The following is a 144179-nucleotide window of genomic DNA, read 5'->3' on the forward strand; positions in this document are numbered from 1 at the left end:
TCGACTGCAATTTTGAACCAAATTTCAAAATTGAAATGAAGAATGAAATATCACGCTTATTAGCAAGATTGCCTTTAGCATAGAAATACTCAGTACTAAACTGTATTAATATGTTTATCAAGTATAAGTAAGTTAAATATCTTTACCAACCATGGGTAAATGAAACGTTTATAATTTCATATTTGCTAATCTTTTACGCAAACACAACGCTGACCGCATTACAACGAGAAAACTTCGCGATGGCTGTATACCAACATTCGAGGTCTTTCGCTATGTCAAAGAATACACTAAATAATTTGGGCCAAATCAAGTTTAAAATTTAATAACGAAGTACTCCACGCCACTAAAACTCTTTGCTGAAATAACGCGTATGTCGGAATTGTCAAAACAATTCTTTGGAAAAAATTACTTCAATTGAGGACAAATTTATTTTATTTGTTATGTAATGTCTAGTGTTTCTGAGAAATGAAAATCGTTTTGTATAGTTCAAAGTAATATCGTAATATTTACTTATTATTCATTAGGCCACTGTTGATGTCCACCTACACTATATATACGAGCTTGAGTTGAACAAAAAAAAACATTTCCATATATTACTGTTATTAATAATAAAACCACAGCCTGGAAGTCACTTACTTGAATTATTTATTATCAGTTGTATAGCTGGCGCTACCAAAGAGTCGTTAGAAAAGTTTTTTGATATTTACACAGAATATCATTTAAAGATAATAATTTTTCACATTGGATTTATCCTTACTGTGCCAAGACTACTATTAAACTATCTCAAAAATTAGAAGTATTTTTTCGGTTGACGCTCCGATTTCAGGGTTTCTACTTGCTCAATTATGAGATCTGTATATAACACTGTTGTAAGTACTGTATTTTGTAAATGTATAAGTATTTGTTATTGGAAACGTCACGAGGAAACGTACTACTGGTTCTGATTTATATTGTGTTCTCTCATTTATCTCAAGATAATAAATGTTTTTTTGTAATTAAATATTAAATTCTTGGCATCCCTTGATAATACTCTATTTCGACCGTTTTCCGTTTGGCAATTTGCATATGCGATTCTTTAATTGAGAGATATATGAAATAAGTTGTGCTTTGGATACGTATTTATCCAATACAGCCAAGAATTTGTGAGAGAAAATCTGGCAAATGGTGATGTTGGTTATTATACCAGTTGATTTCACATCACTTACAATTCAGAAACAATTTTGTGAAACATTCGTGAATCACGGGTTGCAATCAACTGCTTGACTATTCCAATAACGCTATCATCAAAAAGGTACACGCATTCTTCAATACGACATCAAACATATAGATTAATTTACATCAGATTGTTGAACACATGAACGGAGGAACGTCTTCGTAAATTGATAAATTAGAATTATATATATGTCAAATAAAAAGATTGTTTTGATGATGGCTGAAGGAACATACAACTTTTGCGAGTTTCTAAAATTAACAATGTTCTATGGACAAGCGTATTTTGCACAATTCACTTCATTCCAAGACAATGACTCAATTGATCAATTCTAAATGAAGATATCGGAATAAAATAATATTTTGATTAAGAGATCTCTCGCTTACGTGAGTATCAGTAATTCTGTTCATGAATCATCAGTATTCCACTTTAGTTTCGCAATTATGCAAACTAGTACTAAGCTTATTATTTTGCTCGTTATTGCTTTAATATGAGTTGTTATACACGAACAGATCCACAATTTTTGAACTTATTTTGTTTAGGTCTGCTGGGCATTGACTGATTGAACAAAGCATTCAAAATGACTTTGAATATACCTGTGAAAAGACCATGAAACAAGTCAAAATTTCAAAAATTCAGAATTTCTCGTTCACCTGGTATCGATGCATCCACTCTGTGTTATTTGTCTGCAAAGTTTTTTTTTATAAAGAAGAGTATTGTACGCGTTAATTATTTTGACAGCATACGCATATATAACAAAGATTAGAAAGAAAATTTACTTGAAAATTAAACACGAATTCAGGTTAACGTGTGCAAAGCTACTGACGTCTTGCACGAACCTAGGGGACGCACGAACGTTTGATAATAGTTGGGATAAAATCAGGGACAACAAACTCTGCATCGAGATATTATTATTGCCTGCAATTCGTCTCTGAGTGCCCAGATTGTTGTCATCGGTTCGTTGTTATTTTTAGACATTCTACTATTTTTTGTGATCGTGTATCTGTAGCCACGTAGACACCGTGCAAGGTACGATAGACAAACAAGAAATAAAACGAGCAAAACAACTCCCAATAAATTTAAACTACTAATTATCTTTTGTGATACAACATTTTAAAAGTGACTACATTTATTGCCAGACTATTGCTAGCAAAAACGAAACCATATGCTGCTTAAAATGCAATAGTCTAATGACTAATACCACTCATTTTGTGATTAATCTCAAGCTATGAAATCGAATCTGATAATTGGTTGCCTTTAATGTTTATTTGCACAGACACTGAACTTTATTCGAGTATTTTAAGATTCTCATGATATAGAAATTAAGTCCAGGACAGTGTTCTAAAGCGTAATACGATTTTGTGTTCTTGGCCTCAAGTGTGAATACATCCAAACTTAATTGTTAAGTATTCTGAACAGGAATCTTTCTGAAAATATATAAATATTTACAAGCAATCGAAGAAAATTGAAGTCACTCAATGTTTTTGTAATTTAGTATTTCACTCTCAATAAAAATTTGGATGCATTCCGAATTTGTTCCTGAAAAAGTGAGTGCGACACGACTCAAGGTTAAACATACGTGTTGCTTGGTAAAGAATACCAATTTAAATAGGCTTTTTGATTACTCATTCTCGACAAGCTCAGACTGAATTGATTCTCATCCGCCGTTCCATGAGTATTAATATCACGCATATCCGGAATCTTAAGTTCCATAACAACGAGGAAGTATGCAGTCATGTTGACAGCATGTTAGGATTTTCGAAGAATGAAAGAGATAGCAAAAAATAATTGAGAGTTTCTGTTTATTATGGTTTCATGTGACAGAAAGAACCAAAACAAAGATTAGAGACTTTTCATAAAGCGATATATTAAGTTAATTATAGAATTGAATCGCGTTCAAAATTGAATCGCTTAACAGTATTTTGAAGCAGATAAAAATGACAAGATGAAAAATATGTTGTTTCTGACACCTGTTATCGAAGCGCAATTCAGAATGATAAATGTGGGTTATAAGATGTATCGTTGTCAATTGTGAAATACTTTACTTCACGATTATTTCGAGATAAACATAATTTAATATACACTATTGGGCGCTTCAGAAGTATGTGTATATGTAGGTAACTAGTTTTGTTCGCCTATTTTTTACATCAAGTTGTGTAAAGAGACTGAAACCTATATGCAGGGCGATGGTCACTTGGCTAACACAGACAGTCCCGGACTCGTAATAGAACTAAAATTAGGAAAATTGGAATAAAATTATGGCTTATTCCTAACCTGGTACACATACTACGGAAGTACACAATATTGTTATGTCAACTGTAATCAATGCAATATTTTTATTTCATTGTAATATGATGTATTAGCCAGTACGTTTAAGAACAAATAGAAATCATAAAAAATAAGAAACATTTTACATAGTAACAGAATTGTTATTTCACTATTACAGTATATTTAAGAAAATTATAGTACTTTTTTGTAAAATATTTCAAATTAAAGCAATTTTCAAAAATGTCGATGAAACTACCTTAATTAGCTAGCGTGATTACTTTTTCACAAAATCGTTAGGTAAATTAGTTTATGATATAAAAATATTCCATTCATGTGCTAAATGCAGCCCAAATTAGTAGCATTTGAGTGGTCACCGCAGCGCCGCATAGAACCATTCACTTTAATTTCTGAGTGTGTTTTTATGACCTAGCTTTGGGAAAATATTATAGAAAAATGCTAGCGCGGCTCAAACCAGACGAAACTTGACTGAACCCACGTTTAACCATGTATTTGATTTGGCAATATTATTTCATTTTCCGTTGTTGATTTTAAACATAGTTATAGATAATTTATGGTCAGGAAGCATGTACGATCGTGTTATAAATATTTTTAGGTAAGTTCGAAGGACGTAAATGTTTGAACGATGAAATGGTTAGCATAGCAACACTGTGTGCTGAGAAAACAAACTTGCTAACAAGCTTGTAACAATATTCGTGTTTATTTGATAAATACATTAAAGCATTCATAGAAATAAAAAATATTAATTTGTCGATATCAAAAACAAAATAAATTCTGGTGAAATATTTTAAATATAAATTATTTACTCAATTAAAATATCACGTTACCAAAATTCAAATCATAAATGTTTTTATAATACTGTGTATATGCTCATCACTGATTTACAAATTAATTTACTAAAATTCGTTATATTTTCCAGCAAATATTATCTGATTTTATCAACCAGTTTTTACTGGTTCCGATTTTGAATATGCTTCTTAAAATTACATTGATATTTTCAGTCATCTACAATTCAAATTCCATCTCAGGTAAAAAAAAGTTTGTGAAACTTATATTGTCATCTGATGGTGCATTTACACGTAAAATACTTCATTCATACAAATTTATGGATGTTTATTATAAAAATTAGTGTAGCAATATGTCGTGAATAGCAATCTGATTGTCATAGTTATTGGACAAGAAATGCACCATGGATCGTTTGATAAAATGCTGTACTTTGACGTGTTCTTTGTGTTGTTGTTGACAAATCTTTTTCGTTATTAATCACTCAACTATTCGTCTCTTATTGATTGATAATAAAGATTTTTTGGGGTAATGTTTAACATCTTGAAGAAAGTTATTCCTTAACTCATTTGGCAAATTGCAGAGATTATTTTGACCAGCTTCTGCGACATCAAATAAAAAACTATGTTGACGGCAGCACTACTGCTTCCCTTTTTTGTAAAGTTTTCCTTTCGTCTATTATTCAGGAGAGCGTCAATTATATATTACAAAAATACTTCACATAAATTTTAAATATACATTTAAACAGGAAAGACTAAAAATGTCGGCAGATATACCTTGGAATTATTCGAATCCGAGGGTTCCTTCTCTTTTGCAAAGAGTGATTGCAAAAATAGAAATGCATGGCTCGTGGAAATCAAAAATGAAAATATCAATAACGCTGTAAGAGAATTAGCAGGGTGAGCTCGAGTTAAAATTCCAATTTTCTTAAATAAAACATGGTAAAATTTGTGCACGATTTTTCCATGATTTAGGAAGAACACTTTTCTTAATAAAAACAAAACTAATTCAATTTTTTGTCAATACTTTAATTTAGAATACCGTTTGTAAGAATTTCAGTGTTTATTTTGTAGAAACAATGAGTAAATACAAAATGTTTGCCTAACTGATATACACAAACAGTCAAAATAATTGTGAATTAACCGTATACACACAGTGTGTAAACATACCAAGTCTTACACTTTATGTTTATGATGTTAAACCACGTTGAATAAATTTATTCATGTAAAAGTGTATCATTGTGGAGTTTATGTGTAATAATTTATTCTGACGTCCTTCCTTGAAATATTTCTTTAAACAGTCAAGAAATAAACATATAAATAATTAAATAAACAACATATATATATAATATATAATAATATAAATTTCAGATATATATATACATGCAAGTTCAAAAATATAAAGTTTGAAGTTGCTTAAAGTTTGTTCTCATAAACTCTTCATTATTTAATTAGAATATATCTGAAATTTATCACTTACATTCTTTTTTTCATAGATCGTCTTCATGCTGGATTGGATTGTCATATGAGAATGGTCATTTAAAATGGAATGATGGAGAGCCTGTACAATATGAAATCTGGTTTGCATTTGTTCATATTAATATATACATTCATGTTCTTTTGTTATGGCTACGTGAAATTCAGGTCTCGTGATGCGTTTTTGTTTTATCGTTACTATATCCAGTACATCTTTTGATGAATTGCAGTTTTTAGTACGTCTCCAGTTGGACTGGAAGCCATTTTGGCCGTCTGTTAATTAATTAATGAAAGTAAAGTAAGCTTTTTTTTGTTTTAGGTCAAGTATTGAAGATCGTACAAGCCAATGTTTCTCTAGTCGAAATGCAAAATTGAGTGGATCATCTAGTTGTATAACAAAAAGAAAATACGTTTGTCAAAGCGGTAATTACTACAATTCCATTTAGAGAATAAATTTGTATTCAAATCATCTCTTTTTTCCAAATGTTTTTTCTACTCATTCTATTTAATTGAACAAGAGCAGGACAAAAAAAGCATTATGTTCGTGTCATATATAAATGGTACCCGGGAACAATTTTGTTGTTCCCTCACAATATATATAATAACCAGCACGTAGATTCAGTCTCTAATTTAAAACAAAGACGTTGCTTCAACATAAAACGATTACTATTTTATAGATTCTGTTTCAACCGTCCAATATAATTTTCATTACGAAGATAGCTCCAAGCGCACGTATGAAGAAGCAAAAATTGAATGCAAGAATTTGGATGCTACAGGGCACCTAGCCTATATAAAGACCGATGATATTGCAACGACGATTAGAAATAGTCTCGAGTATGATTTCAACATTCGAAACAATATTGTTTTATTTGTATAAAACTTAACTCCGAGCAGTGGCGATACAATGAAAAACAAAATTGGATTGCCACAGAAATCAACATTGTTACAAATTGAATAATAAATAGTATGTCAAGTTCTGACAACACAGTGGATTTATTATAAATACATATATATCAAGAAATAATCAATCCTCATTACTGGCCTATAAGTATAACAATATTTAAAAAAACTGCTCTGCAGTATAGTGCTAATTCCTGTCTTGACGATGCAAATTATTGTAGAGACTATTTGTAATAAAAACATATTCGAGAAAAAATCTATATATAAATTTTATCGCACATGATACCAACCATGCAACAATATTTTACTCAGAGGTTGGTCTTACCTGGAACTATGTGGCATTATATTCTACCACTCTACCATATCATATTCAAAATCATTATTAAAAACAAAATGTATCAATCATTTTTTGAATTGCTATATTTTGTTGTTGCTGCAGAAAATAATATCAAATTGATTTTGAATTTTTAATACTCATATATATTTAATAGATTTCTTAAAGACTATCACTTTTATTTATTATTTTTTTTTTCAAGCTTACTTCGAGTTCTAGGGATCCGATATTTCACACAACATTACTCTTTTATTTTGATTCACGAAAACACACATAATTTAGTCACTGTTGTTAACCGATCTTGTAAGCAAACAAACTTGGTACTTAGCTAAGCCCTTATCGATACAGATGTGATCTACATGTCGACATATTCAAGTATTTCTCTCTTTACTTATAAATGTAGTATTTACATATTTAAAATTCTCACTTACATAAGGTTGTTTATGATTTATAGAAGTAAAAGTGGACAATTCTTCGTCGGTGGAAGTGACCAAGAAAATGAAGGTGTTTGGAAATGGGATGATGGTACTGTCATAAAAGATAGGGGAAAAGGAAATTGGTCAGTTTTATCTTCACCCGTTCTAAACTGGCTTCCAGCCTATCCTAGACTATAGACTTATAGATGGTATAAAACATCTTAATATATTATTATATCAAATCTCTTCAAACGTAAATGATTTTATAATTAAATACGTGATTGGCCGTCATATTTTCATATTTCTTGTTTGGACATCAACTATTTGAAAACTCGCATACTACAAGTTTAAATGTACCGTTTAAAATATAAAGTTACAATGCAGAAAATACTGAATCTTGTTATATTTAAAACGCAGTAACAAATTTTTATCAAGTAAAAAATTATTTTGATAAAAATAAAATCAAATATGGCAAAACATGAACGCTTATCTCTCCTCTCAACCATAGTCTGTTTATATTTTATACAACTTTTTACCTAACTCCAGGAAGACACATTGGCAGCATTGGATAAGTAACGAACCAAATGGAAATAGAAGGGAAAATTGCGTTACTATAGATACTGCCGGAAATTGGATTGATGTTCCATGTGGAGATGACCATTACTACATTTGCCAAACAGGTAAATTGAATATTTCGGATTAAAAAAAGAAAACCTAAAACCTATTTTCATGCAAACTTTTCCAAACTCTTGCTCAACTCTTATAATATAATGAAAGCCTTAGTGATTTCAAATTTTATATTATGTAAATAAATATGATATTTATTAGATCAACGCCTCAAAATATTCATAATTAGAGTTTTGTATTCTAGCTTGTACAAGAAAACTGTCCAAGTTAACAAAAAAAGTCGAAATCAAGTACTTGAATGCTTAGGATCTTTGTCAGGTGCATGTTTGAACCACGCAATTCTAGAAGGATTTCGTTTGAAAGTTAATTTTTATCAACATCAGTTATTACGTAACAATTCGTGGCTAAGAAAATATTGACAGTAGATTATATGTCTACTGGATCTTTTATTTATCGACAGGAAAAAAGATTTGTAGATTTTGTTCGTCCGTATACGTTATTGTTGCTTGTATATAATATTGAGACATCAATATAAATTTTGGAACTTTAAGAGAACTGTTTTAGTTATCCATATAAATCAACTGTCACAAAGACCACTAAGTTATTCAAAATGAGTTATTTCTGTTTGTAGAAATAGTTGAATGCCCCAATGACAACAATTTCTGTTCTGATGGAGGGACATGCTCCGTCACAAACGCGGGTGTTGAATGCTTTTGCCCAGCCGGCAAAATTGGCAGAAGATGCGAAAATGGTAAGAATTTATCAAATAATTTAGGCTGGTGAAACTTCCCTCTATATATATATATATATATATATATATAGTTTATCCAATGACCAAACTTCAGTTAATGTTGAATTAAAATTTGAAACCTATTGTTGAACACATAATATAGCAATAGAGCTACATTTCATCGGTTTTCAAATAGTTTCGAAAAAAACTAATGGTAGATATTTACTTTCTAATTACATGACACAAAAACAATACATACCTTAAAAATGATAGAAAAATAAATTCGATGACACTGAAAAGATTTACCAAGCATGACAAGTTTTTTTTTTTTTTTTAGTTTGACGCGTTTCAATGAAGCCGATTTTTGTTATTAATAAGTCGGATATCAATGGTGAGCGCCACATCCATTGCAATGTATTCCTCCAATAATAAACAAATGTTATCCCTATTGTCTAGAATGAAATATTTTCTAAGTAATAATAAGATATTGCGATTATCCTTTTTTTAGATCTTTGTATACCGGACCCGTGCAAAGGGAATGGCATTTGTAATGATCAAACATCATTTCCCTTTTACGAATGTAACTGCTACCCTCCGTACGAAGGACAGTTCTGCCAAGGTAGTGTTCCATTTCTATAAATACATCTACAGAAGTATGAAAAAAAAAATTTCATAATTTTCTAATTTATTTGGCATATGATGTTTCTGGTTCAAAGCCGGATAATGGCCATTAGTCATAATCTTTGTTCTGATAATGTAATTTTTGTTTTAATGTATTTTTATTTAGTATTCATTTGATTTATGTTATTAAATATTGATTCCAATTTTGTTATTCTTCCTCCGGTTATGTTTAATTTTGCCCTAAATGAAGATAAAATACAATTTAATTTTAATTACTAACTTAATTAAGTTGGCCGATATCCTTTGTCAGGATTTTTAAATCTCGCCCATTTCCGTCTTATGTAGCCTACATAATTCTATCAGAATGGAGTCAATGACGTTGATTCTAGGCCAGTGAATCTCAATAAGAATGAACCAGCAGCTATATCTGTAGAAAAATCTCAAAGAATCCACAACCTTTACATGCATAAAATTTAAAATTGAATTGTCTAGCTTGCATGAGATAACGGTACTCCTGAAGTATCTGAACCAAGATGGCGGGCACCTGAACGTAGCATGTTTGTGTACCAGGTTAGAGTTATATTCACATACTACAGGAATACCGAGATAACAAATGAAACGCAAGCCCACAGATAACAAATCTTCTCATATGAGCATATAATCACCTTCAAATGTTACACAAGTTGAAACTCTGTTGAAGGTATTGTAGCCTTGTCCTTTCACTTGTGGCTGGGAAAAAATTGTGAACCATTGCTCTTTTAACTGATCTTTATAGCAGTCCATGCCTTAAACTTGTAGCAAATACCGGCTTGTTGTCTTACTGTTGTTGGCTAATTCTGTTGTCGTTGGCTGAACTGTTGTTGTATTTTCTGATGATAAGCTGTAATGATATATATTATATACATTTCCAAATACAAAGTAAACATTTCAAAGCAGGCTAATAGCCTGACAGAATCCAGGTAACACTTGACACGAGTCGCCGAGTCGTAGTAATTAGTCGTTTGTTAATGTTTTTTTACCGAATCAGTGGGCATTTTATAGAATTGTTTTGGTGTTCCGAGTGTATGGCGCTGTAATGCCATTGTAGCCTACAAGTTGTCTAAATGTTGTGTCATGGCTTATTTTTAACTCCAATTTTAATGTTCGTATTACATTAGAAACAATTTCAACAAATTGAAATACGTCCAATCGTTAAATAAAGACAGTTAATTTAACACAATATGCTATATCATGCCCTTACTGTTAGTGCGGAGCACTGGTCAAGCTTGTGCGTGCAATGAAAAAAGATACACAAATTGAAAAAAATTCATAAAAACATAATGAAGAGATGAAATTATGATTGAGGGACCGAATGTGTGTGTGTATGTTAAAGTTTATTAGGAAAGAAAAAGATTTGGCGTTGGATACTTTTAAATTTAGCTGGCAAATTACTAAAAATGCTTTGCTCCAAGCATCTAATGCACTTCATTTCACATAAAAATATACAGCTAACGTAAATTGTTGTCTATAATAGTAAAACATCATACTGTATCTTAGAGCGATAAAAATAAAATTGTGAATTCTACTAGCGTTTATTCAAATACATCCTAAAGCGCTTATTTGTAATACGATTTTTTCGAAATCATATTTTATAAAATGTTAACGTCAACGTGAAGTATATTCAACGAAAACGATTTCTAATATCTGTCAAGATCGAATACTTAGTATATTTGACTAAACCTGATTGGGTTTGGTACCAACTATAGAACGACGTTAATAATACAAAAATGAAAATATGGAATACCAGTGAATACGCCATTTTGTAAACAGAATTGGAAATAATAAAAAAAAAAAAAATAATATTCTGCGATAATCTCGCGAGTTCTTCTCTTGAGGTTCATTCGCGGGCGTTTATTTCTGAAGTTCTTTGCGTTTCATACTTTTCCGTTTATTTTTGTTGTCAAAACGTCTAACTATTTTTTTTTTTATTGGTATAAAACAGTCTATATAGTGTGAAAGTTCTACACATATTTTGCAAACTATTACAGTCTTTTTATTTCTCGTCGACGCATAGTCCTTGGTTTTTACTTTTTTTCGGTTCGTCATATGATTTGATTTAGATTGATATATCGAATTGTTGTTGCAGTCCGTCTGTCTGGTCACCAATGAAGCAAATGGCATCACATAAAAGTATATGTTGGTAATTGATAATAAACAATGTATCTATTGTTATATTCCATAACTACAATCGTACAAACAACAGTTTTCTCCCAGCCTTTAGGAATCATATTGTTCTATATTTTCGATATAATAATCTAGATAACCGATTGGAAATCATCCTACGATCTGTTTATTTAAATAGAATTGAAGTACAACACATTTGGAAATTGTCAATACCACATCAAAAAGAATCCTCCTATAAATTACCAAAATGCCAAAACCGCATGCAAGAATAACGGGGATGAACTAGCAATGATTAAAACGGATATTATTCACAACTGGTTGGAAAGTGAAGCAAAGAATATGTATACAAGCTCTGGATTCAGACAAGCACTATCGTTTTGGATTGGTGGCAATAAAGAGAGTGACTGGAAATGGTCTGACGGAACTCGTATACCATCGTCAGGCGAGACGGGCAGTCATTGGCAATTTGGAAGACCAGGCAAGGAATCTTGTTTGAAGATGTCTAAAGCTGATATTTCATCGTCATTTTATTGGGTGGATGAATCATGTACTAATGGAGCTGGATACATATGTGAAAGACAAGGTCAGTCAAAAATAATTTTTATCAAACTTAAATATGGTTATAGTGTATTTTATAATTGTTTCATGTTTTGACAAACAGTCTGCTTTAGTGGTATTTTAAAAACAATATCTTTTTGAGTTCGTATAGCCTAAGAAAACCATGCAAATGTTAAGCCATAAACTATAACTCAACCTTTCTAGAGGCTAAGTAATGGGCGCATATGACTTCCCGTTCCATGCATTTCCTTGTGACATGCCATGAGTAATTCTTTTGCGACTGCATTAGGTTTCGGTGTTTATTATTACATAAACTTAGATGTTATAACCCATGGCGAGTTTGAGATTTAAAACTGCTATACTTATCAACGTTTCGCTGTTGTAAAATACACATTCACGTTTTTAGTAAAATATCCATTTTGCCGTTCACTAACTGATCATTGACTTACTGTATCATTCACTAATCACCATTGACTGTACTATACAATGAAACCAAATGTAATGGAAGTTGAAAATTTTTTGTTATTACCACAACTTTCAGATATGTTGAAATCTAACTAGTTTTATAAAAAACAGCTCCAAAACTGTCAAATTGATCAATCAACAAAAACGGTGATACTCTTAGAATATTTGAATTTTAGCACAAACAGGTGTCTTTGTGGAAAGTGATTCGAACATTTTATAGATTTTTCAAATTACCAACCAATCACGTGTTTATATTTTTAGCTCCTGGCAAAGGTCAGCCATGTGATATTACCACTTGTGACAACCGAGGAACATGCAAAAATTTCGGTTGCCAAGCGCAATGTGTATGCATTCCTGGATTCGGCGGTGATAGGTGTGAAAAAGGTACACTGTATCGTCCAAGTATTACCTATGGCTTGTGTTAGAGCTTTGGTTGTTTTGTTGTTTGGCTCTTTTATATTTATTCTTAATTTCTCATAGCCGTGTTTTGTAAAACAATACGTTTTGCAATAATCAATGACAATAGAGCACTCTCAACTCTTCCAGCTTTCTGTGGATTCATTGCTTTTTAAAGATATATTTCTATGTGCTGTATTTTGTGTAACAGCCTTTATTGTACACAAACTACTTTCAATTCGGTATTAGTTCTTGAAAACAAGCTCTCCTTTTCAGATCTAATAAAAATCTTGGTCGACAAAAATAAACTGACATTGAATGAAGGAGAATCTGAGATCGTCACGCTTACAATAATATCCGAAATCAACGTTAAAATTGAGCTGTATAAAGATACAAAGTATATACGTCAAAAATTAAACGTAGGAAGATCATTTGAATTCAGTATAACTGGAGAAAGCGGCACAACAAAAGAAATTGTATATAGTTTTTTTGCTCGGCCTATGCAGGGAAAAACTTTCGATAGAAGTGTAACAGTAACTGTCGAAGTTATTTGTAAGTAATCAAATGTTATATTAAAGTGATATTCTTTGGAAAGTTCTTACTACCAGTATTTTAGATACACAAGCGCCTCTACTGAAACATTGTTGTCATACTCGATTACTATTATATATGGTGTAATATTCACCTAGTATAAATGCACATATACAATATTTGATTCAATATTCGTGCATTCTGCTATTGTCTGTAAAGGAATTTGAGTACTTTTGTATATTTGCTTCAGCTCCTGCACGCATTACCGAATTGAGTAGACAATCAATACTTGTTCCACAAAATGGTGATTGGTACATTCGTTGTGGAGCAACGGGAGTTCCGAAACCTACAATACTATGGTACAAAGATAATGTAGAAATAAGGAGAACTGGATACGAAGTGAGACAAGATGTAAGGACTTCTTATTCGGATCTGCAAGTCCGCACATATGCACGCGAGTCTCATGCAGGTAAAATTAAATTATTCGCTAGATGAAAGGTACCGATTTTGTCAGATAAACTTTTACAGCCATCAAGCAGATATTTCCATACTATTTATACCTATTTCACAATCATCCTATTTGTTTTATATAATCTAACATCCTATTTGAGTCTCATATATTGGGTCAATATTTGGAAATATTGATGATATACTATGGAGTTTTCTGCTTGAAAAGTTGTGATATCGTAAACAAAATTACATTAATGACACTAGAATTAATGTCATGATAAGTAATGAAAATAAAGCTTCAGAATATAAAAACTGACAAAGTGTTTTCACTTCAGGTATATACACATGTAGAGCTTCCAATAAACCACCAAATTCGAAAGAAGTTATTGTTGAGCGTTCTGCGTATTTGAGAGGTTCGTAAATTTAATTAAGCAGTGTTTACGCTAAATTTAAAGATAATAATATGGAAAAGTGAATTTTAAAATTTGGCCTAAAAATATATGTTGGATTATCTTTACAGCTAAACGTTTTCAGCAAATATATTCAATTTTTATTTTAACAAACGGATTGCATTCACAATAATTTCAGGTATAAACTACGCGAGATAAATATATGTAGTCTACCTGAAAATTTACTGATTCAGATAAATTTATGGTAATGATTTAAAATAAGATAGAAATGTGAAAAGTGAATATTGAATAAGAATGTTCTATTGTATTTAGTGAAAATTCATGAGTCAAACTCTTCTCCGACTGAAAAAGATGTGAGCTTCAGCGAAAAAATGGAATTCTCGTGCACTTTTGATGGATTCCCTTTGCCTGAAGTACGGTGGTCTTTTGTTCGTGGTAAATACGAAACAAATATTCAAGAAACGGAAGGATCAATATATCAAATTGCAAATAGTGTTGCAGGACTTGGGCCAGTAAAAACAGTTACAAGCAAATTGGTGGTGACTGCCGCTGGCTGCATGGGGCAGGTGGATGTTAAATGTTCCGCTAACAACAGTTTCGAGAACCCCACAGACAACGTTATATCATTTGCTGTTAATAAAAGTGAGTTTGTAAACCATAAACGATAGAATACATACAATCACATACTAATCATTAACAGTTTGTCTCTACTTTTGATACGTACGTGTGTCTATATTTCGAAACAAAGTCTTCGAGGAATTTCAAAGTTCATCCACTTTATATTCGCAGGAACAAAACTATGGAAAACAAGCGTCTTTATTTTTAACCAAACCGGCGGAATTTATCAAAAAGCTCAGTCCTACTGTAAAAGCATCAACGCAGAAATGCCTAAAATACAAGATTTTCCTACTCAGAACTTTCTTGCAAAATCTTCGGATGCATTATTGACCAATACAAATGGTAATTATAGTAAATTATTTCATAGACATTTAAATTGTGGATGATGTTTTATAATATTACAGTGACTAACATCTATGTTTAGCTTACATTGGATTGACCCGCAAGCAAGAACAAAGTTCTGTAATTTGGAGATGGGCAGACAACACTATAGGATATAATGAAACAAAGGATGAGAGGTATCTATTATATTTTTTGTTTACATTTTGCACTATTGGCTTATCAACAAGAAAACGATGCTTGAAAAAAATGGAGACGGAGGCCAAAATGATTTGTTTTTTACCAACAACCCGCCTAAAAATAAATAAATCTTTTTCTGAACAAGGCTGGAACCGTGAACCGTTATTTATCAGTACAGGTACCGTGACTTACTAGCACGGGTACACGGGTAACATTACCCGTACTGCCCTAGTTTCCCTAGACCCTGTGGCGAAGATGATTAATTCGTTCATTCACAAAGTGAAACGAATTATCAAATGATTCAAATCACAACTATAGCATAAAAATTCTCACAATACAGGCAGTCTACCGAAACTTATCAAAAATCTCACGACTCACTAGCACCAGATCGCTAATTTGTAATCGTGTAACTGCCACACAGTGCGCAATTTTTAATTTTGATGAAGTCATCAAACAAAACTTGACAGTGAAAGACGAATTTCATAGAGCCAAGAGAAGTTTTCAAATAAAGTAACAATCTTCTATCGACCGAAACAATCTTCGACTATTGAAAATTTTAAAGCAATTGGTTCCGTAGTCAAAGAGAAAATCAAGAAGAAGAATAGCAACGAGAATAACAACAAAATCGTGATAACAAAACGGTCCATAGGTCCATTTCGTATTCAAAAATATCAACAACAACTATTTAACAATATGATCTATAAGTCCACGTCGTGTCTAACAATAAAAATCCTTGCCAATACCTTTAAATCTTTACTTAATCGTATTTGATTACATTCAGATGGACTTTACGGCCGGGACGTACCGATGAAGGGTTGTTTGTTGGTTGGGATAATGGACAGCCCAATAACAACGATGAAAATAACTGCGTTGTAATTGCGTACAATCATCTTCGTAAATGGTACAATGTACCTTGCAGTTTTACCGCTGGATTTTTTTGTGAAAAAGAAGGTGAGCGCTCTGTGAAAAATGAAATCAATAACTTTCCACTAACCCATTCAATGTTACTGATGGAAAGATAGAAAAAAACTATTTTTAGTACAAAATTTTCGACTGATGCTTTCGAGGATTCCCACAGTTCCTATCTCGAAATAAAATTAGCGATCTCTCATAATTCATTTGACCAAAAAAATAAACAATATCGCACTGTATGTAAAACACTATTTTACAGTATTGCTGTTACCCGAAATTGAACTTGTTGAAATAGGAGAATGTTCAGCTGACATCAAAATAAAATGGAAAGCATCTTCCCAAGCCATTGGAATTAAACATAGGTATGAATGCTACTACATCATTCATGGTTATTGTAAGTTTCCACTTTGTTTATCAGTACAAATATATTTGATGACTGACCAAATATTAGCATTAGGACGTTCTCTACAAATAGGAAACCAAACATTAATTCTAGATTTATGCAGGTATAGTATACAAAGTGGGCCGATTTAAAGTTTTAGTACTGGTGACGAATTGTTTTAATATTCGCAGGACATTTAACAATTCTGTGAAATTTATTCAATCTAATCTTCTCTAATAGAGATTTTCTTTTTCAAATTCATCCAAGCATATTGCTAGATACAATAAAGTATACGGAGAACGTACACATTAATGCCATGTCAATATTTTGAGGGATATTAAATTGAGTAATATTTGAGTAGGTTATTAAAGTGTTAACATACTCATTTATTTTATTACAATTATTTATTATAAACACAGAATAGAATTCGTGGACAATAAAAATGGAAACGCAAAGAAGTACGACCCGATCGATATCATACCAAACAAAGAATCTCTAATAAATGAAATCACATTGTCCTTTGCTACAAATTATACTGTAAAGGTGAGATATTTCAATTTCAGATTATCTTTACTCTTTCCTTATATGAATTTACTTTACTGATATTTTGACGTTATTTGTCGGCTCGTCAGATAATAGAATACATTTAGATGATCTACTCCGTGTATCTTGAATTGATCATAATGTATTGCAGACGATGAAAAAAAATGTATGATTTCAAAAATATTGTTCTCTGCTCAATAACGTAGTCATGTTATGTTTTTACAATTATCTATTGCTAATAAAAAAAATTTTCGTGATGTAATTACTAAAGATAATTCCTTACCTAAACTTAATGAACTGCAGTTTCTGAATTATTTGAACATTTCAAAGTTTATAATTTGAATGCTTTGTAAATAAGTATGCATCGTCTTTTTTGCTTGAACAGCAAGTAAATTTTGTACTCAAATATTTTTTTAAAACCTAGACGGAATCATACTTGATCAAATTCATATTTTTATTCAAGATATATGTTTGTCCTGATGAGTGCGTTTCTTCATGTAACTCAGAAACCCAATTCGTTACTGATGGAGGGCTTCCGAACGCTGTGAGAGATTCAAAAGTTATGCAGTTAACATCTGAATCAATTTGTATTGTTTCGTGGAAAAAACCGAGACCTGAGATCGTGTTATTTCCTTATCAGGTAATTCAACTTGCTCGTAAAAGTATGATTCCTTGTGGTACAGTATTTGTTGTTTTATTGTAGATTGAGTTACCCTACTCTTTGAAATTTTTTTTTTTTTTATGTAATTGTGTATATATAATTAAATCTGTGTATTCTGTTATTCTTCAAGACAAAAAACAAAATATTTAAACACTGCTTTTAGATCAACATTACTTATGAATTGAATCACATATCTTCTCATAGTCCCATGATTCGTGAACTGAATAAAAACCAGCTAGTTTCGTCTAACAACGTCAGTTTCACTTTTGAACCATCCCCAAATCGAAAGTATACATTTTCAATTCGAGCCCAAACGTGCTCTGGCTTTGGCGAGTCTGCAAAAGCTGTGGGGAAATGTTCAACTGGAGTTGCAGGTGAAAACATTTTCATTTACGATAACAACCAACATAAACTTTATACAATCAAATTATCAATGCCCAATTATAGACACGAAAGTGGCACTTCGTTGCAGTTTCTAAATTGCCTCAGATCATTAAGTTATGCGGGCAGGTGTGATGAGGCGGTTAAATCAATAGTCTGTCACATAACAACTACCATTCATTGTTCTTGCAACCTATCTTTCGGTACCGCAAAGTGAAATCTACAATTGGTGAAGATTCGTATAATCAAAAAAATGGTACCTAATATTCAACGGAATTTTTAGCATGTGCTTTATTTACCAGCGCCCCCAAACATATCATCTCCAATATTACCTACATTTATAAATGAGGACGGAACAGCAAACTTTTCAATTTCAAGCATAAACGAAGAAAATGGACCGATAAGGTTGGAAACTATGACCATTCCTATTTTCTGCCAAAGCTTTTAATTTCTACAATATTTGCAACAATTTTAATAAATTGTATTAGATTATTGTAATATTTTTTGAATAATACAACGAATGAATCCTAATTTATTTAATATTTCATACTTATTTTCCTGACCCTATTGATTTGAGGTGGTTCAAGTCATAATCGATTGGGATTTACTAAAGCGTAATTCAACGCTATAATTTTTGTATTGCCAGTGCTTTCGGCACCTCAGTGGTTGCTAAAAACTTCACTCCTTTTTTTCTGAATGAGTGCACATGGCCTTGATTTTGAGCAAATTTTCTTATCAAAAATTTTACTAGAAGAACGTGACACTGTATCAATTTTAAAACCTGCCAATCTACATAAATAGTTTAAAGAGGATTGGTATAAATTATCGTACAACGATTTTGTCTTTTTTTCTCATTTCTTCCAAATTTGAGTTTAGTAGCATTACCTCAATAATCTTAAACATCAGGATGTGTGTCGTTTCAGAAAATACTTCGAACAATGTCGGAATTACCTAGTCATTTTGATTTTGTTTTCTTCTTTATTATTCTACGAAGCTGCATATTCATTATTGGAGTCGTTGAGCCGAAAGCAAGTCGTCCAATAGAGGAATCATACAACCAAGATCGGATTGAAAAAGCAAATACCAACTTGAATATGTCTTCCCCGGGTGAAAATGCCGAATACATTGCAATTGTTTTGTCAAGATCTTCAGTTATAAATTTGTGAGTTACTAGTTGATTCTTACAAAAATTTTCAAACGCGAATAAATATCATAATAATTACGTGGTATTTTTGTTGCGCGTGGGCGTGATATACATTACAAATTTGCTAGATACAAATTGTACACGTGAAATACTATATTTCAGGACTAACAACGACGGGTTCATAAGCTTATTGCTCGGAGACAATCAAACAACTTATTGTAACGTATTGGGTAAATCACAACATAGGCAAAAAAGAGCGATTCGTGAATTTTCTGGAAACAATCCTTCATTGGACAAAGAAACAAATTACGGGTATGGTATTAAATAATAGGTACATATAATTGTTTGCGTTTAATTAGCCCTATTTGGTGATCATGTCTTGATAAAATTGTCATATTTGGCGATCACGCCTTGAAAAAAAAAATTTGCGTTTCTGGTGCCAATGTGTTGTATACAAATTTTTATTCTTTGTAGGTTTTTTACTGTTACTTCCACGCCGAATGATAATGGCGATGTCATGTACAAAAGTAGCAAGATGTCCATGCTGCAGAATAGTAAACAAGAACCCCGTAATTCAGGTAAGGCGCATTTATCACGCACCGTATTGTAGAATTGGCAACTTTCATTTATAACAACAAAATACAGATTCTCCTACTTATATTTCGATTGTTTTCAATATGGAAACAACGGTAAAAGCAATATTTAATGGTGTTTTATCTGTGATACCTAAACTAATATTTCGCCTTTTTCAGAATTGACGTGGATTGTTGCAGTCGTAATCGGTGTAATAGTTTTTATATGTATATTACTTCTAGCTGTTTTACTCGTTCGAAGGTAAGTATGTTTCTAAATTTATCAAAATATATGAAGCAAAAAAAATTATACTATTTTAAGATTACTGCACCCCAATTCTTTATTTTAGGTTGACGCGCTTCCCAGTTTTGAGCATTTATTTTTTCTCCGTCTAGTAATAAGTACATGTTTGGATTTGTGCAATTTTAAGTTATGTACTTTGTTAATGCTTACACAACACTTAAAACCGCAGATATACTCAGGTGTTGCAATAACAAGACAAATTTGCAACGAAGTGTGAATAGATAGGTGAATTAAACAAGATGTGGAATCGTTAGAGTGCATCCATACCAACTATATCAACGATACTAATAAATGCCTAAACAATAAGGAGCGTTTACTTCTATTTTTAAATATGTTATTCACATAATATAATAAAAAAAATTTAAATATTATAAGGAAAGATATTTTTTGATGTCATCAGCAAAAATTTATAAAATTCTTACAAACATAGCATATATTTATGTTTTAATATAGAAGACAAGACAAGGCTCCACCGGAAACTGAATCAATGCCGATGGAAAGAGTTGTACAAAGTGCAGGTAATACAACTTACCATTCAATATAAGAGCGTTGTTATTACTTTGCTTTCTGGCATCTGGTTCTATTAGATGTATATATTTTAGGCATATTGTGTGCAACTTTTTTTTTACTTACGTAACTGATTACTATTTTAGATTAAGTTAGATTATATTGATCTACATAAAGATATATAAATTCTGGCCATATTCTGTTCAGAACCAACATACGCTAACTTGACGATGGAAAGTAAAGAATTAAGATCAGATACCGATATTCCGCTACAAAGACTAGAAATTGTGTACAATTCAATGAAGTTAAACAATAATGCCGAATTTGAAAAGGAATTTCAGGTGCGATTCTTTACATTGGGGTATTAGAATAATAAATTGGCAATAAGTCTGTCTTTAGTAATCATAATATGAATTGTTTTATTTTTGTAATTTTTCAATTTATTTGTATTTATATTATATTAATAATCATTAAAACTTATGTGGCAAATTGTGAAAGATATATGAAGTTGTCTGGTAAGGTTTTCCATCCATTTTTCCATTTGCAAAGAGTTCAAATTTTTATTTTGCATAAATGAAAATATGCATCTTAATTACATATTAATTTTTGGTGTTCGATTATGCTTTTGTCGGTGTATCTTCGCCTGAAGCAGTAATAAGTTATATCTGATGCATGTACATATGCAAATGTTTATATCTATTTATTTATTTTCAATTAATATTAATATTTAGAATCTCAAAACTGACGCCAAAGGAAGCGCACATTCTACAGATGTTGGTTCTGCTCCTTCGATAGCTGCAAAAAACAGATACAAAAACATTTTACCATGTAAGCATCGGTATATATTTAGAATGTTCAATACGAGAAAATAAAATAAACAAATTTATTTACTCAAATTTTATTTAGACGACAACACCCGAGTGAAACTGAGTGGCAATGGTGATGTCAGCTACATAAATGCGTGTTATATACAGGTTTGTTAAATTAGATATAACGACGGATTTCTTACAACTAGAACAGCCTTATTTCCCAGATTTGATCATAAAAATTTTGCTAGGGTTTCAATGAGCCCAGGAAATTTATTGCTACACAAGGACCGCTACCCAACACAGTTGATGATTTTTGGAGAATGATCGTAGAACAAAGATGCAATGTGATCGTTATGCTAACAAAATGTTTTGAAAAGGGAAAAGTAAGCATTATTCATAGTATCGTTGACAATTTTTGGGTATAATATGGAAAATTTATAAACTTACTTCCCTCAATTTAATTCTTCAACTGCATTCAATAAGTTAGATGACTGTTAACAATTTGTGAAGATATCTTATGACATGCATTCTTATCCTGTCTTGTTTTTCGCGCTATTCCTATTGTTTTAAATTTCAACCAGTTTATATCATTACACTGTTTATAAGGTTATTCTCATTCTTTGTAATTAATTTGAAAACATTTTTACTTTGAACAAGGTTTTGTAAAAATACTGGGCAAGATAAGGAGCTACAGTTCGAAATGACAGGAATTTTATCGGTCCGACATTTTCTACCCAATATATTGTCCGTTAGCGAAGTGTTAGATACGGGACTTTAACCCAAAATTTTTAGTTTGTAATACCAACATTGGTAACAAATACTTCGTATTAAACTTCCTAACAATCAAATACTATTTCATTTTCTTAATATATATTCTATTAAGAAAAAATGTGAGAAGTATTGGCCGGAACAAGGTGAAACGAGGCAATATGGTAAAGTAGTTGTTCACAACATTGCAGAAGCTGTTTTTGGAAGTTATATAAATAGAACATTGAGAGTGAAAAATGGTCAGAAGGTATCGTTAAATTTTTAAGAGTAAAACTATTGTAATTTAATACTTAATCATAATTATAATAAAACTCATTTATATTGATAGAAATAATCTGTGTTACATATTTAGGTGAAGTAAAATATTTTTTCACATAATCAACAACTATGTCATATAGTAACCATCGCCATCAATACGTGTGAATATTCAACCTCTACCTAATGATTACATTTTCTTCAAAGTTAAAAATATATTTTCGTGTAATCTCAATAATAAAGATCACAAAAAAAACACTCTTTTTACAATCAGAGTGAAGAAATTGTTCAGCATTACCAGTTACTAAAATGGCCAGATCACGGTGTTCCAATGACCACAAGCAGTTTTTTCAGAACATATAGCGCGGTGTCTGAATGTATGGGAAGAAGCTCTGGTCCAACAGTCGTGCATTGTAGGTAGGAGAGAAAAGACATTTTTACCTCTTATGAAATAGTCCATACTATGTTGTAGGGTACGTTGATGTTGTTTCTTATGACTCCGCGCGTGCTGAGACTTTGCTGCCTTCCAGCTGTCAGCTTCAAATTCTCTAAAAATAACGAGATTGCTTGATTGTTTATTATATTCTCTTATTACAAGTGGCAACGATAAAATAATATAAAATAGCGGTGAAACACTTAACTTCAAGTAATATTGAGGCAGGATATTGGTTTTTGCAGTTGAGTTGTTCGCTGTCCAAGAGTCTCAAAATTGAAAGCGCCAAAGCATAACGCAACCAAGGCCGACACGACCCAGACCTAGTTGTTTGAAATTTAATTTAACATTGTTTTAGTGCGGGTGCAGGAAGGACAGGAACATTCATCGCATATGACTATTTAACAGCAGAGAGAGAGAGATTAAACCGTGTTGATGTATACAATTGTGTAATTAACATGAGACAACAACGTGTTGACATGGTGCAAAATTGTGTAAGTCATCATTTATTGTTTACATCATTCGTTAACGTACGTGTTGTTTTATTTTTTTCTCCAGATTTTTTGTTTTATTTTAATCAAAATGCGAACACATTACCATTGCTTGCTCACCAATAATTTCACCAAACTCTGTAATCTCAGGTCTTACTGTACTGATACCGACGAGCGAACTCTGTGCCCATATACCTGAGTATTGTTCTATTATTTATTCATTTATATGATACTTTTTATTTAGGACCAATATATCTTCATACACAAGCTGATCTTAGAGTCGTATTTACTTGGAATCACCGATTCGGGACCGGATTCATTCCATGCAACAAGCGGGTAATATTTGTTATTAAATCAAGTCACAAACATTTTTGCATGAATGTTTCGATGGCCAATCCTTTAATATTTTATCATCGATTGTAATGTTTTAAATGCCAGTCATTGACAAAAAATATTAAATAAGCTACATACAGAAAGAGTAGACATATATACTGCAAGCAAACACGAACGAGTGCTCAGCTGAAAAATATGAGAAACAGACGGTCCTGTTACAATTTATTCATGTTAATATAAACACTTTAAATTTGTTTTGTTAGTTATCCTAAAGAAGAAAGAGATATCAACGATGAATTCAGAAGACTTTCAACAGTTGATCCCATGAAAAATAAAACTTATGGTTCCAGTTTCAAGAGTGGTAATAGAAATAAAAATATACTACCCTGTAAGTAAAATGTGGGCATTTGCATATTTTAGGAATTAATTTGTCATTTAAAACAGAGTAATGCTCAAATAGGTGGACGTGAAGGTCCAATGGTATTTTTAATGTACTGGCGCAATATACGTAGAAGTAGTTAAATTTCTGGGTTAAATTATGAGAATCATAGATTTCGAAGAAATTGTAAAATAAAATTAAAAAAAATTGAGACAAATTTGAAAGCGATTTATTCTCATCAACAAATGTCTTCCAAACAACAACAATTTAGTAAAATGAAACACGACACCGCATACGTGTTGTTAAAAACATTTATTTAGGGATTACGAGGCCAAATATTACATGATTGAAAAGAACCAAATCTATCCCGTTCTTCGACTAAATCCATTACATCTTGTGAGAATGCAAAATGCTTTTTTTTTTTAGTTTTTTAGCGTTTGTTTACGTTAAAACAAATTTATGAAAGGCTCGGGCACAACTCGAACGCATTACTTTAAATATGAACAAGAAAATATATTACTTAGATTTATCTTAAAAACTCAATAATCAATAAATCAATCAAATAGAGTCAATCAGTCTTGGTAGTATGACTGTTTGTTTTTCTCAAAATAATCATTCAAATTGTTAAACAGACTCGTTTGTTAAATTAAATTGAATCTGGAGGAAGTCGGAACGTTTTCAATTAGCAAATGTTTTCGTATGTTGCACAATAATATGTAGATTATAAATTTAGTTATTTGTAGTTGTTTCGTATACTAAAAATCGTTAAAGAAAGTTCAAATTTTAATAAAATTTAGTTGTACAGCTTACACAATGTATAACATGTTATAATTTTTCAATATTATCGATAATTCATACCTCTATAATCTCCTATATTAATATTGCTCATATTTATTAAATCCTTGTAATTCATCAAATATTTCAGATGAGCGTAACAGAGTCAAAATAAATCCACTGAATGATGAGATTGATGTTCCTTATCTAAATGCGTCTTATATTGAGGTAAGGTATCGATGGACTTGGGTTTTTTTATTTGAAAATTGGAATATTTTATGAACAATCTTCATGAATAATCAATTAAATGCGGAACTGTTAATGTTTTTTATTTTAATTTTGAAGAGTTATGATGATTCATATGCTATAATTGCTGCTCAAGGACCAGTTTCTGCTTCCGTTGAATACTTTTGGAGATCAGTTTTTGATAATGATGTCTCAATAATAATTATGTTAACAGATTGCAAAGAAAACAACAAAGTATGTCATATGGTTTTTTAAATATTTTAAATGATTATATTAAGATTTTAAATTTATCATCCAATATATATATATATATATATATATATATATATATGTATGTATGCATCATTGGCACAGGGTTGACGTATGGAACCTTTCGTGAATTTGTTTTTGTTGTTTTCGTTAGTATTCTTTTGTTATTGATTCCTCTTTCTCTTTATCTACTGAACAAATTTCTTTGAAGTTTTCAGTTGTTAAAGACTGTTGTTGTCGTAGAAGGATATTACATTTATTTATTTTAATAAAGTTATATCCATATATTTATTCAACTTTCAGTACTAATGAGTATAATTTTTTTTAGGTCATTTAGATTTGATAATATATTATATAAAATTCTGACATAACATTGGAGTGTACAAAATATCATCCAATCACGTGTCGTAACATTTTTAACCTATTTTTGTCTTTGCACACATTTGCAATTTATTTTTCAAAATCCATCATTGAACATATTCTTGCCGATCGCCACAAATTTTGTATTGTATTTTGGCAAACAAGTAATGTGTTTTTTTTTTTTTATTCCTTTTTGCAGGAACAATGTGTACAATACTGGCCAGATGGAGTTGAAAAAACGTTGCAGTTACAAAATGTTTCTGTAGTATTTGATGAAGAGCATATCAAAAATGGAATAACGTGTCGCGATCTTCGTGTTTCCTTGGAAGGAGAAATCAAGGTTGTTAGAATAAAGCAAAAAATAGAAAGCTAGTAATACAGGTGGAAAGCAGCCTTTATTGATTAACTAACATGAACTCTTTTTATAGTAAATGCCAGGTATCTAGAGTAATCTTAATTAATACAAATTATTTCGTTTTTCCATTACAATTATTTTATTTACAACTCTAATCATAATTTTTAGCAAGTGATGCAGTATCAATATAAAGGGTGGAGTGTAAGCAATTGCCCATCAGATCCGACGGGAGTTCTTGATTTGATTAATATTATGACTGACAGAGTTCGATCACTGAACAATGCAACAGTTATTGTTCATTGCAGGTACTTAGATGAAATCTACAATTCAAAGTTTATAAATTATTGTAGCATTTCAAACCAATAAAAAATATAATAAAATCTAAAAATATATATTTCTTATTATATGAAAACGAAATTGCAAACGTTGGTTAGCAACCATTGTACGACTGAAATTTATCAGAATTATAGTTAGCGGCAAAGTGACTCAAAAAGTGATAGAGAATTCACATTTAAAATCGTGTATTAACCCGAAAAAGCCGATAAATATTCGTTATTGTTTGATTATTCAACTTAATATTGTACAAAACATCACTGTTTATAATGAAACTTTCACTAAACAAACCATATTTGCATCCAATACTCATGCATATGTTTATAATAATGTGTGAAGATTAACACAATAGAAATATTTTTCATACAGTGACGGCGCAGGAAGAACTGGCACATTTTGCGCAATTGTTAATCTTATTGAAAGACTCAAATGCGAAAACAAAATTGATGTGTTCAGAGAAGCTAAAGATCTGCGAGACTCTAGAGCAGGGATGATACAGACTCTGGTCGGTTTTCATAGTATTTATCATTGCGCGATAATATTTTCATATTGAAGTGAATGTATATATAACACTTGCTAATGGTTTAGACAAAATCCTAATTTCTTGGCTTTGCAATTCATTTGATACTTCATGATATGCTCTTACTCATTCACATCCTTATTGTTAAATTATACATGCATAGAAATCTCTGTTCTATTAATGAGTTCGTCTAGCAGACTTTTTCAATTAAATCGTGTGTTTCAGGACCAGTACAAGTTCTGCTACCTTGCTGTATCAACGTATTTATCATCTTTCGATCTCTATTCAAATTTCGATGGAAAGGAAGAAGAAACAGTTTATGAGAATCTGTAACGAAAATTAGTTCCACATTTTTTTCTTCCTATTATCTCACTTTATAGGATATATTTTGATGCTAAACATTTAAGTGCCATAAGCCTACAATGGTTTAGATTTTGTTACCATGTTTCTGACATTTTGGCAGCTATTTTATACTACACGAGTAAAGGCTTTGATCGTGTTTACAATACCTATGCAATTCAGTACCATAAATGAAAATTGACTCCTGTCAACCTTATCCTGTATCGTTAATATTTTCGTGACCTTTCTCATATTTTGTTATTGTTAATATAATTATACAAGAGAGCAATGCTCAAATATATATATACACGGAAAACCAAAACGAAGTAGTACGTGTATGCAATCGTTAGCGGTAGACTATCGGTACCGCATTATTCACAACTTCGCCTGCTTACCAAAAAGCAACCAAAGCAAACGCGGAACCGTCACAAGGTGCACAATGTTTACTTTTAAAACGAATACCATAAAGACCATAGAAATTTATGAAGTGAATAAAAGCAATAATAGACTTCTAGCAACAAATGCAGTTTTTAGCCAGTGAAAATTTTGAAACGATTGGTGTTGTAATTGAATAGAAAAGCGAATTGTTCACAACAACATTAATAACAACAAGAAAAATAAATACCAACAACAACATATTATTATAACGATCCAAGGTTCACTTTGTGTGCAATAAAATAAATAAATTATAGTAGGCATATCGCAAATTGAATACACTGTTGTCATGTGAGTACTTTCAAGTGCTTCGATCGCAATTCAGGTGATTGTAGATCAACTCCAGCAACAATTGCATTCAGATATTTTACGGGTTGTCAAAAGATAAATTTAGAGTCACATTATTTATTTATTCCACTAAAAATTTCAGCTAATCAATTCATGAGTGTCTGAGTAATTTTGTATTTCAATGTGATTTAACATAAAGAAGGTAATGATATAAATGTAAATGATTTATTTACTTTGTTAGGTCAATGGGACGTTTATCCCACATGTATCAATATACTCATCATTTGTAAACTTTCACCATCCAGTATTTTTCTTTGCTTTTTTATTTGAATGAAACAATATTATCGCTGTGAATCAAGTTAAATAAGTATTGAAAACAAATCATTAAGCATTCTATGATATTCAAATATCTCTAAACAAACAAATTCCAATTATTAAAGTAATGAGTCTTAGTTATTTACAAAAACATAGTAAAATGAAATGAATTATGCAAGTAATCAAGCTCAGGATTTCTGAACTACTTTTACTGTTCCTTTATATTCTGTGCACAGATGATAAATATCAGAGCAAATCAATTTATAGATTTCCATCGCAGATGTCTGTGTTGATCACTAACTTTGAATTTTCATTCATTTTTAAAAGTGCTCAATTAATAAAACTACAGTATTAGATAATAAATGACATTAAATTACATAAGTTGATCAATAGATAATTACTTGATTATACGCACTTATATTTGAAATGACATTTAATTGTTTACAATACCTCGCAGAAGCCACTAGATATTATTCAATTCGAACATGGGAAACGATCTGTGAATGAATAACATGCCACCAAACAAACGTAATTTCAAACCAGATTATATGCAAATTGAAAACGTAAAATTTATTCGACGACTTTCAATGAATTATATTTTGCATTGTCACAATTTCACTGGCCCACTCCTTGACCATGAAGCACTGCATTCAACAGCTTGAGAGCTGTCTTTAGCCGCAATAAATCGGTAGAGCAAATATCCGCCGATGACGAGTGAAGTTATGGGAGAAATGTACATTGTCAATGTTGCATCTGTACTATAGAACCACTCAACACGACGGCGAAAGTTTGTTATCCAAAATACAGCCTTTTCTATCCGGAAAAATGATCTCTTTTGTTCTGGCTGCCTTGCAAACCAGTGCACCAGGTGAGTTCCAAAATCAATTTGAAGGGAAAAACGTTTTTCTTGAGCAGATAATCTCTCGACTTTGGCTAGAGATTTATTAAGCTGATTTGCAATCCCTGGATGCAAAGTATTGATTTTGATGATAAAATTCGCCGTTCGAGGACGAGAAAACAATCGTGAAGCTGTGACAGTAATTCTCATATATATTGGCTTTGACAGTAGTCTGCCCTTCAATTCTCGAAACTGATCAACATTTTTAACTTTCAAAACTCTTGATGTGTTTGCAAATAATTTTTGATTACTCGAAATAACATTAACTGTTTCAGGATCATGATGAACAAATCCATCACTACCCAATTTAAAGCAATCTGGCAGACAACGTATGAACTCGCTTTCTTCGGTAAACACAATGTGTGGTTCTTGTTCTTGTGTCTGCCAAGTCATGTTAACTTTTAAATAACAAGTCTCGAAGTGAAGGCAAAAGTAATTTCAGCAGTATTTGGATCCTTCGTATTCTATTTAAGCTTCCACAAATGCAAATAATTGAAATCAAAAGTTGTGTTATCTCATCGGTCCTTCTGGAGTAACTCATTTGCAATTATTCATGATTACTACGGAAGTGGGAAGTAAGAGCTTATACACTTATAAAAACCACTTGCGAAACCTTATTCATGCTTAGATGTCACTTCCATTTTATAAGGTATTAAAAATAACAATTATTATATTCCCGGTGCGTTGGTTTAAAGGTTTATATAAAATTCATAAAAAGAACAAGTCGCCATATCATTTAATTATTTAATGTATGTACTCTTTACCTAACCCAACGTTTTCTTATCAAGGGGGATCACTTTATATTCAGAGACAGTTTCACAAATATTGTTTAGTTACTTGAATAAAAACATTGAAGATCAATTTTGCAACACAATACATATATAAGTGCCCGAAAACTACAATCATAAGATGCCAATGCTCCGCGTACCCAGAAACAAAAGCCATGACTCTCATTTCAAATCTTAAAATGCATACCTTTAAAACAACGGCAATAATCTCAAGTATTAAACAAAAATGCTGTCGATGGTAGTCTATTATATCCTTGGAATTAACATATAATTTAAATAATTAATCAATAATTGGTAACTAACGTGAATTTATGGCAAAAATTCATAACGATTCAAGAAAAACCATTATTATACGTTATTTTTAAAAAAAATGTCTGTATAAAATAAACTAAATATATTAATACTTAAGCAGAATGCGTAACAATGAGAAGAAATTGATAAAAATAATGATAAAAAAATTCCATAAGACAATTTTTTAAAGGTCATGCATAATAGTTAACATATGAGCAGATAAAAGCGTACTAGCAAACAAACAAAGTTTTGTTTAAGCTGAAGACATCTACTTTATGCGGTTATAGGAAAATTATATTAAGAATTAAATAAAAAAAGTTTCCTTTTTATTGTTATTGCCACATTTTATACTCATAATTGGAGTAAAATAATATCCCGACTCAAACATCCAACCATATTTGTGTTACTAGAAATAGCAGACAAAATGTAGTAGAAGACACTTTTGATTTTTTATTAATTCTATATAGATGCACTGCCAGTGTATATACTTATTATTATGTGTTTCATGTGTACGAAAATAAATGACTCAAATTAGTACGGACGTCACTTCCGTATTCTGGAGAGTAGGTGAGTTGCTAGGTTACGTGCAAAAGAACACATTCCAAATTACTCAAGCAGTTTCTATATTGAAATTGAGAACGTGACTTTTGACGCAATCACATATCTACCTCACTTACATAACACTGCGCTGTAGTTAGGTACTTACTACGTCATTTAACATTGACCCAATTATGAGTAATGCGTTGAAACTAAATTAATTTTTCTTGCGTCACACGGTTGTAGAGTTTCAGAGTTTTGAATTGGAGCCAAAATAATCTAGGCAACACGAGGTTATTGCTTGATGTAGAGCCGTTGTCTTACCTTCTTCGATGGTGTGACTTTACCTGAGCAAAATAGATGCTGCTAGTCTTTACGCTGTGATAATTCCCATATACATTTACCGTAATTAATTTTAAGAAACCCTTCTATACTAAATATAATAAACAATAAAATTTACTATGAATCAAAATCAGTAACTTTTGGTTTTTTGTTGTTAAAAACATCGACCCCAGAATATTTTCAGGATAACCAGTTTGGGGTTGCGTTTGGGGTTGATAATACACATTATACAAATGCTTCAGCAATGTAAAAAATATGATATGACTACAATAACAACACCACTTTGAATAGGATTCTGCGTTCATGCTAGTGGAACCGATGCGTATACTGCAAGGATGCTGTAGCTGTAATAAACATGACAATCTTTTATTTAATTGGATATAATAACAACACCATTGCATTATTTCTTGTTAAACAAATATCTGCAAAATTTTGGAATCATTGATTATCTTTGAAAACCAATGCATAATCGGTAATGAAGCCCATTTAACAAGGCTTCATCATTTGGATAAATGTTGGTGCTCAATTTCAGCAGAAAACGATCACTAGACGCCCGGTGTTGTCTGCAAAGGAAAATTTTTGTAATAAAAATAAATACGTAACTGAATGTAGTAATGTGACGAAATGTAATGAACTATGCCACGAAATTCAGTTTCCCTAATATAATATATATCGTCACGCTAATAACCGAATTGCGTAAGTAATTTTTAGCAGTTTTGAGAAAAACGTAAAAAACTTCCTAATGATATTGTTATGCCATTGAGAGTCAATAATTTGCCATGGTTCAATTTTTTGATCGTAGCCGGATTTAAGTTAATTTGTATGACGCAGTTAAGTGACGTCATAATGGCGCACTGTGACTTACGCAGAAGTGTGTCTATGACTTGGGGACATACGCAATTTTGCAACTATACTATATGCACCAGTCCTGAAAACTAAACATTCCAAAAACGAATGTAATTCTTGGTATCTACAATGTCTAATCCCCAAAATAGCTAATCAATTTCAATTACATTATTTTTTATGTTTAAAAATATATATTTCTTCAATATAACACGTTCTGCACACCCACCGAAATAAGACTAATATTAAATATAAAGAATTAAACAGCAATGCACCCAATATAAAAGCCAACCAAGGTGAATTGAACTCGGACAGTGAATATCACAAGTGCACGTCTTCCTATACTGTAGTATAAATTCAAATTGATACGCGCTAAGCTAGAATCTGAGATGCAAAAACTCGAAAATCCTTAGCCGATGTTATTTTGCCTTTGTGACGTCACAATAGTCCTGCGGTACCAATGATAATTCATTATGACGAAACAATTGCACAAATGTGCATGTCATACTAAATCTCCATTTTTATGGGTTTCGAAATTCTTAAAATAAAATCTGAGTTAACAGACAGGTGCGCGGCATTACATAAAACCCCTTTTTGTTTTCAAAAAACTCAAAATCGCCAAAAATGACTTACGCAATTCGGTTATTAGCGTGACGATATGTAATGCATCAATTGAATGTATTTTTCTACTGACTTTATCCATTCTTGAGTTCATCAATATTATTCTATATTACCTTATTCTGTAGTTATTCTAAATTTCAGAAAAACTAACAATAATATGATGTTATATAAATAGAACCAGATTCGAAAATATTTAAATCGTAACATTCTGATTCGTAATTCAATTCCAAAATAGAATATTAAAAACTTACACCTCTACCGTTCATTAAGTAATATTAACGAAAATTTTTTTCAAAGTTCAAAGTTCAATTATTTTAGGTCGCCCTTATAAAGCTTACTCCATTACACAACTTGTTTGAATCAAACTCGAAGGGTCTTATTATTCTCATATAAGAATAAGTAATAATAAATATAAGTTCAATTCAAATTTATAAAAACGATTGAATGTTTACCATGGTCTTAGTATTCATATTATTAACACAAGAGAAAGTAAATAAATATTGCCAGGTGTGGTTTCTAAGAAGTATATTTGAAATTGTGAAGAAAAAATTGCCTTGCCCTTCGAATTATGGACCTTTTCCCGCATTCATTATGAAAACACAATGAGACATATAAAACATTGAATATTCCAGATTAATGATTATCGGTCTCTAACTTACGAAATGCTAACGTGAACGTGTTTTTCTTTTTCAAAATAACAATGATATCGATATATAAAAAAGCGGTATATGCAGGATTAGCGGTTAGTTTGTGTTTTTAAGACTTTATTTCCATTTTCATTCTGTTAATGTTGTCATCTCGTAAATACCCTGAGTAGTCAACCTCCACAATCCCTCTAACAATAGCAGCTGATAATAAAAATTGTCACATCTGAATAATGCAAAATTTCTTTTCATTTCTGATTGCCAATGACACTGTCAACTTTTTTGAAATCAGTTTAAAGTCGTTTTTCATTTTTTGTTTAGTTTTACAGGAATTTTACAACTTCAGTTTCAATGAAACATTAACAGTAATATCTTACATATCCCAGTATTGAATTTCGTCCAGTCCAGAATTCACAAAAATAGACATAGACTAAATAAATTACATTAACGTACATTACGTTTCAAAACTGCAACAAGATTTTGAATACGCCTGTTCGGTAATTAATTGTCAAAAATACACCCTATCTTTTTATCAACTATTATACTCGCTTATAAATATACATTCAAATTATTTTACTTTCTTCTGGGTCTGTTATGCGTCACACCCTGAGTGTATATTTACAATATAATCCATAAGAAGAAATAAATCACTTCATTCTTTTAAAAATGCATTTTATTTGTGTGTTTAGATGTATATATACAGCAATGAGTTTTCGAGAGTTTTGATACAGCCTATGTTCTATATTAATACATCATTTTGCGAGCACCCAATCACTGAACCACATGACTCAGAAACAGTTTACATTCCACAACTTTCTAATAGATCTGCTTTGCCAAAAAGAATCGTTCGTGGATGAGAAAAACTCCCTCAGAAAAATAAGAAAAAGCCCATTAAAAAAATATTTTTGATTTCATGTCAGATTACATAAATATTAATTACAATTGCCATCATTTTACTGAGTATTCATGATAATAGGAGTGATTAACAAGCAATCTATTAAAAACTTTTTGAGAATTACAATTCGATTTTATTACAAAATTGAATGAATAAATAAAAATAAATCACTAAAGATAGTTTTATAATATTTGCAAAGTCTGTGTAGTAGAGGTGGAATATGCGCATTTGCACGTAAGTTCAATTTGGGAGTCCGTTGCAGCAACAGCGCGATAAATCCAATACGGAATGGCGCAAAGAAGTGTAATAGGGAGCTGTGCAATGACTGCCAATCCTTGCACTGTGTAACAAGCTTCAACGCGTGGAGTGAAATTGGTAAAATAAATGGACATCTCGGTTTGTGTATAGCAATTGAGTCCTTTTTGTTCTGGTAGACTAGAAAACCAACTGATCAGTAACCCTAACAGTAATATCTTACATATCCCAGTATTGAATTTCGTTCAGTCCAGAATTCACAAAAATAGACATAGACTAAATAAATTACATTAACGTACATTACGTTTCAAAACTGCAACAAGATTTTGAATACGCCTGTTCGGTAATTAATTGTCAAAAATACACCCTATCTTTTTATCAACTATTATACTCGCTTATAAATATACATTCAAATTATTTTACTTTCTTCTGGGTCTGTTATGCGTCACACCCTGAGTGTATATTTACAATATAATCCATAAGAAGAAATAAATCACTTCATTCTTTTAAAAATGCATTTTATTTGTGTGTTTAGATGTATATATACAGCAATGAGTTTTCGAGAGTTTTGATACAGCCTATGTTCTATATTAATACAGCATTTTGCGAGCACCCAATCACTGAACCACATGACTCAGAAACAGTTTACATTCCACAACTTTCTAATAGATCTGCTTTGCCAAAAAGAATCGTTCGTGGATGAGAAAACTCCCTCAGAAAAATAAGAAAAAGCCCATTAAAAAAATATTTTTGATTTCATGTCAGATTACATAAATATTAATTACAATCGCCATCATTTTACTGAGTATTCATGATAATAGGAGTGATTAACAAGCAATCTATTAAAAACTTTTTGAGAATTACAATTCGATTTTATTACAAAATTGAATGAATAAATAGAAAATAAATCACTAAAGATAGTTTTATAATATTTGCAAAGTCTGTGTAGTAGAGGTGGAATATGCGCATTTGCACGTAAGTTCAATTTGGGAGTCCGTTGCAGCAACAGCGCGATAAATCCAATACGGAATGGCGCAAAGAAGTGTAATAGGGAGCTGTGCAATGACTGCCAATCCTTGCACTGTGTAACAAGCTTCAACGCGTGGAGTGAAATTGGTAAAATAAATGGACATCTCGGTTTGTGTATAGCAATTGAGTCCTTTTTGTTCTGGTAGACTAGAAAACCAACTGATCAGTGAATGCCCAAAATCGATTCTGATACAGAATCGTTTTTCTTCTTTGATGAATTTTTCGGCTTTTCCAAGAGTTTCCTGAAGTTGACTTGCAATGGAATGATGTCCAGTCTTCATTTCTACAATAAACCAATGCTCGTCAAATGGTATGCGATTGCAACACGAAAACTTCCCTGCGCCGATATGCAGTTTCATAAATATCGATTGGGTTTGCAATCTTTTCTTAAAACTTTCCAATTCGTCTAAGGTTTTAACTTTGATAACTTTTTCAGTGATTGGTGCTAGTTCTTCCAAATTCCCTAATACAGTTACGACTTCGGGATCGAAGGTAAAACCACCATCTTCATCTTTTGTGAAACCTTCGGGTGGATTATCTTTAAATTCTTTTTCATCTCTGAATATCACAGAAGCTTCTTCGTTCATATTTGTAAAAATTGATGCCATTATTTTTACTGCCCAAATGTGATGCTTAGTTATGGTATGTTGATTTTATCTAATGATAAGAAATGTAAATGAGTATTTTGACGTTAATTTAAATAACTTTAAATAATTAATCAATTTTCTTCTTTATGAATATAATGCGTGATACACATTACGGAAATGTTGAAAAAGAAAATCTAATTTTGTCACAAAAGTTCGAGTTTTATGTTTTCATTTCATCGAGTACGACTTTCTATATTATGACAAAATAAAATTAAAATGATATATTCCATTATCATTTATATCCAACGTGATATTAAATATAAAAATCTGCCTTCGTTATTTCGTATTATCTTTTTGTTTCACATTACAAGCAAGTGCTCAAAAATTCTGACTGAAAATTATAATATGCGATATATTTTAAATTTTAGTAACTGAAAAAATATCGAGCAATTAGCTACAAAGCTTATAAACAAAGGCAATTTCTAAATATTGCTAGGTCCCCAATCAGAAATAATTATACAAAACCTACTCAAATAATGACGATAGTAATTGTGACAGTCCTGCTTTTAATATTCAATTTAATATTCATTTTTTCTTACTTCATACAAACCGGCTATCAGAATTTTCGACGCATATATCCTTTAAAATAGTTTTTGGATCGCCCGATTGCTTATACCATAAACTTTTTTGTTCTGTCCAATTTTGAACAATTCTCCGGTTATAAAGAAAAGTGTCGATCAGGTTTAGTTTCTTGTTTGTTGCTCATTTGTTTGACTCATTGTCATAGATTCCGCTGGTAATTGTTTCAAAGATATGCTAATGAAAATGCGATCACGAAAATGCGATCAGGTTGGGGACTCCAAGTGTAGAGTGTTTGAACCCACTTGTAATATTGTCGTATTTTGGAAAAATCTGATGTTGTGTGAATAAAATTGTACTTTATTAGTAACATTTACACTCAAAAATATGATATACAGGGGATATTAAATCCATTTTATTGGGATTTAAAATGGGTCAATATTGATGATTTTTTACTCAATTAATTTTTTTTATTTACGCTTAGACGAAACTTTCGAGGTGAAACCAGTTTCTAAAACTGCTCAAGCGGGTATCTTCGAGTTTTCTATCCAATAAATATGAATGAACCGGACGTCACGTCACCACTGCTGAATATCCGCTGAGACATCACATTGCGACGCAAACAACTTTATCCAGGTGAATACATCGAAAGTGTGGCACTTCGCAGATTTTTCACATGTATGAAGTGCATTTATACAATACCGTATCAATTAATTAAATATTGTTTAGGATTCTACAAAGATATGACCTTAAAATTATACGCAAAGAGAGTATACTGCTGTTGACGGCATACATTTGCAAAACGGAATAACAACCAATAACATTTGCAAAAAAAGCATAAACATCAACTTATCATGTTACGAATTATGTAGGGTATGAAGAGTGGAATTTATTTAGGTGAAAATATCAGAGCTGAATAAATACTTAAAATATGAATATATTTCACCTGCAAAATCTGCGTAAGTATTGTACGCATTTAGTTTTTATAGAAACGATAAATCATTGTTCCTTAATTTGCTATCTTTAAACTCATGTGATAATTTAAACACTCAGATGCTAAAATAGCACATCTTACTGCAATAAAAAGAAGGTCTTTGTAAATATTCTGATAACGTAAACAAAATTATTATATTTTTACAAAAGCTTCTTGAACCATCGAAATTAATAAATACACAAATACACAATGGAAAAAATAAATATGTAAACATGCTTTAAACCGGGAATTTTTTGTCGGAACAAACGATGTAGGCTTTTTTTTTGCCTACATCGCGTGCTCTTCATTGTTTTCCCAAGCACAATTGCATGTAATTTCAATTTGAGAATCGGTAACAGCAGCGGCGCGATAGATATAATATAAAATACCGCAAAAATCAGGGAGATGGGAATTTGTACAATGAGCGCAATCATGTTCAAAGTATAAAGAATCGAGGTCTGAAGTTTGTCAAATAGAAACAATTGTCTGTATATAAAAAGCATATCATTCCTTTTTGCTCTGGAAGATCAGAAAACCATCTGATTAAAGACATTCCAAATTCAATCCTGACGCAGAAGCGTTTACCTTCTTTGATCAATTCCTCTGCATCGGAGAAACTTTGCTGAAGTTGACTAGCAATTAATGGATTCCCAGCTCTAATTTCAACGATAAACAATCGCTTTTCAATATGTCGACAGCAGCCAATTCTACCTGCGCTAATATGCATTCTTATGCAAATTGGTTTAAGTTGTAGTTTAGTCTTCAGAGATTCAATTTCGTTTAAAATTTTTACTTTAAATATTTTTGTGGGATTTAACGCTGGAATTGCAAAATTTTCGAAATCATTAACGTCATCTGGATAGAAGCGCAAGTTGCCATCTTCCTCTTTAATGAATCCTGTCGGACGATTCTGGTGAAATTCTTTTTCTTCTGAGAAAATCACAGAAGGTTCTGCTTATGTAATTTCCAAGTTATCATGATTAGTTCAATTCGACGTGTGTGAATTTTACTAATTTTTGTCAAAGTATGAAATTCTGTTAGTTTTTTTTTACAGGAATTTGTCAACAATATTTGTTATATAAGCAATGAATTGTATAGACAAGATAATTCTGAAATTTATTTAAAAAATTTTAAACGTTAAACTTGGTTGCAAATTCAGAAAACAAAACTTACAAGCAAAGATATGTTATTAAACCACTCGAACAATAATTTAAGGTTTTGACACCTTTTGACACCAATGAATGTCTGAAATTGCGAAACTATAGATACCGAGGCTCTTAGTCCGGTGGAAGCATCTCATAATCCGGCTCCAACTCTACAGTCCTAAAATATACAGTGATATGTATATTGATCAATCAATTGAACTTAAGAGCTGCAAATATTCTAATATAAAAGTAATGCCTATTAGTCTATTATTAAGAAGTTCTTGAATATATAACGAGACGCCGGTGTGGACTTCAAAAATTTATCTTGTAATTAACGTCCGTCTACGCTGATACTATGTCGTTGCAACTATTATGGATTTGGAGGTATGGGACAAATCTCCTGGGAATCATCGCAAAAGTGCAAGTCGCAGTTGCAAGAAAAACTCAAGACCGCGAGACTTGAAAAAAACATTTCACTAAATCTCAACCTTTGACCACTTTTAAAGCAACGGCAACTTTTGTCTAATGCAGGGGTTCTCAAACTTTTGGTGTTGCGGAGCCCTTGAAAGGTTGAATATTATTCGCGGAGCCCCAAAATAAATTTTAAAATTGTTACTTTCAGATTATTATTCCCGAGCAAGTTAAAAGTACTTTATTTATTCTAAATGCTGAATCTTTTCTTTTTTAACATTTTTGGAAGACTTAATTAAAAGGCCGTTAGTAACGTGCGCTATTTCATTTTGTTACAATCGCCGATTTTTTCCGTCAGCATGGCGTGTTTTAAACATCTTTACGCCGCTGTTTATTCTCCCTAAATCAAAAATTTCCCTCGGCATATACATGTATTGTTACACAATGACGACGTTAATTGCTTTTTCGTTCTCGTGGGGAATTATGAGTTCAATGTGAAAAACATGTTACCATATTATAGTCATCGGCGACGAAATGCTAAAAATAATAATCAATTAAAAGTAAATCCACAACTCAAATTTCTTGATTGAAAAGCGGCATTCTAAAATATTTAAACTGAAACTTAAAATGGAAGATCACACTTTGGTTTCAGCAGACTCACCTCAGATTGAAAACGCTTCTATAGACATTGTGAATCACAAAATTTGGTGTTATGTTAAGTTTTCATCGTAGTAGCAGCGAAATCGAAACACAGTCAATTGTGCGCGCGATTTACCTTTTTTTCATTCTGAAACTACCGACGCAGCCGCACGCAATCAATGGTGCGCGCGATCCGCGATGTACCTTTTTTCATTCTGAAACTACCGACGGAGCTGAATGCAATAAAATAATATTGTTACACAATGACGACGTTAATTGCTTTTTCGTTCTCGTGGGGAATTATGAGTTCAATGTGAAAAACATGTTACCATATTATAGTCATCGGCGACGAAATGCTAAAAATAATAATCAATTAAAAGTAAATCCACAACTCAAATTTCTTGATTGAAAAGCGGCATTCTAAAATATTTAAACTGAAACTTAAAATGGAAGATCACACTTTGGTTTCAGCAGACTCACCTCAGATTGAAAACGCTTCTATAGACATTGTAAATCACAAAATTTGGTGTTATGTTAAGTTTTCATCGTAGTAGCTGCGAAATCGAAACACAGTCAATTGTGCGCGCGATTTACCTTTTTTTTCATTCTGAAACTACCGACGCAGCCGCACGCAATCAATGGTGCGCGCGATCCGCGATGTACCTTTTTTCATTCTGAAACTACCGACGGAGCTGAATGCAATAAAATAATTTTCAATTGTTCGTATTTTCCCCAGACATTGTGACTTTTTAAACAGCGATATCTTGCTTAAAAATAATCTCAAGTGCGAAAGAACAAATCAAGTTTGACAAATACCAAGATCGCAAAAATACGACACCAATTTATTTATAGTTGGCAGTTTATCACATATTTTATGTTATTTTAGAATAGTATTCTTTCATTTTAGTAATCCTAATAGTAATCTCGAATCAAACGTGAGTAACGATGAGCACAACTACATTATACCGACGAGACACGTCAAATGCTCCATCGGTCTTGGATTGAATATTTTACGCAACAGAAATCTCGTTATCCGTTTTTTTAATCGCGAAAAATGTTGCACGGAAATTTCCGATTCCAATTTTGAACCACCTCCCTCTTAAGAATCCTGGCTGCGCTACTGCTCATAAATAATGTCATTTTTTAATTCCGGCCCTTTACCATATTTCGAGGCTATATTGTTGTCAGATGTTATCAAAGCTGTTATTGCTTCTTTGAACAGTTACAAAATTTTGAGTCAGTATTTTGAAGAGTAATCGAATAGCTCGCGGAGCCCCTGGGTTTCTCTCGCGGAGCCCTGGGGCTCCGTACGGAGCACTTTGAGAACCTATGGTCTAATAAGTTCTTCAGTCCTAATCAACATTGTCTCAAAGCATGTTATAAATATCAGAAACTAAACTAGTTGTATAAGGCTTAATCAGGAATGTAATGTAACACCTATAACATTCTCAGTAGTAAATAATTATCTGGTTCGTCGCAATTCGACATAACAACATATTATGCCACATGCAATGAGTTTTATTCTTTTGTGTTGGTTCTGATGATAGATGAGTTTGCTGCACCACTCAATATATAAAAACACTAACCCCAATGCCTACATTAAAAATAACGCATGATATTGTGCATCGTAGAAAATATTGCACTAAAGCAAACAAGGCGGTTATTTGAATAAATTGGAAAATATTTGAATTTAAAATATTCCACTTGGAAAAATAATTGCTTTGTGAACTTGGGAAGGTTTTTAAATACAATAGACTGCACGTCCATATTGAAGACGTAAAGTCAGCTTTGGAAGCCATTTGTAAAAAGTTATGACATTGTTTTTACTTACTGCTTAAATCTAATGCTTAGTTATATTATGCTGATTTAACTGATAATATTAAACATATACGAGTAGTTTAACTTCACTTTAATTAGCCATTTTTTCCTCTATAAATATAGGAATATAATTTGTGAAACACATTACAGATAAGATGAGAAAAAATTTTTTTTTCATCACAAATAGTAGGGTTTCATGTTTTCATTTCATCGAGTATTGCTTTCTATAAAATGACAAAATAAAATTGAAATAAAATGATTTAGACAATTATACTTTATATGCAATGTGATAACAAATACGAAAAACTGCCTGCGTTTGTTTGTATTATCCTTCTGTTTCACATTGCAAACAGGTTCTCCAGAACTCTGACTAAAAATTTGTAATCTGCGATATATTTTAAATTTTAGTAACTAAAAATGAGGAATTGCCTACAAACAAGAGCTGTCAAAATATGCAGCCAATTTGCGAATCTGGCTCTCACTCGGTGCCAGATGATAATCATCATGACAGTCCTTTTCCAATATTAAAGTCAAAAAAGTCACAATATCCACTCTCGTATATCAAGCCATGAATTGTCTGAATACTCTTGCTTACATACCAACCAGAAATCAGAATGTTGACGCATTTATTCTTTAAAAATGATGTTTGGATTGTCCGATTGCTTGTAGTATAGACTTCTTGGTTTGTTGCCCATTTGATTGACTCATTGTCAGAGATTCCGGTGATAATTGTTATAAAGATATGCTAAAGATGATGAGCACCAGGACAATGCAATGATGAGGGGAACCTAAATTATGAACTATTTGAACCCACTTGTAACAAACGCCGAGTCTTATTTTGAAAAAATACAAGGGTTTGCAAATGAAATTGTGCTTCGTTGGTAACTTGCACAATTGTGTCACCAATTTAAAAAAATATGATGTTTTAAAAGTATTTTAACCTCTTAATGAGATTTGAAAAAGGTCATTACATGATTTTATACACAACTATTTTATTATATTTACGTAAGCTAAGACAAAACTTGGACGATGAAACCAGTTTCTAAAATTACTCAAGCGAATATATTCGATTAAATCTCGAGTTTTCTAATAAACATCACTGCCACTGAGTATCCGTGGAGTCATCACATCGCAACCAACACAACTCTAGGTGAATACACCAAAAGTGTAGAACTTTGCAGATGTGTCAGATGCATTAAGTTGATTTGTAATTTTACTTTTTGTACGTCACTTTAACAATATAAACGTATATTGAATAAAAAAAGTTTTGGATTCGACATTAGATTTAACTTTAAATAAAAGGCAAAGAGTGCGCCCACTGCTGTTGCTGGCAAACATTTGCAAATCAGCTTATCCTGTTACAAAGTATATAGGCTGCGAGAAGTATAATTTAATTTTATCATTCAAATTAAATATAAATAAAACAAAATATGTCGAAATATCGACGTTGAATAAATACCTATAATACAAATAAATTCAACTTCAAAATCTGAGTAAGTATTGTATACGCATTTAGTTTTTATAGATATGATAAATCATTCCTCTACCTTAGCTAGCTTTAAACTAATGTAGTAATTTGACCATCCGGATGCTAAAATAGCACATCTCATTGCAATAAAAAAATTGTTTGTAAATATTCTGAAACAAACTGAAAACAAAATTGTTATATTTCACAAAACTTCTCAAACTATGAAAATAATAAATATGTACACAAGCAGAAATACATCGAAAATATTCACTATAAATTGAACTTGAGATCTATAAATAAAATTTTTTGTTTGAACTTGGATATTTCTTTGTTGGAACAAACCTCAAGGCTCTATCTTGCTTATATTGCGTGCGCTTCATTTCTTGCCCAAGCGTAATTGCACGTGAGTTCAATTTGAGAATCGGTAACAGCAACGGCGCGATAAATATAATAGGGTACAGCAAAGATCCAAGAGATGGGAATTTGTACAATGACCGCAATCATGTCCAGTGTATAAAGTCTTTCGTATCGAGGTCTAAAATTAGTCAAATAGAAATAAATGTCTGTATTCGAGAAGCACAGCATTCCTTTTTGCTCTGGAAGATCGGAAAACCATCTAATCAAAGACATGCCAAATTCAATCCTGATGCAAAAGCGTTTATCTTTTTTGATGCATTCCGCTGCATCGGAGAAACTTTGCTGAAGTTGACTAGCAATCGACGGATTCCCAGATCTAATTTCAACGATAAACGTGCGATGTTCAATATGTCGACAGCAGCCAATTCTACCTGCGCCAATATGCATTCTTTTGTAAATTGGTTTAAGTTGCAGTTTGGTCTTCAGAGATTCCAGTTCGTTTAAAGTTTTTACTTTGAATATTTTTGTGGGATTTGAAGCTGGAATTGCAAAATTCTCGAAAACATTAACGTCATCTGGATTGAAGCGCAAGTTGCCATCTCCCCCTTTAGTGAATCCTGCCGAAGGATTGTCGTGAAAATCTTTTTCTTCTCTGAAAATCACAGAAGGTTCTGATGAAGTCATTTCCAAGTTGATCATGGTTATTCAAGTTTATATTCAATTGGACGTGTGTGAATTTTACTAATGATTGTATTTGACATTTGAAAAATTTTGATTTCGAATACAGGGCAAATCAAATTTTAGACACAAAAACTTTTGAAGTTTATTCACAGGACTGTTCAAAACCCCTCGTAAAATGAACGCTTTTTGAGTTATTGCAAAAATGTTTTGACACTTTTTATTGCCGTTGAATGTCAGAAATTTCGAAACTATCAACCTCAAGGATCCAGAATTTATACTGAGTCTGCGACTCAGTGAAAGCATGTCATAACCCGGCTACGACTCTATAGCCCTGAAGTGTCATATATATTGATCAATGAATTAAACTCAAGTGCTTTAAAATTTCTGATAGAAGAAATACCGATTAGTCGATTCGAAGAGTTTTCGAATATAAAACAAGGCGGCAGTTTGTAATTTAAACATTTATCCTCTAACTAACTCCCGTCTCCGCTAAAAACATTGTCATTTCAACTAATGTGGGTTTGAAGGTATAGGACAAATCTCACGGGATTCATCTTAAAAGTGCAAGGCGCAGTTGAAAGGAAAATCCAAGCATGCGATTGCAGGAAACATTCCACAAACTCGCAACTTTTGAAGCAACAGCAGTTTTTGTCTAATGACTTAATCAATTCTACTTATATCTTTGTTTCATATCAATTTTATAAATATCAGAAGCTAATCCCGTCGTAAGGGCTCAAACAGGAATGCAAAGCAAAACTGATAGCCACATGCAATGCATTTATTTCTTTGCGTTGATCATGATGATTCATGAAGATAGATGCATCTGCCACACCGCTCAATAAATAAAAACAATTTTAGTTTAACCCTGATACCTACATTGCAAATACCGCATAATATTAAATATCCAACTAAGGTAAATATAATTGCCTTGTGTGTTTGAGAAAGTTTTTAATTGGAACAGATTCTTCTCTACCCGTCTATACTGAAGAAGTAAAGTCAGCACTAGAAGCCATAACATTCCTCACAAACATCCAATTTTGATTTTCAAAATAAAATGCATAACAATTCCATATTAGCTTTGTTTAAATAAATATAGCGCACTAAAACTATATTTTCAATTATTTCGATTTCTATGAAGGGGGTCTAGCGTAAATATTTGAAATACTAATGGCTTTAGAAGCAAGTAATAATGGATACTTGATTGTGTTCGTTATTTGTCCAACAAAAATATTTTAATTATCGTTGTATTTTTACAAAATTTGTCGAACTAAATAGTATTTTACAACACAAAATAGTTGTTCATTAACTTATAAATATGTCAATCTTTCACCTATAACGTTTTTACACTAAAACTGGTATTGATGACAAATTAATGTTATCTTTTTTCGGTGATACTTACATCAATATCAATATCTGGCGAAGCAATGTTAGAATGAGATAAATTAGTTTATAAATACGAAAGTATAGGGTTAATACTTATTATGATATGTTTCTAATTTTACGTATTAATAATTCACTCCACTGACTTTCATCCGTTATTAAATCAGATATTTCATTCGTGATTAATAAGTTGCGTTATTGGTATTGTTATTATTGTAATCGAAACACGCTATCCATCAAAACATTTTAAAAAACAAGTGAATCCATTGAGACAAACATGGAGATGAATGTTTCAGTAAACGTTAGTTGATGATGTGAGTAAGTATTATAATATTAATAAACAATATTAGTAATACTACAGTAAATACAACACAAAATTCTTCTCCAGAAACGACAAAATTCCTCCCCGGAAAAAAATAAATTTTCGTTCATTTATTTTAGTTTGTACAAGAATTGTATTTAACAAAGCATAGACTAAAATAGTCATTGAAAAATTATAAAAAAAAAAATGACTAACGTGACTGTAATATCTCAAATATAAATGTACAATTCTAAACTTTCAATGACATGTAAACTGAATAATGTTGAAGGTTAGTAAAATACTTTCACCATCTTCAAATGCCAACAAAGGAACCGAGATTCTGTGAATGAGCTACGATAAGTAGTTGTCCAAGCACATATGCAGTTAAGACAAAGTTGAAAATCTTCAGAAGCAATGTATCGATACAGCCAATATTCCAACTATGTTGATCGGCGCAATGAATATCGTTGTATAAATATTGTCAGTGTAGCAAGCTTAAATACGCGGTCTAAAGTTTGTCAACCAGAAGCTGCCTTTTGTCAAGAAGCAAAAACAGCCTTCTTGTCCCGGCTGATTCGCGTACCAATTTACGAGAGCAGACGCAAAGCCAATCTCGATTGAAAAGCGCTTTCTTCGTTGAATTAACTTTTCAGCTTTTGATAACGTTTCCTTTATTTGATCATACATGTCTGGATGTCCCAAGTTGATTTGAACAATGAAGCGGTTGTATCGTGCTCACTTGCAAAGTGCTCGTTTTGATCTAACTCGTATTCTCATATAGATCCGTTTACTACGCATTAGTCTTTCATGCGTTTGAACTCTTTCATACTTCCCACCCTCAGTATTATGGAAGACTTTGCAAATGTGTCTCCTGCTTTACACACAACTAGCGCATCGGCAGAATTATGCCTTAACTTTCCATCTATTTCTTTTGTAAATTCCTAAAAAACCCTTTTTCGTCTGTAAATTTGGTTACGAAGTATGTGGGCTGCGGAGAGTAGAATATATTTTTTTCGTTCAAATTGAAAATAAATAAAACACATTGTTTCGACATTGAATAACTACTTAAAAGACGACTAAATTCAATATTAATGTTTTGCCTCGCTATTTTTGAACTAATGTATTATTTTGAACACTCGAGTACAAAAATAGCACATTCCATTACAACATTAAAATTAAAATATTGTGTAAGTAATATTGCAAATATTTAGCTAACAAACGTAAAAAAATTTCCAAACTTCCAAAAATTTTCAAAGACATTAACGTCATCTGGATTGAAGGACAAGCTGCCATCTTCCCCTTTAGTGAATCCCAAAGGGGAAGATGGCAACTTCCTTCCTTCCTTCCTTCATGAAATTCTTTTTCTTCTCTGAAAATCACAGAAGGCTCCGATGACGTTATTTCCAAGTTAATCATGGTTATTCAAGTTTAATAGATGCCCATTTTTCCGTATGTGAGTTTTACTCATGTTGTAAAGGTATGAAATTCTGTTAGTTTTTTTGTCAACAATTTTGGGTATATAAGCAATGAATTGTATGTACAATAAATTTTATAAAATATTTTACAAATTTTAAACGTTGAACTCGGTTGCAAATTCAGAGAACAAAATTTACGAGCAAAGATATGTTATTAAACCACTCAAACACTAGTTTACCGTTTTGAACATTTCGACACCATTGAATGTCTGAAATTTCGAAACTATCGATCCTGGGGATCCAGAATTTATACCAAGGCTCCGACTCCCTGAAAGCATGTCCTAACCCGGCTCCGACTCTACAGTCCTACATTAAACAGTGACATAGATATATATTGATCAATGAATTGAACTCAAATGCTGCAAATATTTTAATATAAAAGGAATGCACATTAGTCGATTCGAAGAAGTTTTTATATATAAAACGAGGCGGCAGTGTGGAATTCAAATATTTATCCTGTATCTAACGTCCGTCTACGCCGATACTATGTCGTTTAAACTATTATGGATTTGGAGGTATGGCACAAATCTCCTCATCGCAAAAGTGCCAGTCGCAGTTGCAAGAAAAACTCAAGCCCGCTAGACTTAAAAAAAAACATTCCACTAGGTCTCAACCTTTGACCACTTTTAAGCAACAGCAATTTTTGTCTAATGAGTTCTTCAGTCCTAAATATACATATCAACATTGTCTCAAAGCATGTTATAAATATCAGAAACTAAACTAGTTGTATAAGGCTTAATCAGGAATGCAATGTAACACCCATAACATTCTCAGTATCAAATAATTATCTGGTTCGTCGCAATTCGACATAACAACATATTATGCCACATGCAATGAGTTTTATTCTTTTGTGTTGATCCTGATGATAGATGAGTTTGCTGCATCACTCAATATATAAAAACACTAACCCCAATGCCTACATCGAAAATAACGCATGATATTGTGCATCGTAGAAAATATTGCACTAAAGCAAACAAGGCGGTTAATTGAATAAATTGAAAAAACATTTGATTTTAAAATATTCCACTTAGAAAAATAATTGCTCTGTGAACTTGGGCAGGTTTTTAAATGCAATAGACTGCGCGTCAATATTGAAGATGTAAAGTCAGCTTTGGAAGCCATTTGTAAAAAGTGATGACATTGTTTTTACTTACTGTTTAAATCTAATGCTTAGTTATATTATGCTGATTCAACTGATAATAATAAACATATATACGAGTATTTTAACTTCACTTTAATTAGCCATTTTTTCCTCTATGAATATAGGAATATAAATTGTGTAACACATTACGGATAAGATGAGAAAAAAAATTAATTTTATCACAAATAGTAGAGTTTCATGTTTTCATTTCATCGAGTATTGCTTTCTATAAAATGACAAAATAAAATTGAAATAAAATGATTTAGACAAATATACTTTATATGCAACGTGATAACAAATACAAAATACTGCCTGCGTTTGTTTGTATTATCCTTCTGTTTTACATTGCAAACAGGTTCTCCAAAACTCTGACTAAAAATTTGTAATCTGCAATATATTTTAAATTTTAGTAACTAAAAATGAGGAATTGCCTACAAACAAGAGCTGTCAAAATATGCAGCCAATTTGCGAATCTGGCTCTCACTCGGTGCCAGATGATAATCATCGAGACAGTCCTTTTTCAATATTAAAGTCAAAAAGTCACAATATCTACTCTCGTAAATCAGGCCATGAATTGTCTGGCCACTCATGCTTAATACATACCAACCAGTAATCAGAATTTTGACGCATTTTTTCTTTAAAAATGGTTTTTGTATTATCCGATTGCTTGTAGCATAGACTTTTTAGTTCTGTCCTATCTTCAAAAACTTCCCAGGTTATAAAGAAAGGAGTCGATCTGGTTTAGTTTCCTGTTTGTTGCTCATTTGATTGACTCATTGTCAGAGATTCCGCTGATAATTGTTTTGAAGATATGCTAAAGATGATGCGCACCAGGACAATGCAATGATGGGGAATCTCAATTATAGACTATTTGAAACTACTTGTAACAAACCACGAGTCGTATTTTAAAAAAATCTGAGTTTGTGTATATGGAATTATGCTTCGTTGACTACATAGCCACTTGTGTCACCAATTTAAAAAATATGATATTTTAAATGTATTTTTTAGCCATTTATTGAGATTTGAAAAAAGTCAATACAACTATTTTTTTTTACGTAAGCTTAGACGAAACTTGCGTGGTGAAACCAGTTTCTAAAATAACTTAAGCAAATATCTTTGATGAAATTTCGAGGTTTCCTATCCAATAAATAAATATGAACCGGACGTCACCGTTACTGAGTATCCGTTGAGTCATGACATCGCGGCGAAAACAACTTTAGGTGAATTCACTAAAAGTGTAGCACTTTGCAGATGTCTCAGATGCATAAAGTGGATTTGTAATTTTACTTTTTGTACGTCACTCCAATACTATAAACGTATCATAGAATAAAATATTTTCTGGAGTCGACCTTATATTTAACCATAAAACGCCAAGGGTGCCTACTGCTGTTACTGGCAAACATTTGCAAATATATAAAACTGCATAAATATCAGATTATCCTTTTACGTATACCTTTGTTATCTCTGATTTGATCCCTCAGATACAAAATAGCACTTCTCATTGAAATAAAAAATATTGTTTGTAAATATTCAGCTTACTAACGTAATACAAACTTGTTATATTTGGAAATAATGGAAATAATAAATACACCAAATACACAATGGAAATAATAAATATGTACGCATGCAGAAAACATTGAAAATCTTACTAATAATTGAACTTGTGATCATTATAAAAATTATTTGGTTTGAACGGAGAGTTTTTTGTCGTCACAAAACTGAAGGCTTCAATCTTCCTTATATCGCGTTCGCTTCATTGTTTGCCCAAGCACAATTGCACATCAATTCAATTTGAGAATCAGTAGCAGCAACGGCGCGATAAATATAGTAGGGTACCGCAAAAATCAAAGCGATGGGAACTTGCGCAATTAGCGCGATCATATTCACTGTATAAAGTCTTTCGAATCGAGGTCTAAAATTAGTCAAATAGAAACAATTGTCTGTATTTGAAGAGCACATCATATCTTTTTGCTCTGGAAGATAAGCAAACCATCTGATTAAAGACATGCCATATTCAATCCTGATGCAAAATCGTTTACCTTCTTTAATTAATTCTTCTGCATCGGCGAAACTTTGCTGAAGTTGACTGGCAATCCATAGATTCCCAGCTCTAATTTCGACGATAAACGAGCGATGTTCTGTATCTTTGCAGCAGCCAAAGATACGTGTGGCAATATGCATTCTTACGTAAATTGGTTTAAGTTGCAGTTTTGTCTTCAGAGATACAAATTCGTTTAAATTTTTTACCTTGAATATTTTTGTGGAATTTGAAGTAGCAATTGCAAAATTTTCAAAGACATTAACGTCATCTGGATCGAAGCGCAAGTTGCCATCTTCCCCTTTAGTGAATCCTGCCGGAGGATTGTCGTGAAATTCTTTTTCTTCTCTGAAAATCACAGAAGGCTCTGATGATATCATTTCCAAGTTAATCATGGTTATTCAACTTTAATATTAGAGCTTCAGTTCGACGTATATGAATTTTACTAATGGTTGTAAAAATTTAAAGTTCTGTTAGTTTTTAGGATTTGTGAACAATTTTGGGAGTGAAAAATGAAAAGTATAGACAAGAAATTATAAAAAAAAAATATTTTACAAATTTCGAACGTTGAATGTTGTTTCAATTTTAAAGAACAAAAATTGCAAACAAAGATATGTTACTAAAGCGATGAACACTAATTCAATAAACGTTTTGTTGAAGTTTATTGCTATTAAATGTTCAGTAATTTACATCTGAGCAGTGAATTCGGGGGAAATTTAAAATCGATTCTGACTGCGACTTCGGGTAAAAATTTTGATTTTGAATCCAGATCCGAGTTTTAAAAAAATTAAAAATTAAACGTAAAAACTTTGGAGTTTTTTTTTTCCCAGGCCTTCCAAAACGCCTCGTAAACTGAACGATATTCAAGTTTTTAAAAAAACATTTTTTTAAAACCGTTTCTCGCCGCTAAATAGCTGAAATTTCAAACCAATCGACCCCCGGGGTTTCAGGCTTTATATCGAGGCTCCGAATCCATTGAAAGCATGTCATACCCTGATTATATGGCCTTGAAATATACATACGTATATATATATATATAATATATATGCATTGATCAATGAATTAAATGCGTGAAATGCCGCACATTTTGTGATAGAAGAAATACCGATTAGTCGATTTGAATAAGTGTTTTAATATATATAACAAGATGTCAGTTTTGAAATTAAACATTTATGCTGTAACTAACGCCCGTCACCGTTAAAATATTGTCGTTTCAAATATTACGGGTTTGAAGGTCTGGAGGTAATCTCACGGGAGTTATCCCAAAAATGCAAGTGGCAGTAGCAAGAAAAACGCAAGTCCGCGCGACAAAATTGCAGGAAACATCCCATTAACTCGCAACCTTGACTTCTCCAGTTCTAAAATATCAACATTGTTTCAAATTATTTTATAAATATCAGAATTTCAGACTGTTTGCAAAAGACTTAATTAAGAATGCAATGCAACACCGATAGCATTCCCAGTATCAAATAATTATCAGGTCCTCGCAATTCAAGATAACATCATATTATCCCACATGTAATGCATTTTATTCTCTTTGTTGCTCCTAATGACTCATGAATCTAGATGAGTTTGCTGCACCACCGAATAAATAAAAACACCGGTAGTTAACCCAATTCCCACATTAAAAACAACACATGATGTTGGTCATAGTGGCAAATACACTAAGGCAAATGAAGCGGTTGTTTGAATAAAGTGGGAAATATTTGAATATTAAATATCCAACTAAAAAAAATAATTGCTCTTTGTGTTTGCGAAGGTTTTCAAATGGAATAGATTCTTCTACGCTTCCGTACTGAATGAGTAGAGTCAGCAAAGGAATCTATAACACTCAACACACACGTCCTATTTTATTTTTCGAAATAAAATGCTTAACAATGAAAACAATTACATTCTAGCTATGTTTGAAATAATTTATGCTGTAGCGCATTAAAACTATAATTTTCAAATTTTTTTTTGTGTTTAGTATGCCTAAGTATTTGGGATAACTAATGGCATCCGAGGTAGATAATAATGAAATTTATTCGCATATATTCGTTATTTGTCTAGCAAATATATTTTTATACGTATCTTTATAAATTTGTCAAACTAAATAATATTTAGGACTCAAAATAGTTGTTCATACGAAAAAATTTGTCCCACTTTTGACCCATACTCACTATTCTTGCACTGAAACTGGCATCGATCATCAAATGTGATACTTACAATTGTATCAATATCTTGCAAAGTTAGGATGGTATAAAGGTAATATTAGTATATATAAATGTGAAGACATAGGGTTAATACCTATTGCGTTATGTTTCTAAGTATTTGCATTAATATTTACCTCCATTGCGTGTCTTCCGTTTTTAAATCAGATATGGCATTAGTGAATAATCAGTTGCGTTGTTGGTGCTGTTATTATTATAATCAAAATTCGCGATCTATCAAAACAGTTTGAAAAAGCAATTAAATCCATTGAGACAAACATGGAGATGAATTGATCAGTAAACGTTAGTTGATGATGTGAGTAAGTATTATAATATTAATAAACAATATTAGTAATACTACAGTAAATACAACACAAAATTCTTCTCCAGAAACGACAAAATTCCTCCCCGGGTAAAATAAATTTTCGTTCATTTATTTTAGTTTGTACAAGAATTGTATTTAACAAAGCATAGACTGAAATAGTCATTGAAAAATTATAAAAAAAAAATTCCTAACGTGACTGTAATATCTCAAATATAAATGTACAATTCTAAACTTTCAATGACATGTAAACTGAATAATGTTGAAGGTTAGTAAAATACTTTCACCATCTTCAAATGCCAACAAAGGAACCGAGATTCTGTAAATGAGCTACGATAACTAGTTGTCCAAGCACATATGGGCTATTCCAAGTGACACTACAGGAACAGGACAATTCCAGAAATTTTGCATGTTGTTAAATTCAATATATTTTCACATTTTCAGCTACATGTTTTGTTTCATTGTTCAATCAGTTGCTTTATTGAATATGTAAAAAATTGCACAAAAGTTACATCCAACCTTACTTAGTAGATAAAAAATTTTTAGTAAAATATAGCGTGACACTACAGGACGGCAAATCCACTATGCACTAACAGTACGTTGTGTTGTGCTGTAAATTTTTGCGATGGTACAGTAGGAGCCCATAATATTTTCTGGTGCAGTAGCAGAACTACACTGTTAAAAAAATTAGTAAATATACTAATTTTTCTAGTAAATTTTCACTAATTTTTCGAGTATTTTATTGAAATCACGTGACTTGCTTAGCTAAGCCAATCAGGGTGCTTGTTTGTTAATAGTTTACTAATGAATAGTAATTTCACTGATCAGTTAGTAATTAATATAACAGAAAAATAGTAAAAAGATTTGTATACTTGGAAAAAGTAGTAATTTCACTGATCAGTTAGTAATTAATATAACAGAAAAATAGTAAAAAGATTTGTATACTTGGAAAAAGTAAAAAAAATCTAAGTTCCTCTAATTTACGAGTAACTATTCTTTCCAATGAACGAATTTATCTACCTACGCATGCGATATAGTCACGAAGCAAATTTAAATACTTTAAAATTTCATCTAAATTTTGCTCTGGGTATCAAATTAATTTGAATTAATTTTATTCTAGAATTATTTTGGTTCATCACCCAAAAATTCTGATTGTTTTGCTATTGCATTAGACAAGATAAGATATTGTTTTATATCTTATTTTTCCGGAAGTAAGCGGACCTATTTGTCCAAATATTCATCCGCAAAAACTCCACGGGGCAGGTTGCGTGCGCAGCATTTTTGATTTCGAGTTTCCTTGTGCCGCGCATCTCGGCTGGGACGCTAAGCTGTTTGGGAGCTCAGCATCGGTTGCGTGCGTATGAAAACTGAATGCGGTACGCATGTTAAGTATGCAATAGCTTGAGTCTGAGTTTGATGATTGTGTTAGCAACGGTCTGTACGGTAGGTGCGGATTTACCACGGGTAGTGGTCTGATTATTGAGGTACCGGTACTGGTACTTTTTGCAGAGAACAAAGTTTCCTATATTTTGATCCTTCTCTTTACCGTCACAGGTCATTTGGTACCGGTAATGTGCCAATTATGACATCACTCAAATGTCACGTGCCTGTAGCCCGCGCTTTTTCTGGTTTAGGAATTAGGACTCGGTAAGCGAGGCTCTTTGTCGTTAGTGGATGTTTATTTTAGGCGGTTGGTTTTTGTAGATGTTTATTTTAGGCGGTTGGTTTTTGTAGCTTTTCATGCGTTAATTGAGCATGTTTGTGTTACAGTAGTAGACTTGTAGTTGGTAGACCAAAATATTCTTTAAATACCGTGTACATCAGCATCTAATGGTACCGTACCTGTATACAGCGACATGCTTACACACTGCGTTAGTTTCGCCGTGTTACCGGCACCAGTATCTATCGACGACCAAGAGTAAAAATCTGAATTGGCTATTTCAGTATTTGTTTCGGAATAGATGTAACTTACCGGTAGCCTATGGTGATGTGATACGTTCAAACGTTACAAGTCGGTGGCAACAATAGGTACGGTACCGGTAACAGACAGATGAATTCAATTATAGCTACAAAGTCTACAAGGCGGCCATCTTGGTCGGAACGTATTTGGCGCTTTACACTGTATTATATACATATCCTAATACTGTTAGGACATTTTATTTCTTCTTCTTTTATTTTATTTCTTCTGTGATTTCAATAAATGTTTTAGTTCTCGCTGGCACTGCTGAAGATTTTAGTAATGGCTAATATAAATTTGAATGAACTGTCTAAAATTGGTTTGAATAACCAAGCAATACAAGACCTGGATGTGAAATTAAGAGACCTTGGCGTCGAAGATTCTTCTGATCTCTTGCTTATTAAAGAGGAAGACCTCTATGGTGTGGTGTCTGTCATATTGGCCCGGAAAATTGTTGCATACTGGAAAGATAGTCTATGGCTGGATATTTCATCCGATGCAACTGAACTATTCAGCGATTCCTCTTCATCTTGCAATGCAGAAAACTTTGTGACATCTTGGAAAGACTTTCCCACTGACATAATTGAAATGTGCAAAAATGGCACAGTTGTTCCATCAGCCAGAAGAAGTGAGTTTGTTCGCATTCTTGTGGACTCTGTCCTGAAGTGGTCGGGCAGTTCCAAGCCGTCAAGGGCAGAATTGTCGACTATTGCTAAAAGGGTCATACGTAGATATCCAAAGTCTTTCCAAGATACAAGTGGACCTGAAGGTGAAGTCATTGGGTCTGGCTATTCCTACCTGACCCAACAAATGGTTTGGCGTATTGACAACTTGCGGAAGTCCACATCAAAGAAGAGAAGCCAACAGCCTAAGGTGGAAGAACAAGTAGATGTTGACAGATATGGCTGTGTGCTTTGGGGTCCTGAAACAGATAATGAAGGGGAACTTGAACAACTTAGAATGTGGCTCAAGCATGAGTACACATTATCAAAGTCTGATCAGGATTTGGGAAAAGTGGAAGAATATATGAAACAGACCTTCCCTCTTCAACGAAAGCATATAAATCAAAATCAAAGCATCAGTGGGATCAAGGAGTTATGGCCACACTTGTTCGATGGAATCTGTTTAATGCGCCATTATGAAACATTGGTTGGTAAAACAGAAGCTAAAAAGAATATTTTAAAAAAACTTGAAGACAATTCCATATGCATTTACAAGTAAGTTGCACAAATATCTGATACTTTGCAAGATAATTTTCATTCGAATGCTATGCCTTGCAGAGTTTTTGTTGAAAGCCTTCTTGTGCCCATTATTTATTGCTTCCTATAAGAGGTTATAACTTATCTGAGGTTAGGCTATACTTAAATATTCTGAAGTTCTTCTATTCTTTATTTTACTTCATAATCAAGTACCCTAGTTATTGTGCACCTGTTCTTGCAGGCTGGTACCACATGCGACATAGTGTGCTCTAGAGGTTGTCTGTTTCCATGTCTGTGTAATAATTGCTTGACAATAATTGCCCTTTCTTTTCCAAGCAGGCTGTAATTTAATGTTACTTTCATCTCTCTTCAGTCTTGCAATAGGAACAAATTATGTAACTAATCGCAAGGTCGATGAGCCAACCTCTATGAAATTACCAGTACTTAGTGTCATTCAATCAGAAAGTGGATCACTTACTCAGGCATTATTATTTAGGACATTGAAATGTTCAACCAATAAGAAAATTTCTGAATTTATAAGTTCTTCAAAATCGGAATCAAAGAATCTGAAAACTGAATTACCAAAATCGACTGGGGTGGTCACGTTGATCGCCTATTATTTCGGAGAGGACCTAAACCAAATATTTAAGTGTTTCCAGGTATGTTCTATGCTTTTTTTGAAAGTTTTCGCATCAAGAGTAATGTAACTTGTGCACAACACTGTTCGTATAAAGTTTTGTGAGCCGACTGCAAATTAATTGGAAACTAACTGCATGATAGTGGTTAACGGAATTTTTTTGCATATTTATTCACTACTTTGCCTATTTTCAGAAAGAAACCACTTTTCCCCAGATATTAGAAGATATTCCAAAATCTCCATTTATTGCTTGCATAGGAAAGTGTTAAGAGGTGAGCGATGTAATTGTGAATATCAGGAACAATTTCGAAATATGATATGATAGCTGTTTTCCTGTGATTAATTCTGCAACTTTTTCAAAGGCCATTTTGTGTCGCCATATACTTCTCAGTTGTGATTATTATAAAATGATATCACCAGCTTCTGTCATGCTACCTGCTTTAACTGTTGCGTCACAGTATGCATTGCTTGAAATATGAAATATAATATTTCTGAAAGAACGTAATGCTTATCATAAGCCTCATCAATATAATAAGTTCTCCCTTCGTTCTATCAGTGTTACGCTCGCTATCAACGGTGAGTGAAAATAAGTACAAATCCATGTCTGCTATATTAAATATATAGCCAAAGCCAATTTTGAGATGATCGTACTATTATACAATAAATAATTGTGTAATTGCATATTATAAAAAAATCACTAATCGTCCACCTCTAGTAAGTGTATTTGTTATTAGTTGGCTTTAGAAGTTGAGATAATAAGATTAATCAACCTGTCAAGTGACTTTCACTTTATTCATAAGCCTATAGATTCGAAGCTAAAGTTTACAATCTTGTGTTTCAGGTAACACGGTAGCGACTGCTGAGACTTTTTACGTCATCGCTGAACGAGAAGTGGTGTGTTCCTGTAGATCGTTTTTTGAAGCGGTGGCTTTTCAGTTTGCTTCGTTCTATGTTTTCAACATAGAATATCCAAAGAAGGCCTTGCTGACGTTTGATTTTATTCAGAGGTAAGAAAAAATGTGCTAGTCTACAGTGCTGATATAATTCTTGCTGTTGGCACAATGTACACGTTGTTGATGAATTACCTGTTACTTCTGTCATGTAGTGTTATTTGATGACATACAATACAAAAAATGGGTTGTGAAAATGAAATATGTGACTGGACTTGCACAAACTCGTGGTGTCCATACCCTGGGGACTGGGCCACGAGTAGGGCTGGGAATAATTTAATTAGTTAAACAGTTTTTAGGTGTTTAATAATAGTCATGATTTATTTTAACCATTCATCGGTACGGTACCGATTAATGGTTAAAATAAATCATGACTGACTGGCGGTACCACACATGTTTACATGTTTCCTCCTAATCTAATATGTTTTACATTCATATGTGAAAAATGAACTCACAACAATCCTATTTTAGTGAACTTCAATTTAAAACGATGTCACTGTGCTCTCCATTTTGTAGCAGGAAATTTTTGATATATTTGCAAAAAATCATTACTAATGACAGAAATTAATACAATATTTTTCAATTGCTGCATTTGCAATCGAATGTCAACGAGCGGATGAGCCTATTGCGATTTGCGACAACTGGGGGCTAGGAGGATCTGTAGCTTTCTGGTTTGGCAATTGCATTCCTGGCCCACTGACAGTTTTTTGTTTTTCCCTTGGCAAGGCACGATACATTATAAATACCTGACATTTTTACTATTTTTGTCCAGTGTTTGTGTTTTTACTATTTTGGTGGTGAGATAACAGGACGTTTTCCAAATTTCATATGTGAAACCTATTCGCCATTTAAGTTCTGCCTTTTTTCAGGTTCTTCGGTGACATAAACCCCAGCGGCACTAAGTCGAAAAAAAGTAAAGGCAAAGACGTTAATGCAAAAGTAATCGGCCTTGCAAGAAGAGTGAATCTATCACAGGCGTTATATGTGCCGTTGTTAGAAATTGATGTGTAAACTTTGGTGGTGTTACTGCTAGGGTTGCCACTTCCGGATACATTTTTTTTCGAATCGAATTTTTCCGAATCTGATTCCATTAAGCTTTTTTTTATTTTTTTTCATTGCATGCCTATTTTTGCTCAAAGTCACAAAAAAGCTCAAATCTAGAAGAGAAAACTTGAAAATGGAATATGCTAGATAGCAGGGATGACAAAGTTTTTTCAGTGAATAAGCCACACTTATTTCCACCAGGTTAAAAAATATGTGAGTTATCTGTGAGTCTTACAATACTGGGTTATTATTGTGTGTAGCTTTACACATACAATGTACTTGTATCAGTACTGAGGCAATTTGATGAAATTTCTTTCGAAACTGTTTTTTACAAGCCTTAAAGGCATTCAGTGTGTATTTATGCTAAAAATATTAATTGTAATAAAATGATTTTCGTTTCCAGAATCTCGTTTTTTTTATTTTAACTGTAATATTCTGTGTGTTTACTGTTGTGTCGTGCCAGTAGATCTTTGCTACTCTCGTAGTGGTTCGGTCATCGCGAGTGAGAAATTACCATCATGCTAGTATTGTATGGTACTACTGTCGGGTAAGGTAGCTGCCATCGAGATAGTAATTTTATTTACTATTTTAAGGTAAAAAATATTACTACTGGTGGGTAGGTTTACTGCCGTCAAAAAAGTAGTATTTTTTACAGTTTTATAGTAATTTTTGCTACCATCAATCTCTGTAAATTTACTGAAAATACTGTTCATAATACTACTGATAGGGCTCGTAATTTTTTTTACATGGGGCCAGTACTTTTGCTGCCATTTTTTTTTAGTAAATTTGGGAAAAATTTTTTAACAGTGTACCCCTCTATGTGTTGCTCAAGTTACTTAATGTAACACTGTAAATCCATGCCAATAATGTGCACATTGTATGTGACACTACAAGACGTGTCACTACAGGACATTTTTCCACTTCGGAATAGCGGCATCTATCATCTCTTAAAATTCTGTTAATAAATCGTTATATGGGTGAAGAAATGTTCTACAGCACTGCAAACATTCAAACTTTATTAACTTAAATCCAGTGCGTCAATTCCATATGAAATAACTGTACCGCACAATCAAACACTTTGTGTCAGGAATCATCACAAAATATGTCAATTATACCAAAATTTCTACATTTCAGGCCATTTTTTATAAACCATCAAAAACCTGGGTGAAATTTTAAATTGTTCGATGAAATGAATGCAGTCCAATAAAATTCCAATGTCTTTTGATATCAAAAATAAAAAAAAAATTACTTTCACTGCACTTTTTAAAAAATTGATGGAATTCAACTTTTGCTTGGAATGGCCCATATGCAGTTAAGACAAAGTTGAAAATCTTCAGAAGCAATGTATCGATACAGCCAATATTCCAACTATGTTGATCGGCGCAATGAATATCGTTGTATATTTATTGTCAGTGTAGCAAGCTTAAATACGAGGTCTAAAGTTTGTCAACCAGAAGCTGCCTTTTGTCAAGAAGCAAAAACAGCCTTCTTGTCCCGGCTGATTCGCGTACCAATTTACGAGAGCAGACGCAAAGCCAATCTCGATTGAAAAGCGCTTTCTTCGTTGAATTAACTTTTCAGCTTTTGATAACGTTTCCTTTATTTGATCATACATGTCCGGATGTCCCAAGTTGATTCGAACATTGAAGCGGTTGTATCGTGCTCACTTGCAAAGTGCTCGTTTTGATCTAACTCGTATTCTCATATAGATCCGTTTACTACGCACCCAGTCTTTCATGCGTTTGAACTCTTTCATACTTCCCACCCTCAGTAGTCTGGAAGACTTTGCAAATGTGTCTCCTGCTTTACACACAACTAGGGCATCGGCAGAATTATGCCTTAACTTTCCATCTATTTCTTTTGTAAATTCAGTTGGTGGATTCCTAAAAAACCCATTTTCGTCTGTAAATTTGGTTACGAAGTATGTGGCTGCGGAGAGTAAAATTTTATTTTTTCGTTCAAACTGAAAATAAATAAAACACATTGTTTCGACATTGAATAACTACTTAAAAGACGACTAAATTCAATATTAATGTTTTGCCTCGCTATTTTTGAACTAATGTATTATTTTGAACACTCGAGTACAAAAATAGCACATTCCATTACAACATTAAAATATTGTGTAAGAAATATTGCAAATATTTAGCTAACAAACGTACTATAAACTTGCTATATTTGTACAAAACTTTCTAACGCATGGAAATAATAAATACACCAAATACACTAAGAAAATCATAAATATGTAAACATGCAGTAATGAATTAAAAATATTTATCATTAATTGAACTTGTGATCATTACGAAAATCATTTGTTTTAAAGGGGAAGTATTTTGTCGAAACAAACCCGAAGGCTTTAATCTCGGTTATATTAGGCCGCGAGCCGAGGCACTGAAAAACGCCTAGAAAGTGAGTTTCGTAGCGCACATCAGGTAACTACCTGAAAATGATTTTAAAATGTTCCTTAAAAATTTAGTAACAAATATTGCCTTGTTCCCACTTCCAAAAGTTGCACGTTTTACGGAAAAGACGCTTTTACTACAAGAAATATGTGCTACGATCTGTCCTATATTCTCTACATTTTCGGCACTGAACAATGACTTCTGCATGACGTAACAATTGAATTAAACCAGCTGTTAGCGAGCGGATGAATATTAGTTATTTCTGCTCGACCTTGCGCTGAGTTGGGCAGGCTTTCCATAGCCCTGTTTAGTTATTATTAGTTAAGTTATGCTAAGACGTTGTTGAAAAATGTATAAGTAAATTATTAAACACTTGTAGATCCTTACCACGGATATGGGCCGTGAGACGAAACCATGAAAACGCCCAGAAAATGAGTTTCGTAGCGCACATCTGGTAACTAAATAAATTCTTCAGTTTTGTGTGAAAACGAACATAATGAACGCATTACAGCTTGTTCCACAATCCTGGTGCGAAATTGAATATAAGAGGTTCCCGGAAATTCAATAACCATAAGTTTACAACGCATACATAAGAACTATGCAATTCGAGAGCCCTACAGCACACTAACACAAATGTATTCCTGTAATGTTTTGCCTGACCAAAATCGGACTTCCTCAGTCAATCATAATTTATTAGGTAGATTACGAAAAATATGGCATACATGTAACCAACAACAAAAAATACTTTAATTGTGTGACAGGAGTCGGGAGTGACCTCGAAAGCAGCGACACCAACAACGCTGATTCACATTTGAGAATAAATTTTATGTAATAACCACAAGCAGTTTACAACAAGAACAGCATAAAAAGCTACATCCATTTTATAGAAGCTATCAAGTATCAAACGTATTTATTTTTAAGCAATGAAGTCACAAATTAACATCGTGAGCACGAAAACACAAATAAATCAGTTATTTCTCACTTAGAAATTTACCGCAAAAGTCAAGAAAATTAAATGAATGTACAATATGTACATAACATAGTGAACAGAAATATTACAATTTACAATTAATCTTTTTTTAGTTTATGTGGTTATGTATTTGAACAAAGGCAATAATATTTCTAGAAACAGGACTACGACACTAACAAATGTCCGAAAAAAAAAAAAATGTATGATACTTATTAAATCAACTGTAATATCTAATTCACTTTCTTCTGAATTGTTTTCGAAATCCACTATCTCAAAAATCGACTTTTCCTCTATAGGTGTACTGTGATTTCTGCAGTCAATACAAAAACAAAAATCTGTGCAATTTAAGTTGATTTTGGCACACTTTCATAAATTATTTTGACTATTTTTCTTTGCAGTTTGCCAACTCAAGAACTGATTTGAGGGCCACATGCTTCGTCAGTGAATCATTGTTGGGTGGAGAGTATAATCCTTATGTTTGACAGTGTTAAATAGACGTGCCTGGTATCATTTACATTCTTCATATCCTCTTCAAATTCCTCAGCTTTATTTATTAATACCTCGTTGACCTCAAAAGATCTTCATAGTCGAGGGAAAAAAATGAATTGAAAATCTCAATGAAGTCTCCAACATGAATTTGATGGGCAGTTCCAATTGCAGAAAAGTGCTAAAGTATTTCAATATGAATAGCCCATCTAAGCTGTTTGCAACTATTATGATTCTCATATACCTTTAAGCTTCAAGACTTCTTGTTTAATCCATTTTATAGCACTGATAGCAGCAGGGATCAGAGCCTGCGTTAGGTCGGATTGGTGGAACGTTTTTGCCGTTTTCTTTTGTAGTACAGTATCTAAAATAAGGAAGAAAATAATATTTGGAGCAGCATGATTTTAAAAATACCCCTAAATACTAACTAATACCTTGAATACATAATGCATTTTATCTGATGTACTAAATGAGCGTATATATGCTCATTGCATGTTCTACAGTCCAGCACTGTTTGCATACCATTACTAGACTATATCTACACTAAATTTTGATATATCACAGTCTGAAATGTCCTATGACAGTATGAGTATAGACTATAGACTATATTTTGAAACATCAACTATTTGTCTACAACTTCATTTCTCACCTCTCAATCATTTCCAATGCTACCTTTCTTTCCACTCCGGCATAACTTATCATTCAGTCATTGCTTCCCAGGTTCTTGTCGACTCTATGAATTTAGATTTAGACCAACCGACATTAGTAAAATTGATTAAATTCTTCGCTTTCACACAACCGTGCATTACAGAAACAGCCATTCATTTCTATTTCCAAATATGCTGTGGCCTATATAGTAGTATAAGTCTGCTGAATAGTCAAGAAGAGTCATTAAATTGATCATAAACATTTCATGCAAGCCAGAAATACCGGTATCGTTGTTTGTGACATATTATTCTAGGTCTAGCCTTCCTTGGAGTTACCGCACCGTACCTATTTAACAACGTCTTATGAGCTAGTGCTCAACTAAAATTGCTATTTATGGCAAGGATATACAATTGTTTAATATCTTACCTATACTTTTCAACACCTCCTTAGAATAACTGGACTAATATTACCGGTAACTGAAAAAAACTATGGAAAGGCTACTCAACGCAAAAGCGAGCAGTTGAGTACATCTGATATTCATCCGACCACTGGGGATCCACCTACAGCTGACTAACTTGACTGTTACGTCGTGCAGAAGTCTGCGTTCATTGGCCCATGATACCGGAAAAGCAGAGAAAATAGGACAGATGGTAACACATATTTATTGTAGTAAAAGCGTCTTTTCTGTAAAACGTGCAACTTTTGGAAGTGGGAACAAGGCAATATTCGTTACTAAATTTCTAAGGAACATTTTAAAATCATTTCCAGGTAGTTACCTGATGTGCGCTACGAAACTGAAAGATAAATTGCCTCGGCTCGCGGCCTATATCGCGTGCGCTTCATTGCTTGCCCAGACACAATTGCACATTATTTCAATTTGAAAATCAGTAGCAGCAACGGCGCGATAAATATAATAGGGTACCGCAAAAATCAAAGCGATGGGAACTTGCGCAATTAGCGCAATCATGTTCAATGTATAAAGTCTTTCGAATCGAGGTCTAAAATTTGTCAAATAGAAACAATTGTCTGTATTTGAAAAGCACATCATATCTTTTTGCTCAGGAAGACCAGAAAACCATCCGATTTAAGACATGCCAAATTCAATCCTGACGCAAAAGCGTTTACCTTCTTTGATGAATTCCTCTGCATCGGCAAAACTTTGCTGAAGTTGACTAGCAATTGACGGATTCCCAGCTCTAATTTCAACGATAAACGATCGATGTTCAATATGTTGACAGCAGCCAATTCTACCTGCCCCAATATGCATTCTTATGTAAATTTGTTTAAGTTGTAGTTTGGTCTTCAGAGATTCAAGTTCGTTTAAAGTTTTTACTTTAAATGTTTTAGTGGGATTCGAAGTAGCAATTGCAAAATTTTCAAAGACATTAACGTCATCTGGATTGAAGCGCAAGTTGCCATCTTCCCCTTTGGTGAATCCTGCCGGAGGATTATCGTGAAATTCTTTTTCTTCTCTGAAAATCACAGACGGCTCTGATGATATCATTTCCAAGTTAATCATGGCTATTCAACTTTAATATTAGAGGTTCAGTTCGACGTATATGAATTTCACTAATGGTTGTAAAAGTTAAAAGTTCTGTTAGTTTTAGGATTTGTGAACAATTCAAAGCAAAGTATAGACAAGAAATTATAAAAAATTTTTTTACAAATTTCAAACGTTGAATGTTGTTTCAATTTTAAATAACAAAAATTGCAAACAAAGATATGTTACTAAAGCGATGAACACTAGTTCAATAAACGTTTTGGTGAAGTTTATTGCTATTAAATTTTCAGTACTTTACATCAGAGCAGTGAATTCGGCGGAAATTTAAAATCGATTCTGACTGCGACTTCGGGTTGAAAAATTTTGATTTTGAATCCAGATCCGAGCTCTAAAAAAATTAAAATTTGAACGCAAAAACTAGTAGCTTTTTTTCCCAGGCCTTCCAAAACGCCTAATAAACTGAACGATATTCAAGTTTTTGAAAAAACATTTTTTTAAAATCGTTTCTCGCCGCTAAGTAGCTGAAATTTCAATACAATCGACCCCCGGGGGCTCCGAATCCATTGAAAGCATGTCATACCCCGATTATATGGCCTTGAAATATACATACGTATATATGTATTTCTATTTTATCGATTTGGTCGACAACACGGGTTTATTTTTGCTGTATTTGGGCGACGGGAATTTTGGGGCGACATAATGCTGTAGCCCAAATAGTTTGGGCTTTATTTTCTCCAAGAATCCCTCAAGATAAAGGTCTGAAACTTTTCGCCATTTTCAACATTGCCCTCAACCATCACCACATAATGTTGGATAAGAAATTCGAGCAAAAAAACTCTGTTTTTTGCCGACAGTTTCTAGGCATAGCTATAACCCGTGTTGCTAGTTTTGCTAAATTGTGGCTACAAAAATAAATCATGATTTTCTCTTTTCTTACCCGGTTATCTTTTGGCCAGAATTAGAGGATTAACAGAAAAAATTTTTCGCTATCGTATTGTATTCCAATAATTCACCGGAAACTTATCTGGAACTTGGTACACTGTTATGGTAAATTTCACCTTAATAAAATTGCAAACTTGCAGACGGGACTTATTACGTCATATATAGTCTGAGTCCGCTTTGTCAGATACGATGGAGGGTTGATTTTATCAATCAAATTAATAATGAATTCAGTTTGTAGAAAGAATCGTGCTCGCTTTACCGTGCATAACATAGGTTTTCCATTTGTATTGGAAAAGAGGTCGATGGTTTGGTTGTCAGAAATGGAACACATGTCGCTTTGTAGTACAAACGCTCTAAAATACGGTATACAAAGACATAGTTTTGGATATAACCTTGGGTAGTCCTACCATACGTCCCGGTTTTGCCGGGACAGTCCCGGTTTGAACGCCTTTCCCGGTGTCCCGTCCCGGTTAGCAAAATGTCCCGGAATTTTACTTTAGTGAAATTTTCAAAATTAACTCTAACCTGACGCAAAATTATGAAATAATTCCGTCCCAAAAGGCATAACTTTGCTTTAAGTCGAGTCTTATTTTAATATCTTATTTTTTTAGCTTATTAGGTTGAGTGAAATATCACACATAGCTTGAGAAATCTTTTAGTTAGGGAATAATGAGTGACGTTTATTGCGTCATTATTCTATTGACTTCAATGAAACTACAGCAACTGCTGCATTAGAACAAATGTCTGATTTGTGACTTAGTGTTGCTTAAATTTACGTGCATTTTCCTTAAATAAAGTAATAAAAAATTTTATTCAATCTAAGTAGAATACTTTATTATGCAATATTAAAGCTTATAAATATAAATATGGAATAAAAATTTGCCAAGATCAGGCCTTCGGCCTTTCGTCCAGTTATTCCATTCATAGTTTTGAGTTTGTCCCGGATTATGCCCAAGAAATTATGGTAAGTCTAACCTTGGGTATCTCACTACCTCACTATGGGAGCTTCAGGAATATAAGCAGCATTCGAGGCAGTACCTTCCGAGGCGGCATAACAGGTTTCGCATTAGCGATAGTTTCTTCGTAATAGTGAATTCAATATTCTGGGATAGTATATATGGGCACTGTTTTGAATAGCCAGCTGGTTGCGTTCCCTAAATTCTCATTGGCAGGTCGGTGGAAAATAACCGGATTTTATGACAATTACTTATATATAATAACTTTATCATGTTGCTCTGTTGTGCGAGATAATAAATATAGTGAGTAGCATAATAATAGTTTTATTTAAACAACTAGACAATATATATATATATATTCCTAGTTCCTTTATTTAGTCGACAACGCGGGGTTATTTTGCTGTATTTGGGCATCGAAAATATTTGTCAACATTTTTCTGTCGCCCAAATAGTTTGTGCTTTACTTTCTTTATGAATCCCTTCAGCAAAGAGTCCGGAATTCAACTTTACTCTCAACAATCTACGACGTAATGTTTGCTATGAAATTCGAGCAAAAAAGCTCAACTGGACAATACTGTATATATATATTTTTAGTTTCTTTATTTGGTCGGCAACGCGAAGTTATTTTGCTGTATTTGGGCGTTGAAAATATTTGGGCAACATTTTGCATTTTTCCCACATAGTTTTGTGTTTCACTTTCTTTATAAATCCTTTCAGCAAAGAGTACAAATTTCAACTTTATTCTCAACCATCTACCACATAATAATGTTTTATTTGATATTCGAGCAAAGAAGCCGAAAGTATTTAAGCCTAGGTATCTTTCCTGTAGTTGATTTTGCTACATTGTGGCGACAAATATACATCATTATAAAATTGTTAAAATAGACCACATAAATTCTATTTATCAATGTTTATAAATACGAGCGTATAAACATATTTATCGTAAAATTTCCCGATATAATACTAAATCTTCGAGGTTTGAGGCTTTAATTCCACGTTGCCCCGTCATAAGAAAAGCATGGGCCTTTCCCCAGTCATCGATTTCCTCGTTTACTTCGTGACATTGGCCAGAAGGCAAAATCCAAAAAGCGACGTAGACAACGTTTTTACATTTAAGGGAGAGGGATTATGGGGGCGCGCATTTTCAATACGTCGATAATATCTTTGTCGAACAATTTTGCAACCAACCACCGTGTTTTTGTCTGTTAGATTGCTACGATGCGGTGCTTTGTTTATATTATGACGAGTTTTGTTCGAAATAACCGTCTTCTTTAATTATGTTATCAAAAAGGCAATCAGAAGCCCAACTTTTCACGCATGGCTGCGTATGACTAGTCTCGACGCAGCAGAAACGATTTTTAAGGTCGTTCGGTCCCAAATACGTCTTCCTAGTGTCATGCTTTGGTGGTTTGTATGGCTGACGGACAACTCGACTACACGGACAACTCACCAGAGACAACTAGACTACCTAGAGGCCTGGTGAGTTGTCCGTCTTTTGGCATTTTCTATGGTGGTGTTTTAGGTCTATAGAAATGCGTTTTTGATATTTTTAGTGCCCAAATGTTGAGAAAAATAAATAAATATGCTCTAGAAGGCATTTTTATTTGTATAGGTGGCTTTTTTGATCATGTTGTATGAATACAAATACAGTCTATAGACGAAATTGGAGTAACGTTAGCGAAGTTCGACTGTTGACTTATAGGACTGTGTTCGTTCGATTTTTTGAACTTTATTGGTATTAAAAGTTTTGAATGAGCACCTTTAAATATATTAAAGCCTTTATACTTCACAGTAACACTTAAATATTTATGAATGTGAGCTCAGTAGTCTATGATTGCAGTAGTCTGAACTCGCCTACGGCAGTCGCCCGACAGGCCGTCAACTCACCAGTCGAGCAAACGCTCTGCGACGTGACGTCATCGATGCTCGAGGTGAAGACAACTCGACTACCGAGCAACGAGAGGCAGGCAACTCACCAGCCGAGCTCTGCGATATCGATGCTCGAGGAGAAGACCTTGCTTTGCAAAACGCAGACTCAAGAGTTGCATAGCATTTACTTAGTGCTGACTGATATTAGTTGTAAGCCAACTCACCACCTGAGTAGTCTACCAGCCGACGGCTAGGTTCCATCTGCTGGGATACAACAATCGGGTTGGAGTTATGATGGGTGTCATGGGCCTGGTAGCAGTCCGGGTACTTCCACTCAAACGTTACGTCCTGTTTTTTTAATAGGCTGTACTGTTCCCTTGTCATTGCCACATCTGAATTATTAAAACACTTGCGATGAAACCAATTTCGACAGACGTCACAGATGAGTCCCTCCTGCTTCATGGTAACGTTGTCGTCACATTTTTGGAGTAATCATCTTGAATTCTTGCGTAGTTTTTGTGGAGTTAATACACCGTTAGTCGTCCTCGTTTCAGTATAAAACTGTGATGAAAACGACCTCGGCTAATGAGTATTTACGTTTGTAGGGGGGCAGGCCGGCGATAATGAGGCTTTAAACTCGGCGATAACCGAGCAGTAATCTCGGCGCGCGGCTTCATTATCACCGATCTGGTACCATATCTAATCTCCGTTCATGGATATCACTTCACTCAGGCCATCATGAAGAATGTGCGTCACAATAATTTGGCTCGCCTATACGGGTGAGTGGTTAACCATATTTATATATGTCTTTGTACATCTTTCACTTCTTTTGTATTAACATGTTTTTGTTTTAGGGACGCTGGAACAAGAGACCTGATCAAGCATGCCATGGCGCTGTGCTATATACCAGCTATGTTTATTACGTCCAAATTGAAATCACTGAACGAAAAGATGCTAACTCAAGATCTTCGCCGAATATTTTCAAAACACATGGCTATACAACAGTGTCTGGACTCCCAATGATTGGTCAGTATTCGACGTAGAAATAAGAACCAACAATCATGTGGAAGGTTGGCATCGCCATTTTAACAGTATAACTCGGAAAAATATGCCTTTTTACAGTTTAATCTCAACAATGTACGAGGTAAGTATAGGGATAGAGGCGGACGTTGTGGGGCGTGTCAACGGCAGGTATGCGGAAGCCAACGAGAGGGTGCAACGTGTCTGGGAACAGAACAAGGAAAGAGAGTTATCTGTGGACTCTCTTCTTCGAAGGTGTTCAAGGATCTACGGGCCGCAGTATTGCAAAGAGTAAGTATGTAACGCAGCAAATTTCCCATAACGTTTAGTATTCAAATAAAATTCATTATTCGTAACGAAAAGGAAAACAAAACCTTCCATCCATTAAATTCCCCCATAACGTTTAGTATTCAAATATCATATTAAATTCATTAATCGTAACAAAAAGTAAACATCTTCTATCCATTCTTCGGCCCAGTTTCTTTGCCAGGCGCAGCGACAGTGCCTATCTGTTCCTGGTTTTCTTCTGCAAAAAGAAATTCCAACTCTATGACTGAAACCTTGCCGTGGTGAGTTGGCTTACAACTAATATCAGTCGGCACTAAGTAAATGCTATGCAACTCTTGAGTTAGCATCTCTTATTGGACACGTAGTGGACATAACGATCGTTTCAATATTATGTTGTTGTTGTTCTTGTTCTTGTTATCCTTGTTGTTGTTCTTGTTCTTTGACACGTTTTTAAAAAGTCGCTTTTCTCTTCGAATACTGGACCAATTGCTTTGAAATTTTCAGTGGTTGAAGATAAAATTTTTCTCCAGAAGGCTATTACTTTTTTTTCGCTATGACGTCATCAAAATTATTGCCATTGGGTGGCGCTACGTGTCCATATATTTGAGCATAGCTCTCTTGTTTTACAAAGCAAGGTCTTCTCCTCAAGCATCAATATCGCAGAGCGATTGCTCGACTGGTGAGTTGCCTGCCTCTCGTTGCTCGGTAGTCAAGTTGTCTTCACCTCGAGCATCGATGACGTCACGTCGCAGAGCGTTTGCTCGACTGGTGAGTTGTCGGGCGACTGCAGACTACTGCAACCATAGACTACTGGATAGGATAGGATAGTATTTACATATTTATCCCGGGGGAGAGGAAAGCCGATAAGACGGCTTATCCATATGGCGAACCACGGCCTCTCGTCCGGTTACCATTCCAAGTCGGGTATGGGATTAGATTTACTGTATTGTTTGTTTTCGGAAGCATGGACTTGGTGGTGGAGGAAGCCGTAACCGACCAGCGGTTACGTGAACCACCCAACGACGGCGAGGAGTCCAGCAATCCTCTCGCACATAACCATCCCTGCATGGGATTCGAACCTGCGAACCCACGCAGAGTAGTTAGAGGTGCGGTGGCGAGCGTATTCCTAACGCTTAGCCCGTTGAGCCACACCGCCGCGCCTGAGCTCACATTCATAAATATTTAAGTGTTACTGTGAAGTATAAAGGTTTTAATATATTTAAAGGTGCTCATTCAAAACATTTAATACCAATAAAGTTCAAAAAATTAAACGAACACAGTCCTATAAGTCAACAGTCAAACTTCGCTAACGTTACTCCAATTTCGTCTGTAGACTGTATTCATACAACATGATCAAAATAAGCCACTTATACAAATAAAAATGCTTTCTAGAGCATATTTATGTGTTTTTCTCAACACTTGAGCACTAAAAATATCAAAAACGCATTTCTATAGACCTAAAACACCACCGAAGAAAATGCCAAAAGACGAACAACTCACCAGGCCTCTAGGTAGTCGAGTTGTCTCTGGTGAGTTGTCCGTGTAGTCGAGTTGTCCGCCTCCCGTTTGTATAGCTAACCCCTGATCGTAGAAAGTTAATTTGATGTTTAGCGTGTAGAATGAATGCCAATGCACCTACGGTGAAAAAAATCAACGGATTTTATAGTGGTTTGAATGAAATCGTCCGCAGACTGGCTGTACCACCCTGGTACTGTGGTAAACTAACAGCTAGTTTGGGGCAACATTCAATTTACTTACCAGACTATATCCAGATATTTATGCAGTCAACATACATAGCGGTACCGGTACCGTAACACCGGTTGCATTATAAGCGTTAAACATATCTTGTTTTAGCAGAGGTTAGATTAAAGAATTTTGTCGAATTTATTTACAATCCATAATACTGTAATATTGCTGACTGTGGTAGCTATGTCACTATCGGTACCTGATGCCTGATGGGGTAAACTATAGAAATACTTTGAAATACGGAGCAACAGCAGTATTTAGAATTCCTGTGACAAATTCACTACCGGTACCGGTATTATATCTGTATATTGAACATTGATATAGCTACGGTACTGACATAGTACCGGTACCGTACTGTAGTAGCATCATTCATTACAGCATTAGTAGGTCTGTAGGTACGGTAGCCTATTGTTCTAAAACAATTACCAGTATCTTGTTTGAAATAGCACTATCCCTGTATCCCAACTGGCAGACTGGTCACATTCCATTACTGTGGACTGTGGTTGGCTATAATATAATTTCAGATCAACTCCAATGTCAGAATGTGGCGAAAAGATTAAAAGATGATAATTCTTACTACAGTACTATGCCACAGGTTGAATGTAATTGAAAGTGATAACGTATGTCTACTTAATTTTGCTCTCTTTCCACTGCCTGACTGTTTTATCACAATATCATTTATAGCTAAGTACCGGTACCGGTACCGGTAGCCTATTTCTTTTTTAGCGTGTTAATAAAATAATTCATATTGACTATATACAGATATATATAAATATAACTGTTCCATTGTGCTTCGCAATCTCCAGAGTAAGATCAGTACTAGTTTTATTTGTTTGTGTGGACATTTCCAACTATTACAGTATTGCCCGTGACAGAAAATGGATGACTCTCTACTTGAAGTTGAAGGTGGTTATAATTTTTATAACATAATATAGTGTTAATATTTCCACCATTCGAATACCAATATCGCTTTATATACATCAGCAGTGTCCAACCCACGGCTCTCGAACCAGTCTCGTGCGGCTCTTTTCGCCTTGGTTATTTTATGGAAAAAATAAGTTGCAAACTACGATTTTTGATTAAACACATTATGAGTCATTGTGCATTCTTTTTTAACGTTGAAGATACGCTTTCATCCACTTTACAATGCAATTGTTCTTTATTAGGTCACAATTAAATTCTTTGTTGTGAGACGCACTCTCGTAATCGTAGTTCTGCGAGAAATTTGTTTGCGTTTGGGTAAATTAGTTTATGTCGTCGACGACTCATTTAATTCTGAGACGGTTAGTTTAAAATTCCTTCTAGCCTCAGATGAGGCTGCAACCGAGTTGAAGATAATCTACATTTTGATGAGGAAGACCAACTGCAATGCGCTTTAAATTATGGGAAGAGGCCATTGAGTTAGTGAGAAGCATGCCCATGGAAAAATACGCCAATGTTAAACGAGCCGCACATATGGTATTGTCAATGTTTGGATCAACATACGTCTGCGAATCTGTGTTTTCTACCATAGAAGACGTGAAATCAAAGCATTAATTCGTTATGATGAAAACCCATGTAAAAGAACTGCTTCGATTGACTACAACGACATATCATAATTCCCACTAAGTAGCATGCATAAAAATAAATGGCTTTCAAATTTATGTCATAATCATGTTGGTTAGTGATATTTAATAAAATAAACCAGCATTGTCGCACAGCTGAATATAGGTATATCTGATGTTCATGTATGTTTCGGTTTATAATGCGGCTCTTCGCGTTATCAAAATACGAAAATGCGGCTCTTCGTTTCTCGCTGGTTGGCCACCCCTGATATACATCTTGAGTATAGTTATTGCAAAAGTGATTTAATTCGTTGAATTTGATATTTTTTTTTTAATTTGCAATACAAAAGTTGCTTAATAGTGTGATGAAATATAGCTGAAGCCAAACCTTCAATTATCAGTTTCATTTATAAATGTATAGAGAGAAGATAGGGAGTTAGTCTTGTGCAACCCCAACTCAAAAGTTTCATTCATCATTGCCAGCAAGAATGCGGCCAAAATTGTTTAACAAACTGATCCTGTTTATATCTATAATTGACTGAATCATACGGGTTAATTTTTATATTTCACTCTTCAGATAGTCAACAAGAAACTCCTGTTCGACATGCAGTTCAGATCAGACACTACTCACACGATACAGGTATGTATTTTATCAATCCTCAATAATTCATTCCTTTCTGGAATAAATTTAATTTTTGTTTCCATGTTAAGATTCAGAAACTGAAGTTGCTGTTATCAGTGACTATGATAGTGAATTTGTGCCTCTGTCTTCCACATCTTCAAATTCGCCATATGATCTACTAATGGTCATTTCCGATAGATCAAGGAAAGGGAAATCCCGTAAGCAAAGAAATGAAGAATTGAAAAAAAAAAAAAAAAAGCCGAAGCGTCCTTGCTTATATTGTGGGAAACTACGAAGCCAGTTAACACATCATTTGAGAATGCGTCATAAACATGAGGAAAGGGTAAAATTGGCAATGTCTTTGCCAAAACATTTACAAGCCTTTGAATTTGAGAAAACGGAAAGGATGGTATGTTTGGGCATAATATGAAGATGTTGAAGGAAAAAAAAACCTTATTGTGTGAAAGAGGCCAGATGGAAGATGGAGTCAAAATATGTACTCAGTGTAAAGCTTTTGTGCGCAGGAGATATTTTTTTAGTCATTCAAAAAATTTTGGGAAAAAAAATGGTATACAGGGAACAAAGGGGTTAGCTGCAACATTGATTAATAATGATACAGATGGGTTGGAATTCACTGATTTGCTATCGAGGTTCAGCGGTGATAGGATTGGTAAATTCTGTCAGGAAAATGATGTAATTAAACTGATTGGAAGAAGCCAGTTCAATAAACATAAGCGAAAAAAAGACAAACTGGCTGAATCTCGAAAGGCAGTTATGTGTAAAATGCGTACACTTGCTAATCTATACTTCCATTTTATATCTTTTACAAATGATAAAACTCTGTCAATTGAAGAGATGTTTCGCAGGCAGAATTTCCCTGCTTTAGAAGAGGCTATACAATCAATGACAACCCATGAAGATGGAACACTTAAGGCTGGTCTTAAAGTGAGTGTAGGAAATTTGCTCAAATTGTCTGCGAAGGTCGTCAAGGGAAGTTATTTAATTGGTGATGATGATTCTAGCGCAGATTTAATCGACAAGTTTGTTGACGTACTTGAACTAAAATGGATCAGCATATTTGGCGATGCTGAGTATTTACTGCTTCAAAACCGCAACCATAAGCAAAGAGATCCTGGTAAATTACCAGACGAAGACGCTGTGAAAAAAATACGAAACTACACTGTAGATAAATTGCAACAGATTGTGAATAATTAGTATGATTTTTTTTGTCCAGAAACATTTGTATTTATTCGGGACCTCACAGTCTGTAGACTCACTCTTTTTAATGCTCGACGAGGGGGTGAGCCATGTAGACTCCAAATGAGTGATTGGTGTGATGCCAAAACGGAGAAATGGATTGACTCTTAAAGAGCCAAATATGTTAATGACGCTGAGAAAAAACTTCTTAGTACATTTAAAATAATGTACCAAGGAGGAAAAGGCACCAACCGTATGGTACCTGTTTTGGTGCCACCCGATTGTGATTCAGCATTAGATATGCTTGCAAACTCCGAAACTCGAAAGGATTCTGACATCAATATTCGAAACATGTTCCTTTTCCCAAAACAATCCCTAGATCATTGTAGCGGATGGCACAGTGTGAAAAATGTAGTTGATGCTGCTGGAGTAGATTCACATATCACAGCCACAGCAATGCGCCATCGAGCTTTAACTTTATATGCCAGCTTGGAAATACCGGAAGATCAACGCCTAGTGTTTTTTAAGCACATGGGACACACAGAAGATATCAATAAGAATGTATACCAGTGTCCACTCGGTATACAAGAGGTTACGAAAGTTGGGAGTTACTTTGCATCATTGGATGGCATGCAAGTCAAAGGTGAGAAATTTGGTATGTTATTATAATCATGGGTTGGTATTGATGAACCTTTTTAATTCAGGGACGGAAGAGCCAGACATAACAGGAGATTTAGAAGAAGGAAAGAGTGTAGAAGGAGAATCATCTGCGGTATCACAAACGCCGGGTGTTGAAGATGACAGTATGCCATCAGGATTGGGATTGAATACTGAATTTGAGATGTGTCATGGTAAGTATTTCTATCCAAGTCTTGAAAAGTGCACTAATATATGAAACTACGTATAAAAGCTAAATAGTGTAAATAGTTTGGTGTTGGGGCTAAATTTAAAAACTTAGACATGTAGAAAATCACTTAATGAGTGTGTCATTTATTTGGTTTCAGATATGCCAAGTACTTCAACTAAGCGCAGAAAACGACGATATGTTAGATGGTCGAGCAGTGACACTGCAGCTTCGTTAACTCATTTCAAGTCTTGTATTGAAGACACTTCTGGTGAAAATAATACCGGTAGCTTACCAGGTAAAGTTTACTTTTTGTCTGTTAATATCAGTCAGAAAATAGAAAGTTTGTTGGATGACGAGGACTTGAGCAGTTTACATTATTCTCAGACTAATGCGTTCTAAATTGCTATGCAGGTTACAAAGACATTGAAGAATTTCTCCAAAAGGAGAATATACTGTCAGGCGTTAAAGACAGGAAAAGTAAATTGAGAATAATTCATGCAAAGCTATTTAATGAGAGAAAGAAATTCAGAAAGGACTTTGGGAAAAGGCTTGCAAATTTAAATTAGACATCAGTGGCAGCAAATTTATCAGAAAAACAGCTGACAGCATTAGATTGCATCAAAAACAGATTTCTTTGCTCAAAATACAATATTGAGCAAATACATTTATTCTAATTAAAATACTGACAGCATTAACTTAATTAAAATGCTAACATAATTTTGGATTTGCCAGTAGAATTACAGAATGGATTATTCGAGGGGGAGGTTTATGTATTTAATTTCATAAATATACATTCATCATAATTTTTGTGGAACTTAGCTTTCTGTGAATAAAAACCTCTTCGATAGTTGTGAAAAACAAGTATCATGACTGAAAACAAAAAAGCGTTTTACACTCCATGATAGTGGTTCTCAAATTTTTTAAGATGAGCCCCCTTTTTAGAATTTTCAAGTTTTGCAACCCACCTTAAAAATAATTGTAGCTAAAATAAGCTATGAATAACAGATAGTAAGGCGTATGTATGTTTTATTCACAGCATGTGTGGATGGAACATATATATTCAAAATAAGGCGGGCAAATTCAAATCTCGCATATTTATTCAATTAAGCTTTATACCCCCCTCAAAAATTGTCAAAGACCGCCAATTCCCAACCCCCATCGTTTGAAAACCACTTCTCTATTATATTATGTTCCGGTGGAATACTTAAATTATATCGATTATGTAACATTTCTTAATTTAGTTTTATAATATTTTTGTAAAATCATGTCCAAACATCGGACCCGTGTCAGTAATTTTTTTTCATATCTTTATATGCGAATTTCGTTGACGAATTAACTTATGTGTGACGAGTTCTACTCGCTTACTTATTTTTATTAATAAATTTGTAATTTCATTTTATAGTATTTCTGTAAAATAATGTCCAAACATCGGACCTTTTTCAATATTTTTTCCATCTCTTTGTATGCGAATTCCGTTGACAAGTTAAATTGTTTGACGAGGTCTACTCGCTTACTTGTCCGTTTCATTTTGGCAATAAAATGCTTACAATGAAAAAATTGGTTGCATTGGAATCGAGGGTCGTTAGACATAACAGTCACTAAGTCGCAAGGTGCACCACAAACAACATGTGTCCTTTTGCCGTTATGGGTTGAGGAGTGAATGATCTTGCGGAACGATGTTCAAACATGCAAATTTACAGTGACAGCTAGGGCATACATTGCAAACCGATTGATTTTTTCTCGTTTATTACATTTGAATCATGGCTGGTACAATCCCAAAGGGTATCGGAGAATGTGGAGGTAAGGGCAATGATGGAGATTCTCGTTGCCTAAAAAGAATTCTATGGAATGTTACATTCAGCATCTTTATGCGTATGCGCGGAAAATGGCATTGTGGTGTCACATGCATTTGCTCATTTTAAATAATCCTCTGGAATGCTCAAACGATACTTTACCTGCAATGTCATACATAAGCGATTTTACAATTAATACTAACGTATTGTCGAGCAAGCCAATGCCAAAAATCTCTTTAGGTAACTTGCAGTCACAATTGTGGTGAAAGTATTATGCCAAAAAAGAAGACAGTTTCAGTGATAACAACTGAGATACAACTTGTTACTGAACTTGCATAAGACGCAAAAAATATGACATGTATATGTCGTCGATGCTGATATCGTGTTACAGGGGAGTATTCAGAAATTTTCGAGGGGGTTTCTGAAATTTATATTTGCCATGTTAAATCGAAACAACTAGCGGGCTCGACCAAACGCTGGAAAACGTGTGTTCTCATGGAGTCTCAGGGATATAAAAAGCTTTTCGACCTATGATAAATTGTTATGTATAATACAAAAAAAACACCATCTGGCTACGTCCTCGTTGTATTACTTCGTTTTTACATTCTGTTTTTTTTTCGTATATTTTTTTAGATATCTTTATCGTGGTAACTCACAATTGAAAGAATATGGAATAATAGGTGAGCGAGCGCGTGATATCCTTTTAACAATACCTCTCCATCGGAAATCTGTGCGCTTTTAACCTCGCTTGTGATTTTGTTAGCTTACGCGATTCTATAATTCATCTCATTTATTTTGTTTTCATCAATTATCTTATCGTCCATTATGCGGATTATGGGCCAGTTTATACACCGTAGGTCAATTAACCCATGCAGATGCCAAGTTATTTCTTTTTCCACGTGCATTCCCTTTGTTCTCCAGTTTTAATTACATAATTATGCAAACTCACGGTCATCACAACTAGAAATATTACATTAAATAGGAAAAGTTTATTGCCTTCCTAGGCCGGTCTATAGGACTTAATTCTGCGGGAATTTGAGTTTTCATACGTCACCAATTCCTCTTCTCGTTCCCGATATGTTAACTATATTTTTTTAAGGAAGGGGTAATAATTCAGTTGATGGTTTGATTTAATAGTATGAAGTACCAAAATACTAGGTATAGGTATATCCTGCTCATATAAATACTTTCAATTGCTAATACAATAAATTATCGCAAGACAACTTAATAATTATGGCGAAAATTGCGTTTGCGAGACCTCACCATCATAAATCGATATTTTCTAGTTCCTTTGCTTAGAAGTGGTGTAAAGCACGTGTAATGCACTCATTATAGTCAAATGTATTTGAATGCAACAAAAAAAAACGATATTGAAAGCATAAAATTGTGATAATCGATGAAACCCTAGTACCTTCAATACGCGTAACTAGTTTTCTAACCCCATTTATTTGCAAATTTCTAAATTCTCAATTTCTTTTCTAGAAATCCAATCTTATCGAGTAAAGTATCGTTGAATGCGTCTCTGAAATACCAATTGAATGGTATTAACATTTTTGGTTTTCATTGTTTATATCAAAAGTTATGACCAAAAAACGATGGAAAAAAATAAATTTCAAAATTTTTCAAAAACTATTCAACAAATTTTAATGATAATGACATTTTTAGCTTTCTTATGTCGAAATCTATCCGAATATACCAAAATTTTTAATCTAAATGCAACAGAACAAATTTTCTATTTTGAGGTCAAAGGTCAAATAGTTAATTGGAACCACTCCCTTAAAATATAAATACAAAATTCCCACATCGACTGATGCAAAAATTTTTAAGTTTGACTGAGAATTCCCTGATTTATATGTGTTTTAAGCTTAACTCACGACTTCCTAACTTTCAGCAATAAGTCATATATCAGACAATCCAATTTATGAAATTATGGAAGTTTTGTCATCTGTTATCTAGAATCCACTAAGAACAACTTTCAAATATCGCTATTGAAGCTATTTTCAGGTTACACTTCGGCCTACGTACATACACAATATATATATATATATATATACAGTATATACGCAAATACTTTTTATACTTTCGTGTGAGGGCATCGAGAATTGAAGATACAGGCAATCAACATCAGCAGCGGATGAATATCACATCGCTCAGCGAGCGATCAACTGTGACGCCAAAATAACAACATATCATGCTGTAAATATTGTCAGACGCCAAGCCTCAGCCACGCCCTAAAACATGCAAACCACTGTTCTTGGCTCTTTCAGCGTACAAATTGTAACCGGGGTTTAGTTTACCTTACAAGTAAAGCATTTAGCGGTAGCTGTGAACGATTTTAATGAGGGACAATGAGTAAATATTCAATGACTATATCTATTCCTTGCGGTGACGACCATATCCAATAATGTTCCTCATTCCCGCAAATAGGCTAAAAAAAAATAGTCTCTCGGAATTGGGCGACGACGATTGGGCCCCAACTCGACTATATTTTAAACAAACTGTATTACTTGCGTGAAATTTTGTCAAAACATTTCCCACTGAAAACCACCCAAATTAACGCTGTGAGTAGCTCACTATATGCCACAGAAAACGAGTGGCCCAAATGCAGCAAAAAATAATATGTAACCTCAATGCAGCAAATAGATATATATATATATATATACAGAAAATTTGAGCAATGCGAATAAAATATATTTCATTCAAACTAGTTCATTCAAATGTTACTGAATCAGGATATTTTATGTGGAACTGCCACAGATTTGTATCGTCACAACATGAATTGATTTTTTGCGTGTATCCTGTGCGTCCTCTGACTCAGAGAATCTTCACCCAAATTATAAACAGTTCATTTTGACGTAAAGTAAACATAGAAGGATAGAACAAAACAATAAGTAAGATTCTACTCAAGAACTATGAAATGAAAAAGGGCCTTGGGAGGCATAAAAGCAGCACAATAGAATATAGACTATAGCAGCATTCACATTGCAGCTATGTGAACAACAGTTCATTCTATTTTTGGTTGTTTCTTTGAAATAAACTTCTAATTTTTGATAATATAGTTGAGATGTTTTGAATGAGGCGTTTTAAAGAACCTTTGTTTGATACATATAATACAGATGAACTTTTATACAAAGCAAACCCATATACGAACAACACGTTTTCCTATTTGTTACAGGTAAATTAGAAAAATCACGAAGCGTTTATGGTCATAATGAGCATGATTTCAATTGTTGAATTACTCTTACTATTGTCATCAATTGCACTGATAACAAATGCAAGTCAGTTACAAAAAAACTGTATTTCAGAGGGCATGGAAATCGATGCTGGAAAGGTACGGTGAAGATGAAGATAACAACTCAAATTGAGACTAAATTATAGAAGTGTGTTGAACCCACTTGTTTTTGCTGATTTTAATGAAAAACATGACTCTTTAAGTTAATATTAAAGTAATTACTTCCAATCCGTTATTAGTCAAAACCATTTTTGTGTAACTAGTATTAAATTCTAATCAACCAATGCTAACATACACCGTGTTTCCCAAATATAAGACAGGGTCTTATTTTAATTTTCTTTCGATAAACAACACTAGGGCTTATATGGGAGGATGCCATTTTTCAAAAACAAAATTACGAAGTAGAAAATTACGAGATTTTCAAATATACAAAATATGAAACCCGATATCCATTTACTTAAAAATAACACGTCTTTAATAAGCAAAAAACTGCCATTATTCAAAATTGACCATATCATCATCCTCTGGAATGTCATGCCAGTCACTAGATTCATAAATTCCAATGAAGATTTTACTCATTGAACCTTTTCCTTTCTCACGCGTTTTAGTTTAACCATTTGAAACGTGTAAGAGAGATTTCTTGCCTTCGATTAGGTCAAAACAAATTTCACGCTATCGGCTAGATCGTATTTTAAGGGTAGGGCTTGGATTAAAATCATTTTTAAATTTGGGCTAGGTCCTATTTTCAGGCTATAGGACTTATTTTCGGGGAAACACCGTAATTTAGGTTTTTCCCATTTTGTAATTATCAAAAACTACGTGGTATTCTGGACTGATGAAATAACGTCTATGGTCTCTTGTGCCAGATTCACTAATATCACGTCTACAGAAACTGGATTCCAAGCTGTTTCAAAGGAAAATGGGTCCAGGTAAATATATGAAAACAAAAAGCAAAATCTACAGAGTATAAATGTGTTACAATAAGTAAAATATTGTTGAAAATAGCTAAAATTAAAAATAAACTATTTACCAATTATTTACTCGTCCAAGAGTTACGAGTCTATTGCCTCGGATCTGATAGCATACTAAAACCCTTTTACAGCGGCTAAGCTCATATGAGAGAATATTTACGCTTAATTTTGTGCTCGGTAAACTACTGTTAATATCGCTCTTAGCTCTACGTTGACGTTATCGCCTGATATGAGAGAAGCGATAGAACCTTCCAGCCGTGACGCAAAGTGCGGATGCTATGAATAGCGTGGATTTCAAAATCGCCTGTCAGACGTCTGAAAATGTCGACTCAGCTCAGACAGGAAATACGCCTTTATAATGACTTATTGTTGGTTTAGCATGTATTTTCAGTCATATATACTATCCCTGGCGCTGTGTTGTTTTGATAAATATGATTTCGACTGCTCCATAGTTGGCAGAAGTATGGAGATTTTTGTAGTTAAAAAAAACGTAAAATTAATGGTAATTTTAACGCATAGATGCGCGTATGGGATTGTTTACGCCGTTCTACGCGCATTTCCGTCGAAAAAATTTAATTTTTTTGCGTTGGTGGTGGTCAGTGCCAGTGATTTCCCTACACCCCCCCTATAGGGGGTGAACACCCCCCCTAAAATTTCAAACACCCCCCCTAATTTTGAGGTGCGATTCCACACTGAGGGGTTCTAAACCGCAGTCTGCGGGCCAATTACGGCCCGCGTGACGATTTAAAATGGCCCGCCGAACTTGAGTGAAATAGTTTAACCCTTCATGTGGTACCTTTTGAGTTTTAGATACCGTCTATTGTTACATGTATATCACAGTTTAAGCACGTTTATTTCGTAACAATTGAATTATTCCGGTATCTTATGTATACGTATGGGTATTAGGATTACACACTGCAGTATTTTAGATATCAGCCGTATATTAAGAAAGCTTAAAGATGTCACAAATCGAAAACTAGGCACTGAAAACAGACTTTTTTTAGATGAATGACAGCGTTGTTTATTTCTTTATTGAAGAGAATCAAACTTCAGCGATTTGTCTTCTTACCAACAAAATATTTCAGTTCTGAAGGAATACAACATTATGCGACATTACGATCAGTTGACGAGCTTATTCCAAAATTTAATTCATACAAAAGTCAAACAAACATGTTCAAAAAAATTAGAAATGTGTAACAAAACAAGCCATAAGTAGCCATTCATACAATGCCAGATGAGCAAGTAACTTCATTAGTCACTATCAGTTGCAACTTGCAAATTACTTGTTGAAACGTAGTAGTATATATTTACGGTTGAAAGCCGTGCTTGTTATCTATTCCCCGGGAATTCTATCAGCTAAATATTATAATTATTGATTTCATTACATAACAAACTGCGATGTTAGGTGTATCTAAAATCAAGCTTAGAGCCTATTTTGGTGCCTATTTCTCAAAATTTTCTCAGGGCGCTTGATCGCGCCCTGAACCCCAGCCGTGTCGTCCCGCACTTTTCCTCGCTCCCCTTTTCTGGCCCTACAATTACATTCTGCTGTGGATTTTGGCTCGCGTCAATCAACTTGGGGGCCCCCCATGTAGCCTACATCGTTTCTTAGATACATACCATTTTTTTTAAGAATACAAATAGCCTAGTTTTATATCTAACAGCAAATTATTTACCACCCCCTAAATTTTGAAACACCCCCCCTAAAAAGAAAAGCTGGGGAACATACTGGTCTGTGCAGTAATAATAAGAGCTGTGACGTCATCAAAATCAGTAATTTTAGCCTTGAACTTGATACACCTGTAAATACAATTGTGAATTTCAGAGTAATAACCATTTATGCTATAATAGGCGTTTCGGTGATGTTGTGTTAGGAAAAACTTGACGAAAACGTTGAAAAAAAAATTAATTAATTAGCAATTAATTATTAACCCTCTACTGTACACAGAATTTCTCAAAGTCCAATTTATTTTTAGAAATTTTTGAGATATTTTTGCAAAAATTTTTTTTTTTCGGAGTGTGTTTTAAAGATATATTGCTGAATAGAACTCTAGCACACGCTTTTAAAAATCCATAAGAGAAGCTTTAGGGCTTAGTGGTTGACAAAAAAAATAACTTTAAAAAGACCATGTCAAATAAATTGGGTCAACAGCTGGAAGAGAGATTTATATTATAATGCTTTCCAATAAATTCTCGAAAACACAATTATAAAATCAGATAACAGGTTGCATAGAAGGACAATTTTTGTAACACCGTTTTATTTGCCAGATATGTTGAATTTGAATTTCATGTTGACTATGAAGGAGATGGAACCTTATCATATTAGGAAATCAGACGATGGTATGTTGTGTACACAAAATGTATCCCAATTGAATGCTTTCAAAACGTCGTGGAAAGTTATTGATTAGCATAACAATAAAAAGTACTAGTGAACTCTTTTATTATTTTCCTTCTAATTTAAGACATTTGTTAATTTTTTAACACAAATTGAATGTTTGCAGAATTTATTCACCTCGAGCACGGAGAGGAAATGAACGGACTTGCGAATGAAGCGGTGTCAAATATGGGTAAAATTACTAATACATGTACATATATAATATAATATTCGATATATAGATAAATTATTATTCTTTTGTTGGTCTGCACTTAAACTCATTTAATTCTATTTGTTTTAATCAGACAACCTTTTAGACAATGCAGCTATAGTTTTTCTTTCTGACTATGAAAATTATTTTGCGGCTTTGTTATGTCCACTCGACAAAGGTATGAAAACTTATATCAAACTTTTTAAGTACTGGAAGATATTGTAAATTAAATTACCAAGTCGAGGTATTTGTTGTTGCATCATGAACTAGTACAAATACCGGAATATAAATACTCCTTCCATTGAGTTCAAACGTTTGTTCTCTACCCATTATGGGCATGAACAGCAGTCTCGTTTTGCCTTAGCTATATATATATGCAAGGTCTGGTGATATCAGAATCTTATCGAAAAAACTTGTGTGCTTTACTTTGTTCAGATTATCAGGTGATTCGTGGATTTTTTCCAAGTCCAAATCCAACTTTGTGACAGGTTGCAGCCTTCATTAACGTCCTGCATGATGTCGCAATATCTGCAAAATTTTCTCCTTCAACATGTCCAGAAACTGACTGAAGTCATTATTTGAGCTAACCAACTATTATTTTTAAATGTTAGTTACATATCTATATATATATACTAATTTCATCAACAGTCCTCGATGTTTGCTATTATTCAGAATATTGTATTTTAAAAAATAACGCTGATTACGTTGTTTTATAATTATCTAAATATATTTTATCACACCAGTATATGAATGAAAATAATGACTAACTCGTGACCTGTAAGATAATATCACTATTTGACAATTTAGCCATTGATAAAAAAAATGCTAAAAAATACGTTAAATATAATTACTATGACCAAATTTATTGTTAATTAGGTTTTGATTTGGGTATTTTGAGAATTTCGAAAAGTATTGATATTACGTAAAGCGAACTCGCCACGAATTAGCTTGGTTTGGGACAAGATTGTGTTGTCAGTTTAGTTCATGCGATGTGACTGCTATACGTTTCTTAATATAGACGCCGTCGGTAAAAAGTAATGGTCAGAAGGATTGGCAAGATTTACACACAAGCCATTCACAGATTCTCACTTTTCCTTTTATTCACGTTTCTATTGCAAAATATACTAATAATTTTAAAAATTCGAAATCTTCTTTACGGTCGATAGAGTATAGTCAATGATTCGAGAAAATTCATTCCAGTATATATACATGCTCTTATCCTCTACGTTCATAATGGTCTCCCGGCAGCTCATGCATATACGTACGGTTTCACAAAACATTTTCATGCTTCCGAGTCTTATTCCTCTGTTTTAAATCATTCCTATTTTTACATGTCAATTTGACGTACTATTTTCAACTTGACAAGCTGGATATTCATCAAGTACATCCGCTTGCTGTTGCCAATCTCCGTTTTTTTTAGAGCTCCAGAAGTATATGCACCAAGATAGCGCACATCCTGAACATAGTATTTGTACCAGGTTATGGTTCAGGTTGTGCGCCATCTTGGTGCACATACTTCGGGAGCGGCGTTTTTTTGATCCTGCTTAAATATAATTTTATCAAAATATTAAACCACATTACAAAATATCATTTTGTTTTAAATTTTAGCATGAATATCAATCGAAAACAAATTTAGCACTTTGCCTTAGCCATGATCCATCACAATTATATATACCAGCTTGTCAACAGGATTTCGCAAGTAAAACCAGAGCCAACCTATTTCTAGAAGGAGAGCTAAAAACAGACAAAGTTATTAGTAGATTATCAGTAGCATTGTGCATTTTTTTATGTTTATATATTTATTGGTATTTGTTATTCACCATATACTTTCTTTTCATATAGTGGGTAAATCATTATTTACTGATAGCCTAATAAACAAATAGTGATATATAATTATCTATGATTTACCCTATGTGGGATACCTTGTGACATCAAGATGCCAAAGATCAGATGCCCAATCAACGAATGTGAATTTGAAACAGAGGATGAGGCCTCTATTGTTGCTGCATTGCTGAATTTACACGCTACCACACACAGCGCACAAAAAACTCAACAACCCACAACCCAAGTTCAGAAAGTAAAACGTCCAACCATCACATCTGCTAGCTCAACTGAAGAATGGACATATTTTGAATCAAGATGGACAGACTACAAAGCTGCCACAAAAATATCTGGTCAAGACATAATTTTCCAACTATTGGAATGCTGTGACGATCCACTGCGCAAAGATCTAACTCGCACCTCACCTAATCTTACAGGAAAATCAGAACAAGGCATACTGAACGCTATCAAAGGAAAATGCCATGATCGCCAGAGTCAAGCTCGCCAACATGAAACAAGACAGAGACGAACCTGTAAGAAACTTTGGCGCCCGCATTCGTGGCCAAGCGACAGTCTGTAATGCAGTCCCTCATGCAGTCAAGATGTGAATTATACAGAAGAAATTATGCGCGACATCCTCTCTAGAGGAATAGGTAACTCCGACTTTAAACTAGATCTTCTTGGGGACCCGAACCAAAACATGACCCTGGAAGAAGTCTTCAAATTCGTCGAAGCCAAATAATCGGGCAACAGATCCGCCTTCAGACTGTTCGATTCCCAGTCCACAGACGCCATCAGCTCATATCGAAAGGGGCGCATTCAAGTCAAGCCCACATCCGATAAGATGCAACTGATAACGGGAAAATAGTTCGTTCCCGTCAGATCATTTACGTTACCGACAGCTCGGACAAGCTGTTCTTGAGCAGGAAAGCATGCATTGAACTTGTTTAATTTTTCAAAGATTGGCGGAGTCAACAGGGAAATTACATCAATTAACATGACGAACAAAACTTTGACAGGGACTAAGAATGGTGACATATAAAGATGCACATGTCCCCGCCGCAAACTTCCCCCACCAATCCCAACGTCGTTATCATACTCGCCAAATGGGGAAAACCGACAGAAGCTACAGGAGTATCTAATCGAATAATACAAATCTAGCACTTTCAACACCTGCAAACACCAACCGCTCCCTCTATGATGGAAGGGCCGCCAATAAAACTTATGATAGACCCTGAAGCAAAGCCTGTCGTTCATCACACACCAGTACCAGTATCCCTCCACTGGAAAGAAGAGGTAAAAGCCGACCTAGACAGGGACACTTATAGGACTATAGGATATTGGGTAAACTATCTGCTTTTGGTTAATAGATTACGTGTTTAAACTTAGTCACTCTAATCTCAAAATTACAAGTAATATCTTAGTCATAAAATACGTAACAATTAGACGTACTGTAGGGCAGGGGTCCGCAACTACGAGGTCGCGACCCAAATTTGGGACGCGAAACCCCCCGCTCTTGATCGCGGAACAATTTAAATTTTCCATAAAAATGAGCATTGCGTCTGTGTAGCGTATTTATGTATAACAACTTTATAAATCACTGATTATAAATATGAATGTTTCCCCGAGTATACACTTCCTTATTTACTGTCGTAACATTGGCCAATCAGCATAATTGCAAAAATGAAGTAACAATAAACGTTTCAGAAGCGCTCAGATACTTTTTCCATTCAGACAGTCTTTCGTGGTTGTGGATATTATCTCGTTTTGGCAATTTTCGCGTGTTGTTTGTTAGTTTTTAGTTGTGTTTTGGTAAATATACGTCCTAATAATCAAATAACTAAGTCCTAATTCTTGAAATAAGAACCAATAATTTTGCAATGGTAGAGTGTAGAATCAAGAGGAAGAATTCAAGAGATCAAAATTCAAGGAAACATTCGTTACTTAGTTGTTCGCATTGTTACATCCTACTACGTAGACTTTAGGTTTTCAAAATGCTCCGTACGCACCCTCAGGACTCCGTTAAAGACACTTAGACCTCCGCGAGCTATTCGTTCACTTGAAAACTGTCCTCGACCCACTGTCCTTCATCAATCTACTTATCTATCCTCGACCCACTGCCCGACCTCCCTCAACTTTCCTATCCTCAACCCACTGCCCTATCTCCCTCAACCTTCCTATCCACGGCCCACTGCCCCATTCCCCAACTTTCGCATCCCCGAAACACCACTCTATCTCCCTGAACCTTTCCCCTCTCGTCCTACTGCCCTATCTCCCTCAACCTACCTATCCTCGACCCACTGCCCTATCTGCTACAACCTACCTATCTTTGACCTACGGTGCTATACTATTCAGTACTATTATTTACTACCCGATCGCCACACTGAACTTTACTATCTTGCGACCAACTTCCATGGTTTAAACTGGTCGTGTATGCCAATGAGATGATTCAATTGTACGTCGACAAAACAGGATTGACGGCATTCGTATAATATGTAGGCTGGAATCTCAAATTGTAAACAATAACCATAATTGACAGTTTAAAAATGTGTTACTAATTGGGCTACTGATGGTTTCTCGCTGGGAGTGACAGTTTTCTAAATTTAGCAAGCCGTTTTATGCCCTAAATAATTGGCCATGTCGTGATTCTTGTAACAATATGATGCCGATCCGAAATGAGCAATAGTGCTCCTGTTCGTATAAAGTATTTTTTTTGACATTTTATAGTAAAAGCTGCGTCCTTTGCAGCTTCATAAGTTTCAGATAAGATAAGCTCAATTTTGGGACTACACGCTGGATTGGAGGGAAGTTGGCAACGCTAGCTACGACAAAACATTTCATGTCTTAAAAATAGTTTGGAAGAAATTACACTCACTAAGCGACTTATATTTTTGACTATTCAGCCTCCTCAGCCACGTAAAAAAAATTTGTATATACAACAAGGATATGGCAGAACATTCGTTGAAAAAGACTAAGCGTGCAAATATTCGATTACTTCCTCGTCGTTTTGCCCTGCACGAAAATACAGGCGACATTAAATGAGTTTCTGAAAAGGAACTCAGATATTTCGATATCGAAAGGCCTGTTAAAATTTTAAAAACAGTGACTCCAAGCCCGATGCCATCAGTAGCCTAATTAGTAGCACATTTTTAATCCACTAATTATGGTTATTGATTACCAATTGAGATTCCAGCCTACATTTACGAATGCCGTCAATCATGTTTTGTCGACGTACGATTGAATCATCTCATTGGCATACTCGACCAGTATAACACATGGGAGTTGGTCGCAAGGTGGTAAAGTTCATTTTGACGTTCGAGTCGTAATTTTAGCGCCGTTATGTTAGGTACTCAGTGGTTAAGCGTCGTGGGTCAAAGATAAGTAAGTTGAGGGAGGTCGGACAGTGGGTCGAGGGTGGGAAGTTTGAGGCAGATAGTGCAGCGGATTGAGGGTAGAAAAGTTGAGGGAGATAGGGCAATGAGTCGAGGATAAGAAGGTTAAGGGAGATTGGGCGGTGCGTCGAGGATAGGGAGGTTGAGCAGTTGGCCGAGGCGAGGGAGACAGGGCAGCGGATCGAGGATAGGAAAGTGGAGGGAGATAGGGCAGTGGGTCGAGGATTTGAGTTGGAATGACTGTATAACTTCACTGGCTCTAAAGCCTAAATCAGAGGTCGGCAATCTTCTGTTGTTCGCGGACCAAAATAAAGGTTGCAAGTCATTGGCGGGCCGCACGTATTTTAGAAAGTTAAAAACCAAAGGAATGACCAATAAATCACATTTTTTCACTCAGAAATTTCAAGCAGTGCGCGAAGACTGATTATTTGAATATTTTCAGCGTTATTAAACCATTTGCGCTCAGCATCAACTTTTTTACGTTCTGTTGCCATTTCTCTAATTATAATCAATTATAGGCTCAATAAACGAGTGAATGTGAATTATATACTTGTTAGGTTATAGTATAATTTAGTTTCTCAAAACAAATTTTGACACGTAAAGAATATATTCGTCAATAAAGCTGTTTTGTTAATATAATTCAGTGAAGCGTCGCGGGCCGAATCCGAATGTGGTTTGCCGACCCCATATTTAAACCCTCCAATGAAAGTTTGATCATTTTACTGTGTCGGTCGATATTTGTCTCATCACTGCATCTAGAAATCACTGATACATTTATGCATAGACCGAATTCGATATGAAAGTATCAAATATAGTTGGCTTCATAACTGCAAACTCTCCCTTAACAACGAAACATTGCGATAATCCTAAGTGCTGAAAGAGCAACTCAAAAATACGATTTCAATCCATTCCTTGCTAGTAGACGGTTAAAAAAGTATTCCATGGTTGCCGTAGTGTAGTATATTAGTCAACTCAAAGGCGAGCAACGATGAACACAATTGAATTGATATGATAAGACATTTTAAATTCACGGGTCGGCCATGGATTGAGCGATGAGTGTTGCTCGGGAATTTTCTATTCTGTACCCCCACCCTTATAGACAGGGTTGCCATACCGTGCTTATTTCTAAGATTTTTGCTTATTTTCTAGCCCGCGTCTTATAAAGTAACGATGTGCTTATTTCTAAGTAAAGTGCTTATTTTTGAGTCAGTGCTTATTTGGTCTTAGAAACGTGGATGACCAATACTTGTTTTGCATACAAAGCTTGCGTGGAAACGATGGACGAACTTTTTCTGTCAACAATGGGGTTTGCGCTATTTTCAGGCAAACTGTGACACACACAATAGTTGCTGCTAGTTTTTAGGAATACTGTTTTTAGGGACAAACTGCAATTTAGAGTAAGCGTAACCATGAGTTCTGTTTCGAACATGAAAAGAATTTTTTTTTAATAACTACTGCTATTGCGACATCGAGAAAGGTGGAAAACAGTAATCGGTGCCCACAATACTACCATAAAAACACAAGAGGCATTGTGGGAAACCAAAGTATGAGGACTTTAGGTTAGAGGTTGGCCGCCTGCGGGCCATATCCGCCGCACGGAGTAAAATAATCCGGCCCACAATGCTCACTTAAACCTACGGATCGTTGATATGTTATTCTTGTTCTTCATTAATAATTCGTTTTCCAATCTTTATAAGAAAAAAACGCTTTTGTTTTCAATTACTTAACCAAAATAAAATTTTCCTTGCGAAGAACTAGGATTAGTGATAGACATTTAGAAAATTTTGATTTTATCTAGAGTGTCACCTAGTGTCGCATTAAATATTATTTGTAAATATTTTGTAAAATAAGACGACTTGAGTCAACGAGTTGTCGCAGTGTTCGCTCGCTATTAAAGTCCGAAATTTGAATTTCTAATCTGTATGAATAATGTGGTTCATCAGTCACCCGTTCAGTTTTTAACTTTCTTGAAAAATTATGTGCGGCCCGCCAAGATTCGTAACACTTGGCTTTGGCTCGGGAGCGACAAAAGTTGCCGACCCTTGTCTTGGAGATTGCGTGTGGCATTGACTTCGTCTCTTTCCATAGCTTTTTTGCAATTTTAGAGCAGCGTACAACGTAGTAGTAGATATTTACGGTACAGCCATGTTCGAAGCGACTTCTAATGATAAAAAGTGGGAGACTCGTGTATGATTTCATGCCTATTTTTAGCTCTGGGTAGATGGCAACCCTGCTTATAGAAAACCATGGCTGCTGCGCCCTTAGTTATAGATAATTAGGCTTCCCGCTGCTTGTTAGCAGGGAACCTATTGTATTCCTGTGTTTTATTATTATTATTTATTTATTATTATTTATTTATTTTTATTATTTTTTTTCAAATTGGTCCTACAAACTTGAAATTCACCTCAAATGTGCAGAAGTTCTCAGCTAGCAATAAAATGCAAATTTTATGTATGACTGACCACGCTTTCACCCTCCAGTGAGCAAAACGCGTCTTCAGTTTTTTTGCGATTTCTCAAAATTGATACATGCTATTGGGTTGAAATTCATAACAATGATTAATGGACATGTTCCGGATACAATATGTCAAGGATGCGCATGAGTGACCTCGGCGATACGCTCCAGTGAGCAATATAGGATTTTACATTTTCATCTTCTTCTCGAGAACGACACTACTTAGAGACACTACTTACATCACATGCAGATAATAAGTCCCCCATGATAAATTGCAAATTTTATGCATGACTGACCACGCGTTCACGCTCCAGTGGGCAAAACGCGTCTTCAGTTTTTTTACGCGGGAAGCCTGTTAAAGCTGCACGCAGCTCTAGTGTTATATTTGAATCACTACCACATTTCGAAACCACCGCCGTCAAATTTTATTAGTGATGGTAATGCTTTTTCACAGATACAAAAATAACCAAGTCAGTTTTCCAAGTGAAAGAATAGCTCGCGGAGCCCTGAGGCTCTGTAGGGAGCACTTATAGCAGTGGGGATCAACGCCCGACAAATAACTCATCTTCTCACCCTCATCGGATAGAAATACATCACTCAAACCCTCAATATAAGCGGAATAACAGCAAATATTGTATAAAGATTGGTTCCACGTGTATCTTACAGCAAAGCATCCAAAATTCATTAAAAAACCAATACATTTTTCCCGCCTATCAGCGTTTTCATACATAAAATACAATTACAGATCAAGGCTAGAGGTAGAAAAATATCTTCGAGTTGCTGTCTCCCAAATTAAACCTCGATTTGATATGTTGTGTATTATACACAAAGCTTATAATTTGCATTAGTCATAATAAACGCTATTATTCACAATTTTATGTGATAAGTTTCATATATTTTGTGCAAGAAAAATGCTAGTGTCGACCATAGTCTTAAAATCGATAACTAATTACATCTTTACCAAATGCTTGGGTCGCGAGAAGTGGAAAATTTTTTTGGTCGCGCTAAAATGTAGTTGCGGACCCTTGCTGTAGGGTACGATGACGATAATGCGTCACGTCCTAAGGATACCAAAACCAGCATAAAAGCGACCATTCGTTAGGAGAGAAAAAGGGGATAACGATAGTCTTCATAACGATAGTCTTCATAAGATCAGATCAGAGAGCAACAGAAATAGCCAGAAACAACCGCAAATACAAAAACAATAGCAAATACTGATTTGTTCCCTAAACACTCAACTAGGAGTAATCGAACCTGTCCCTATCGGTCACATGGTGCCACGAAATGGTTATATGCGCATAGTAAAATGGTAAGCCTCGACGAACTGTTGATCTACAGCCCCTGAACAAGTTTGCTAGTCGCGAAACACATCACACTTTATCACCTTTCTACCAAGCTCACCAGGTACCTCGTAACACAAAGAAGACAGTTTTCAATGCTTGGAGCGGCTACCATAGCCTACCCCTACACAAAGATGACCGCCATCTAACAAGTTTCATCACACCTTGGGGCAGATACCATTACAAAACAGCCCCACAGGGATATATTGCATCTGGCGATGGCTACAGCAGACGTTTTGACAAAATCGCCTCTGATATTTCTGACAAATCGAAGTGTATCGATGACACATTATTATGGTCGGACAGCATTGAAAAGGGATTTTTCCAAGCTGTTCGGTGGCTCGAGCTTAACCGATGCCCGGTCCTGGTTTGGCATGGTGAACCAGGTATCATACGCTTTTGCATCAGATAAAAAGATGTTACCATTCCGTCAATAGCTCCAGCCGTCGACCAAATTTGTCTAGACGGAAGAACTCAACCAGCTCTTCGAGGAATCGAAAAAACAATCATCAGAGAAATTGAATCGAAATCTATGACAAAGATAGACCCACATGCCTAACCACTGATTGGAGCAAAACCGGGATAGGATTCCGGCTTCTTCAAAAACACTGTTCATGTTCCACACAAAACCCGTTCTGCTGCAAATCAGAATGGAAAATAACACTTGTCGGTATCACGCTATGCGTCAGTAGAAGGCGAGGCCCTAGCTGTTGTTGACGCCCTTGAGAGAGCGCGCTATTTTGTTCTTGGGTGCGAGAACCTTACAGTTGCTGTTGATCACAAACCACTCTTGAAAATATTTGGAGACAGATCACTGGAGAACATTTCGAACCCTCACCTAATGAACTTAAAAGAAAAGTTGCTACGCTACCATTTCAAAATGATACACGTTCCAGGCTAAAAAACCCAGCGGCTGACAGCATGTCAAGACATCTAGTTGGTAAAGCAACAAAGATGACATTGATTGATGACATATCTGCATTAGATAACGCAATCGAGCATTCTAATGATCATATTTCGATACCCTTTCTACCTGGCTCTTTCATTGCTAACATCTGCATATCTAATGAATCAGAGAAGTTTCTCACATCCTGCGAAAATGCCACCACAATCCATGCTCTCAACAGCCTACAATCAGTTACATGGGACGACGTAAAAGTAGCCACTAATAGCGACCCAGGCATGTCAAAACTCATGACTATGATCAAAGATGGCATCCCAGAATTCCGTATGAACTCCCCGTGGAACTACGCGAAAATCATAGATTTCGTAACGACCACCACACTTACGACGGGATAATACTCTACAACAGGGGTGGGCAACCCCTGGCACGCGTGCCAAAATTGACTACAAAATTATATTATGACGTAACAAAAGAGTGAGGTCCCGAGAAATTTTGTCGAGAAGACCGCAGCATTCATTTGGCTACATTCTTACGTAATATAGTTCGTCTGTGCTGCCCTTTTTCTTCATTTCTGCCTGATTTATGAAGTATAGCTCATGTTGGTTAGAGTTACTATTTGCTACCTTACTGTTATAAATTGATTTCGAAAGAACTATAAGCGATTAGGGAAGGGAATACAAGAGAGAAGTGCAGAAAACGAATTATTGCATGATTGGAATGCCATTGCCAAAAATATTTCGTGTCTTAAAAACTTTGCAACTGCATTACTCATGTATGTTTTCATTTACATATGCTTGTGAATCTCTGTTCTCAGTCATGAACTTTATTAAGTCTCGTAACAAGAGTATCCCAAAAGATGAAACGAGTAGTTTGTCTATTTTTTTGAAAGTTACCAAATATAAAACCAATGTAAAATCTCCATCAGCGGTAATGCAGCAGCAGAAGGCTCACTGATATAGAATAAGAAAAGTAATCAAATCTATTTGCCGGACTGATATTTTACCGAATAGTGGATCTGTCTGTATATGTTTAAAAAGTTTTTTGTTTTGACAGTAGCAAAGCATTGTTTCTATATTGGTAGGCACGCGGAAGAATTATGTCGTTAAATTTAGCCGATTTTGGCACCCGAGCCGAAAAAGGCCCACCCTGCTCTACAAGAACCGGATTGTGGTTCCACCGTACCTCAGGGAACACATCCTAAAATCCACTCATTCTGCCCATCAAGAGTATCATCTATGTCATGACATCACGAGCAGAGACATCCGTTTTCTGGCCAGGCATCCCAAATGGTATTATAGCTGCGAGGACAAGATGCAAGCACTGCAATCGTATGGCACCATCTCAGCCAAGCAACCCACCTACGCCCACAATCCAACCAGTATATCCATTCCAATTTATATGTGCAGACTATTTTCACTATAAAGTGTTTAACTACTCTGTCATAGTCGACAGATATTCACAAATGGAGAATTAAACACGGATGCATTCCAGCGAACGATGCTACAATATCGCAACATCCCAGATCAGGATACTAAAATGTCTCCGGCCATGCAGGTATTTGGTAGGCCAATTCGGGATTTTATTCCTATTCCACCCGGAAAATACGTACCTCAACAGACATGGCGAGAAACAAGAACAGCCAGAGAGGAAGCCTTGAGGAATCGTCACATGAAGGCTGCGGAACGCTGGACTGAACACATGCGACAACCCCCTGCCTTGGAGATCATGTCCGAATCCAAAATCGAACTGGCACACATCCGAATAAATGGGATAAGACTGTTTGTTTGACCAATACATGGTTAAAGTTGACGAATCTGGTCGAATTATCATGAGGAACAGAAAATTTCTTAGGCGATATGTACCAATGTATCCTAGGAGCCCAATTATCTACCTCTTTCAAAATATGGCATCCCCATACATGCCACAAATTCAACATGGCCGCACGTCCAAAAGCGTTGACCGGTCACGAACAATACCACCTGATGATGAAGCAAAAATCCGTACTCCAAAAGAATAAACACCAGAGAGCGGACCCAACCACCCGCAGAAACCAACAACTGAGTCCCCGATGACACCAACATCTTCAAACTATAAGAAACTACGTAGAGCAGGGTGGTCCAAACCTAGCCCCGCCGCCGCTTCATTATCTGTGGCCCGCGTCACATTCGGAGAGTAATCAATAAATCGTATTTCGTGTTGTTTTGTAATCAAATTAATCAGAAAAACATATTGTTACATATTAATGATACATATATTTGACACTAATGTCACTGAATTGACTATAGTGTTATGGCTAGCTGAGGCAATTGGCGAAGTTGAATGATGTGCTTGGCAGTCTAAATTATTATCTGGCTTTCTATCTTTTTGGTCGGGAATATATGCTAACAATATAGGCATCATAGAAAACTGAAAATCAAATGCGGATTTTATTAGCCTGGGATGGCTATGTCTGATAACTATGTGTTTGCACAATAAAAAAAAAAGCGTTTGTTTTGTATTGCACTGTTTACCTATTCTTGGCACTATTGTGGCCCGCAAACAATGAAAAAATAAATTTGTGGCCCGCGGAGCCGACAACCTTGGATCACCATGACCTAGAGCGTTATCCAGGCTTCAACCTTATAACAACCCTGGTCTACACGAATAGACACGAATAACTCCACACTGGCCTAATACCTTGCCAAATCAAGATCTACCACTTCGGTCATTAGGACACAAGAAAACCGACTAATGACACAAATTTAAAATAATTTGCAATTATTGATATTGCAAAACTGTGTCAAACATTTATTTGTCACAATGCTCATTTATATATCAGTCTTTGTCTAAACTGGAACGCTATCCAAAAACTTGGGAGCGCATAGTGGATTATCAGTAGCATTATGCATTTCTTTTTGTATATATATTTATTGGTATTCGTTATTCACCATATACTTTCTGTTCATACATTGTTTACTGATAGCCTAATAAACAAATAGTGATTTATACTTATCTAGTTATAGTCGTCAAACATCATAACTTTACTTGAAGCAAAGATAAAAAATATTCCGTAAGAGAAATATTGTCAGACAAGCCAACTCAATTTGAAAACCTGCATACATTTTGTGATTTTCATTCAATGCTTCGGTAAGATTATGGGTTGATGCGACAGAATGTGCAAAGAAGTTGACAAAATAACAAAAGTAAATTACCTTAGATAATTAGGTCCTCATAATTAGCGCCTATATAAACAGACACGAGTTATTTGTATTCATGTCAAATAGCTATGAGGCGAATTTTATCCTATAATAGACGATGCCCACAATGAACGAATTCATGAATATAAATTTCGAAAATCGAATGAGGCCGCAAAATGTAAAACACTGACCAGGTGAGCTACTGGTGCGACCATGTCTTTCACGTTCGCATTTTTTTTTTTTCAATTTTCATGATATCCAAAGGTGGAGAATTAGCCTTGGTGTTTCCGGCGGAACCTTATACATGCATGAGAATCAAATATTTCACTTTGGCCATTCATTTGCGTCCCATATTCAGATAATAAACATATATAGAATGGCCTTTGAATTTTTAGCAATATTATCTATGTTCGATCAAGATTCGTCTGAATATAGAGGTTTCATCTGCGTCCGAGGATATTTCCTGATGCAATAATGGCACAATCTGAACTCAAGCTCTGAACAACCAAATGCGCAATTGCGCAATCTACCTTACGCAAAGCATTACACACGAAACGTCGCGTGAACATTATCACGACAATGTCGTCGTCGCCCTTTGCGTTGTTACGCAAACTTGGCGTCAAAATAGTTGATCAATTTTGTTCACAAACCATTGGAATCGATAGCACAAATTCTGCAACGAAATGAGTTATGGGTAATTTAAGAAAGTCATCCGTATATCTCCTGATAGGTAATTGAGTATACTTTTCAAAATTTTATATAAATTGATGACACATTTCTAAAAAAGTTGTCAAATCTTACCAAAATACAAAAAATTAGTAGATGGGGCTAAAAATAGGCTTACACATCTCATCAAAACATCTCGTAAGAAATGATGCCAGTTATAAATAAAAGACTAGATTAGCTTTTATAAGACATATTACATACCATCTGATATCTATTGGTTTAGAAGTTACATTGATTTAAAATTAGGGATATTACAAATTTTTAACGCGTCGAATTGATGAGACGCCGTGGGATGTCAGGGTGAGAGAGTAGCGTCGTTCTGGGGATTCAGAGTTCAAGGAGTTGATATACCGCACTAATCTGCACCAGTCTCTTTCGAATTTGGCCAGTACAAGGTTAGAAAGAGGCCATTTAGTAGCAAGAATACCGTTTATCAGACTTACCAAAAAACGCCTAAAATTAAGATGATCGTACACAAAATCATCTTCATCCACAAATATTTTGCTATATGGCGCATATTCATCAAACTTCAAAGATATGTGTTTTTATGTTGTTTACAGTCGGTTCATGTTCAAGAAGTCGGCAATTGCTTGTTTTAACTTGTGGTTGTATCGCGCGAAATATTTGTAGTATTATCAAAAACATAAAACTAAATCTCTCAGCATGCGACTGCGACTAATGATTCAACGTGTAACTTCAATACAAACTCAAACCAGAATTTGAGCTAATATCTGTGTTTTTATCTATACTAATTTTATTACATTTAATTGGAAATACATAGCATACTAATATATACATATTTTGAGTTTTAAACTGCACCAGAGTATAAACGTTGTATTCATGATTTGAATTTAATTTAACGCTCCAGATAATGAATATATTTGAGAGGGTAATATTAGCCATCAATTTAATTCTTTGGTATAATTGTCTAAGTTATCAACATAAACACATTTGGAAAAATGCAATTTCACAATTTCCCATCCATTCCCTATTTCAATCATTTTGTTGAAGACTCACAACAAATCTTCTGCTGTCAGGTGCCGATTGCGCATTTGTAACCAAACACTTCTCGAGCTTGCTTCGATATCATTGTTAATAAGATTTCCCGTGTATATTATATAATTTTTGTAATCATTATGCATAGAACACATCAGCGTCGGAAAATCCTCTGCGACTTTTTCTTCAGTTGTTTGCTGTTCCGACGAAGATGCGTCGATGTCTTTTGTTAATTCACTTTCAAACCTGTTCCGATCACCATTCATAATTCGATATCTGTTGTCTCCTATATAATCAGAGATTGGGGGAATCTTTTTAAATCTTATCTTTTCGATATTGTAATCTAACTGATAAAAGAATCTACCACGTTCGGTTGATTTATATTCGTTCGCTGCAACACACCCTGAAATGCTGTCGATCCTTAGGTTAGCATCCAGAACATCGAACCATTTACCGTCCAATCTGCCCCAGTTTATCTGATACGCAGTATCATGTCCCTGAACACTTTCCTCATTGCCATACGTTGCTTTTCTTACAAAAAAAAAATACAAAGCCCTGTGTTACTTCAAGACAAACTCACCCCGAAGACAAACTCACCTCGAGCAAATAGCTGTGATTTAATTATATCCGTTTCATTACATTCACATGGAATATATATAGAGTTACCATATTTTAATGACTTCAAAGCGGGACGCCTCCAAAGACCAAAACCCGTTAGCTGTGATTTTTTTGACTTCACATTTTCCGATTTTACCACATAAGCCAACATTTAAAGCCATCCCGGCAGTCTTCATTGACCATATTGTAAACGAGAGTTCATGCGCATATTCTCTGTCTAAATATCGGGTTCAGTTCGAAAATAGCAAGGAATTGACTTTAACGATACAAAATAATTTGAATTTAGATTTTTTTTATGTACAGCAAAAAGAAAAAGAATAATAAAATTGCCTGCCGCTTTCAAGCAATGAGAATTTACTTATTATACTCTATATTACTGTTTACTAACGATACAAAATAATTCGAATTTAGAATTTTTTATGTACGCTTTCAAGCAATGATAATTCACCCATTCGCCCAACCATATTGTTCTGTAGATAACACTTTTTTTAAAAAGACGTTGTTCGATGTTACATTCTTGCGTACGACTTTTACGTCCTGCTGACTAGCAACCTCTTGACGTACAGGGATTACACGTAACAAATTGTACCAATGAACCGCCAACAATGTTAGCGGAAAACAACGGAACAAACAAAACCGCCTTCAGTAAGTATAGGCTTCCGGCATGCTACACAGCAACAACAGTACCAAGAACATGCTAATTGGTTATGTTCGTGTATTATGCTGACTTGACGCCAAACCGGAACTTTTGGCTGAACGGTCGGGACGCCGGGACAAGACGTGAAAAAGTGGGAATGTCCCGCTTAAAACGGGACGTAAGCCTAAATATAAAGCATATATATATACAGGGTGTCTCAAAAGTAAGTATACACTTTTAATTACGATTTTCTTTTCAGGTACTCATCATAGAGCGTTCATTTCATCAGGAAACATCCTAAAAGTAAAATTTAGATATTGTTTGCATTTTTCAACAACCCTCAGAATAACAAGGAGATTGACCCAAGAAATGAGGTGAAAAATTGCTGTTTGCAAGAAGCATATAAATTAGGAAGGCAAAGTAATATTAACTAAGAAATTCTCTAGCGACACACATCTTTTCACAAATGCTTTTAAAAACGTCTGTCAAGTGTTCCACTTGTGGGACACATTCGGACAGGCCCTGGGGACATTCAAAAAGAACAAAAACAATGATGTAATATTTAAAATAAAACCGGCATTTATATATTACCAAGCAAAATTTCTAATTCCGACCAAAGGCAAGTTATTTACTTTTTCGAACCTGCATCAAAACAAATTGAATCTGGTTTACATTTCATATTGAGCTATGGGTCAAAAGGTAACCTAATAGTGCTCAAAACATAACGCATTTCTAGACTTCCAAGCACTTGATGAATCAAAAACTGTCGAATTGTGCCCAGTGGAGCATGTCCCACTAAACCCCGGTCCATTGTTCCCCACAGGGAAATAATATTTTCAGACTACCCCACGTCGAGATTAGGAATGCACATCGAAACGCCAACGTTTTGAATGTTTTACAGCGGACTGAAGCTGAAAAATATCAGACGTTGGTTTGTCATGTTGGAAAGGCTATGGTAGAAAAACAATAAAACTTCAATGCTAAAATTTTAGTTTCAAACCTCCAAACAAATTTTATCTCATAACTTACGTCGCCCACAGCCGTTGTCCGTTTGCGAGGACGTTGTAACTCTACGAAGGGCGGATTCAAAAATTGAACCGCAGACCTGATTTCGGGTATAGTGTGAGAGTTGATTTTCTGTTGTGCCCCGTGGCCCACCTTCCCTTACTTACTTTGAGGCACCCTGTATAATATATATATCAAGTATTTAACTACTCATCAAAGATAAAAGTTGACTTGAATATATTTTAACACTCCACTGAATATTTTAGAGAGAGTAATGTCATACAACACATCGTTCTTCGGAAAAAATATTTTTATTAGTTTTCTACATATACAAATTTAAAAATACAATATTATACGGCATTCCATCCATTTCCTATTTCAATCATTTTGTTCAAGACTCGCAAAAAATTTTCTGCAGTCGGATATCGATTGCGCATGCCTACCCAACCCCTCTCGAGTTTCCTTCGATGTTTTTGTCAATATATTTTGCATTCATTATGTAATTTTTATAATCAGTATATATAGATAAATCTATATCTTATCTTTGAATAATTTTCAACAAATTCTTCTTCAATTTTACGTTGTTTTGGTAAGATTACATCAATGTCGCCTTCAAAGCCTGTTTCCAATTTCTCCAAATTCTCCAATTTCTCCAAATAAAAATTCATATTTGTAGTGCAAATTCCCGTGGTTTGCATGGATGACATAGATTACCCTATAGTTGCTGTGAGCAGGGGCTGCGTGTCAATTGATTAGCTACATACAAAATTATGCGATGATAGTGTATGTTTTTTGAGATTACAGACCCTGTACGAAAAAATGTTTCCGACAAATCATTTCATGTTTCTTTTGCAATCAATAAAACGCGCAAACAAGGAACATATCATGATTATGCCCTTCTTGTCGTAGCGACAGACGCAAGGATTCAACAATTTAACGTTGGTTGCTAAAGATGAAAATAGATATATCATTCACAAGTTTGCTGCTATTTATCCTTTGCATTTGTCTGGATGGTACCCCTGTCACCTGCATTACTAAGGATAAAAGTATGTATGGCAATGGGCAATTACAAATCACCCAAGCGCGGAGGATTTGCTGATACGATTGGCACAACATCGAACGAAAAAAATACAAAAAAATTCCAGTTTATTATAAATATATAGATGACGGAAAATATCGGTTGATATATAGAAATTTAGAAAAAATGGAAATTGGCTTTGAAGGCGGTATAGTTGCAATTTTACCAAAACAACGAGATATTGAAATAGAACTTGTCGAAACTTTTCCTAAGATAAGATATAGATTTATTTATACTGATTATAGAAACTACATAATATGGATTTGAAATATGCATTCAAGATATGCTTAAAATTGGTTCTATCATATATATGCCTAGAAAACATACATCAGATGGTCGTGTGAATTCACGGTATATCGATATACATTCCTTGCTTGAAAAATATCATATCATTACAATCTTCAATATCATTACAATCGGAATGAAAAAACACATAAAGCAAAACTACATGTTATTCTCTTGCATCCAGCAGCATTGAGTTTTCACAGGTTGCCCTGGCAAACAACTGTACCCGAATAATTTTATTGTTGGTTGGTGAAGATGGGAAGGAACATTTTATTTTTTGGCTTCATGTTCTCTCATGTTTTCATATTTTTAACTGCAACGTATGGCAGCAATGAGTAAAGTGTTCAGGGACATGATTCGGCGCATCAGCTGAACGGAGACATATCAAACGGAGAATGGTTCAATGTTCTAAATACTAACATAACGATCGACAGTATCGCAGGATGTGCTGTAAACATCGACTATAAATCAACCGAACGTGGAGTATCATCACATTTGTACGATTACAATATCGGAAAAAACAGTTTTAAAACGTTTCTTCTACATTCTGATTACATAGACGGAAAAAAATATCGATTCATGAATAGAGATAGGAAGAGATATGAAAGTGACTTAACAAAAGATATCGACCGGATATCTTCACCGGAACAGCAAAAAAATGATAAAAGTTGTTGAGAACTTTCCGACGCTGACGTATTCTATATACACTGGGTACACGCGGGCACCACAATTATTTTTGTATTGTTTGTGGGCCACAATAGTGTCAAGTATAGGTAAACAGTGCAATACAAAACAAGCACTTTTATTGTCCAAACACATTGATCGTTATTTGTCATTTATCAAGCTAAAACATGCAAAAACTATCAAAAAACTCACTAAAACGTACAAAAATCTCACTATATCTACATTTAGTGTAAGATTTCACACTCATAACTGAGAAAGTTTCCGTTTTAGATTGTCTGTTTCAATTTGTCAGCTTTATTTTCATTAATATTTAGTTATCAGGCATAGCCAACCAAGACTAATAGATTCCTCATTCGAATTTAGTTTTCTATGAAGCCTGCTTTGTTAGCATATATTCCCGACGAAAAATCAACTTCTATTTAATATTTGTATAGAATATTGTCCAAACACATTGATCGTTATTTGTCATTTATCAAGCTAAAACATGCAAAAACTACCAAAAAACTCACTAAAACGTACAAAAAATCTCATTATATCTACATTTAGTGTAAGATTTCAAACTCATAACTGTGAAAGTTCTCGTTTAAGATTGTCTGTTTCAATTGGTCAGCTTTATTTTCATTAATATTTAGTTATCAGGCATAGCCAACCAACGCTAATAGATTCCTCATTCGATTTTAGTTTTCTACGAAGCCGGCTTTGTTAGCATATATTCCCGACGAAAAATCAACTTCTATTCAATATTTGTATTCGCTGCCTCATTTAATCGCCGAGGGAATTCATTTATGATATATTCTTCATCGGCTGGGTCATACGAATTCTGGAAAATAACGTCATTAACATCTTTAACAGGGTTGATGAACACTGACAGAATTATATAATTTTGGAAATGATTGAAAACGAATTGGATGGGACAAGTTCAAGAGATTTTCACCGCCAACAATATTTCTTCCCTGAACAATTTTGGTGCAAACAATTACAACGTAGATTAAGCGGCATTCGCCCTTTTCCAGAAAATGCTCGAACACAATACAACACAGACAGGAGTTTTCAACTGGTTTACTGACCCATTGCGTGTAATATAAGATTATATTCTGAAAAACATGAGAAATTTTCCATTTTTTTGTTTGTTTCTCAAATTGAAACTTGATTCAAAATAGATGTATTTGATAGTGTATAGCAAATAATACCAAAAAAATATTTTAATATTTTTAATATCAAGTCAAATTTATGGCTATTCAACGACAATATCCCAAATGTAATATTTTCCTTACCTTGTAAATTGCTCCTACAACTTTAGTAATATCTGTTATAGTGAATGATGCATCATTATTTACCTAAAATGAAATCTTGCTATCTAACTAAATTTTTTAATGTTGTTGCTTTGTAGCTGAATTTCAAATTCTGAAGTTTGCAAATAACTCTTGCTAAGCATAAAGCCGTAAAGAATTCTTTAGAAAATCAAAAACTAATTGGATGATTTTTTTAAAGCTCCTCAATAATTCACAAAACAAATGGTGCTGTTTTGTTTTGTTCCCGTAATACATTCTTCGTGTAATTTTGATTAATTTTGTTTTGTCTGTATGTCAACCGCAAGGATACAAATACAAATATTGAACAAGATGTTGGAATGTACACAATAGCTTTTTTAATACCTCGTTATATGATAAGAAGAGTTGAACGATATCTCCAACCCTTTGCGAATATTTTTCAAGCCCATTTTTTCCCTGAAAGAACAAATAATGGGAAATATATATTATATTGTAAAAATCATAGTTACATACCGTGTTGAGTCATATCAGGTCAACTTGAAAAGTAAAAGAGGATAATTCTCGCATTACAAAACTGAAATGTCAAAATATATATGAGGTAAAGAAAGGGCGGGATGCACGTATTTATTAGAAACAAAAACATTATAGTGCGTTATAATTTTATCAAAAATTATATACGAAAATAGACAACTTCTACCTAACTTACAACGGCTCCTGTCACAAGTGTTGAAATTCATTATGCAGATCTTTGTACAGGGTAAATTACCCTTTTGTGAAGTTGCTTAATTAAATATTGCCAAAGACTTATCTAACTTTCTAAAATTAAACGATTCATCTAAATTGTGTGAGAAAAGAATTGAGAGAGCCTTGAATCATTATATTCCGCGAAAAAGTTGGAAATTCAATGCTTGAATCTAGTCAATGAGCCTGGTCATATAGTTACGCGGTTTGGAAATATAATATACTTTGCCGTACAGACTGTAGAAATTACGATATATATTAAAATTTTGATAATCACTGTTCGAGATGCTTATGACTTTTCTAATTATTCAAGACTTCGCATTAGGAACGAATAACCTGGGAACTATCTTTTTTTATTGATTCGGATTGGCGACTTAAATTAAACTTGGCCAGTTAATTGACTCAGCTATTCAAACACATCAAAGGAAAAGAATATTTTTCGAATTGCGACACATGAACAAAGACGAGAATTTGAGGAATGTCAAACTTCTATAAATAAATGTGTTTCTAGATTTGATTTTACCCTGTAATAATATTTTTCATTATACGCCAGCGTTCTTACAATATCATTATTCCTTGATTAAGTTTGTCTGCATTGAAACGTCACCAAATTATATTAGGCCAACACCAAATTAGAAAACCGCCAACAGACTTACTCAACGTATGAGTCGCTCGCTATACTGAGTCTAGTAGAAATTTACTGCATTGTATACTTTGAAAGTCGATTTTCCGCGATCTTTATTTCGCTTTGCACTTTTTTCATACACAAAGCATATTGCCTACAGCATATGCGCTCTAGAATGTGCCACTAGCTACCTCATTGCTTCAGCCAATACTTCCTTGCAGTATATTGCACTATGGACATACTTACACGTCAGCAATTACTTTACCTCCTTCTATTCATCTTCACCATCAGACTATATTTGAAATAATAAAAGAACGATACTCAAATAGATGGACATGATAGCCGGTGCTCCTTAAGTATGCGTAACAAGATGACGGACACCGGAACGTAGTATATGTACCACGTTGGGGTTAGGCCAGAATTTCAGGTAGAAATACTACGAGAGTATCTTAGCTAGTCCCCTAACTTGAAATAAAACAAAATAAGGAAAATTGGAATAAAATTATGGCCTAACCCTAACCTGATACACATACTTCGTTCCGGTGCCCGCCATATTGGTTTACATACTTCGGGAGTACCGAAGTCGAATACTTAGTCATATATTAGGTGCAAACGTTATGTGGTGTATGTGGTCGCCTAGTTCGCCATATTTCATTTTACTTGTATTGTATTATTTATCGACTGACGATTTGCTTGCTCGTTTTTATTATTTTCGTCCGCGGGACCGCACTCGCTGATTTCTATTCTCTACCCAGGTTTATACCACCACCATTTTTATGTTTCTTGGCCTGCTGTCATGCCCTCCCTTTTTACCACGACCACCTGTATCGTGTGCTGATCCTGCCCTGCCCTGGTGTATCAGAATCTAGCTTATTCAATAACAATAACGTCACGCATGACAACCCAAGACTAGGCTAATTAACTCTCAAAAATTACAATACACATACTGGATTGTTTTAAAGGAAGTGTTGTTATAGATGAATGGAAGTCGTTCATCTGAAACTATCGTTTGCGTTTGCTTTACACTTTTACAGTATTCGTGGAAATAAAATGATATCTCGTTTTAGCTCTTGATCATTTTAGTTTTTTCGATAAAAGTGCGTAATTGCGAAAAGATGCGTAAGATAATTTTAGAAGTGAATCCGCGAACCAAATTTCTTACGTTCAGTCAGCTTTTTCATCCTTCACAAACAGATTCAAGTTATTATTTGAGTATTTTATTTCAACCGGCCAATATCGAGGTATATCTCGTTTGACTGATTCGAATCTGCCAATTAGTCTAATTCTAAACACTGAGCCTATTGAAAAATCGTCTGTGGAAATTACTAAAAGTGCAGATATTTCTGTGGTGCCCATTTTCATTATTGCCAGAAGCACCTGATTCTATTACTTAATGCAGTGGTTCCCAATCATTTACGGTAACACGTCCTAGCAGCCACAGCCTGTCGGTACTGGACTATATATGTTTCTTTCTTCTGACAGCATTATCCAAGTCTTCATTACGTTTCATTCCACTGCTCTTGACCTATAAATAATAGACTACAATCTAATTTACAAACGTTATTGCGATTATTTTGCAACTTTGTGATTCTTCCGAAACTATGGCAGCAAAAATTAATCAACTGAAAGTAGGCTACCGTACGATTTGGGCACAGATAGCAAACGTCAGCTTCAATAACAGATGCATCGTATGTCATGGAAATTACAAGATTGCAAAAAATCTTAGCCCTTTGCTTCAGGCAAATACTTGCTTCACCTATGTTTGAATATTGTGACAAAAAACAAGCATGGGGGGAAAATGTTAGAAGTCTTTCACGTTCATTATTATTCTGGTAATTGTAAATAAAATTGCAAGTTGGTTCATATTTTACACAATGCCATAATTTTATAAGTTATATATTTCCGTAGTATGTGAACTGGGTTAAGCCATACCTTCATTCAGATTTTCCTTATTTTAGTTATATTTTGAAATCGGGCTGCCTGTGTTGGCCAAGTAAATATACTCCTTAACATAGGTTTTTGTCCTTGATGTAAAGTGGCCCAACAAAATTAGTTACCCCCATATTTGTACACACATTTCTGGAACGCCGTTTATGGGGCTTGATCTGGCATTTTAAAACCTTGTGCAAGTTTGAATGCCTGACATTGGGGTAAATAAGTATCTTAAGCAGAGACTAAAATTAATTGATTACCATCTCGACGTAGCATGTTACAGACAAAGTTTCTTTGTTTTATTTTGTATATATTTGACAGGGTTTATTTCAAGATATCGGTCATTGAGCTTTGTTATTTGGTTGTCCGCTCATAAATTACTCGCTTTTTTGAAACAATTTCACATCTGTTTGTGGGCAGGAATGGGGCCGTCGGCGTAAATAAAACCCTTTAGAGATCTTTTCTTTTTCTCTCATTCTTGTTTATTTATTATTTTGAATCATTGCCAGTCGGCTGTTTACTATTTATTTAGTGTTAGGAGTTTGATTTATTTTGCATAATTTAATGTTGCTATTGTTTGCATATTTTAGAATAAAGTATGTTTTAACCTGCCTGCTGGGTTGGTCGTAAACTTTAGCAACTCTCAACATTACTATATCCATTTATTGGGCCCTCTACATTGCAAAAATTATTCACACGTCTATATCTACGATACTGGAATCATTTGTTTTTATCACCACACAATTTTCTTGTTTCATTCATCACATTTACTTGTCGGCATTTCATCGACTGCAATATATTTCAATCATATTCAAAGTGGTGGAGTTTTTAATTATCGAGAAATCTGGCAGGTTATACATCAAAGGAAGTTAATAGCGCAAAATATCACCGCCCAACACGTTATAGGCTTCTTGTAGAATGTAGATACTCATCATAAGTACTAAGTCGCTTATACCCTACATATCATATTGACACACTCTGTTGTATTGCTCAACATATATGTACTAAACTGCGCGTCGAAATTGGTTGTTATAAATTGCCACGTTTCTGGTTTAAACATGGAGATCGTCGCCAAAGTGACCCTGGAAAGAATTTTTTTTATAGAAATGATCACTTGCACAAGTGTACATGCAGAATGAGATATACTTATGGTGGTGTCTCTCTTTTGTCAAATATAAATTTTATTGGGTCTCCTCAAGCACGACTCTCTCGTCAAATATTTATTTTATCTGATTCTTCCCAAGCACGAAAATCGAATCCCCCGTTTATGGTTTTTAACTTGCTATACTCTGTCATGCTAGTCAGCAATTTCTTTGGTGTTTCTACGTTCACCCATGCATGAAGTTACAAAGTAAAACTGACTACGCTCACTCATGCATGGCGTTACAAAGTAAAACTGACCATGCTCACTTATGCATGACGTTACAAAGTAAACTGACTTAGTGCACTCATGCATGACATTAGAAAGTAAAACTGACTACGCTCACTCATGCATGACGTTAAAAATGTGAACTGACTACGCTCACTCATACATGACGTTACAAAGTGAAACTGACTAAGCTCACTCATGCATGAATGACATTACAAAGTGAAACTGAATACGCTCACCGACGCATGAAGTTTTATATTAAAACTGAGTATGTTACAAGGTAAAACTGACTACGCTCATTCATGCATGATGTTACAAAGTATAACTGACTATGATCACCCACGCATAAAGCTACAAAGTACGCTCACCCCATGCATGAAGTTACAAAGTCAACCCCATGTATGAAGTTCCAACGTAAAACTGACTTTGCTCACTCATGCATGAAGTTCCAAAGTAAAACTGACTACTCTCACTCATGCATGAAGTTACAAAATGCGTGAAGTTACAAGGTAAAACTGACTATTCTCACTCATGCATGAAGTTACAAAGTAAAACTGACCACGCTCACCCATGCATGAAGTTACAAAGTAAAACTGACTGTGCTCACTCATGCATGAAGTTACAAAGTGAAACTGAATATGCTCACTCATGAATGAAGTTCCAAAGTAAAACTGACTACGCTCTCCCATGCACGAAGTTAAAAAGTAAATCTGACTACGCTCTCCCATGCATGAAGTTCCAAGGTAAAACTGACTACGCCCTCCCAAGCATGAAGTTACAAAGTAAAACTGACTATGCTCACTCATGCATGAAGTTACAAAGTGAAACTGACTATGCTCACTCATGCATGAAGTTACTAAGTAAAACTGATTTGCTGACCCATGCATGAAGTTACAAAGTAAAACTGACTATGCTCACTCATGCATGAAGTTACTAAGTAAAACTGATTCGCTGACCCATGCATAAAGTTACTAAGTAAAACTGACTATGCTCATCCATGCATGAAGTTACAAAGTAAAACTGACTATGCTCACTCATGCATGAAGTTACAAAGTAAAACTGACTATGCTCACTCATGCATGAATTTACAGAGTAAAACTGACTACGCTCGCCCATGCATAAAGTTACAAAGTAAAACTGACCATGCTCACCCATGCATGAAGTTACTAAGTAAAACTGATTCGCTGACCCATGCATGAAGTTACAAAGTAAAACTTGACTATGCTCACGACTATGCTCACTCATGCATGAAGTTGCTAAGTAAAACTGATTCGCTGACCCTTGCATGAAGTTACTAAGTAAAACTGACTATGCTCACTCATGCATGAAGTTACAAGGTAAAACTGACTATGCTCACTCATGCATGAAGTTACAAAGTAAAACTGACTACGCTCACCCATGAATGACATAACATTGTAAAACTGACTACGCTCAGCTATTCATGACGTTACAAAGTAAAAATGGCTATGCTCACTCATGCATGACGTTACAAACTAAAACTGACTACGCTCACTATATGTTACAAAGTAAAATTGACGGAAGTTATAAAGTAAATCTGACTACATTCATCTATGCATGAAGTGATGTTCACTCATGCATGAAGTTACATAGTAAAACTCTCACCCATTCATGAAGTTGCAAAACTGCTATGCATGAAGTTGCAAAGTAAAACTAACTATGCTCACCCACGTTTCAATATAACACCGACTATGCTCACTACCCATGCATGAAGTTGCAAAGTAAAATTCACCCATTTTCTTGGAGACCTTTCAATGCATTTCTTTGTAGTCTTTCGGGAACCCTCATCAATTGCGAACTTATAATATTTGTCTAATACAGACAATTGCTGGGTAGATTTATATAATTCAATAGCCCGACTAGATCTGCCATTTCGATACGGTATAGAACAAAACAGTCAAAATCGTTATTTTATTAAACAGATCTATTTTTTCATTTATTATATATATGCAAAATACAACTAAAACATATTGCAAAGTAAGTGCAGTAGTCACATATTTAATGAAAAAATAAGTAATATATATTCATTGCAAATAGTAACATTGTATTTTTTAATATTTAAAATAAAAAAGTATTTTGTAAATGGTCAAAATAAAATACCGATCTTCCATGTGGACCCAAGAGGTGTCGGTTTTTCCACTCGTTAGGACTTGTTGATGGGGTCCTATCGCGCTCCAGAAAAATCTGAAACGCCCTATGCCCATATTTAAATTCCAAACGAATTAACTAATTTGGGAAACAAGACTTTACCAATATTATAAAAACCCAGTCATTAATGCATTATATTATACCTTATCGTGATTGTCTTCACAGATATTGTTCGGCTTCTTCTATTTCTTGGTAAGCAATCTTCTGAAAAAAATATCATTTAATAAAATATTCAATAAAATCGAACTTTTAATAAAATTCTCCTAATGGAACTTCTTATCATAACTTCTTATCATAAAAAATATCTAAGCCTAATAAATTTGGTAAAAATATTTACATGTAATTTGTAGATTTTCCTTGTATTCGTCTTTTCTTAATTTTTCCAGTCCCTTCATAGTTCTGTGCCTAAGAAGCTAGAATAACATTAAAAATATCTAAGCCTAATAAAAACCCTATTTTTCCTAATGGCGGGAATGAGTCTAAATCTATCTATAACAAATAAAATGTTCATAGTAAAAAAGCCATGGCGACCCCTGTTAATACTTTTCTTCTTTTGTCGGTGTCACAATATCTTGTTTCCTGTTGAAAATATCTCTAAAATAGAAGAGAAAATAATGATTATGACAAAATAAGATAGGCAAATATGGATACAGCATATTATCAAAAAAAGCTTTATTAATAAATATTCAATAATAATAATAACATATTTACCGGTATTTTAGATTTGTCTCTGGTTCCGTCTTTTTTCAATTTCTTCAGTGCCTTCAAAATTCTGTGCCTGAGAAGCTAAGATAATATTAACAATATCTAAGCCTAATAAAATTGGTAAAAAATATTTACATGTAATTTGTAGATTTTCCTTGTATCCGTCTTTTCTTAATTTTTCCAGTCCTTTCATGGTTCTGTGCCTGAGAAGCTAGAATAACATTAAAAATATCTAAGCCTAATAAAAACCCTATTTTTCCTAATGGCGGGAATGGGTCTAAATCTAACTATACCAAATAAAATATTGAAAACAAAACAAAAAACATGGCAAGCCTTGTTAATACTTTTCTTCTTCTGTCGGTGTCACAATATATTGTTTCCTGTTGAAAATATCTCTAAAATAGAAGAGAAAATAATGATTATGACAAATAAGATAGGCAAATATGGATACAGCATATTATCAAAAAAAGCTTTATTAATAAATATTCAATAATATTAATAACATATTTACCGGTATTTTAGATTTGTCTCTGGTTCCGTCTTTTTTCAATTTCTTCAGTGCCTTCAAAATTCTGTGCCTGAGAAGCTAAGATAATATTAACAATATCTAAGCCTAATAAAATTGGTAAAAAATATTGACATGTAATTTGTAGATTTTCCTTGTATCCGTCTTTTCTTAATTTTTCCAGTCCCTTCATAGTTCTGTGCCTGAGAAGCTAGAATAACATTAAAAATATCCAAGCCTAATAAAAGCCTTATTTTTCCTAATGACGGGAATGGGTCTAAATCTATCTATAACAAATAAAATGTTAACAGTGAAAAATCCATGGCGATCCCTGTTAATACTTTTCTTCTTTTGTCGGTGTCACAATATCTTGTTTCCTGTTGAAAATATCTCTAAAATAGAAGAGAAAATAATGATTATGACAAAATAAGATAGGCAAATATGGATACAGCATATTATCAAAAAAAGCTTTATTAATAAATATTCAATAATATTAATAACATATTTACCGGTATTTTAGATTTGTCTCGGGTTCCGTCTTTTTTCAATTTCTTCAGTGCCTTCAAAATTCTGTGCCTGAGAAGCTAAGATAATATTAACAATATCTAAGCCTAATAAAATTGGTAAAAAATATTTACATGTAATTTGTAGATTTTCCTTGTATCCATCTTTTCTTAATTTTTCCAGTCCTTTCATGGTTCTGTGCCTGAGAAGCTAGAATAACATTAAAAATATCTAAGTCTAATAAAAACCCTATTTTTCCTAATGGCGGGAATGGGTCTAAATCTAACTATACCAAATAAAATATTGAAAACAAAACAAAAAACATGGCAAGCCTTGTTAATACTTTTCTTCTTCTGTCGGTGTCACAATATCTTGTTTCCTGTTGAAAATATCTCTAAAATAGAAGAGAAAATAATGATTATGACAAATAAGATAGGCAAATATGGATACAGCATATTATCAAAAAAAGCGTTATTAATAAATATTCAATAATATTAATAACAAATTTACCGGTATTTTAGATTTGTCTCTGATTCCGTCTTTTTTCAATTTCTTCAGTGCCTTCAAAATTCTGTGCCTGAGAAGCTAAGATAATATTAACAATATCTAAGTTTAATAAAATTGGTAAAAAATATTTACATGTAATTTGTAGATTTTCCTTGTATCCGTCTTTTCTTAATTTTTCCAGTCCCTTCATAGTTCTGTGCCTGAGAAGCTAGAATAACATTAAAAATATCTAAGCCTAATAAAAACCTTATTTTTCCTAGTGACGGGAATGGGTCTAAATCTATCTATAACAAATAAAATGTTAACAGTGAAAAATCCATGGCGATCCCTGTTAATACTTTTCTTCTTTTGTCGGTGTCACAATATCTGGTTTCCTGTTGAAAATATCTCTAAAATAGAAGAGAAAATAATGATTATGACAAAATAAGATAGGCAAATATGGATACAGCATATTATCAAAAAAAGCTTTATTAATAAATATTCAATAATATTAATAACATATTTACCGGTATTTTAGATTTGTCTCGGGTTCCGTCTTTTTTCAATTTCTCCAGTGCCTTCAAAATTCTGTGCCTGAGAAGCTAAGATAAAATTAACAATATCTAAGCCTAACAAAATTGGTAAAAAATATTTACATGTAATTTGTAGATTTTCCTTGTATCAGTCTTTTCTTAATTTTTCCAGTCCTTCCATGGTTCTGTGCCTGAGAAGCTAGAATAACATTAAAAATATCTAAGTCTAATAAAAACCCTATTTTTCCTAATGGCGGGAATGGGTCCAAATCTTAACTATACCAAATAAAATATTGAAAACAAAACAAAAAACATGGCAAGCCTTGTTAATACTTTTCTTCTTCTGTCGGTGTCACAATATCTTGTTTCCTGTTGAAAATATCTCTAAAATAGAAGAGAAAATAATGATTATGACAAATAAGATAGGCAAATACGGATACAGCATATTATCAAAAAAAGCTTTATTAATAAATATTCAATAATATTAATAACATATTTACCAGTATTTTAGATTTGTCTCTGGTTCCGTATTTTTTCAATTTCTTCAGTGCCTTCAAAATTCTGTGCCTGAGAAGCTAAGATAATATTAACAATATCTAAGCCTAATAAAATTGGTAAAAAATATTTACATGTAATTTGTAGATTTTCCTTGTATCCGTCTTTTCTTAATTTTTCCAGTCCCTTCATAGTTCTGTGCCTGAGAAGCTAAAATAATATTAAAAATATCTAAGCCTAATAAAAACCTTATTTTTCCTAATGGCGGGAATGGGTCTAAATCTATCTATAACAAATAAAATGTTAACAGTGAAAAACCCATGGCGATCCCTGTTAATACTTTTCTTCTTTTGTCGGTGTCACAATATATTGTTTCCTGTTGAAAATCTCTAAAATAGAAGAGACAATAATGATTATGACAAAATAAGATAGGCAAATATGGATACAGCATATTATCAAAAAAAGCTTTATTATTAAATATTCAATAATAATAATAACATATTTACCGGTATTTTAGATTTGTCTCTGGTTCCGTCTTTTTTCAATTTCTTCAGTGCCTTCAAAATTCTGTGCCTGAGAAGCTAAGATAATATTAACAATATCTAAGCCTAATAAAATTGGTAAAAAATATTTACATGTAATTTGTAGATTTTCCTTGTATCCGTCTTTTCTTAATTTTTCCAGTCCTTTCATGGTTCTGTGCCTGAGAAGCTAGAATAACATTAAAAATATCTAAGCCTAATAAAAACCCTATTTTTCCTAATGGCGGGAATGGGTCTAAATCTAACTATACCAAATAAAATATTGAAAACAAAAAAAAAACATGGCAAGCCTTGTTAATACTTTTCTTCTTCTGTCGGTGTCACAATATCTTGTTTCCTGTTGAAAATATCTCTAAAATAGAAGAGAAAATAATGATTATGACAAATAAGATAGGCAAATATGGATACAGCATATTATCAAAAAAAGCTTTATTAATAAATATTCAATACTATTAATAACATATTTACCGGTATTTTAGATTTGTCTCTGGTTCCGTCTTTTTTCAATTTCTTCAGTGCCTTCAAAATTCTGTGCCTGAGAAGCTAAGATAATATTAACAATATCTAAGCCTAATAAAATTGGTTAAAATATTTACATGTAATTTGTAGATTTTCCTTGTATCCGTCTTTTCTTAATTTTTCCAGTCCCTTCATAGTTCTGTGCCTGAGAAGCTAGAATACCATTAAAAATATCTAAGCCTAATAAAAACCTTATTTTTCCTAATGGCGGGAATGGGTCTAAATCTATCTATAACAAATAAAATGTTAACAGTGAAAAATCCATGGCGATCCCTGTTAATACTTTTCTTCTTTTGTCGGTGTCACAATATCTTGTTTCCTGTTGAAAATATCTCTAAAATAGAAGAGAAAATAATGATTATGACAAAATAAGATAGGCAAATATGGATACAGCATATTATCAAAAAAAGCTTTATTAATAAATATTCAATAATAATAATAACATATTTACCGGTATTTTAGATTTGTCTCTGGTTCCGTCTTTTTTCAATTTCTTCAGTGCCTTCAAAATTCTGTGCCTGAGAAGCTAAGATAATATTACCAATATCTAAGCCTAATAAAATTGGTAAAAAATATTTACATGTAATTTGTAGATTTTCCTTGTATCCGTCTTTTCTTAATTTTTCCAGTCCTTTCATGGTTCTGTGCCTGAGAAGCTAGAATAACATTAAAAATATCTAAGCCTAATAAAAACCCTATTTTTCCTAATGGCGGGAATGGGTCTAAATCTAACTATACCAAATAAAATATTGAAAACAAAACAAAAAACATGGCAAGCCTTGTTAATACTTTTCTTCTTCTGTCAGTGTCACAATATCTTGTTTCCTGTTGAAAATATCTCTAAAATAGAAGAGAAAATAATGATTATGACAAATAAGATAGGCAAATATGGATACAGCATATTATCAAAAAAAGCTTTATTAATAAATATTCAATAATATTAATAACATATTTACCGGTATTTTAGATTTGTCTCTGGTTCCGTCTTTTTTCAATTTCTTCAGTGCCTTCAAAATTCTGTGCCTGAGAAGCTAAGATAATATTACCAATATCTAAGCCTAATAAAATTGGTAAAAAATATTTACATGTAATTTGTAGATTTTCCTTGTATCCATCTTTTCCTAATTTTTCCAGTCCCTTCATAGTTCTCTGCCTGAGAAGCTAGAATAACATTAAAAATATCTAAGCCTAATAAAAACCTTATTTTTCCTAATGGCGGGAATGAGTCTAAATCTATCTATAACAAATAAAATGTTAATAGTGAAAAATCCATGGCGATCCCTGTTAATACTTTTCTTCTTTTGTCGGTGTCACAATATCTTGTTTCCTGTTGAAAATATCTCTAAAATAGAAGAGAAAATAATGATTATGACAAAATAAGATAGGCAAATATGGATACAGCATATTATCAAAAAAAGCTTTATTAATAAATATTCAATAATACTAATAACATATTTACCGGTATTTTAGATTTGTCTCGGGTTCCGTCTTTTTTCAATTTCTTCAGTGCCTTCAAAATTCTGTGCCTGAGAAGCTAGATAATATTAACAATATCTAAGCCTAATAAAATTGGTAAAAAATATTTACATGTAATTTGTAGATTTTCCTTGTATCCATCTTTTCCTAATTTTTCCAGTCCCTTCATAGTTCTCTGCCTGAGAAGCTAGAATAACATTAAAAATATCTAAGCCTAATAAAAACCTTATTTTTCCTAATGGCGGGAATGAGTCTAAATCTATCTATAACAAATAAAATGTTAATAGTGAAAAATCCATGGCGATCCCTGTTAATACTTTTCTTCTTTTGTCGGTGTCACAATATCTTGTTTCCTGTTGAAAATATCTCTAAAATAGAAGAGAAAATAATGATTATGACAAAATAAGATAGGCAAATATGGATACAGCATATTATCAAAAAAAGCTTTATTAATAAATATTCAATAATACTAATAACATATTTACCGGTATTTTAGATTTGTCTCGGGTTCCGTCTTTTTTCAATTTCTTCAGTGCCTTCAAAATTCTGTGCCTGAGAAGCTAGATAATATTAACAATATCTAAGCCTAATAAAATTGGTAAAAAATATTTACATGTAATTTGTAGATTTTCCTTGTATCCGTCTTTTCTTAATTTTTCCAGTCCTTTCATGGTTCTGTGCCTGAGAAGCTAGAATAACATTAAAAATATCTAAGTCTAATAAAAACCCTATTTTTCCTAATGGCGGGAATGGGTCTAAATCTAACTATATCAAATAAAATATTGAAAACAAAACAAAAAACATGGCAAGCCTTGTTAATACTTTTCTTCTTCTGTCGGTGTCACAATATCTTGGGAAGAGAAAATAATGATTATGACAAATAAGATAGGCAAATATGGATACAGCATATTATCAAAAAAAGCTTTATTAATAAATATTCAATAATATTAATAACATATTTACCAGTATTTTAGATTTGTCTCTGGTTCCGTATTTTTTCAATTTCTTCAGTGCCCCTCAAAATTCTGTGCCTGAGAAGCTAAGATAATAATAACAATATCTAAGCCTAATAAAATTGGTAAAAAATATTTACATGTAATTTGTAGATTTTCCTTGTATCCGTCTTTTCTTAATTTTTCCAGTCCCTTCATAGTTCTGTGCCTGAGAAGCTAGAATAACGTTAAAAATATCTAAGCCTAATAAAAACCTTATTTTTCCTAATGGCGGGAATGGGTCTAAATCTATCTATAACAAATAAAATGTTAACAGTGAAAAACCCATGGCGATCCCTGTTAATACTTTTTTTCTTTTGTCGGTGTCACAATATCTTGTTTCCTGTTGAAAATATCTCTAAAATAGAAGAGACAATAATGATTATGACAAAATAAGATAGGCAAATATGGATACAGCATATTATCAAAAAAAGCTTTATTAATAAATATTCAATAATAATAATAACATATTTACCGGTATTTTAGATTTGTCTCTGGTTCCGTCTTTTTTCAATTTCGTCAGTGCCTTCAAAATTCTGTGCCTGAGAAGCTAAGATAATATTAACAATATCTAAGCCTAATAAAATTGGTAAAAAATATTTACATGTAATTTGTAGATTTTCCTTGTATCCGTCTTTTCCTAATTTTTCCAGTCCTTTCATGGTTCTGTGCCTGAGAAGCTAGAATAACATTAAAAATATCTAAGCCTAATAAAAACCTTATTTTTCCTAATGGCGGGAATGGGTCTAAATCTAACTATACCAAATAAAATATTGAAAACAAAAAAAAAACATGGCAAGCCTTGTTAATACTTTTCTTCTTCTGTCGGTGTCACAATATCTTGTTTCCTGTTGAAAATATCTCTAGAAATAGAAGAGAAAATAATGATTATGACAAATAAGATAGGCAATTATGGATACAGCATATTATCAAAAAAAGCTTTATTAATAAATATTCAATACTATTAATAACATATTTACCGGTATTTTAGATTTGTCTCTGGTTCCGTCTTTTTTCAATTTCTTCAGTGCCTTCAAAATTCTGTGCCTGAGAAGCTAAGATAATATTAACAATATCTAAGCCTAATAAAATTGGTTAAAAATATTTACATGTAATTTGTAGATTTTCCTTGTATCCGTCTTTTCTTAATTTTTCCAGTCCCTTCATAGTTCTGTGCCTGAGAAGCTAGAACAACATTAAAAATATCTAAGCCTAATAAAAACCTTATTTTTCCTAATGGCGGGAATGGGTCTAAATCTATCTATAACAAATAAAATGTTAACAGTGAAAAATCCATGGCGATCCCTGTTAATACTTTTCTTCTTTTTTCGGTGTCACAATATCTTGTTTCCTGTTGAAAATATCTCTAAAATAGAAGAGAAAATAATGATTATGACAAAATAAGATAGGCAAATATGGATACAGCATATTATCAAAAAAAGCATTATTAATAAATATTCAATAATAATAATAACATATTTACCGGTATTTTAGATTTGTCTCTGGTTCCGTCTTTTTTCAATTTCTTCAGTGCCTTCAAAATTCTGTGCCTGAGAAGCTAAGATAATATTAACAATATCTAAGCCTAATAAAATTGGTAAAAAATATTTACATGTAATTTGTAGATTTTCCTTGTATCCGTCTTTTCTTAATTTTTCCAGTCCTTTCATGGTTCTGTGCCTGAGAAGCTAGAATAACATTAAAAATATCTAAGCCTAATAAAAACCCTATTTTTCCTAATGGCGGGAATGGGTCTAAATCTAACTATACCAAATAAAATATTGAAAACAAAAAAAAAACATGGCAAGCCTTGTTAATACTTTTCTTCTTCTGTCGGTGTCACAATATCTTGTTTCCTGTTGAAAATATCTCTAAAATAGAAGAGAAAATAATGTTATGACAAATAAGATAGGCAAATATGATAACAGCAAATTATCAAAAAAAGCTTTATTAATAAATATTCAATAATATTAATAACATATTTACCGGTATTTTAGATTTGTCTCTGGTTCCGTCTTTTTTCAATTTCTTCAGTGCCTTCAAAATTCTGTGCCTGAGAAGCTAAGATAATATTAACAATATCTAAGCCTAATAAAATTGGTAAAAAATATTTACATGTAATTTGTAGATTTTCCTTGTATCCGTCTTTTCTTAATTTTTCCAGTCCTTTCATGGTTCTGTGCCTGAGAAGCTAGAATAACATTAAAAATATCTAAGCCTAATAAAAACCCTATTTTTCCTAATGGCGGGAATGGGTCTAAATCTAACTATACCAAATAAAATATTGAAAACAAAAAAAAAAACATGGCAAGCCTTGTTAATACTTTTCTTCTTCTGTCGGTGTCACAATATCTTGTTTCCTGTTGAAAATATCTCTAAAATAGAAGAGAAAATAATGTTATGACAAATAAGATAGGCAAATATGATAACAGCATATTATCAAAAAAAGCTTTATTAATAAATATTCAATAATATTAATAACATATTTACCGGTATTTTAGATTTGTCTCTGGTTCCGTCTTTTTTCAATTTCTTCAGTGCCTTCAAAATTCTGTGCCTGAGAAGCTAAGATAATATTAACAATATCTAAGCCTAATAAAATTGGTAAAAAATATTTACATGTAATTTGTAGATTTTCCTTGTATCCGTCTTTTCTTAATTTTTCCAGTCCTTTCATGGTTCTGTGCCTGAGAAGCTAGATTAACATTAAAAATATCTAAGCCTAATAAAAACCTTATTTTTCCTAATGGCGGGAATGGGTCTAAATCTATCTATAACAAATAAAATGTTAACAGTGAAAAATCCATGGCGATCCCTGTTAATACTTTTCTTCTTTTGTCGGTGTCACAATATCTTGTTTCCTGTTGAAAATATCTCTAAAATAGAAGAGAAAATAATGATTATGACAAAATAAGATAGGCAAATATGGATACAGCATATTATCAAAAAAAGCTTTATTAATAAATATTCAATAATAATAATAACATATTTACCGGTATTTTAGATTTGTCTCTGGTTCCGTCTTTTTTCAATTTCTTCAGTGCCTTCAAAATTCTGTGCCTGAGAAGCTAAGATAATATTAACAATATCTAAGCCTAATAAAATTGGTAAAAAATATTTACATGTAATTTGTAGATTTTCCTTGTATCCGTCTTTTCTTAATTTTTTCAGTCCTTTCATGGTTCTGTGCCTGAGAAGCTAGAATAACATTAAAAATATCTAAGCCTAATAAAAACCCTATTTTTCCTAATGGCGGGAATGGGTCTAAATCTAACTATACCAAATAAAATATTGAAAACAAAACAAAAAACATGGCAAGCCTTGTTAATACTTTTCTTCTTCTGTCGGTGTCACAATATCTTGTTTCCTGTTGAAAATATCTCTAAAATAGAAGAGAAAATAATGATTATGACAAATAAGATAGGCAAATATGGATACAGCATATTATCAAAAAAAGCTTCATTAATAAATATTCAATAATATTAATAACATATTTACCAGTATTTTAGATTTGTCTCTGGTTCCGTCTTTTTTCAATTTCTTCAGTGCCCCTCAAAATTCTGTGCCTGAGAAGCTAAGATAATAATAACAATATCTAAGCCTAATAAAATTGGTAAAAAATATTTACATGTAATTTGTAGATTTTCCTTGTATCCGTCTTTTCTTAATTTTTCCAGTCCCTTCATAGTTCTGTGCCTGAGAAGCTAGAATAACGTTAAAAATATCTAAGCCTAATAAAAACCTTATTTTTCCTAATGGCGGGAATGGGTCTAAATCTATCTATAACAAATAAAATGTTAACAGTGAAAAACCCATGGCGATCCCTGTTAATACTTTTTTTCTTTTGTCGGTGTCACAATATCTTGTTTCCTGTTGAAAATATCTCTAAAATAGAAGAGACAATAATGATTATGACAAAATAAGATAGGCAAATATGGATACAGCATATTATCAAAAAAAGCTTTATTAATAAATATTCAATAATAATAATAACATATTTACCGGTATTTTAGATTTGTCTCTGGTTCCGTCTTTTTTCAATTTCGTCAGTGCCTTCAAAATTCTGTGCCTGAGAAGCTAAGATAATATTAACAATATCTAAGCCTAATAAAATTGGTAAAAAATATTTACATGTAATTTGTAGATTTTCCTTGTATCCGTCTTTTCCTAATTTTTCCAGTCCTTTCATGGTTCTGTGCCTGAGAAGCTAGAATAACATTAAAAATATCTAAGCCTAATAAAAACCTTATTTTTCCTAATGGCGGGAATGGGTCTAAATCTAACTATACCAAATAAAATATTGAAAACAAAAAAAAAACATGGCAAGCCTTGTTAATACTTTTCTTCTTCTGTCGGTGTCACAATATCTTGTTTCCTGTTGAAAATATCTCTAGAAATAGAAGAGAAAATAATGATTATGACAAATAAGATAGGCAATTATGGATACAGCATATTATCAAAAAAAGCTTTATTAATAAATATTCAATACTATTAATAACATATTTACCGGTATTTTAGATTTGTCTCTGGTTCCGTCTTTTTTCAATTTCTTCAGTGCCTTCAAAATTCTGTGCCTGAGAAGCTAAGATAATATTAACAATATCTAAGCCTAATAAAATTGGTTAAAAATATTTACATGTAATTTGTAGATTTTCCTTGTATCCGTCTTTTCTTAATTTTTCCAGTCCCTTCATAGTTCTGTGCCTGAGAAGCTAGAACAACATTAAAAATATCTAAGCCTAATAAAAACCTTATTTTTCCTAATGGCGGGAATGGGTCTAAATCTATCTATAACAAATAAAATGTTAACAGTGAAAAATCCATGGCGATCCCTGTTAATACTTTTCTTCTTTTTTCGGTGTCACAATATCTTGTTTCCTGTTGAAAATATCTCTAAAATAGAAGAGAAAATAATGATTATGACAAAATAAGATAGGCAAATATGGATACAGCATATTATCAAAAAAAGCATTATTAATAAATATTCAATAATAATAATAACATATTTACCGGTATTTTAGATTTGTCTCTGGTTCCGTCTTTTTTCAATTTCTTCAGTGCCTTCAAAATTCTGTGCCTGAGAAGCTAAGATAATATTAACAATATCTAAGCCTAATAAAATTGGTAAAAAATATTTACATGTAATTTGTAGATTTTCCTTGTATCCGTCTTTTCTTAATTTTTCCAGTCCTTTCATGGTTCTGTGCCTGAGAAGCTAGAATAACATTAAAAATATCTAAGCCTAATAAAAACCCTATTTTTCCTAATGGCGGGAATGGGTCTAAATCTAACTATACCAAATAAAATATTGAAAACAAAAAAAAAACATGGCAAGCCTTGTTAATACTTTTCTTCTTCTGTCGGTGTCACAATATCTTGTTTCCTGTTGAAAATATCTCTAAAATAGAAGAGAAAATAATGTTATGACAAATAAGATAGGCAAATATGATAACAGCAAATTATCAAAAAAAGCTTTATTAATAAATATTCAATAATATTAATAACATATTTACCGGTATTTTAGATTTGTCTCTGGTTCCGTCTTTTTTCAATTTCTTCAGTGCCTTCAAAATTCTGTGCCTGAGAAGCTAAGATAATATTAACAATATCTAAGCCTAATAAAATTGGTAAAAAATATTTACATGTAATTTGTAGATTTTCCTTGTATCCGTCTTTTCTTAATTTTTCCAGTCCTTTCATGGTTCTGTGCCTGAGAAGCTAGAATAACATTAAAAATATCTAAGCCTAATAAAAACCCTATTTTTCCTAATGGCGGGAATGGGTCTAAATCTAACTATACCAAATAAAATATTGAAAACAAAAAAAAAAACATGGCAAGCCTTGTTAATACTTTTCTTCTTCTGTCGGTGTCACAATATCTTGTTTCCTGTTGAAAATATCTCTAAAATAGAAGAGAAAATAATGTTATGACAAATAAGATAGGCAAATATGATAACAGCATATTATCAAAAAAAGCTTTATTAATAAATATTCAATAATATTAATAACATATTTACCGGTATTTTAGATTTGTCTCTGGTTCCGTCTTTTTTCAATTTCTTCAGTGCCTTCAAAATTCTGTGCCTGAGAAGCTAAGATAATATTAACAATATCTAAGCCTAATAAAATTGGTAAAAAATATTTACATGTAATTTGTAGATTTTCCTTGTATCCGTCTTTTCTTAATTTTTCCAGTCCTTTCATGGTTCTGTGCCTGAGAAGCTAGATTAACATTAAAAATATCTAAGCCTAATAAAAACCTTATTTTTCCTAATGGCGGGAATGGGTCTAAATCTATCTATAACAAATAAAATGTTAACAGTGAAAAATCCATGGCGATCCCTGTTAATACTTTTCTTCTTTTGTCGGTGTCACAATATCTTGTTTCCTGTTGAAAATATCTCTAAAATAGAAGAGAAAATAATGATTATGACAAAATAAGATAGGCAAATATGGATACAGCATATTATCAAAAAAAGCTTTATTAATAAATATTCAATAATAATAATAACATATTTACCGGTATTTTAGATTTGTCTCTGGTTCCGTCTTTTTTCAATTTCTTCAGTGCCTTCAAAATTCTGTGCCTGAGAAGCTAAGATAATATTAACAATATCTAAGCCTAATAAAATTGGTAAAAAATATTTACATGTAATTTGTAGATTTTCCTTGTATCCGTCTTTTCTTAATTTTTTCAGTCCTTTCATGGTTCTGTGCCTGAGAAGCTAGAATAACATTAAAAATATCTAAGCCTAATAAAAACCCTATTTTTCCTAATGGCGGGAATGGGTCTAAATCTAACTATACCAAATAAAATATTGAAAACAAAACAAAAAACATGGCAAGCCTTGTTAATACTTTTCTTCTTCTGTCGGTGTCACAATATCTTGTTTCCTGTTGAAAATATCTCTAAAATAGAAGAGAAAATAATGATTATGACAAATAAGATAGGCAAATATGGATACAGCATATTATCAAAAAAAGCTTCATTAATAAATATTCAATAATATTAATAACATATTTACCGGTATTTTAGATTTGTCTCTGGTTCCGTCTTTTTTCAATTTCTTCAGTGCCTTCAAAATTCTGTGCATGAGAAGCTAAGATAATATTAACAATATCTAAGCCTAATAAAATTGGTAAAAAATATTTACATGTAATTTGTAGATTTTCCTTGTATCCGTCTTTTCCTAATTTTTCCAGTCCCTTCATAGTTCTCTGCCTGAGAAGCTAGAATAACATTAAAAATATCTAAGCCTAATAAAAACCTTATTTTTCCTAATGGCGGGAATGGGTCTAAATCTATCTATAACAAATAAAATGTTAACAGTGAAAAATCCATGGCGATCCCTGTTAATACTTTTCTTCTTTTTTCGGTGTCACAATATCTTGTTTCCTGTTGAAAATATCTCTAAAATAGAAGAGAAAATAATGATTATGACAAAATAAGATAGGCAAATATGGATACAGCATATTATCAAAAAAAGCATTATTAATAAATATTCAATAATAATAATAACATATTTACCGGTATTTTAGATTTGTCTCTGGTTCCGTCTTTTTTCAATTTCTTCAGTGCCTTCAAAATTCTGTGCCTGAGAAGCTAAGATAGTATTAACAATATCTAAGCCTAATAAAATTGGTAAAAAATATTTACATGTAATTTGTAGATTTTCCTTGTATCCGTCTTTTCTTAATTTTTCCAGTCCTTTCATGGTTCTGTGCCTGAGAAGCTAGAATAACATTAAAAATATCTAACCCTATTAAAAACCCTATTTTTCCTAATGGCGGGAATGGGTCTAAATCTAACTATACCAAATAAAATAATGAAAACAAAAAAAAAAACATGGCAAGCCTTGTATACTTTTCTTCTTCTGTCGGTGTCACAATATCTTGTTTCCTGTTGAAAATATCTCTAAAATAGAAGAGAAAATAATGTTATGACAAATAAGATAGGCAAATATGATAACAGCATATTATCAAAAAAAGCTTTATTAATAAATATTCAATAATATTAATAACATATTTACCGGTATTTTAGATTTGTCTCTGGTTCCGTCTTTTTTCAATTTCTTCAGTGCCTTCAAAATTCTGTGCCTGAGAAGCTAAGATAATATTAACAATATCTAAGCCTAATAAAATTGGTAAAAAATATTTACATGTAATTTGTAGATTTTCCTTGTATCCGTCTTTTCTTAATTTTTCCAGTCCTTTCATGGTTCTGTGCCTGAGAAGCTAGTATAACATTAAAAATATCTAAGCCTAATAAAAACCCTATTTTCCTAATGGCGGGAATGGGTCTAAATCTATCTATACCAAATAAAATATTGAAAACAAAACAAAAAACATGACAAGCCTTGTTAATACTTTTCTTCTTCTGTCGGTGTCACAATATCTTGTTTCCTGTTGAAAATATCTCTAAAATAGAAGAGAAAATAATGATTATGACAAATAAGATAGGCAAATATGGATACAGCATATCATCAAAAAAAGCTTTATTAATAAATATTCAATAATAATAATAACATATTTACCGGTATTTTAGATTTGTCTCTGGTTCCGTTTTTTTCCAATTTCTTCAGTGCCTTCAAAATTCTGTGCCTGAGAAGCTAAGATAATATTAACAATATCTAAGTCTAATAAAATTGGTAAAAATAATTACATGTAAATTGTAGATTTTCCTTGTATCCGTCTTTTCTTAATTTTTCCAGTCCCTTCATAGTTCAGTGCCTGAGAAGCTAAAATAACATTTAAAATATCTAAGCCCAATGAAAACCCTATTTTTCCTAATGGCGGGAATGGGTCTAAATCTATCTATAACAAATAAGATGTTTATATTAAAAAAGCCATGGCGATCCCTCTTAATACTTTTCTTCTCTTGTCGGTGTCACAATATTTTGTTTCCTGTTGAAAATATCTTTAAAATAGAAGAGAAAATATTTATTTAATATTATATATGATTTTATCTTATTTGTAAAATGAAGCTTTATTAATAAATATTCAATAATAATAATAACATATTTACCGGTATTTAAGATTTGTCTCTGGTTCCGTTTTTTTCCAATTTCTTCAGTGCCCTCAAAATTCTGTGCCTGAGAAGCTAAGATAATATTAACAATATCTAAGCCTAATGAAATTAGTAAATATATTTACATTTAATTTGTAGATTTTCCTTGGATCCGTCTTTTCTTAGTTTTTCCAGTCCCTTCATAGTTCTGTGCCTGAGAAGCTAGTATAACATTAAAAATATCTTAGCCTAAAAGAACCCTATTTTTCCTAATGGCGGGAATGGGTCTAAATCTATCTATAACAAATAAAATGTTTATAGTAAAAAAGCCGTTGCGAGCCCTGTTAATACTTTTCTTCTTTTGTCGGTGTCACAATATCTTGTTTCCTGTTGAAAATATCTCTAAAATAGAAGAGAAAATAATGATTTTGACAAATAAGGTAGGCAAATATGGATACAGCATATTATCAAAAAAGCTTTATTAATAAATATTCAATAATATTAATAACATATTTACCGGTATTTTTGATTTGTATCTGGTTCCGTCTTTTTTCAATTTCTTCAGTGCCTTCAAAATTCTGTGCCTGAGAAGCTAAGATAATATTAACAATAACTAAGCCTAATAAAATTGGTAAAAAATATTTACATGTAATTTGTAGATTTTCCTTGTATCCGTCTTTTCTTAAATTTTCCAGTCCCTCCATAGTTCTGTGCCTGAGAAGCTGGAATAACATTAAAAATATCTAAGCCTAACAAAAACCTTATTTTTCCTAATGGCGGGAATGGGTCTAAATCTATCTATAACAAATAAAATGTTAACAGTGAAAAATCCATGGCGATCCTTGTTAATACTTTTCTTCTTTTATCGGTGTCACAATATCTTGTTTCCTGTTGAAAATATCTCTAAAATAGAAAAGAAAATAATGATGATGACAAATAAGATAGGCAAATATGGATACAGCATATTATCAAAAAAAGCTTTATTAATAAATATTCAATAATAATAATAACATATTTACCGGTATTTTAGATTTGTCTCTGGTTCCGTTTTTTTTCAATTTCTTCAGTGCCTTCAAAATTCTGTGCCTGAGAAGCTAAGATAATATTAACAATATCTAAGCCTAAAAAAATTGGTAAAAATAATTACATGTAATTTGTAGATTTTCCTTGTATCCGTCTTTTCTCAATTTTTCCAGTCCCTCCATAGTTCTGTGCCTGAGAAGCTAAAATACCATTAAAAATATCTAAGCCCAATGAAAACCCTATTTTTCCTAATGGCGGGAATGGGTCTAAATCTATCTATAACAAATAAAATGATTATAGTAAAAAAGCCATGGCGATCCCTCTTAATACTTTTCTTCCTTTGTCGGTGTCACAATATCTTGTTTCCTGTTGAAAATATCTCTAAAATAGAAGAGAAAATAATGATTTAATATTATATATGATTTTATCTTATTTGTAAAATAAGACTTTATTAATAAATATTCAATAATAATAATAACATATTTACCGGTATTTAAGATTTGTCTCTGATTCCGTCTTTTTTCAATTTCTTCAGTGCCCTCAAAATTCTGTGTCTGAGAAGCTAAGATAATATTAACAATATCTAAGCCGAATAAAATTAGTAAAAATATTTACATGTAATTTGTAGATTTTCCTTGGATCCGTCTTTTCTTAGTTTTTCCAGTCCCTTTATAGTTCTGTGCCTGAGAGGCTAGAATAACATTAAAAATATCTAAGCCTAAAAGAACCCTATTTTTCCTAATGGCGGGAATGGGTCTAAATCTATCTATAACAAATAAAATGTTTATAGTAAAAAAGCCGTTGCGAGCCCTGTTAATACTTTCTTCTTTTGTCGGTGTCACAATATCTTGTTTCCTGTTGAAAATATCTCTAAAATAGAAGAGAAAATAATGATTTTGACAAATAAGATAGGCAAATATGGATACAGCATATTATCAAAAAAGCTTCATTAATAATTATTCAATAATAATGATAACATATTTACCGGTATTTTAGATTTGTATCTGGTTCAGTCTTTTTACAATTTCTTCAGTGCTTTCAAAATTCTGTGCCTGAGAAGCTAAGATAATATTAACAATATCTAAGCCTAATAAAATTGGTAAAAAATATTTACATGTAATTTGTAGATTTTCCTTATATCCGTCTTTTCTTAAATTTTCCAGTCCCTTCATAGTTCTGTGCCTGAGAAGCTAGAGTAACATTAAAAATATCTAAGCCTAATAAAAACCTTATTTTTCCTAATGGCGGGAATGGGTCTAAATCTATCTATAACAAATAAAATGTTAACAGTGAAAAATCCATGGCGATCCCTGTTAATACTTTTTTCTTTTATCGGTGTCACAATATCTTGTCCCCTGTTGAAAATATCTCTAAAATAGAAGAGAAAATAATGATTATGACAAATAAGATAGGCAAATATGGATACAGCATATTATCAAAAAAAGCTTTATTAATAAATATTCAATAATAATAATAACATATTTACCGGTATTTTAGATTTGTCTCTGGTTCTGTTTTTTTTCAATTTCTTCAGTGCCTTCAAAATTCTGTGCCTGAGAAGCTAAGATAATATTAACAATATCTAAGCCTAATAAAATTGGTAAAAAATATTTACATGTAATTTGTAGATTTTCCTTGTATCCATCCGTCTTTTCTTAATTTTTCCAGTCCTTTCATCGTTCTGTGCCTGAGAAGCTAGAATAACATTAAAAATATCTAAGCCTAATAAAAACCCTTTTTTTCCTAATGGCGGGAATGGGTCTAAATCTATCTATAACAAATAAAATGTTTATAGTAAAAAAGCCATGACGATCCCTGTTAATACTTTTCTTCTTTTGTCGGTGTCACAATATCTTGTTTCCTGTTGAAAATATCTCTAAAATAGAAGAGAAAATAATAATTATGACAAATAAGATAGGCAAATATGGATACAGCATATTATCGAAAAAAGCTTTATTAATAAATATTCAATAATAATAATAACATATTTACCGGTATTTTAGATTTGTATCTGGTTCCGTCTTTTTTCAATTTCTTCAGTGCCTTCAAAATTCTGTGCCTGAGAAGCTAAGATAATATTAACAATATCTAAGCCTAAGAAAATTGGTAAAAAATATTTACATGTAATTTGTAGATTTTCCTTGTATCCGTCTTTTCTTAAATTTTCCAGTCCCTTCATAGTTCTGTGCCTGAGAAGCTAGAATAACATTAAAAATATCTAAGCCTGAAAAAAACCCTATTTTTCCTAATGGCGGGAATGGGTCTAAATCTATCTATAACAAATAAAATGTTTATAGTAAAAAATCCGTGGCGAGCCCTGCTAATACTTTTCTTCTTTTGTCGGTGTCACAATATCTTGTTTCCTGTTGAAAATATCTCTAAAATAGAGGAAAAATAATGATTTTGACAAATAAGATAGGCAAATATGGATACAGCATATTATCAAAAAAGCTTTATTAATAATTATTCAATAATAATAATAACATATTTACCGGTATTTTAGATTTGTCTCTGGTTCCGTCTTTTTTCAATTTCTTCAGTGCCCTCAAAATTTCGTGCCTGAGAAGCTAAGATAATATTAACAATATCTAAGCCTAATAAAATTAGTAAAGATATTTACATGTAATTTGTAGATTTTTCTTGTATCCTTCTTTTCTTAATTTTTCCAGGTCCCTTCATAGTTCTGTGTCTGAGAAGCTAGAATAACATTAAAAATATCTAAGCCTAATAAAAACCCTATTTTTCCTAATGACGGGAATGGGTCTAAATTTATCTATAACAAAACAAATATTTATGCCATGGCAATCCCTGTCAATACTTTTCCTTTGTCTTCACGATATCTTTTTTTCCTGTTAAAAAATATCTAAAAATACTATAGAAAATAATGATTATAACAAATAAGATAGCCAAACATGGAAGTAGCATATTTTCAAAAAAAGCTTATTAAAAAATGTACAATATCAGTGAAAAACAATAATATAAATATTAAATCAGTAATATACGATAACAGTAATAAAAATATAAGTATAACGTAAAACGAAAGAAATATTTTAATTTTTTTATACCAGGACATCAAATAAACGATTGCATTACAAAGTGTTAAAATACAAATAACAATTGTATTTAGTTTTCTGAGCTATTATTCAATTCAACAATGAATATATAATCAAGAATTTGTTTGCAATTATTCAAATTACATAAATAGTTCTTCACGGGTCGAGCCATGTTGAACTTCCGCTTATAATCTTTTACAGTGTGTATGGCATTTTGGTATAGTTTTAAACAACAGTCTTATTTGATATAAATACATTTGTGTGTACTGCCCAGTGCATTTGTTTGCGACCACATATTGGTAATCAGTGCACATGCATACGATCTCAAAGTACGTATGACAATAGGATACAGTTTCAAACCAACAGTCAATTTTTCTATATCAAAGTCTTGTGTGTGGACTCAACGTATTTGGTGGCTAGCACATCTTAGTTATCTTCAATAAAACTCTTCTTCCTATTTGAATAATTTAGTTTCATTTTCTTTTGAAAAACAGAAAGAGTCGTCAAGTTTCATAATTGAGTAATCCTGTAAAAATATATATACATTTAGTTATTATGCCTTTTTATAGTAGAGGAAGTAAATTATAAGAAACTTATTACGTATGATGAGGCTCTACAAGGCGCCTATAACGTGTTGGGCGGTGACGCTGCGCGTCATCAACTCCCTCAGACTTATAACATTCTAGTTTCACAATATTAACAACTCCACCACTTTGAATATGATTGTAGTCCATTACTGGCAATGAAATATCCAATCTACATGAACAATGTACGAGAGACGAATAATATGTGATGAAATACGACAAATAGTGTGGTGATAAAAATGATTATTGTAGAGGTTGAAACGCATATTGTAGATGTATAGGGTTGCTAAAGTTTACGTCCAACCTAAGTATGTCGACAACATACTTAATTTCAAAAGATGCAAACAATAGCAACATTAATAATTCATGTAATATGAATCTTAAAAAATCAGTCTCTTAATAATAGCCGACTTGCAATGATCCGAAATACCGAAATAATAATAAACAAACAAGAATAAGAGAAGACAAGACGATACAAGATTTTGTTTACGTCAACATGCTTATTTTCGTCCCACGAACAGGAGATTAAATTGCCTTAAAGGGAGTAGTCTATGAACGGTCATTCACCAAAAGTACAATGGCCGATAACTTTCAAAATAACCTCGGATCAAACATATATACGGAATAAAACAATTAAACTTTGTCTGTAGCTGAGGAAATGAATCTTACTATTAGTATGTGTAACCAATTACATGCTATTGTGGCATAATAAGGGATGCTATTCGATATCATACGATCATTATTTTAAAGCAGAAATTGCCGACATTTACATGCTATGTAATTATTATTTCAAGTGTGCAGTCCAAACTAGTTGAGGTAACAGTTTACAAGCATTATTCATGCCACACAATTTTTCAGATTGAAAGAGACATATTTCAGATAATATTTTAATATTTGAATATTTGAATCCTGATACGTTTTTTGGTTTGAATACATTGCGCACTGACGCTAATAATATCGGTGTTCGGTTAGAAAACTCATCGGGTTTGGCTACTGTGGGGAGGGGGACGGGGGGTAAAATAAATAAATGTTTACTCACTCTATCTAACTGATACATCGAGTTGCCAGCGCAGAATTTTATGCCATTATAACGTCGTATTTTGTATTTTACAAATCTAAAAATTCCCGTTTGATATATTTCCTCATAATTTCCATGTAATGTTAAAAATGTCAATATAAAAAATGGGCTGCAAAAATAGCCAAATTAGTTGGGCTTATAAATGGCTGAAATTAGATCATAATCCTATTCCCGTTTCTATTCGTGCGGTTGGGAAACAGCATTGCTCATACTTAACGAGGCTAATACCGTGAAAAGCAAAAAATAATTTTCATATCAGTATTTCGAGCTACTTTTTAAAAACATTCTGGAATTGATCAAAAAGTTACTTATCGTGGAAATATCAGTCTAGATTTAGCCGATATCAATACGAATACCGATACCAAATATTATCACCGATGCCCGATACCTTTTACCGAAAGCCTTTTAATTTAGTTTTGACCAGCACTGACTGTATAACGACATTGATGTTTGTTTTAAGCAGAAGGTAGAACACTCATTTAACCACTCCAACCCGAAATTGAAATTAATGAAAAGCCAATATACCTTAATTAATAATGAAATAAAACAAGTAAACAATACACGATAGTAATATGAACATTCGTTAAAAAATTAATATTCAAGCCAGACGATATTATTGCAAAATGAACCTAGCAATTTGTGTTAGTTTAGCTGCCCTCAGTTAATATTTGGACGTGTTTCAACTTAAAATTATTCTAATTTGAATCGAGCATTAAAATTGGAACCAAGTTGAAGTAATAAAAACGAGACTATCAGAAGACGACCCGTAAGTTACAATTACATTATATTTTTATGGCATCGTGATTCCAGGACAAGTTCATAGATGACCTCTTATTAGGGGGAAAAGGAGAACAAACGATAAGCAAGAGACTCAAGTAGAAAATGCGTGTAAACATTCACAATAAATGGTCTTTTTAAAACCCAGAGAAAAAAAACTGTAAAATCAAAAACGATCTTGACAACAACAAAAAATGAATAAGTCTGAAACGCAAGGAGCTACAGAAAAAAATGTGGAATGGACAGACATTTTTCTTCTTTACATGTATTCCATATTTTCCTCTGCATGAAAGCAACTAGAATCCGCATTTTTATTTTTTCAAATGCTCGAAGTAGTATAATTTTGTCACAATTACAACCAACATTTTGTTTTTTATTTTTATTTTTATATTTTTTATTTTTATTTATTTTTTGACGCTTCAAATTTCATTAATGTGGTACGGAATGAATAAAAGCAAAGCATTTCCGTCGGCGAAATTTAAAACTATCCAACGCCAAAACTTTGTCTTTCTAAACACAGTTTAGCGCCCAAGCACATTCTGTCTCATAATCATTATTTTATCTCGGCTTTAAATTATGAATCAGTTTCCTTTTGTGTATATTTTTCAGTGCACGCACAAGTTTAACCAGTGCTAGGCATTTGTAGCAGAGGCATTATCCAGCATATTGGGTGAATATAAGCGCCTTCAGTTAACAGTTAGTTGGACGTGTTTTAACCTAAAATTAATCTAACACTATCCAACATTGAAATTAGAAACAAGTTAAAGTAATGAAAACGCGGCTATTTGAAGAACTGTATGGTAATACGACATTATAGTGGCATGCCCTTGGTATACCCAAACAAGTTTTTAAATGTTCACTTATTAGCAGAGGATCAGCTAAAATAGAAGAACAAACGATTAAGCGAGGGCTTAATTAATATGACTCGGCATGTGTGCAGTCTAAATTGGATATTTTCTGGCCTGCCAGCCTGTTTGGAACTGTTTTCTATGCGCTCAAAAATATGAATATCCAGTGTAAGCGTCAAATATGCAACATTGCAGCCTTCCAACAGATTTAGCAACTAATCACAAGAAATCACATTTCTTTGCTATATTAGATACCCGACAGACGGACTGCACCTTTTGAAAAGGAGTCAAAAACATCAACCGTTGGAATATCAAGCGCACAAACCCAGGATAAACAGATCGAGTAATAATCAAACACGACAATTTGATAACAATCAAAAACTATATGAATGTATGTAATATTATTCCTGTATTATAATTTGTACACCCCAGCTGTTTGATTTACATTTTTTACCACCAAAACTATGTCGTGTCTGACATTAAAACTTAGCGGTTCTAATGAATTTACTAATGGATACAAAATCCGGAAAACTTCCGCTTTCAATTAATATGTTTTCAGTCAAATATTTGCACCAATAAATTGGGCTTTTTTATGAATCTGTTGTTGTGCATGGCTTTCAAACATCTGATCAAGCGTTTTTGTTATGGCGGAGATATAGTGTGGGGAATCTTGTATAAATAAGACATGGTATTAGGAACAAGAATTATGCAGTTCATTTTCATCTCTTCACCACGTAGCTTAATATTTTTGCAAAATACCATTGTGTAATAAAGCATTGTTCTGCAAAAGTACTCGCAAACTCTAATGAAAAACAAACTGATCAGTATCAATACGACAAAATCAGAAAATTCTAGAAATTCCTCATGTTGCATGTTTTTAAATCTACCAATTTATTAAGCTTTATCAGAGAATTAGAAGTGACCATTTCATTTCTTTCTTAAATTCGTGGAAACGTTCAGCGCTTTTTTGTTGATACGTTTGCTTGCATTTCTCCAATATTTAGCTTAACATTATTACTTTCCATCTTTACTGTTTTACTTAAGTAAGAATAATGAACATCATTGAGCATTTTCCAATGTATTTTTGTACGGCTAAGACATCCATGCGACAATGACTTAGAAATAAATTATTATTTATCAGAATTTTTTTCTATTTAAATGAAAATTCAAATTCACCAAACACAAATCTGAGTCGGGCATTTAAGTTACGACAGATTTAAATTCAATTCAATGGAAGAATTAATTTCAGAAAAAAAAAAACATCCCTGAATAAGATTTTAAATTTTTGAATCATTGCTAACCCGAACCCAAGCTGAACAACTACTAATTTGTTATGCCAGGAAAGCACTTAGGTGCTCATAAAAATGTGACCCTAATATGTTTGTTGAGTAAGAGTTAATATCCTTTACGTATACGTCTCATCGTGCACTAAGTCAAAAGAGTAAATCAAAACAAAAGCAATAAGAAACTTTTGCGTCGTTTTGCTTGTCCGATTGTTTGTGGCCACGGTAGCACGTAATTTCTCTTTATCATATTTTCAATTCTCCGAGTTTTATGTCTGTAAGTATTTCAAAGTTAGAAATATACAGAGGAATATGTTATTACTTGAAAGAAAGTAATTTGAGCTAGCGAGCAATCGTTTTCAGCGCGTATATAAGCTAGTAATCATTACCCGCACAATAATAAACAAACATTAAATGCGCTCGCTCGAAATTACTCGCGAAAACATGCGCCCTTTGTTAATTGAATATTCACTTTGCTTCAAAAGCAAAGTTTGGGCTTGCCAGAACAGTGACGTAATTTTTTCTTTCGTGAGAGACTTTGTTGTCGAGTCGATTTCGCTTGTATTTATCAGAGCGGTACCAAAACAAAACTTAAAAAAAAAAAAAAATAAATAAATTTCTCTCATTTTCAACGCGACACGGCTGAGCGAAAGGCACACGCGTATCGGGAAGCGTCTGGCACAAAGCGCCCTAATCAAGTTTTCCGATGAGATTTAGCTCAAATGGAGGGCGGGTAGATTGAGTTAAGTTAAGGACAGATTTAAATTCAATCCAATGGAAGCATCAACTTAAAAAAAAAACACCCGAATGCAGATTTCAAATTTTCAAATCATTCCTGACCCGAACCATATAACCCAAGCTGAACAACTATTAATTTGTTATTTTAAAGCGAGCGGGGGTGTTTTCCGAAATCTCATTTTTCCAAAGAAACATTTTCAACTGTGGTAATATACTTAAATATTTAATATACAGTGCAAACGAAATTGAGAATGAAACACAATAGCGGGGGAAAATTTGAATATTTCATTAAATCGAGCACTAATATAAAAAACTTGATTCAACAAAAAGTTGTGGTGGCTCAATGTGATTAATTTCAAAAAAATAATTAAATATTTTGATTTAATTTCGGCTGGGGGGGTGAAAATTTGAATGTACCAATAATTTTTCAAACTATGTCATTATGTGAACTATGTGAACTATTTCAAGTTTTGGGTTTATGAATGACAGAAAATGTAATTTGATAATTTAGATATGAATTGAATATATTGGAATTGGATATATTAACAAAGCAGAAAAATTTATTGCATACCGGCTAAAACTGCACACCTGCCCGTGAACTAACCACTGCACAGTGGCGTAGCCCGGGGTGGTTTTGCGGGTCGACCCCCTCCCCTCTTTTTAAAAAGAAAAAAAAATATTTTTCTGTATCATAGATGGCAATCTTCCGTACCTTGAAACGCTTTTTAGACTCCAAAGACTGCTGAAACACGCGTATTCTAGCGTTCGATCGGACTCGCTAGTTGTTTCGATCTAACTTGGCGAAAAAAAATCAGAATTGAAAAATCATTCTAGGCTCAGACCTTTGCTATCAAGATCTATCAAGATCAAGATCCCATCAAGATCGGAGCCTAGAACACATTGATAAATGTTCTATTAAAACTTATTGTGAAATCAAGCACGCCGCGGAACAGTTATTCCATGCTGAGAACCGATCGCATTTTTTTATTTCGCAATCTGTTTCTGAATATCAATAATTGTTTTTTCATTGTTTGGTCACAATTAATGTCAAACAAATTTATTTATCGCTATATTTAAACTGCATGATTGCTCTTTTCTTGTCATTGTTGTAAACTGCTTGTCTGATTTTTGAGGAAGTCTGATTTTGGTCAGACGTAACGTTACAGAAATATATTTGTGTTAGTGTGCACAGCAGACTCTTGAATTGCATAGTATGGTATTTTATTCTTGCTACAGCATCCCTGCATTACATGCATACGGATCCACTAGTGCAAAGGCATAGAGGAAGGATTGGGAGTTAGTCTCGCGCAACCTCTACTGATCGTTATATTAGTCTTTTCGCGTGACTTCTGTATCCGAATTGATCCTGCCAAACTCCGGACTCGACAACTACCACAATACTAAAAAGAATTCAACGCCTTTAAAAGAATCACATTAAAAGGACCCTGGCTATCAAGATCTGAGCCTAGAACACATTGATAAATGTTAAACACATTGGTAAATTCCACTAGCGCAAAGGCATAGAGAAAGGATTGGGAGTTAGTCTCGCGAAACCTCTACTGATCGCTAATTTATTAGTTGTTGAACATGTAAGTTCTAATATCTGAAATGAACTGTAGCTAAATTTGCATAATTTGTAGACGATGTGATAGAAAAGTGCCATAATATAAAACTGTGTTAATTTGAAGGACCCTTGACGAACCCCTGGAACAGCTCCAACGAACACCAAAAATTCGATTGAACCCAGGTAAAAAAAAAACTACTGTTCTAGACCAGCGTTTCCCAAACTTTTTCGGCCACGGAACTTTTACACTTTTTATCTCGCCTCGCGAAACAAAAATGAAAGGGTAAAATTGATAAAGGAAAACGGTCTAATGTAGTGGTTCCCAATGGATAATATTTTGGACATCTTGTGCGATAATTGAAATATTTGCAGCTCTTCCTGACTAGCGGGATTGAACATGATATATATATCAGTTTATACGTGACAAAATATGAATTAAAAGATTATAAGATGACATATATACTTGCTCTTTACTCTTTAGACTATATAGGCGTGAATCTCACTCCGTGATGCACCAGACTATTAACAATGTCGATTCTGTTTGATGCAATGACTCTTTCAAGCAACTGAAATAAATATATAAATAAATAAAATAAATAAATAAATAAAATAAAAAAATAAAAAAAATAAAAAAAATAAACAAAATCAACTGAAAATAAATATATAGTTTCATTATCAAGTTTGGGATTTATAAATCACAAACAGTGCTGTTGGGAAGAGGTAAAGCAAAGATAAACTTATATTAAAAATACATAAAAAAAAATCAATCCAATAAATAAATAAAAAAAAATGGAATAAAAAAAAATAAAATAAATAAATAAATAAATAAAAAATAAAAAAATAAATAAAATCAACTGAAAATAAATATATAGTTTCATTATCAAGTTTGGGATTTATAAATCACAAAAAGTGCTGTTTGGCAGAGGTAAAGCAAAGGTAAACTTATATTAAAAATACATAAAAAAAAAATCAATCCAATGTTATGTTCATGTGTATACCGAGTCCATCTAACTTTAGGTGAAACTAAATTTCGTTGACCCAAGACACTATCAAGTTATTTAAATCACAAAAAATGCTATTTAACAGAAATACAGAAAAGAGATTTGGTTAAAGACATAGTCTTTTAAACTATGTCCTTATCAATCTTTGGAGCTGTAATTAACATGGACACAGAGTAGCTAAGCTTATCCTAGAAGTTAAAAAAAATAAAAATATTAATTTTTCGTTTAAATAAAATTATTTGCTGAATTGCTGCGTTACAGTATTGCCACTGGAAACGATATTTTATTTTGAGGCTTGCATGGCGTAGTTAACCAATGCCAAATCGTATAGAATTCACATTGATACACTCGGTTGGAATTACTTATTAGCCAGAAAAAAACGATAGTTGTCCGAATCATGATATTATACAATATTTAGACTAGAGGATTTTCCAAAATAAATTCCATTTGACAGACAAACCAAAGCTGAGCTTATACTCAATATAATAAAAATGATACTTTGTCAGCTGGTTTCCCGAAAAAATTGCAGATATTATTTATTGATAGATATACAAGTAATTTACACGAGACGCGAGATATTCCAAACTTGAACGGCTTAAAATGTTTGTGTACCACAGGCATTGTGCGTTATATTTACCTAATATTGAGGTCCTCTAAATTAGCCACAGGGATTGTAGACATTCTACATTCATTATAAGAACATAACATATTAATACTCGAAATAAACTATGAAGAAATAGGGAATATATTTCTAGATTTGAAAACTTATGGACATGAGGGGCATGGGTTCTAGGAACACTACCAATGAAGGTCTATACTGGTTATAAGGTATTTGCGGCTATAGTATATCATAGGAAATTTAATTTTAGGACACGAATTTTGGGAGAGGGGATTAACAACTACATTAATACCCTCTGGTGAAAACGGGTTTCAAGATAAAAAAAAAAAAATGGTATATGGTATGCAGAATGATAAGGACATGTTAGCTTTGGTACCTCATGATAAACGATTTTAGAGTCGTAATATTTGCAATAATAAAGCGTCATACATATTACATACACGCATGAATATAAGATATGAATACTCGCACTTAATAACAGCGCACTTGGAATATTGCCAGCTTCAAACACTTATCAACCTACTTCGAACATTCATAAATATGAATCGTATGGTTACTTGGACTACCAAGGATTGCCGGCTTCGAACACTTATCAATATGAACCGTATGGTTACTTGAACTACCAAGGAATGCCAGCTTCGAACACTTATCAATATGAATCGTATGGTTACTTGGACTACCATCGATTGCCAGCTTCGGACACTTATCAATATGAATTGTATGGTTATTGGTTACTAGGACTACCAAGGGAAGTATAAGTCGGGTGTACAATTGGCCTAATTTATATATTATCCTTATTGAAAATTTCAGTTTGGGACACAAATTACATGGTTAACCAGTATCGAAGGTAGTAAGATTCACGGTTATATTAATGTACTTGATTAGACTCACTCCAATATTACCAGTATTGAAAATTTATTGCGATTCTGGATTGGAACATGAATGGCATAGTTATTAACTGTTTACTACCAGGTGGTATAAACCAGGGATTCCCAAAGTGGGCGGTTATTATTATATTATAACCTGATAATTTAGTGAAGAGTTAATCGTTTAACGAGCCTACAATTTAAATATAATACGACGAATGAGAACACGCTGCAATGGACAGGGGTTCAATAGCGCAGAAAATATTTAATATAAATGGAGCTCCTTGAAATGCAATGAAATGAGGAAATAAAATCCATATGTTATATTTGAGAATGCATCGATACGTGATTTTTATAAAGATGTATCTTTTTAATGAAAATCTGGATTCTTTCATTTACGACCTCGTTTGTGGTAGAGAAGGGGTTTGTAACAATGAAACAAGTGCTATCAAAAAAAACATCGCCATTCAATTAGTAAACGGGGTGAGTTGAGATTGTGGCTGACGAAAATGTCACCAAAAATTAAAAAAAAAATACTCTCTGGAAGACCAATAAGCTTATATATCTCATTGAAAAAAACACTATAAACTATGATTTACCTTGTTTATTTGTTCTGTATTATATTCGTTTCTGACCTCAAATGTTTTTGTAAACTGGGTGGGTATATATTACTGCGAATAAGAAGGTTAGGAACCACTGATATAGACCATGATAATTTACAGATACATTTCTGCGCTTAGTGGAATTCTTTTTTATAGTATGATACTATTTTGTGGAAAAAAACAAGTGCATTCTACACAGAATATTAAGAACCATGTTATCAATAAAGAAATACCCATATAAATAAAACATAAAAAATATAGACAAATCCGTGTATTTATTCTATTGGATCATTTATATAGATGTATACACATAATAACCTAACATATTAGTACCTGCAATCAACGATATAGCAATAGAAAATATATTTCTAGATTCAAAAAGTTAGGAACATGAACGGACTATTACCAATAGGATTTACGGCTATATTGATACGTTACAGCAGTGGTTTTCAAAGTGGGCGTCGTAAATTTTTTTTTTTGCGGAATCTCTTTTGCGGCACATAGAAAAAGTAATAATACAAGCGTGAAATTGATACTAAACAAGAAAAGGCTAAAAACGCAAGTACGACGTAGGCTACATTGACTTTGGATCGTTCAAGTAGTAAAATTCCGTGATTTTTGTTGCAACTGGGGATGCGATGATACTAAATGCCGTTTGGGCTTATTAGATAACATGTTTCACTGGCCAAAATCTTGCTTCAACAAAACATTGCTGCTTTTCTTCGTCGTTTTTAAACGATATTGATGTAAAAAGAAATTTGGATTTTCTTCAATAAGGATCATCCTTCATTGGTAAAAAAAAGCGTTGCGCACTCTGATTCCTTTTAGTTCTAGCAGTTAGGTAGACGTTTTCAAGGGAGGATTCAAGGAGAAATCGATAAAGAAGTACTGGTACTTATATCTTGAGTATAATTTTTTTTCATAAGTATAGTATAGCTATGAAAATATTTTTACGAATTGTGGTGATTACAATGTAACTCTTGTTATGAAAATGCTCGCAACAACTCAAAAATAACTAGCTAGCAATAAGCTACATATAACAAATATTATGATTCATTCAAAAATACCTTGAAAATACGGGGATGGACGGGGATGGAATGTAAATATCCAAAAAATGCACGATTAAGTCCAACAAACAAAAAATAGATTTAATTAGCTACATGCCCCCTCAAAAATTGTCTACGCCCCTTTTGCAAACCGCGCCCCACCCTTTGAAAACCATTGCCCCAGTGAATAATTGCTGATACTATTAAATTCCATGCCAACGATACTGAGAAGTGAACACTGGTCCGGTTCTAAAGACTTTGCCATATAAAATTATTAGCGCGCATTGGTGCCTAAACTAACAGTATTACTGCAAACACAAGGGGAAAAGTTCCTTCTCAACAATGACGAAAATTTGACAAAATTTGGAACAAAGTAATGCAAGTTTTATTCGGAATATTGGGCGGTAATGAAACAAAAACACGGTTTTTTATTGCTAAAATTCATTCTTGTTTTATTCGCTCATTAGCCTCAAAAAAACGATAGTTGTCCGAATCATGATATTATAAAGTATTTGGGTGGTTTACCAAAAAAAATTCCATTTGACAGACAAACCGAAGCTGAGCTTATACTCAATATAATAAAAATAATCCTTTGTCAGCAGGTTTCCCGACAAAACAGACTTAGTTAACTTTTTATTTATAACTATTATATATGTGTCCATCAGCCCTTTCACGAAGTATATTGTTAATGCTGAATATGTTTTGCTCTTTATAACTAACAAGAGAGCTATGCTCAAATATATGGACACGAAATCCATAACGAAAATTTTTACCATCATTTCCCTGAAAATCATATGGTTTTCGTGTCCCACGCGTCCCATGGGAAATACAAAGGTGTGTTATCTCATCCCATCTCATGGCACGTTTCCCATGGACAAGCCTGGACATAAGATAACTTTGCGATAATGCGTATCCATATTAAGTTTTTGGCCACTCGGAAGCGTTGACACAAAATCTTAATATGGTGAGCTGGAGTGAATATTTAATTATTAGATGCAAACAGCTAATTTTCAAAGAGATGCTAAAATTGTACAATATTCCGCCTAAAACTCGGCTATTAAACATGTACAACGATACTTCAAACACTTTTACGAAAATTTCTTCCCTGGTCTATTAAAGCATATGTTCTCAAAGTGCTCCGTGAGAAAAACTTAGGCGCTCCGATTACTTAATAAAATACTGACTTGTCCAATTTTGTGACTGTCCAAAGAAGTAATAACACTAATAAAATTTGACATCAGTAGTGTCGAAATATGACAACGAGCGCAAATTCAAATGTGACATTATATATAAGTAAGATCGCAGAGGATAAAAAGTTGTCTCTCGAGTAAAATATTAAATTCATAGCCGGTGCGAGCATTCAAAATATCTTGTCATAGTAATTTATTTGTGTTCTTTGTTACTCAAATTTTAGTCGGGAAAACTTATATGGTATATGGTATACATTTTAAAGAAATCCTAACATAACACAAATTTACAATGT

General features: G+C 33.3%; 5 protein-coding genes and 1 long non-coding RNA gene across 7 annotated transcripts; 3 read left to right on the top strand and 3 right to left on the bottom strand.

The window, feature by feature from the left end:
- Window positions 1-4419: 4419 nt before the first annotated feature.
- On the top strand, window positions 4420-27893 carry LOC120332492 (uncharacterized). Its single transcript, XM_078119465.1, has 43 exons — window positions 4420-4524; window positions 5028-5178; window positions 5775-5858; window positions 6074-6177; window positions 6432-6588; window positions 7443-7547; window positions 7951-8084; window positions 8663-8782; window positions 9270-9380; window positions 11724-12128; window positions 12830-12952; window positions 13241-13516; window positions 13746-13964; window positions 14281-14358; window positions 14668-14997; window positions 15145-15315; window positions 15398-15491; window positions 16274-16443; window positions 16664-16766; window positions 17206-17329; window positions 17793-17969; window positions 18154-18364; window positions 18674-18776; window positions 19366-19533; window positions 19678-19827; window positions 19990-20093; window positions 20268-20349; window positions 20845-20909; window positions 21106-21239; window positions 21630-21726; window positions 21805-21872; window positions 21956-22090; window positions 22591-22722; window positions 23005-23147; window positions 23522-23657; window positions 23899-23990; window positions 24251-24375; window positions 25292-25368; window positions 25486-25620; window positions 26195-26335; window positions 26519-26655; window positions 27053-27188; window positions 27429-27893. The coding sequence occupies exons 1-43, from the start codon at window positions 4467-4469 to the stop codon at window positions 27534-27536; spliced, it is 5973 nt and encodes a 1990-aa protein (XP_077975591.1). The 5' UTR covers window positions 4420-4466; the 3' UTR covers window positions 27537-27893.
- A 19157-nt stretch (window positions 27894-47050) lies between these two features.
- LOC120333237 (uncharacterized) lies at window positions 47051-52541 on the bottom strand. Its single transcript, XM_039400604.2, has 2 exons — window positions 50718-52541; window positions 47051-50651 (listed from the first exon to the last, which is right to left on the bottom strand). The coding sequence occupies exons 1-2, from the start codon at window positions 51109-51111 to the stop codon at window positions 50416-50418; spliced, it is 630 nt and encodes a 209-aa protein (XP_039256538.2). The 5' UTR covers window positions 51112-52541; the 3' UTR covers window positions 47051-50415.
- A 2228-nt stretch (window positions 52542-54769) lies between these two features.
- Window positions 54770-59419, top strand: LOC144431249 (uncharacterized). Its single transcript, XM_078119103.1, has 5 exons — window positions 54770-56401; window positions 56880-57042; window positions 57215-57292; window positions 57862-58027; window positions 58840-59419. Exons 1-3 carry the CDS (start codon window positions 55467-55469, stop codon window positions 57287-57289), a joined length of 1173 nt encoding a protein of 390 aa, XP_077975229.1. The 5' UTR covers window positions 54770-55466; the 3' UTR covers window positions 57290-57292; window positions 57862-58027; window positions 58840-59419.
- Window positions 59420-59819: 400 nt separating this feature from the next.
- On the bottom strand, window positions 59820-65036 carry LOC144431250 (uncharacterized). 2 transcript variants are annotated; one of them, XM_078119105.1, is made up of 2 exons: window positions 64643-65036; window positions 59820-60897 (listed from the first exon to the last, which is right to left on the bottom strand). In XM_078119105.1, exons 1-2 carry the CDS (start codon window positions 65034-65036, stop codon window positions 60866-60868), a joined length of 426 nt encoding a protein of 141 aa, XP_077975231.1. In that variant the 3' UTR covers window positions 59820-60865. The 2 variants fall into 2 exon arrangements, with proteins under 2 accessions (XP_077975231.1, XP_077975232.1); XM_078119106.1 differs by having other exon boundaries at window positions 59820-60977.
- On the bottom strand, window positions 62085-63714 carry LOC144431251 (uncharacterized). Its single transcript, XR_013479884.1, has 2 exons — window positions 63519-63714; window positions 62085-63233 (listed from the first exon to the last, which is right to left on the bottom strand). It is a non-coding gene; the product is annotated as an uncharacterized LOC144431251 (long non-coding RNA).
- A 6223-nt stretch (window positions 65037-71259) lies between the features above and the next one.
- LOC120333198 (uncharacterized) lies at window positions 71260-77579 on the top strand. Its single transcript, XM_078119104.1, has 5 exons — window positions 71260-72745; window positions 73961-74023; window positions 74095-75845; window positions 75907-76053; window positions 76207-77579. The coding sequence occupies exons 3-5, from the start codon at window positions 75428-75430 to the stop codon at window positions 76446-76448; spliced, it is 807 nt and encodes a 268-aa protein (XP_077975230.1). The 5' UTR covers window positions 71260-72745; window positions 73961-74023; window positions 74095-75427; the 3' UTR covers window positions 76449-77579.
- The last annotated feature ends 66600 nt before the right edge of the window (window positions 77580-144179 follow it).

This window comes from Styela clava, chromosome 13, assembly GCF_964204865.1.
Source record: "Styela clava chromosome 13, kaStyClav1.hap1.2, whole genome shotgun sequence".
In the NCBI taxonomy this organism is placed as follows: domain Eukaryota; kingdom Metazoa; phylum Chordata; class Ascidiacea; order Stolidobranchia; family Styelidae; genus Styela; species Styela clava.

Coding starts and splice junctions, on each gene's coding strand:
- LOC120332492 (XM_078119465.1), top strand. CDS start 4,467: ATGCTTCTTAAAATTACATTGATATTTTCAGTCATCTACAATTCAAAT. Junction 13,517..13,745: donor AGTAACTGTCGAAGTTATTT/GTAAGTAATCAA, acceptor TATTTGCTTCAG/CTCCTGCACGCATTACCGAA. Junction 23,991..24,250: donor TCATTCCATGCAACAAGCGG/GTAATATTTGTT, acceptor TTGTTTTGTTAG/TTATCCTAAAGAAGAAAGAG.
- LOC120333237 (XM_039400604.2), bottom strand. CDS start 51,111: ATGATTAACTTGGAAATGATATCATCAGAGCCTTCTGTGATTTTCAGA. Junction 50,652..50,717: donor AGAAGAATTAATTAAAGAAG/GTAAACGATTTT, acceptor CTTATCTTCCAG/AGCAAAAAGATATGATGTGC.
- LOC144431249 (XM_078119103.1), top strand. CDS start 55,467: ATGGCTAATATAAATTTGAATGAACTGTCTAAAATTGGTTTGAATAAC. Junction 56,402..56,879: donor AATTCCATATGCATTTACAA/GTAAGTTGCACA, acceptor ATTATTATTTAG/GACATTGAAATGTTCAACCA. Junction 57,043..57,214: donor AAATATTTAAGTGTTTCCAG/GTATGTTCTATG, acceptor GCCTATTTTCAG/AAAGAAACCACTTTTCCCCA.
- LOC144431250 (XM_078119105.1), bottom strand. CDS start 65,036: ATGATTAACTTGGAAATGATATCATCAGAGCCGTCTGTGATTTTCAGA. Junction 60,898..64,642: donor AGAGGAATTCATCAAAGAAG/GTAAACGCTTTT, acceptor TGGGTTTTTTAG/GAATCCACCAACTGAATTTA.
- LOC120333198 (XM_078119104.1), top strand. CDS start 75,428: ATGTACCAAGGAGGAAAAGGCACCAACCGTATGGTACCTGTTTTGGTG. Junction 75,846..75,906: donor GGATGGCATGCAAGTCAAAG/GTGAGAAATTTG, acceptor TTTTTAATTCAG/GGACGGAAGAGCCAGACATA. Junction 76,054..76,206: donor TGAATTTGAGATGTGTCATG/GTAAGTATTTCT, acceptor ATTTGGTTTCAG/ATATGCCAAGTACTTCAACT.